Source organism: Corvus moneduloides, chromosome 18 (assembly GCF_009650955.1).
Source record: "Corvus moneduloides isolate bCorMon1 chromosome 18, bCorMon1.pri, whole genome shotgun sequence".
Classification (NCBI taxonomy): Eukaryota; Metazoa; Chordata; class Aves; order Passeriformes; family Corvidae; genus Corvus; species Corvus moneduloides.
Window position 1 is genome coordinate 5702266 of NC_045493.1, and position 125305 is coordinate 5827570.

General features: G+C 54.9%; 8 protein-coding genes and 6 gene segments (V, D, J or C); 11 read left to right on the plus strand and 3 right to left on the minus strand.

Moving 5' to 3' along the window:
- The first annotated feature begins 3343 nt into the window (after window positions 1-3343).
- Window positions 3344-8222, plus strand: LOC116452904 (derlin-2-like). Of its 2 annotated transcripts, none has more exons than XM_032127778.1 (7): window positions 3344-3476; window positions 3589-3651; window positions 4295-4368; window positions 4854-4947; window positions 6324-6519; window positions 6981-7071; window positions 7599-8222. In XM_032127778.1, the coding sequence occupies exons 1-7, from the start codon at window positions 3384-3386 to the stop codon at window positions 7711-7713; spliced, it is 726 nt and encodes a 241-aa protein (XP_031983669.1). In that variant the 5' UTR covers window positions 3344-3383; the 3' UTR covers window positions 7714-8222. The 2 variants fall into 2 exon arrangements, with proteins under 2 accessions (XP_031983669.1, XP_031983668.1); XM_032127777.1 differs by having other exon boundaries at window positions 3345-3476; window positions 3586-3651.
- Window positions 8223-10743: 2521 nt separating this feature from the next.
- On the minus strand, window positions 10744-22035 carry SMARCB1 (SWI/SNF related, matrix associated, actin dependent regulator of chromatin, subfamily b, member 1). The gene is made up of 10 exons (XM_032127776.1): window positions 21855-22035; window positions 20137-20248; window positions 19457-19486; window positions 18841-18970; window positions 18109-18246; window positions 17344-17471; window positions 16675-16841; window positions 16044-16234; window positions 12043-12174; window positions 10744-11111 (listed from the first exon to the last, which is right to left on the minus strand). Exons 1-10 carry the CDS (start codon window positions 21945-21947, stop codon window positions 11072-11074), a joined length of 1161 nt encoding a protein of 386 aa, XP_031983667.1. The 5' UTR covers window positions 21948-22035; the 3' UTR covers window positions 10744-11071.
- An 83-nt stretch (window positions 22036-22118) lies between these two features.
- On the minus strand, window positions 22119-40976 carry MMP11 (matrix metallopeptidase 11). Its single transcript, XM_032127775.1, has 8 exons — window positions 40685-40976; window positions 31741-31991; window positions 30376-30519; window positions 29222-29355; window positions 26234-26481; window positions 25731-25944; window positions 24151-24408; window positions 22119-23227 (listed from the first exon to the last, which is right to left on the minus strand). The coding sequence occupies exons 1-8, from the start codon at window positions 40802-40804 to the stop codon at window positions 23094-23096; spliced, it is 1503 nt and encodes a 500-aa protein (XP_031983666.1). The 5' UTR covers window positions 40805-40976; the 3' UTR covers window positions 22119-23093.
- Window positions 40977-49015: 8039 nt separating this feature from the next.
- Window positions 49016-53854, plus strand: CHCHD10 (coiled-coil-helix-coiled-coil-helix domain containing 10). 3 transcript variants are annotated; one of them, XM_032128191.1, is made up of 4 exons: window positions 49016-49179; window positions 52658-52841; window positions 53045-53189; window positions 53603-53854. In XM_032128191.1, exons 1-4 carry the CDS (start codon window positions 49031-49033, stop codon window positions 53620-53622), a joined length of 498 nt encoding a protein of 165 aa, XP_031984082.1. In that variant the 5' UTR covers window positions 49016-49030; the 3' UTR covers window positions 53623-53854. The 3 variants fall into 3 exon arrangements, with proteins under 3 accessions (XP_031984082.1, XP_031984084.1, XP_031984083.1); XM_032128193.1 differs by lacking the exon at window positions 49016-49179 and adding an exon at window positions 52501-52588; XM_032128192.1 differs by lacking the exon at window positions 49016-49179 and having other exon boundaries at window positions 52501-52841.
- LOC116453099 (vacuolar protein sorting-associated protein 29-like) lies at window positions 53196-65003 on the plus strand. Its single transcript, XM_032128190.1, has 5 exons — window positions 53196-53523; window positions 54806-54829; window positions 63149-63320; window positions 63814-64049; window positions 64611-65003. Exons 1-5 carry the CDS (start codon window positions 53438-53440, stop codon window positions 64726-64728), a joined length of 636 nt encoding a protein of 211 aa, XP_031984081.1. The 5' UTR covers window positions 53196-53437; the 3' UTR covers window positions 64729-65003.
- On the minus strand, window positions 55832-57994 carry C18H22orf15 (chromosome 18 C22orf15 homolog). Its single transcript, XM_032128195.1, is given in 4 exon segments — window positions 55832-56038; window positions 56322-56448; window positions 56703-56789; window positions 57854-57994. Coding segments are annotated over 4 exon segments (345 nt in total). The 5' UTR covers window positions 57879-57994; the 3' UTR covers window positions 55832-55932.
- LOC116453101 (pre-B lymphocyte protein 3-like) lies at window positions 60431-61484 on the plus strand. Its single transcript, XM_032128194.1, has 2 exons — window positions 60431-60554; window positions 60797-61484. Exons 1-2 carry the CDS (start codon window positions 60506-60508, stop codon window positions 61123-61125), a joined length of 378 nt encoding a protein of 125 aa, XP_031984085.1. The 5' UTR covers window positions 60431-60505; the 3' UTR covers window positions 61126-61484.
- Window positions 65004-65776: 773 nt separating the features above from the next.
- On the plus strand, window positions 65777-68503 carry LOC116453207. The segment is given in 3 exon segments: window positions 65777-65837; window positions 67148-67266; window positions 68334-68503. Coding segments are annotated over 3 exon segments (315 nt in total).
- A 7422-nt stretch (window positions 68504-75925) lies between these two features.
- LOC116453181 lies at window positions 75926-93856 on the plus strand. The segment is given in 3 exon segments: window positions 75926-75991; window positions 76881-76996; window positions 93464-93856. Coding segments are annotated over 3 exon segments (555 nt in total).
- Window positions 80215-91832, plus strand: LOC116453204. The segment is given in 3 exon segments: window positions 80215-80281; window positions 80869-81113; window positions 91734-91832. Coding segments are annotated over 3 exon segments (375 nt in total).
- Window positions 87783-88343, plus strand: LOC116453206. The segment is given in 2 exon segments: window positions 87783-87892; window positions 88027-88343. Coding segments are annotated over 2 exon segments (348 nt in total).
- Window positions 93857-95820: 1964 nt separating the features above from the next.
- On the plus strand, window positions 95821-98689 carry LOC116453182 (immunoglobulin kappa light chain-like). Its single transcript, XM_032128340.1, has 3 exons — window positions 95821-95857; window positions 95968-96293; window positions 98408-98689. Exons 1-3 carry the CDS (start codon window positions 95821-95823, stop codon window positions 98687-98689), a joined length of 645 nt encoding a protein of 214 aa, XP_031984231.1.
- Window positions 98690-98823: 134 nt separating this feature from the next.
- LOC116453183 lies at window positions 98824-100179 on the plus strand. The segment is given in 3 exon segments: window positions 98824-98909; window positions 99798-100114; window positions 100165-100179. Coding segments are annotated over 3 exon segments (378 nt in total).
- A 4266-nt stretch (window positions 100180-104445) lies between these two features.
- Window positions 104446-105006, plus strand: LOC116453205. The segment is given in 2 exon segments: window positions 104446-104555; window positions 104690-105006. Coding segments are annotated over 2 exon segments (348 nt in total).
- Window positions 105007-125305: the final 20299 nt, after the last annotated feature.

Here is a 125305-nt window from a genome sequence, read left to right on the forward strand (position 1 = left end):
CCTTTCATCCTGCAACCCCGGGGACTGCTGTGCTGGGCAAAATGGGAACTGCTGCCTTTAAACAAAGCATCTGTTTATTCTTGAAACAATTAGTGACAGCAGTTAGATCTTGAACTCGTTACTGAACCCAAAACAATTATGATAAAAACAAGTTCCAGATGGGCTCAAAAGGAGTTGTTTTTGTCTTCACTGAATTAGAATGGATTCCATGTCTTCAAGTTCCTCTGGTATTTATGGACAGGAAACATGAATTACACACAATAATTTACTACAAACAAAAGAGATGAATGCTGCAACAGCCCATTTATCTTTGCTCATGTGCCTTCTTGAGGTTTATGTGCTGTTTAACTCATGGGGAGAGTTAATAGCATTTTTTTCTATTTTCTAACTCTGCAGTTTTGGTTTGCAGAAACTGAGACAGGAAGCTGTTGAATTTCTGCTGCAGGTTACTATTACTGAGCCTGCAGATGCAGAATGGGTAAATACTCTCTGGCAAAGAGCTGCCTCTAAAACCATCATGTTTCAGTTCTTCCTTTGAAGGACTTGTGCAAAGGTTACAGTTGGGACTTCTTCTAATTAGTTCCTCTGGCAGCTCCAAGAGCCTGCAGACAGAGACCTTTTTCAAAGCCTGTCCAAAATGGACTGAAGTCTGGGCATCAGACATATTTGTATGGAAACTCTGAGTTTCTGACATCTTGGGTTTTGAAGCTGATGCTGCACATTGACAGCAATTGAACTGCTCCAAAAAAGGAAGGGGAACCCAGCAGATGGCAGGAAGCAATGGTACATCACTATGCTACATCTGCTTCAAGTCCCCAGGCAGGGGCAGGAGGACAGGATAAGGCAGGAGGAAATCAGTGAAAAAAACTCCTGGGCAGCATTTTTCTGGCAGTCCTTCTTACCTTCTTGCAGCTGAGACAAAAAGTTTGGCTTTGTTTTTTTTCAGGCTTTTAGTTAGATTTCATGATTTTATAAAAGGCTGCATGACAGCATCACTACGAAGGTGTGTATGTGAACCCAAATATGTGGCTGGGCTGATGGGAACTTGTGGAAGGACATAATTCCAAAAACCCATAAAATGTGACACAGATTGTAATAAAGACTAAAGCTGCCCTGGGTGTACTGTAGTGCATGAAGTCAGCTTGGCTGAGTTCCGAAGGGAGTGAGATCACGGGCAGAAAGCAGCCTGGGAACTCAAGGTGACACTGAGATTTGTTTGGCCTCTCCCAGTGGGAGCTGGTGAGCTTCCCGATGCACTTCATCACTTCTCCCCCTTCCCCCATAAACCTTAGAAAAGAAGCCTTAAGTAGAAGCCTGAACAAATAGAGTTCTCCAGTTTTGGCTAGAAAAGAAGGGAAGAGAAGAAAATTGAGAAACTGATTATTACTTTTTTTTAGATTTTATGCAATGTCTAATTTGCACAGTCTTTCACAGAGAGTAAGTGGGATTGATTATTTGGATTCTCATCTCTGTGGAGCTAGCAAGAGCCTCTTTTCAGCAGAGAGGCTCCCAATATTCATCTCCCAGCCTTGGTTCAAACAAGGACAGGGCAGGAATCATGGTGCATGAACTCAGCTTCTCTCTGGTGCCCATAGGCAGCAAGAGCAGATAGGAAACCTCTAATTCACCACACAAAGGAACAGGATATTTATTCATTTATTTCATTCATTATTCATGTATTGACTCTCAGTTCTTCGAGTCAGTTGCCCATTCTGCTGGGTTGGGAGCTCTGTGGCATGCTGGAGGGCTGAGCTGCAGCAGCACAGCATTTGGGCTGAAACAGCCACATGAATAAGGGCAGCCCTTTGCAGAGCTCCTGGCCTGATGAATTTCCCTGCAAGATCAACTCTTCTCAACTGTCAGAGCTCTCACATCCATCCCAGCTCCCACCAAAAGCCTGTAACCAACCCTATTGACACTGCTGCATTTTGGGGTCCAAGTTCCTCGCTCAAGTCCATTCCCAGGATCCCTAATGCAGCTCTGACCTGAAGCAGTTTCTCCTTCTCCCCCAGCAACATCAGAGGTGGTCTCAGCACCACAGTGCCCAGGGCACTCAGGAGCCCATTCTCTTGTCTAACAGATGCCCACTGGTCTCTTGCCTTCTCCCCTCTCCCTCAGTATGTTGCTTTATCCTCATGTCCTGTCATCTTCCATCTGGGTTTTGTATTTCATCAAAGGGCAGTCGGGGTGGAGATGGTGGAAGACACAAAGACTCCCTCCCCCGTCGGTAATTTTATTTCCCATTAACTGAGGGTTTAAAGGGAAATCTCAGGGCTCATTAAGGCTCTGATGACAGCTTAACCCTCTCCAGCACAAACCCAACACCAGGCCCATTCCTCATCTGAATCCAGGGTGGCTGTAACATTAGACCAGACTCCTGAGCAGGGCAGACAGGTCTGGAAAGCACAGTCGGCAGGAGAGTGAAGGATATCGGGTTTTTGGAGATCTTTATCAACTCCCGTTTTCAGGAGCACTGTCTGTGTTGGACACGCGAGCAGCAGAGAGACTCTGCTCTCTCCTGAGGGCTGAATTCAAGTGCTGCCGCCGTTCCCCAAGTCGCCCTCGGCACCTGGTGGGACCACACATCTCTCGGTTTCTTCCAGCGACCTTGTGCGACCTCGACAGCCCGGTGCGATCTCGCACAGCTTGGGGAAACGCCTCACTGCTCCAACCAGGAGGCAGGAGAGGTTCTAGCAGGAATGACTGAAAACCCGAAGTCCTTTGTGCCTTAGTGAATACAAGGCCCTTCTGATCAGCGAAGCAACCGGCACACCGGCTGAGGCACCGGCACTGCCGCCCTCTTCCCAGCCCAGCTCCCCGCAGCGGGTTCCTCTCCCTCCGAGCCAGCGGGTGCGCGGGGAACAACGCGCTGACAGCCGCCGGCTCTCGACACTGCGGGACCGCATCTTAGCGCACCGCGGCTAACTCGGCCGGTGCAGGAACCGGGTGCAGGCTTCCCCCGCCGGGCAGGTCACTGTCCCAGAACCCGGGCCTCAGCCCGGGCACTGCCCCGGCCCGCACAGTCCCGCGTGCGGCGTGCCATCCCAGCCCAGGTGCTTCGCCATCCTCTGCCGGTGACTGCCGCCCCCGGAACTCTCGTAACCCGCGCTTCCCGTCCCCGCCCTCCCCCGTCCGCCCGTCCCCGGCGCTGCCGCTGCCATTGGCCCGGGGGCGGGCCCGGGGCCGGTCCCATCCCCGGCCGCGGCGGGTCCGCTCCGGGTTGGCGGCGGCCGCGGGCCGGGGCCATGAGGCGCGTTCCTATTGGCCGGCGCGCGCCGCCTGTCGCGCGGGGATTGGCCGGGCGCGCCCCGCGGGGGCGGAGCGTGCCGGAGGAGCGGGGCGGCGTTAAAGGCGCCGCGTCGGGAGGGCGGCGCGGCGCGGCCATGGCGTACCAGGGCTTCGCGCAGGAGTACCTGGGCATGCCGGCCGTGACCCGCGCCTACACCACCGCCTGCGTGCTCACCACCGCCGCCGTGGTGAGCGGGGACCGGGCCGGGGGCACGGGGTCCCGGGGGGCTGCGGGGCGGGAGTCGGGGCTGGCCGAGGGCAGCGGGTGATAGCAGCTGCTCTGCCTGTCTCCCACAGCAGCTGGAGTTCATCACCCCCTTCCAGCTGTACTTCAACCCCGACCTCATCTTCAGGAAATTCCAGGTGAGGCCTTGCATGGGGTTTGGGGCCCCTTGTGCCTCTTCCCAGCGAGGGGTGAGTGTGACAGGATGGGCCTTGGGTGTCCTGCTCCCTAGGGTGGCCAGGGAGTGCTGTGTCATTCCAAGGGGCTCCTTTCCCACTACTCCAACCTTCCCTGATTGGTGCAAGCTGGGTCATCAACACAGCGTCCCCTCTTGTCACAGGCACCTGCATGGAGATAACTCCTTCCAGCCTTTCCCTGCCACACACCATCTTGGCATTTCCTTTTTTCCTTGACTCAAAACCCATCTCTTCCTTCTCTATTACACTGTGTGTGGCAGCTGCTGTTGGGCTGGTTGGAGAAGGCTTTATTGTAGAGAAGCATGAAAAGTAATTAATTTGGCTCTGGGTGCTGAATTGTGGCTGCTTGTCCTCTCCAGAAAAGTAGAGAAATCTTCTTTCCCACACCTGAAAAGGTGAGATACCCTGATGTATCAGAGTATTATGTAAGGATGTCCTACTAGAGTCTGGTGTCCTGGGGTAGTTCTGAAGGGACAGGTGCATGACTGAGCATTCCCTGTGGACGATGTGATGGGCTGCTCTATATGTGATGAGAAGAGACCTCTGTCCACCTCCTTTTCCCTCTCCTCTCTCTCTTCTCTTTCAGATATGGAGGCTGATCACCAACTTCCTCTTTTTTGGGCCCCTGGGATTCAGTTTCTTTTTCAACATGATATTTCTGTATCCTTTGGTCTCAGTGAAATTCTCTGCTCCCATTTTGGCTTAGATGCAATTCCCTCCATCCGTCTTCTTCCCCAGCATGACTTGCCTTGGCAGCAGTCTAGGGCTGTGGGTTCTTCCCTTGGCTCTTTTGAATGGAAGCCATGACCCTCCTGCCCCTCCATCTCTGCTTGCTGCGGGGCAGACCCTGCCAAAAGGCTGAGGAAGCTGGCAGTGCTGCTGCTGTGGCTCATGCTGGAGAGCAGAGCCCATTCCTGTGGTGAGCTCTGGCTGAAGCACAGCAGGTGCCTCTTTCTTTCCTTGGGGTCAGTGGTGTGAGGTGAAGTTTGCACTGTTCTGCTCTGGGGCTTGGACACCTGGCTGACAGCTTTCTGGGATGAAATAACTTGCAGCAGCTTATTTCCCATAAAGTCTTGCTGTGGGGCACAGGGTAGCCAGCTGTTAATTTCCTATACTGCAACCCCTCCCTTCTCTCCTGCTCTCAGGTACAGGTACTGCCGCATGCTAGAAGAAGGCTCCTTCCGTGGAAGGACGGCTGACTTTGTCTTCATGTTCCTCTTTGGAGGGTTTCTCATGACAGTATCCTTTTGAGTTGGTTTAGGCTCTTTGGTGTCTCTTGAGGTGCTGTGGATAATGTAGGGCTCTGCATGCTGGTTTTGTTGTGGTGTGGAGCAGGTACCTGCCTGCTGAGCAGCACAGCTGGTTTAGGAACCTTCTTGGTGCCTCAGGGCAGAGGGTCTTGTGCCCCAGGCCTGCCAGGGTCATGTCCTGTGACCTGGGAGAGCTCTGCTGAGCAAGTGGTGCAGGGGCAGTTTCTGGCTCTATGGCACAGTTTGTGCTCTTTGTCTTTCTCACCCTTGTCTTGGCCTGTGCCTCATCCAGTGTTCTTAGAGGACAGAAAAGCTGCCTGTGATTGTGCTGGTGTCTGCAGAAGTGCTGATGCCCCTGGCAAGGAGCTGGGCTACCTCATCCCTGAAGAGGACATGTGGCAGTGTGCTCGGGAAGCTCAGCCTGAAAGGAAGCCACGTGTTCTACTCCAAGAACCTGTCCAGCTGTGACAGGGCCACTGCCTGAGCTCTGGTGAGTGCAGCATGATTGCATGAGGCTGGCTCAGGGCAAAGGCAAGAGCATGGAGCCATGAGGATAAGGAGTGGGCTGCCCACATACTCCATTGTCAGCACGTCGGGCAGTGTGAGCTGAGAGCTTGCAACCTGTCAGTAGCTGGAGGTGCCATCACACAGCTTAAGTCCTTTTCATGACACAGTAATCTGATGGTGAAATATCTTTCCCTCCCAAGCATAAGCCTTTTCTGAATGTCTTCTGCTGTCTTATGCAGATGGCTCAGAGCACTGCTGTCTTCACAGAGCTCTGCATGAAGCTGTGTGAGCCATTAGAATCCAGGTGGCTGCAGCAGCCATGTGCTTAACCATGGGTGGATTTGGAGTCCAACTACAACAAGGATAGAGGAAATCTTTGCCTCTGTTTGTCTCCTTGTGCTCTAAAGAAGAGGACTGTGAATTCCAAGAGCCATCTCACTGCTAAACTTCTTCTGTAGAAGACAGATACTGGATGTGAGGTAGTCGTTAAGATATGCCACTGTCCCAAGTGCTGTAAGACTGTGAGAGCCCTTCTTCAAAGGTCATGTTGATGTTCATTTTGTAAAGGTGACTATATGAGCTCTCTGGTCTCCGGTGGTTGTAGACATCAGCTTAAGGAGTGAACAACCTGCATGTGCCACTCCAGTGTCTTGTTCTGGGGTGGCATGGAGGGAGATGTGTGTGGGGACAGTGATGGTCAGTATATCTCAGTCAGGAAAGGCTTGGTGACGTAGGCAATGGCTCAGAACGCTCTGATCAGCTGCCTCTAGTTTGGGTTTCCTAGTCACAAAGCACCCTGTGCTGCCTGGAGGTGGTGCACAGGGTGGGTAGGTTTTTCCTTGACTCGGTAGTTCCCAGCTATTTGGGCTCTTTGCCAGCCTGTTTTTCCTGGGCCAGGCTTTCACCATCATGCTGGTGTATGTATGGAGTCGCAGGAACCCTTATATCCGCATGAACTTTTTTGGGCTTCTTAACTTCCAAGCCCCCTTCCTGCCCTGGGTACTGATGGGATTCTCTCTGCTCCTTGGCAACTCCATCATCATTGATTTGCTGGGTAAGTCAAAGCTGGTGGGTGATGGGAACAAGGACACCTTGCAGCCACAGAGCTCAGTTCTCATAGGTGCTACTGGGGCACTGGCACCCTCTCTTGGTTCCACCATACCTAAGATGTTGGGTTTCCTAAAGTGAGTTGGCTGGGTTTCTGGATGGCTGGGCCTGGGCTTTTGCTTGTGACCTGCTTTTTGGTGTGTCTTTCCTGGGGGCAGAAGCTGGATATGGTGAGCTCTGCCTGACACTCAGGCTGTGTCTGGTCTCCTGGATGTGCGGTGCTGCCCCCAGGCTGATGGGCTCCCTGCCTGCTTGTGCTGATCACAGCAAACTACAGCATCCATGGCTCTGGAGGGAGCTGGATGTGGGCACACAGCTGAGGGATTCTTAAGAGTTTTGGCCAGCAGCTCTGGTTCAGCTGGCAAAGGAGTCACAGCTGTGCCTGACCTTGGTGGCATCTCTCCCCAGGGATTGCAGTGGGTCATATCTATTATTTCTTGGAAGATGTTTTTCCCAACCAGCCTGGAGGAAAGAAGTTGCTCTTAACCCCTAGCTTTCTGTAAGTAAAGTTGATTCTTTCTGGGCTTTGCTGTGGGCTTTTTCAACCTAATCACTTCCATAGAAAAGTGTGACCATAAGAGGCAACTGCCTGCTGACGGCACCTCAGCTCCACAGTTCATGCCCTTGCTGCATTATTTGCACATTATATACATGTGTACAGGGCCCATACAGCAGATGCTGCTACCTTCAGCTTTGCTAGTAGAACTAGAGTCTTCTTACTGCTTGTGGAAATGCTAGATGGAAGTAGGATTTTTTCTGATGTATTTTTGTGGTTTAAGAAAGCAGAGTATGTTCTGCTTTGTGCACTGACATTCAAATCTGACCTAGTGATCAAGGAAGGAGGTACTGTCATCACTGTGTATTGAGCTGAGCAGAATGGTGGGTGATGGTGCAATAGGCCAGTGGCTGTGGTATGACAACCTGGTCATGGAGGGCCATGGTGTTCCTAGGAGGGCTGGGGGTTTGTCATCCTCAGCTCAGTTTCCTAACCTGCCTGCTTGGTGGGATGGGCATGTCCCTTGCCAGGAAGATGGTTTTTGACACACCTGAAGAGGATCCCAATTACAACCCTCTCCCTGAGGATCGTCCAGAACACCAGCCTAGAGACCAAGACCAGAACGAGCAGCAGCATCCACAGTAACATGGGGGACTTCTTCATGTGGCCTGATTCCTCTCTTCTGGCTGGACTTATGTTGTGGCCCAGAGATCCTACTGGAATAACACCAGTTGCCATTCTGTTGTGTAGTGTGTCGCTGTTTGTGTGGGTAACCCATCTTCCCCTTGTACAAAGTGGATCCACAGAGCTTTGCACATAAGAACTCCTGAATGCTTACAGAGGTGTTCTAGGGACAGGGACTGAAGTTGTGATGTCTCCTCAGTTAACTGGTGTGGAATAAGTATCAAATGGGGTGTTAAACCAGTTACTCCTTCTGCTCTTAATGACTTGCTGTGTGCCAGGTCACTCTTGCCCTCTGTACAAAGACTGATGCACCTGGCCCTCACTGTTGTGAGACCTCTTTGTGGGCTTTCAGTGAAGTAGTTCTGTACCATGGTAGAATGCAGCTCAGCCTCTTTCTTTCCTTTATGTCCCCCACTCCTTTTCTGGTGGTTGTTTCCAAAGAGTCTTTACATTAAAGTCTTTATTTTTCAGTTGTGTGTCCATTTCTGCCAGGGGCAGAGGAAGCAATTCATCAGGAATTTGCTCAAAACTGCCAGGTTTGGGATTTTCTTTTCTGGTGGGCAAGGCAAAGTTCAGGCTAGCTGAAGATGTCCTTCCCTCTTCTTTCAGCAGGGCTACAGAGCATGAGGAGTGTGGGGGATGTCTAATTGGATAAAGGGGTGCCTGGGAAAGGACAAAGGGACTGAGCTGGACACTTGATCCAGGCAGTGACTGGAAGCAGCACTTGACACTGGTAATAAAGACTGCACCTGCAGTGTAATTCCACTCTTGTTGAATTTTTTAGTTCTGAAACTTAAACATCTGAGTTTCAGGGGAAAGCTAAACAAGCTAGTCCCTACCTTGACACTTGTATGAAATGGATCTGGTTGTTCTTGCTAATGTAGTACACACTGTGATTGTACCCGACCTCAAAAGCCTTCAAATCTGCACACACTGTATGTTACGACAGCTCACTTAGTAACAGCGCTGTCCGCTCAAACTTGTGCACCACCACCAACTATGAAGAGAAATGCAAGTAACCAGCATCTGATTAAGCACACACACCCATCCACCCACACACACCAACTCCCGCTCCCCTGTGGTCTTCCAATGAAAACACTTTATCAAAAATCAGACCTCACTTGAACAAGCTCTTTTGCTGCACTTATGCTTCCCTCTAGGAAGAGGATGTGAGGCCTGTAGAGGTGGTAATTTGTTCTAGAAGACACAGTGGTACTAAGGGCAAAGCAGTGTCAGACTCAACAAGTACTTGCCCGGTGCTTTGCTCGCGACCTAACGATAACAGAACTGCTGTTTCAGTCCTTAGAAAGAGTTTGTCTTTGAAGTCTGCAAGTGTTCTGCTTTAAATTGCTTGAGATGGGGCTTTGAAACGTAAAAGTTGGACTATGCTTTTAGGTAGGGTACCAGATTAACCCGAGGAATTGTGATTGTAGAGCAAGAAAGCGGCTTCTGGCTGTTTCCCAATAGTTCTAATGCTACATAAAGCAAGCTGGCTGAAGTTCCCATCTTTCTGGACTTGATCCCTTGACTGTCCTGCCTTGTCCCTGGCTGCTTCAAGGGACAATTCCTACAGCCTCTCTGGGCTTGAGAAACAGAGAGGTGCTGCAGTCCTTGTGTGCCTATACCTCATTTTGAATTTGAGGATTAGTAATCACAGACTTCACAGCAATTAAAAAAACTGCACCACAGATGCTAATTTAAGGCCACAGCAGTTTCACACTTATTTTAGTCGAATGCCCTGAAGAGGCTGCTGGCAGAAGTCCCTGGTCAAATAACAAAGGGAAGCTGAAGTGTTCTCAGGAAGGCTTGGAGTTTTTATGTCCATGAGCCAAAACATGTTTTACATGGGAGGCTAAGATGCAGCAGCAATTCCAGGTTTTGTCTTACTTGCTCAAATAACCTTTCAACCTCTCTAATATGAAGTAATGGATGGAGTATGACTCTGGCACAGGAGCCTAGGATAACACTGAATAATATTATTACTAAATTGCAGGTTTTCAGTTTCTGCTGACTAACATCTGGAAAAAGTTCCCTCCCAGCCAGGAATCAGAACTGTCTCTGTTATTACTCAAATCTAAACATGATAAATTAAGGCCAGAAAGCGTTTCTTGACTGTGCTAGCAGGGTGGGTGGATCAGCAAGGATCATATAACCTATGGCTTTATCATAAAGGCCTATGCATAACTGTCAGGCTGCCAGTAAATTCTGCCTTGCTTGCAACACTCATCAGTTCTGGCAGTGAATGGTAGGAACTCTTATCAAAGACATGGGGTACCTCAACAGCAAGACAGATTTTAATTAGTTTGTAAGCAAGCTTGGATTTTTCTTTAAATCTCACTTCAATGGATTTTGTTTTTAAACTCCCTAGAGAAAGACAGGTTGTTTCTAGGGTTGCAAAATCCTGACACTGCAGTGCTAAGGGCAGTCATTACACCCACTTTGCTTTGAGTGCTCTGTGCACTGTAACTGGCAGTGTTGTGTGCTGACAGTGACCACAGCAAAGGCACTGGCTGCAGAGAAGCTGCAGTCTCAGTGACTGGAGGCTTTACCTGCTGTACCAGTTCAGAGACCATGCTGTTTTCCAGATGCAGTCTTCAGAGAAAACAGGGTTCACCACACACCAGGCTGACATCTGACAGAAATGACTCTTAAGTCTGTGATTTCAGTTAAATTGTTCTACCTTGTTGAGTAAACCAGTTGAACACCTCCCCGAGTTCATTACAGACTGTGCCAAGTGTGGTAACAGACCAATCCTTAGAGATTTGTTTGCTGCTTCTAGTTTTAAGTCTCTTTCTCACCTTCCCCTGCACCAAAAGGTTTTGGGCTGTTTTACCTGTTGAAGTAAAGCACCCAGGGAAACTGAATGCATGTTGGGTGTTCAGCACTATACCCAAAAGCATTAATATTAGGCCCTGGGACTCCTCAGTTACCAGAACAGCACAAAACATGGTGAGATTCACTGTTCATTCAACTTACTGAACTCAGCCCAAGGTGTATGCATTCCTTTTATTTAAAAAGTTGTCCTAATAGTGCACGTTGCACCTATACAAAAGAATCTTTACACTTGTCCACACACAGGTATATAAGGGCTCCAACACCTGCCACAGGTCTGAGCTAGATCACGCTGCTCATGCAGCGTTCTTGGTACGTGGCATTTGGGTGGAGGGGGTGGGGGCAGAAGTCAGCAGTACTGGGAACTTGTGGCAAGTGGAATGTGCCCCCTTCAGAGACAGAAAGACCCCTGCCAATCCTAGATCCATTTGGGGAGAGGAATAGGGATAAAGTCTGTAGGAAGAGCACCAGTGTCACAACAGGAAGGTTACCAAGCTGGAGCAGTATTGGCCAAACGTCTCATGCGCCTAACGGAGAGAGAGAGAGAGAGGTACAGTAAGTGCATGTTACAGTCATGTGAGGTCTTACCAAAACCAATGCTTTTGGGGAAGCTGCCACAGTTTTTAGACAGGTTTATTCATAGACAGAACTCCTCAGTCACCTGAGAATGCCCCTGGTGATAAGGCTAAGACACTATTTTCACTAACAGCTTTTAGGGCACTTTTACTCATTAACTTGGATTGAACCAGCTGCTGTTGTAAACTCTTCAGTCAGCCATAGCTGATATACAAAATGACTGTGCTACTGTTAATGGGCAGTAAAAAAAAAATCCTGGGGAAGAGCTGAGCCAGTATATTTACTGTTTCCACAATGTATCTTTTGGAGAGATACTAGCTGTTCATTTGTATCTTCCAGGAAGAATTTCATGGAGTAGGTGCAAGCTCTCAACTGCTTGCCAAACATCACTTAGCGGGTCTCTGGTGGGCAGAGCTTCTCCTGGAACCACAGAGTGCTCCCATGCTGGCAAACAGGTTGGCATCAGTCAGGCTAGAACTGGGAGCTTGCCCATTGCTACATCAAATTGAACTTCACACTACATAAAAGGAAGCTTTGTGGCAGGATTCTAGGTAGCATGACAGTGTGTGAAACTCCAGTATGTTCGATTGATTCCTTCCTATACAAACAACCCCCCTGGACAAGCAAAGAGCCCAGGGAAAAAAAAACAGTTTAAAAAAACAAAAAGGAAACTTCGCTTCAAGCAGGAGATGGTTAAAGTAGACATTTTGATGTTTGTGGAGGAAGGTGGTAACAGTTTAATACCCTGCAGCTAAACTTTCTGCTGTGGTGTGCAAGTCTGACATCCTGCCAGCTGGCTCTCAGGAGGGAAAGACAAACATCAAAGCTTGTAACTTCTGTCAAGGGACAGGCCAAGAGAACTGTCTAAAGTAGTGGCAGTACCTTGTGTTTCTGTCCTGGTCTCTGATCTTCTTCTCCATCTCGGCATCTGTGAGGGTTTCCAGGAGAGGGCACCACTGGTCAGCGTCCCCCGTGTTGCGAATTGCAATCTCCACAGTCGGCAAAGGGTTCTCACTGCAGGGCATAGGGCAACAAAGCAACATCCATCAGTGGCCCCAGAGCACTCCCGTGGGTTACCAGCCCAGACACAAGCACAAGGACAACAGAGCATCACTTGCAGTGTTTCAGGCTTCAGCATTCCTTCTTCACTCTGCTTAGTACAGTCTGGTTCCCTGAAGTTCACCACAGGCTCCTGGTTACAATCTTGTGGAACCTGAAGTTTCTGGAAAAGCAGCTACATCCATCTCCAGCCACCACTGGAGAAGGATTTGTGCTGGACCTGCAATTCTCTCCCACACAGGCCGTTACATACCTGGCTGGCAGGGTTCAACCCCAAAAGGCACAGCTCATCCCATTTCATTAGTCCTGGGTGTACTCCCAGTGCAGCACTGGAGCTGGGAATGTTAACAGGGCTCCTTGTCTAGCCTTGCTGTTCTGCAGCTCTGACTTACTAACTATAGTCAGCACACCTCTTGACAGCTCCTCCCTGGCAGAAGTCTGGCTTTCTTGGGAGCCTGATACTGGAAAGAGCAGTCTTTTCAGACCTGCTGTTGCAACCAGAGGCTGTGGCTAACGAGCAATGAAACACCAGGCTGTGTCCCAGATCACAAGATGTGTTCCTCAGAGATTTCTCTGCCCTGACCAGCTGTATTATCACATGCACAAAAATATTTACTGCTTCACTAGCTGCTTTTCAGTAAAAGTCAACAGGAATTGACCAAGAGTAGCTTCCCAAATATTGACAGTGGAGCCGGAAGCCCAGCATAAATATAGAGGAGCCTCGGAATGTAAATGTTTGCTTTGAATTTTCAAAAGTGGCTCAGCCTTAGCTGCAGAAGTGTGTGTGTGTGTGTGAGAGAGAGGAGCCCTGGGACAGGTGTGCACACACATCCGGCCCCCTCCCCAGGGACATGCACCCCTACACAGGATTTCAGCACTCACAGGCAGCCCTCTCATTCCCCCAGGAAGGAACGCAAATGCTAATCATCATGGGAACACACAACATCTGCATCAAAGCTAATAATGTAAAATAACAAGTCTTCAAAGTAATGCTACCATGAAAAATTAATCCAGAGCCTTTGGTATCTGATCTGGGGAGGAAGCTTTAATCAAATCTACTTCCAGTACTGCTGACATCCACTAAACAACACTCAAACCCAGGAATTTCATCTTAGTCCTAGAATGCCACACATTCCAGGCCAAATACTAGATATTAACTGGGTTTTTGTTACTGATAGCATGATCTCTACCTCACTTACTATGCTTAACACTGAGCATTCACTGAATTAAATGGGGGATGGAAAGCTGGATTCATGCATAACCTAATTGCAAGGCAATTCAGATACTACATTTCTTTAGCAAAGAATCAGAGAGAAACTGAAAAATCCTCCTTAATCTCCCAAGCTCTACAGTAAGACAGCTCCTCCTCCCCTGTTTTTTTCCTGATGAGGAGGAAAGTGCTGCTGCCAGAATGGCTGAAAGGCACTGTCAGCTGCAGGCATCCCAGGAGAGCAAGGCACTGCCTCTGCTCAGGGTCCTGGCCTCTGGCAGTAGTGTCAGGGGCATGCCAACAAAGCAGGGAAACACACCATCTTTTGGAAAGGTGACTCCTCAGGCATGTGGGTTTGGTGTGTGAGAGAACCTGGGCCATCACTCAGGTCCCAAAGGCAAAACTGGCTATGAAGCACTGTGTGCTGCCACCAGAAACACTCAGTACCAGGAGGGAACATCGTAGCACATGCTCCCCCTGAAAATCCCACAGGCAGCAGTTACCTGTCTGCCTCCAGTCCTGCCCTTCCACTGGACTTCAGGCTTTCCTTGTTTTGCACAGAGCAGGCCAGCTGAAAAAAGTGCCCTGGCTTTCATCAACTAAAAGACAGTTTCACCTCTCCCTCAGATGATTAAGAGGCACATGACTTCTCAAAACCCCAGTCCCTTGAGATATTAAGGTCCTTTTGATACATCGAAAGCAGACCCTTTCCTTACATCAATGGAATGATGCTGGAGCAACCACCACCCCTGTGGTTTGAAAATTCAGGAACTAACCAACCACAGAACCCAAATATCATTAATCACTGTAAAGTTTCAAAAGTACTCCTTTGCTGGAAGAAAAAAAGGGAAGAGGAGGACATGTTTGTACTATGACAGAAAAAATGAGGTTTCAATTAGATGTTTTCTTCTCTCTGAACAGCTCATGTCTACGTACTTTGTTCTGTTGGGGTTCCTTTTTTAGTTTTTTATTCTCCCTCTTAAAATACTGCCACAGTCTAAAGGAGGCCTGAAATCTGCCTGTTTGAACTACCCCTAAAAGGAAGCACCCTTCAGTACCATGGTCCAATATATGTTTTTAGAGAGAATAGTGTGAAGTTGGCATTAACATAAAGCTGGGCAGTACTGACTGAAACTTTACGTGCTGCAAGTTCCAGCGACTGAGCGGAAGCAAATGGAAAAATGAACCCCACTCCCAAGAGTCAACACATACACAGATTACTTTCTTGGGTATCTGAAATACATGGAGAAGCACAGGAAGAATGGACAGACACTTCACTCTCTGCTACTGCAGGCCACAATGCAGACAGTGCTGCAGTACAACAGGTATCAGGTTCTCATCTACCACCCTGCAAGTTCCCATCGCTTCTCAGGAATGCCCACCCACTGCTTTGTTGTTGTTGTTGTTGGATGTGGTCCCAAGCCAGAACCGAAAATACCAGTCAGGTGTTGTGGAGGGAAAGGTAGGAGCCACCTCCCACCTTCCAAGGAACATCAGCAGGATGGACACACAATCTAACAATTTAATTCAGAGTTTAATTCACATCTGCTAAAGGGACCCTTTCCATTTTCTAATATGAATCACTCTGGGGATCACTTTAGAACCAGGTAGTTGCTGTGGAAGACTGGCAGGATAAAAACTACATCCAGAGGAAGCAGAGTGAGACTAGTGCAAGAGCAACTGGGTCAGAGCAGATCAGTGTCTATTTCTCACAGAAGGCTGGCCAGACAGGAAACCTTCAGATGGAGCAGGAAGAAGGACCAGAGCTCATGGCAGCAGCCAGCTTCCCCACAGTCTCCAGCTCCTCTTTACTTGCTCCCACTCCAACTACTCCCTGCCCTCTGCCTGAGCTAGGACAGGGCCAGGCATGTTTCCCTTTGCTGCTCAGGCAGGTCATCCTGCTTCCTTGAATTGACCCCTAAAAAACTGGTGTCAACAGTACCATTCCCTCCTCTGCAAATACAGCATTTGCTGAACTTTTAAACTTCCTTGACTGTCACCATGACCCAAGGTCACAAAACCTCAGAGTGTACATTAAAGGATTGTTACAGCTGCAGACTCAGCACTGTGCTGTGGATAACATCAGTGCAGGAACTCACCACAGAACACTGCACGGCACAACTGGAAGCCATTTAGGAGACAAATTACGAAGCTGACAATGCTGCATTCCAGCTGTGAGAAGGGCCTGTGATCAAGCCACCTCTAACATCAGCCTGGGTAGAGAGGTACAGTTTCCATCAGTCCAAGTTCAAAAAACCAAAGCTTGAAATGGTGGATGGCCCAAGTTAGGCAAAGCCAACAAAACAAAAAATGCTTCTGGGGCTCATCATGACCTTACATTGGAAGAGGGACTGTCCCTGTTAATTAGTTCTGTCAGCAGACACTGACAGTCATCAGTATTTGGTCCTGACATGTTATTAGACCCAACAGGAAAAAAGATACTTAGGCACAAGCACAGAATACTGTTAAGATGGACAGAATGGGTGCAAGCCATAAGGACTAATTTCAAACAAAACCTTCTGCATCAGGTCAGCTGTTCTAAGCTCCATTGATGCAGATACCCATGCAGTACAAACACACCCCAGAGCCATACAAGGAGGTGGCAGCTCAGTACCTGAAGGCGTATGTCTTCTGATGCCAGCTCAGCTGTCCCCGGATACTGTACGCAATAGTAGTGACAAACTCCCCGCCCAGGCCAAGCTCTGAGCACAGCTTCAAGGCAAACTTCTCTGGTGAATTCTCCTTCTCTGACATGTCCCACTCAAACTGGTCTACAAGGGAGATGTTTCCTACATGGATGTTCAGCTGGAGATAAGCGAAGAAACAGGTTATTTGTTTCCACTTTCACAAAGGTTTGTCCAAGGTAATTGAACTGAGGAGGCAGAGGCTGAAGAGAACAGAGCAGTAACTCCTGTTTCATCTGCGGAGTTCCTTAACTAAATTCTTAATTCCAGTAGCATGAAGACAACTCAGCATTGCTCACTATGGTTCAGCTCTTCCAAAGGCATATGCCAATGCTTTAACTGAACTATTTCATCATCTCAGAGGCTGGGCAGGTGGATGTTTAATAATCTATCACCTTGGTTCTGTTGTCAATACAAAGGACAAAACAGAATCTGGTTGCAGGACTGGAATTAAGAGCTCCTTTGCTCTGAGGGAAGCCTTTGTACTCCTAGTCCCCCATAACATAAGCAGAGAAACCCAAATGGGAGTTCTGCTCTCATTCTACTGCCTTCCTGTATTACCTTAATAATAACTCGTTGGTCTGACTGATCTTCTAGGATGCTGTCAGTTGGGTACGACTCGATCTGCTGTCGGATGGCAGATGCAATAGCAGGGACAAAGGTCAGAGGATTCAAATCCAGGTCATCACAAAGAATCTCAGAGAACATTTCTGGGGTCATTAGCTTTTCTGTACAGAACAAGAATGAACATTGTAAACTTTCTTAGAAATTAATGTCTGCCACTTACAGAATATACAAAATTACTCCCACAGGGTGAGGTGACAAAGGGAACTCCAAATGCATTACCTTTTGTTTTTAAAACGGTGTTTTGTACCAGGTCTATAAGGACATACACACTGATACAGGGACTTACAGCCTTTTTTACCCACTCCATGGTATCCAGACAGTGTGGCCACAGAAGCCACAGCCATTAACCTCAGCTAACAGAGTACTCTCAGACCAGTGAGCTGATGAACTGGCTCAGGAAAATATGCCAGTTAAACTCTTCAGACCACATGTCCAGGAATGACTACAACACATGGAAGTGGCAGAGCACTTGCTAAGAGATGCAAGCACTGAATACAGTCCAAAGTGGGAGAGCTTTAAATCTTTGTCTCTATGGGGCAAGGACATTTGGTGAAGGACACAACTTTATCTCTCCAGCCTCAGGAAACTCTCCTTGCTACATACCATTCATGTTCCACGTAAATGCATCTCTGAGTTTCTGCCCATCAATTTCCATATCAAGCCTGATTGGAACCAGAACCTCTGGCTGGGATGCATTCTCATGGATCACTGCTGGGTCATGGTCATCAAAGCTAAAGTGAAGACCAACAACACAGTATATGCAACGAGCACATGACACATCTGGCATCCATAGAGGGAAGGCAACATTTGCTGGAAGCAATCCCCACACTCCAGCTCCCCGATCAGTCTACAGACAGACTCTTCGATGCAAGCTTACAGGGCTATGGCAACTAATACCAGTTTATCAGCTTTTATTACATCTATCATAACACATTCCTGCAACTAAAACAAGGAAGCTTTCTAGGATTACATTTATCTTGGTTGCTTCAACTTTTATAATGGAAAAAATGTTAGTCGTGAGCTTCAGCAGATCAAAGTTACTGGTATATGTCAGTGAGAACCAGAGGGTCTGCAGGCTCCTCAAATGACAACTGCTCAGCAAATCAGCAGGAAATAGAAGGAACTCATCGGGAAAAAAATGAACCATCTTCCTGACAAAAGGAAAGCCTCAGCTCTGAGCCATGGATGGCTACTGTAACAAAGAGCCTCAAGACATACAATTTAACTAAGAACTTCCATATTAATGACCTGTAGGTCTTTTGTCAGTTAGGGATGAATCACAACATTACATGAACTCATCAGTACTACCCTGGCAGCATGTCATTCTGGTAACTGTTTCCACTTTCCAGAAGCAGGAAGCTGTCTTACCACAGAGGGAATGTTCTCTTCTTATCCCTGCCCATGCGATTCCTGTTGATCGTTGTTGAGCATGGCACCGCATCCAGGTGATGAGAGCTGTTGGGCAGGGTTGGCACCCACTGGTTGTTCCTCTTTGCCTTCTGCTCTCTGAAGGAGACGGGATGTTAACCTGCAGGCCCTCAGCACCACTGCTGCTACTTAAGGAATGGTGTAATTTTAAGCTTTAAGTCCTATTACAAGTTCCTGCTATTTTATTCTGGAACCATCAACATTACTGTTTCACAAGGAACTCATGTTCCACACCAGCCTCTCGGAAGGCCATTCTCCAGCTCACAAATATCCATCAGATATGAATCCAGGTGCACCTTTATAAATACTAGATTCATATTTGGATTTTCTGTCTATACTTTACAAAAGGACTGCTGAGAAATGCGAGGTCTCCAGAAGGCAGTATGTGCAGAGAGTGTTCTGTAAAACATCTGTTACAGATGGAATGCAGTAATTGCAAAAGAAGTTGTATCATCAAACACTTAGATTTTTCTTCCTGTTTTATGTGGGCAGTAACCCAATCCTTACACTCTGGAGATCCCCATTTGCCCAACAGTGCAAATGACTTAATGCAGACTGGCAAACAACCCCTGCACAACGGCCTGGGCTTAAGCAACTCCTTGTGCTTCCTGCCCAAGCTGACATCTTCCAAGCAGCTCCGTTCTGAGCTTGGCCCTTACCGACACTGGTTACCTGAGGTAGGTAGGAGGTTCTGTGCTGATAGACACTGCCTTGTACTTCTCATCGTTTCCATCCAAGATCTCCTCCACTTCAGAGGCCTTTAACAGCGTCACGCTAGTGGCTAATGTTGTATAGCCATGATCTATTACCAGGAAAGATGCCAATAGTTAACTTGGAAAAGGGCTACATAGCACTGTAGCATTAACAGGCTACATAGTGACAAGCCCTCTCAGTCACTGCAGGAGGGACTAAAACAGAGATACAAGTGTCCTTTGGGCTTCATCTTCTCATGGATATTTACAAGGCCCAGAAAATAATCAACCCTCAGTGGACTTAAAGGTCGGAAATAGAGATGCAATGACCAATAGAAAAGCTGTTAAGACTCAGGAAAGGGGGAAAAACCTCAGGACAGCTCCTGTTGAATGACAGAGACCATCTGCATTGGGGAGACCTGCTAAGGTTCTGAGAAAGAAGAGTTAGGCATGGGATTGGGAGGCACAACTGGGGCGACCACAGGGAGAGATCAGAGGAAGAGGATTAGGCATTAATATTATTGTAATAGCACCAAAGGTCACAGTGGACATTCTTCCTCTAGCACAGCTAAGAAAAACACGCAGATGAGACTTACATCTTCGGGGACTGTGAGACCGCTGATTTTCTGTTGGGGGAAAAAAGAAAGCAAGAGGTCAGCAGGGTGCTTGGAGGAAAGAGACATAAGCCCAGAGTAAACAATTATTTTTATTATGCTTTAGTCTACAGAACATACAAGAAGTCACATTGCTAAGAAATTTAACTGCTTGCTATTAGTCCCTCAACAAAAACAATACCAATGTTCTCCCTGTGGAAGTCATATCAGTAGCAACACACCACAAATTCTGGCTGGCACAAACATCCAGTCCCTGCAAGAAGCAAAGTTAAGCAAAGATGCACATCTTCAATGGGGCATTCTTGCAACACTCCTCCCTATTTGACGAAAGAGACAAGGATGCCCCTCTTAAGTCTACAAAAATCTCTTCTGAAATATTGTATTGATTTGGAGATGTGGCTTTTGCTTTGTGATGAATGTAGCCAACCCCAGGAATTCCATGATGGATGTTTCCATTTCAGAACGTTTTGGATCAGGTGATACTTGTTGCCAGGCTGAGCCAGGAGCCACCAGTGCCACCGTTGCAGGGTGCTCCATCACTGGGCCAATCTGAAGTGATTCACACAGCCCTCAAGGTGCACAAGCTTCTGAATCGCCAGGAACAGTTTTTCAAGGCAAAATTTTCGATAAACATTACTGGGAATGTTTACTCATCTTCTCACCATGTGAAGAGGCCACTATCTTCTTCCGTTCTTCCACTGTGGCCAGTCGCCTCCAGAGCGAGGGGTATCTCTTGTACAGGGAACCCCGAAACATGCGCAAGTAGTTTCCCACCTACAAGAAGAGAAGTGGAGATGTGGCCTGGTATTCCATTTAAGAGATTTTTAACAGAAGCTGGAAGAAATTCAGCTCTCTTTAATGATAAGAAAGACCTCTTAAGAGGGTGTTTTTGTTGGGTTTTTGTGCTGTGTTTGGCATCAAACAGCACCGAGATTTTTCTGGCAACACAGAAGACAAAATTTTTATCAGCACTTATTTCACTAGTGCTATCTTATTCACTAGATACAAAAAACCTCCCAGCCCTTGATAATAGAAAATTTAATAGGAAAACACTCCATTCATTTGCATGTATTCTTGAACAACCTACCCCTTCTTTACTTCAGTTTCTGCATCAGTGTGCAATGCTCAGTTGGAATTAAACTAAACCAGATACCCAGCTCTCTGACACATTATTTTTACTTTGAACCTCTGAGTCATCTAGACATTATTTGACAACAGCAAATGCCCAGAGACTTGTATTTTGTTTTAAACCCTTTGAACATCAAAACTGTGATTGCTGCCAATAGTCATCTTTCAGATTTACTTACCATCTGTAAAGCAGTTCTGTTCTTCCTGGCATAAGATCCTCACCTGTGCTAAAGGCTACAGCAGGCCTTGCTGAACAACACAACTATTTCTAGACTCTGAAATCAAATTTTTAGACTGACAGGACACTGGCACACTGTCACACAACAAGGTTTTTATTCCTTGTTTGAGAAAACTCTTTTTTGATCTCAGTTTTTAGCTGTATCTTTCACTCTACAGTGCTCATCAACAAACAGAAATTAATGGTAGATAAAAAAGAACCCTCTTCCTTCTCCATATACCTGGTATGGCAATCTTACAGTTCAACTGACTGCAGTTACAGTTTTCTTTCAAACTCGATATTTCACATGAGAGAGGAAGGGGTGTTTAGTCCCTGCTCAACCTATACAGCTGGCAGTTAAACTTATCCAGTATTCCCTTTTTTGCATCAAGATGGGGACTAACACTTCTTCCTGGTTTCAGCTGTTTCTCTGGTGCTAAAGTGTTTCTTGCTTGGATAAGGCTCTTCTTCAGGGAGGCTCAACATTCTCTCAGCACGGGACAACACAGTGTCAGCACAGACAATGGGGTGCTAAAACTCTGCCCGCCAGTGTTTGTTGACCAGACTCGTCTGCACAAGGCAAAAGGAGCTGCACTGGTTGATTTTGGTGCTGTTTCTGAGCCCAAAGGCTCAGGTGTGGGATTCGCTGCTTCGCAGCACATGAAATAGTCCAAACTCCTCAACAACTGTGTACAGAAATTCTCGGTGATCAGAAGCGGGGCCTCAGGCTGCGATCAGGCGAGGATCTGGTCACCACGTACCCGTGCGCGTCCCAGGGGCTGCCCTCACTGGGAGCACTGGTCCCCCCAGTTCCCCCAGCACGGCCGAGGCCCTCGGGCAGCGCCCACCGGGGGACACAGGGGACCCGCGGGGCCAGAAGGCCGCTCCCCCACGCCAGGGCTCTCCTCCGCCCCTTCCCCGCCCTGAGCGCAGCCTCCCGCCTCCCCCGCCGCCCGGCCCGGCTCCTCGCATGCCCCGGCCCGGCCCCCTGTATCTCCCAGCCCGGCCCGGGCCCGGCTCCCGCCCGGGCCGCACCTCGGAGCCGATCATGTAGAACTCGCCGTCCTCCTCCAGCTGGAACTTGACGGGCTTCTGCCCGAAGGTCTTGCTCAGCGCCATCATCATCATCGCGGCGGCGGGCGGGGGGCGGCGGCAGCGGCCGGAGAGCGGAGCGCGGCCCTGCGGCGGCGGGAGCGACAACGGGCGGCACCGCGGCCTAGTGCGGGCCCCGCTCCGCGCATGCGGCGGGAGGGGCGGCCCGGGGCGGGGCGGGAAGGAGGGGTAGCTGGGACGGCAGCGTGTAGAAAAGAGGCGGATTTTATTGTCGCGGGGCGGTACATAAATACATACAGAGCTCCGCGCGGTGTGTGCTGAGCCGGCGGCTGCGGCTCCGCTCGTGGCGAGCGGCATCATCCCCGCTCGCCGCCGCCGTTTCTTCAGCCGCGCACCCGGGTTGGGCTGGAAGGTGAAAAGGGAAGAGACTGTTCCCAGCCCGGTGGTGTTTGGCGTAAGGCTGAGCAGACACAAGGGGCGTGCGGTGCCAGCCCGGGCCGGGAACGGCGATACGAGAGCGATCAGTGCATCTGTGCATCCCGGGATGGGAACCTCGCCGGGATGAGCGCGGGGCAGTGTCCAGCACTGGCACCCAGCACCGTGGAGGGAGGAATGGAGGGGGCCCCTTGTCTATATACAAATCGGTACAAAATCCTAACGCACACTAGTGATACAACATTAAGCCGGGAGTAGGGCTGCGGCAGGGCCCTGGCAGTCACCACGGCTGCCCCAGCGAAGTGACTCTGGCAGCAGCCCCCCGTCCAGTCCTCCTCCTCCTCTGCAGGTAGGGTCGGTGTCCTTCAAAACCCCGGGCTGGGGGGATCCTTCCTCCTTGGCCAGCGCCTGGAGCAGCAAAGGGCTGCCGTAGTGAGTTATGTAAACATAGGAAATGCCATTGGATCAGTTCTACAGGATGGGGTTCAGATTAATTATGAGAGCATGATCCCATTCCAGGCTGGCCTGATGGCTTCTGAGATGCTATTGCTAGAAGAGTGTGGCCGCCCTTGCCTGCAAAGAACATGGCAGCTGCTTTTACATTGATAGCAACTGAAGCTGGGGCTGCTGGAACTGGAGAGGAGCAAACTTTGTCACTTGTGACAGACACCTGTTGTGTCAGATGCTGAGCCTGGAAGGAAGCCAGGAATGGCAGAGAGAACCCTCTGTGTGGCTGCTGGAGGTAAGGGTGATGAAAGGGGAGCGTGGAGGACACAAGCATCCCCCTCATCTGAAGGAGTTGGAGGAGGGTGTACAGCTGAAGAAGTCCTGGCTGATATGGCGTGGATAGCCCTCCAGCACTTTCACCTGGACCGGATCAAACTTCCAGTAATCTCGGCCTCTCAGGAAATAGGCAAAACCTGTGGGTGAGAGAGGAAGGGTTAGAAGAGACAGTGTTTGTGTGGCTCAGAGCTCTTTCCCAGCATTTTGTTCAGCTGTCACTCTGCAACACATGCAGTACTGGAATAGAGCTGGAAGAGGCAGGAGATTTTACTTGAACCCAGGCTTGTGGCATTCACTTTTCTTTCATACCATTTTAGTTTTGATAAAAAGTCTAGTTTTACTTTTTGGACAGTAAACAGGATGTGTTTTATTTTATTTTCCTGGTGGGTTTAAATATGCTGTATGCTTGTAGTGACCCAGCCCTGTGAGGGCAGAGGATGTCTAGGACAGGAACAGGGAACTTGTGAAGACCTGCTGCAGAGCATCTGTTACTGTGGGCAAGCTGCCCTGGAATTTAGGTTCTGGAAGCAGTGGGGAGTTGATTCACTTCATCCTTAGAGAGGAAAGAGACACTCACCACACCTGTCATCCCAAGCACCCTGGCTGTCCCCAGTGTTTCTGTGGCACTGTCGTACTGTCTTCAGCGTGGGGCACACTGGGGAGGACTGGTCAATACCAAAGCAGCCTGTTCATTGTTCAGCTGCCTAGGCTGAAGTGTGGGCAGTGTTTCTGTTGCCGTCTCATCGCTTCCTTTGGCAGGAGCAGTAAGAGGTGAGTAGGACTCTGTGACCATTCCTTGGTCAGATATTTTACTTCTGTCTATCATACACTTACATATCAGTTGCTGCAGTTAATGAGAATGAAACTTCTTACTTTCGTGGGCAAAGCCTCAATTCCCTACCCACTGGAGGGAACTGCCCCTCTACACTGTATGGGATGTGTTACAGCTGGGAAGTGTCCACTACTACCACATGTCTAAGTCTTCCCAGCTCTTCCAGCTGGGCAGTGGTGTCAGCCAGAGCACCCACTCCAGAGCAGGTCATGATCCTGCTGCACTGACCAAACTCATCCTGAAAAGCGGCGTCAATCTCCTGTGGGACACCGCGCCAGTCAGCCATAGCCCGGGGGTAGATGTTGTCCACCTGGCGCCTGTGAGGGTTGAAGCGCCAGTAGTTGCCTCCACTGAAGATGTAGATCTTGTTCTTCTCAGCCCCCCACACCAGAGCTGCCTGCACAGGGGATGCAGGGAGGCCCAGCTCCACAATCGGGGTGGGACCAGATACCCGTCTCTCGCCATCATAAATCCAGTATTGAGAATCTATTGAGGAAATAGAAAAAAAGGAAGACAAGGGGTCAGAAACTCCTTGGTGTTTGATAATTTGGCAGTGAGCTGTGCAACTGGAGCTGGTGCCTTGGCAGAGCTCCCACGGGAAGCTGTGCCTGAGAGGCAAAAACACCACCAGTGTAATGGACACTGCCACTTATGTGTCCAAAATTCTGCGTTGGCATCCCTCCTCAGTCCAGCCTGGTGAGTGTTGGTGGGGGACAGAAAGGTCCATTTCAGCATCATTTTTCTCTATTTGTGGAAGTTATAAAAGACTTGCCTGGAGGGACCAGCCTCTACCCTGCAACCTCAGCACTTGGAAAACATGTGGGCATGCACAGGCACAAAGAGGGCATGTGGCTGGAAAGGATTGAGCTGCAGAAACCAGGAAGAATTTGCCAAGTTGATATAGAGACTGGAAGCATAGTTCCAGATTAGATTAAAAGGGAAATCTCTGTAATTAGCCTATGGCATGTAATACTTTCCCCTTATCTCATTTTAACTCACCGTAGGAGCCTGCCAATTTTAGCACTGTAAGTCCTTGTGTGCAGGTCAGGTGCTAAGTAATGTGTTTATGCAGGAACTCTGCCTGCAGAGCCATGTGGTGGGATTTTGGTACTTGGTCTCATGGAGTGCAGATGGGGTGTGCACAGCCACAATGAGTTCCCGTGTCATTCTGCATCCCTCCTTTTAGAGTTACACTTGGAAAGAGCATTAAAGAAAACAGTGGAGCTGAAATGTGGTTTGTTGCTGGCCTTGAACTCCAGAGATGGTCAGGAGGCAGTTTCATTTTTAATCTCTGTGGTTGCTGGAGGTTGCTTGGCTCTGCACCCAGGCTCCGTGTAGGCTCATAAAGTCACGGGGTACTAGGGAAGTTCCACATCCAGGTCTCTGAGGAGCAGAGAAAATGCTGTACATTCCCTGAACAGGGGACACAGGCACAGGTGTTTCACAACCAGGGAAGATGCTGGGGCTCACTTCTAGCACAGTGCTTCCCATGACAGCTGGGGAGATGGAGCAAATGGTTCTTTCTTTCACCTCTGCCAGCAGCATTGCCAGGGCAGAGGCTCATTACAAATGTTTGTGTTCCAGGGAAGGAGAATGGTCTGTGTTTAAAACACAAATGACCCCTTGTTCTCTCTTTCCTCCTCAAAACCTGGTAAAAAGTTTAAATAGGTAAGGAAACAAATAACAAGGATTACTGGATTGTTGAGGATTTCCAGGAGATTTATTCTTCCAGGGACCTGCTGGGTCCCAACTACTGCTAAGTAATCGAGATGCACTTTTGAGTCATCTGATTGTGGTCTAGCTCTTACCTTGGAAAAACCAGATATTGCCCAGAGGGTCCTCAAAGGTGGCATCGACAGAGCTGGGGATCCCCTGCCAGTGGCGAGAGGCCAGAGCTGGGTAGCCATCCTGCAGCTTTCCGGCTCGGAGCCGCCACACATAGCGGGACTTGAAGAAGAACAGCTCCCCTCGGATGGTGGATGCCGCATCGAAAGTTGCGTCGCAGGCATCAGGCTGCACAGCCTGCCAAAGCACAGCGGGTCAGGGGCTTGGATCCCAGCAGCAGGCCTCACCCAGGCTGGGTTCGGCCAAGGGGAAGGCCCTGTGTCCAGGCAACTGCCCAGTTTGGGTTGGGCGTGTGCTGCCCAGAGATCCCCTCCCTGCACATCCCAGTGCCAGCCACGGGGTCCAGGCCTGGGCTCAGCAGTGTTAGTGGAAGAGGCAGACACCAACCCAGCCTGCTGGCAGCCTCCTGGTGAGGGCAGCCCCAACCAGGGTGTCACGGGAGGGCACAGACAAGCCATTCACTCACCTCCACATTGGTGATCTCATTTGTTTCGAGGTCTGGCTGGGGCAGCTCTGCTGGCTGCGTTGGGGTTGGGTCAGGATCTGGTGAGGGTTTCCCATAGAGGTACTGGATACCTTGCTTGTCATCCTCACTCAGGCTTAGGGGGTAGCGGAAGATGTAGAAAGGAGACATCAGTGACTTGGAGACAGCCGTGTGCTGCAGGCCCAGGACGTGGCCAAACTCATGAGCAGCCACTTGCAGAAGGTCAGTGCCTACAATGGGTGAAGATGGAAGATACTTTTTGTCTGCTCACATGCTTTTGCCTCCTGGGCCTGTTCCTACCAGTTACCAGACGCTGACATATATTGTAGGGGTCCAAAAAGAGGAAAGAAATCTATCTCCACTAGGTTGTTCCCAGTTTTTTCCCGTGTAGCTCCAAAATATGTTTGTGGGGATATTTAAGGGGTCAAAGGGCATAATAAAGGGATTCACTGGTTCAGAAGCACCATGAGTCAATTCATATACCTAGGTATTAACCTGGGCATGTTGATAATTTGCAATTCTGTTGTCAGAGGCTCCTGCCACCCCATCGGCTACCAGGAAGAAAAGGGTTTTCCATGCACTTTTGGAAAGGAGAAATTTGCACAGAGAAGGAAGTCTAGACCAAAGGTGTAGGTGGTGGGGTGGTAAGGTTGGTGTTTGTCCATCCAGCCTTGCAGCAGTTGTTGGCTAGAGCTGAAGTTTAGCATGTCCCAGTTAGATCACATCCACTGTGGAAGATACTGGTGTGGGTGAGGGAACTCTGGGATTAACACTTGCCAAAGGCCGTTGTCACACAGACAGCAGAGGGAGCTCATTTATTGCTTGTCTGGGGACTGTGTCAAGAAGGTGTCATTTAGAAACAAATCCATAAAAAATGATCCAATGTCGAGGCCTGAGACTTCTTCACCAGACTTAAACAGATTTATGGGAGATCATGTTTTAGGAATACATGACCTTGGAACATCTACAAAAGGAGAAGGGGAAAAGGGGATTTCAGTACACAAACTTGTATTATTTGGCAGATTTTGTTTAGCTTCCAATGGGCCCTTTTTTTAAAGGTGATGAATTTCACTATGAGTTGAGGCTGTTTGTTGACAAGTCCCAGCATATTCATTCACTTGCCTTCAGCCAGAAATCCTCCAAGCTGCAGCCCAAGTGATGAGAACAGCAGGGATGTGAGTCAGCCAGCCTTGATGCTTCAAGCAGGATTTCCGTGCTGGCTCCAGGGGAGCAGGTTACTTCTCAGCACCAGGACTGGATGGGACAGGGGGAATACAGTGGGGAAGAACGCCTGGAAAGGGTGGAGGGGAAGGTGAGCCGTGGCTTTCCTCCACTGGCCAGCTTTACATGGAAGTGATGAATTTGCACAGCACTGACCTGATTAAATCAACACATCTAGGTCAGCTGGGAGAGTGGGATTTCTATGCCAGTGATTTATTACAAACTTTCAGACACTTCTGTTTGGCTTGGCAGGCTCCTCACTTGATGCTTTCCAGTGTTGGCAGATCAGCTGTGCTGTCAGATTCTCCAGAGGAGGTGCACAACAGCACGGCTGAAGGAGCTGTGCTGGGCAGCATCCCTGTGTCCCTCATGGATGGTCCTCCACGTGGGGTCTTGCTTCCTGCACGGCTCTGGATTGACCCCAGGACACGCCTTAGCCCTCCTCACACTTGTGCTCTCCCATCTGTAAAATGAGGCTAAGGATTTCCCTGTCTCACTGAGAGCTGAGTCAAGGATTTATCCATGTTTATATCGTAAAGCTCTTTTCAGCATATTAAATGGCAATTAGCTCCAAAGAGCTTTTACAACAGTTATTTATAGATGATATGTGGGGGGGAGAACACCATGGAACAGAGCTGGATTCTGATGGGAACTGGTGTCCATTTTCAGTTCCTGGTTTGCCCCCAACACTGTTTTATGGGAGAATATAGGAAATTCTTCAACAACACAGGCAACCCCAACAGAGGCTGAAAACCGACAGAGCCCACCCCTCCCCCAGGAGCAGAAACACTTGTGTAAAAGTGTCCTGTGCTCTGTGATTCTTGTTTTGGGTCAGCATGAGCAGGGTTGGAGACACAGCAGTGCTGTGCCCCACACAGTCAAACTGGCCTACAGCTGACACTGACATGGGCTTTGGGGGAGCCCACTGACATGGCCAACATTTTTGGGAAACCCCAGAGAGGCCCAAGGTTAACTTGGGCTTTGTGATTATTTCTTTGTCCCTGTAGATAAACTGGGAAGAAGGAGGAGGAGCTGACCTGGGTTAATTTTGGTGAGTCTTCCAGAAACTGATGGTCTGGGCACTGATCCAGATGGTCCCAGGCGGTACTGCAATATCTCATGAGATACTGTGACACCAGACCCTGAGTGCCCAAGCAAAGAGCTACCAGCTTAGATCTATTATTAGCAAAAATTTAAAAAAGAATCTTGACTGGATGTGGCATTGTTTATGGTCTGAGCATTCCCAGGCCACGGGAACAGAGCTGGAGCTTGGGTGGTTTCCCTTTATGGACTTGTTTGAGGGCAGATGGTGAACAATGCGTGCAGGGACTGGGACTGAGACTATTCTTTGGAAGACAACTGTGTCACACGGAACTTGAGCCTTGGTTTTCCTTCATCCTTTCCTTGCTTCATTTCTAATGACTCCTGCCAATGTGGGGTGCAACTCCCAAGTGGCAGGGCACATGGCTGGGCAGAGGAGCCGTCTCTCTTGCTCCCCCCACACAGGAGGAGTCCATGGGGAAGCCGGGGTCCTGCTGCTGGGTACAGGCTCCGCTGTGGCTGAAAGATGAAAAGACCTGAATACTAACAGTAGGTTTCTAAGTGGTAGGAGATAACAATGCTCACCACAAAAACAGTTGTTGCCTCTCAGTTTTACAGGGTCCCTGTTCACACCATAGGGGAATCATTTCCAATCTCATTCACAAGCACCCTGGAGCATCCGCAGCTCCCCTTGAAAGAGTACCGTACCCAGGTTGTTGCCAATTGTCCAGGTCTCGTCGTAGTCAAAATGAACATCTCCTTCCCGGTGTGTTTTGGGGAAGAATGCATGTGCCAGGATCCCTCCGGGCCCATCAAAAGGCAAGTTGTCTCCATGCCAGTACCTGGAGAGAAGACACGTTGCACCTCAGACAAAGGGCCATGGAACTCCAGCATCATATGGCCAATGGTAGGAGCCACTGAGAGGGGACAGCAGCTCTCATTCCCATCCTAAGTTCATCCTACCAGTCAAGATCAACTGCTCAGAGCTATTCCAATTGCCACAAAGTAAGCTCTGCATCAGAGCCCTGAGAAAGCAGCTTGATCACACCAAGCACTGAGGAAGCAGAGCTCAGTCACACCAAGACCTAGAGAGTTTGTATGTTTTCTCAGGGATGTTTCTCCCCTCCTCCTCTTCAGCTTCCAGCCCAGAGCTGACTATGGAGCCTAAAGAATTAAGGAGGTTACTGCTTAAGCCAAGATTAGATTGATATTACTGAGTGGTGATGGGCTGCAGAGAGGCAGTTGGCAGCAAATCCAGCCAAACTCTCAGGTCCTTGCTCAAGCCAAGCTGCTGATGAGTAATGAAGGAAACCCATGAGAGATGTGGCCACTTGAGAGCCCAGGGAGACGCAGGCACATACACAGCATGCAAATCGCATCACTGCTTGGACAGTCTCCACTGCCTTCATTAGCTCTGTGCAAACATGCAGCTCAAGGAAGTCTTTGCCCCAGTGCGTATTTTGCCAAAAGGGAATTTCAGGCCAGGAGCCAAGATTCACTTAACCAAGAAACTATATTTGTCTTTGGGCAGACAGTTACATCGTTCAGTCAAGGGACAGGATGGAGGACCTGAAGATGGAAAGTCAAAACAAACGCTTAAGAAAACAGCCTGTGGACAGAGAAACGTAAATGTACCAGGAAAATTAATGAATGATCAGTAACAGTGCTGTGCACAGCCAGTGTGGAACAGCTGCACTTACACCAAGCAGCCCACAACTGATGAAACTGAAAAGATCCCAGTGTCTGAAAGCAGAAATATGAGCCTCCATTTAAGTGCCTAATTGTGTGCTGGCAGGTCTCTGCTCTGGTTACAGCACTGCTCCTCTGGCTGGGAGGAGGGTGCTGCTGCCCACCAGGCTCACCTTGTGAAATCAATGACGATGTCAGCCCGTCCCTCCTGCACCTCGGTGAAGGTCAGCGGGGTCACATCACTCCAGACTTTCAAAGCTTCTTCAATGGTCCTTCTCACTTTAGCTTTTACAAGTTGCCATGGGAACCTGATAATTCTGGAAGGCAACAGACACTGGATGAGGAGAGCATCAGCTGCTGTCCCATGGACTGCTGTCACAGAGACACCAGTTCTACAATCAACATCACTAGGGCCACCACTCTCACCACCAGAACATCTCCAATCCATACATGCACTGCTCCAGCATCCTCTACCAAGCAACATGTACAGCAGATAAATCCCATCAGTGTTGAAACCCTCTGGCTGGTGTGCCAGTGGTGAGTTCCCTGGAGAGTTTGCAGATTCTGTGTTGTTCTGAAATGCCACTGCACTCCCCAGGTCTGTCCCCTGTAAGGTCACCACCAGAAAGATTCCTGGGAGTGGTGTGATGTGATTTCTCCTCCTCAATCTCTGCCTTTTTTGCCCCTGGAAACTTGGATTCACTTAGTAGTTGCTCCCACTTCCTCCAATAACAAGAGCAGACTTGTCATAGAGGGAAGTTTCTTTTCCTTCCATTAACAGTATTGCTGTGTGTAAATCTCTGCTGTGTTTCTTTCTTTAACACTATTGACCAAAAAGAAAAAAAAGAAGAAGCCTTTCTGTTATCTACAGCCTCCTAATGGTGTGAGGAACTGTCTCCTGTATTGGATTAAGCAAAAGATGATTTACATGCTGTCAAGGTCCATATGACTGTGCTCACTTCTCCACTCATACCACTGAGGGCAGCTGGGGAGGCAGCACAACCCTCCTGCCAGCCCATTGAGTAGATTCACAATTGAGAATGTGTGGGGTGATTTGGGCAAACCTTTACACCAAAGTCGTGTTTATGGGACCATCAATAACAGCTGAATAAAAAGATCTTTTTAAAATAAACTGTGAAGTGAGCCTCCTACGGGGTGGCTGTGGGGGCAAAGGCACAGCAGGAGAGCGCTGGTGTTGGAGGCTCAGCTCAGCACACGTGAGGGAAGTGACCGCGTGTGCCCAGGGGTGTTGGTGCGGGACTGACTGAGGGCTGATGCAGTTGCTGTGCTCAATGTGCTTGGGCAGGGGTGGGTGGGCAGCTGTGTTTATGGAGCGTGTGTTTGAAGGGATGTGCGTGAGGGGATGTGGAGGTGTTGGGGCAAGCCTGCTGTGGTTCAGCATGTGGCTCCCCTGGCCCCTGCCTGCCCTCCAGCTCTCATGGTCACATCACAGCGTGCCGCACTCCAGGGAACATCAGACTGAGCAGCTGGGGAGGGAGAAGCCGACCAGCCTGACTGCCATTTCAGGCCTCCCTTACTTGTAGGTGAGATCGGTCTTGTCCCAGCGCCCGCCGGAGAGGACGAACCGCTTCTGCCGGTTCCGCCCGTTCTGGCCGTCCGTCAACACCGGCAGGTCCGGCACGCCGCAGCGGGGGGGGTTCCAGCCAGCTGCCTGCCCAGCTGCACCCACGGGGAAGCCCTTGGCAGGCACACCCGTGCCCACAGCGTTCACCAAGGCAGACAGCCAAGGAGCCTGCTCCTTCCAGGTGTGATGCTTTTGAGACATGTCCTAAAAGGCAAAAGCAAAACCATGACTTCAGTGTCCGTGCAGACTCTTCCTGTTGCAGAGTGGTGGACAACTGCCCACAGCAGTCCTGCAGTGGTGAGTTCCACCTCTGCCCAGGGCTATTTCCCCACTGCTAGGGCACAAACTGCACCCCACAAACATGCCGTGTTCCCTGGGCTCTGCTGCTCTTGAGGCTGGGTTGCACCTGGGAGGCACTGTGTCGTGCCATGGCACCCACTAAGCACTGGGCTATTTTGGTCCACATTTCCTTGGCAGCTGGCCGGCAGGAAATACTTTTGAAAGCTGTGGATGAGAACCAGACCCTTCAAGTATAAACCAAATCACTTGGGAATAAATTCTCCCCCTTTGCCCTACATCCTTTATTCCCTCCTGGCCCCGGACACAGGTGATATTAATGGGAGGAAGTCTTTAGTCCCCAGCACACAGTTGTGCTCCCTGTTGCCACTTCTGTGGTGTCCTCTTGCTGTTCTGGCATTGTGGGCAGGCTCTCAGCATGGCCAGTGGACCCGGCAGAGCAGGACACAGGGATCTGGGAGTGACAGCCCAGCCCATGGGGCAGAGAGCAGCAATGACTGTCCCTGCAGCCCCTATCACTGCCTGAGGACTGGACCATATGCCCTTGCCTCACTGTACCTGTGATTCTGCTTGGGATAAGATCTCCTGGGCTCTTCCACACTTAGTTGGAAAAGCAAGGTTTCTCTTGACAACATTAATTAATGCTAATTAGCTGACTTCCACTGGTTTCCCATGTCACAGCAGGACTATATTGCCACCATGAAACAATGACCCAGGTGTCATCTCCAACCTGCTGTGAGGCATGTGGGGTGAGAGGTGCTTGATCCATGTCACTGGGCTGCAGAGGGCCAAACACAGAATTATTTTGCCTGATTTTGTGCAGTAAATTTAAAGTTGTTTGAGCAGCAGGAAGAGCTCAGATGCAGCAGAGGTGCATCTCTACTTGGGCAGGCAGGCTCTGTCCCACAGGGCTCCAGAGGGAAGACTTGGGCTTTAGGCATGCTCTTTCTTCCCCCACAGAGAGCTGCCTTCTTCCAGGCCAGATTTCCTGGCTGCCCTGCCAGGGACACAAAGGTCAGGATGGCATGATGCCAGAGCTGCCATGATGCCGTGTAATCCGCGTGCTGCCACCACTCTGTTCCCTACAATGAGCCCATTCATGCGGGCTGGAATGAAGTGTGAAGACTTTGGCATTAATTCCGCTACTGAGCTCCCGGCTCTGCAGTGGTCCTGTGCCTCTGAGCGATGCACAGATGGACGGGGGAGCCAGGGAGGTCACACAAGGTGCAATTTAGGTGTCCACACATCACTTTAAGCTTTTCATGTGTCTGTCACCACTAGCCTGCTGGCTTGTCCTCCCCAGACAGACAGACACCCTTGGTGGCTTGGCACCTGCCAGCCTTCGCCTTAGAACCATCAATACAATCCTGGTGTCCCAGTGCACTTTCACACACCACAGGAACTGCAGCAACAACACATGCAAAGAGAGAAAGCCTTTTCACGTCCTGAACAGCAAAGCCTATCCAAGCCACCAGCCATGGCACTGAGCATCCATTCAAGTGCTTTGGTGGGAGGAGGGAGTACGGGCTGGCCTGCCCAGATGAGTCTGCACTGGGCTGCTCCTGCTGAACACTGGAGCCCTGCCAGGTTGGAGGTACCTGTCTCTCTGAGAGAAACTCTCTGAGAGCCACCTGGCACCCTGCCTGGACTGGCAGCTACTGCCTGCAAAGGACAGCTGGCAGGAGAAGCTGACAAAATTCATGTTCTGGCCAACGTCTTGCTCTCAGCCCCAATGACACCGAAGCGCATAATGGCAGCTGGGTCACCAAAGCACAGCCTGGAGGGCCACTCGGCCCCTTGCTCCTGGGTGCACTCAGGAGCACCCACTGCCACCAGAGGCAGGTCCTGACAGCTGAGGACTTGGGGTGATGAATGCGTCTGGGTTTCCAAGGCCAGGAAGTGCAGGAACTAGGAGCACTGGGAAACCCTTGAGAATGGCTCAGGTAGGTGAGTGGGCTGAGGCAGACTCAGATGCCTTACTCCTGTTTTCTTGTCTCGACGATGCCATGCACACCCCTCTCTTGGGAAGGTCAGTTGCCTTACAGGCTGGGACCACTGGCTTAAACTGGAGATTATCACTCTCCTCTGACCAGGAGCAGAAAGAAGAGAAGCTGCCTGTTTCCTTCTTGCCCTGAGGAATCCCATGTTCAGAGGCAGACCAGAGGCAGCTTTTCTCTCCCCTCTTTGGTTAGCTCAAGGCCACTGTTATGAATCCCAGATTTCCGAACTCCACTTTGCCTTACCAGGACCCTCCCTGCTCCTCCTGCCCTTTGCAGAAACTCGGTCCCGGAAAGGGGCACAGCATGGTCCTGTGAATGGCTCTGGGTGGAGGCAGGAGGCAAGACCTGCCCTGTTGTCCTGTGTGTGCCCCTGGACAAACAGTAACTCTCTCCCTGTCGTCACTGCACCGACATTAGGACCATGGCAGGAAAGGGCTGGAAAATGCCACTGCAGGCGCAGCCAGCAAGGGGAAATGTGACAGGCAGAAACCACTTGCCAAACAATGCTCAGGAGACACTCAGGCTGGAGATCTTGGTCTCCTTAGCTGGACACGCCTTGTTGCAGGGACTTCCCAAGGATTAGATATCGTGTCTGCTCACTTAAGGTTGCATCCTTCCAACCCGGTGCTGAGCCCACCCTCTCCTGGGGAGATCCTGCTTTGTTTTCTGAGCAGTGGTACCATGCCCCGACTGTATTGCTTGGGGTTCATTTAGGACTGTGCTGCTGCTGAAGCTACTACAGACTTGGGAGGAGAGCGGAGGAGGGCACCAGCTGCTGGGTCCCTCTCAGGGCATCCCTACTTGTCCCATCCCACCAACAGAGGTGAAGGGATTACTGAACACAAAAGCAAAGGAAAACCCCTGCAGCCCAGGACAGGGTTTGTCCCGGCAGAGTGCAAAACAGAGCTGAGCCTCTGGCTGAGCATGTGCAGCCACTTGCACTGCCCTTCCCTGTATAACCCACAGCTGGGGTGGCTGCTGGGCATGGGAACAGCTGGTGTGTAGTCAAGGAAGAGGCCAGGGCTTTGCAATAGAGACTGATTGGTAAAATGTGAACATAGCACAAGAACAGAGAGGATTCCAGGCCTGAAACCAAGGGTTAAGGGCAGTGAGGATAGCAGAAGAGCAAAGCTGTATGCAAAGAGGGCTGTGCTGCAGGCTGTGCTGCAGGCTGGTCACAGCTTCTCACAAAGAAAGTGCCTCTTCCTGCAGCCTTGTGACTGAAAGGCTGAGGGGGAACAGGAGGGAATGGACAGATCCCATGGGACAGCAGAAACCACAGCGGAGGTACAGGCTGCCCACTCAGTTCCTCACAGCTTTATCAGACTTCAAGTGCTGTGATACAACAGCCATCACTTCTGGGTCTGCTGGGGCCAGATGAACACGAGCCAAGCTTCCCAGGAAGTGTTCCAGCCATCCCAAGGAGCCAGGAGCATCTTTAACCTCATTGTGTTGGGCAGCACTCACCCTCCAGAGCTCCCAGGCGGAGCAGCAGCCGGAGCAGCACAGCTACAGTGGAGTATCAGCCACACCGTGCCTAAATAAGCACAAGAGTGAGGCTGGTGCCTGGTACTGACAAACCCACGGCTCTCCTCTGCCTGGGTCAATCCTCCTCTGCCTGCCCTGAACTTAAACTTGTGTCCTCGCTTGTGTACCTAATTACCTGGGCTCCTGGCTGCGTCTGTGGCATGGACATGAAAGGAGACCCCTCTCCCTGTCAGACAGGAGTGACTGGACAAGTTACAACGTGAATCCCATCAGTCTTGTATGCTTCCCCTGTCACTGGGGCTGTTTCCTCTTATGCTGGGGAATGAGCTCATGGACTTTGTCTCCACTTCCCTGTCCCTTCTGCTGCTGCTTTTCCATTGCTTCTGTTTCTGCTTTCTCCTTTTACTCAGAGTGTTTGTCAAGGCCCTGGTGTTTGCTGCCTCTCTGGCTAGTAGCATTATCCTCCTCCTACCTACGAGCCTGCACCTCAGAGCACTCTTGCCCTTATTTCAGTGGGGAAGGACAGCAGAAATGCTTTTTCTTGCAGTTCTCATGTAAGACAGTTCTCTCACCACATTTTTGTCCACTGGGGGGTGGCTATGTCCCCCATGGGCTGTGCACCCCCTTAACAGCAATATTCCTGCCTGAGATCAGCATTGTTCTCCTGATGCACAGATGGCTTTTTGTCCAGATGTACAGCAGTGTGGATTTGCAGGGGTTGGATTTGAAAATGCAGCTACAGCTGACGGCTAATGGTAAAACTGGAACCAACTTCATTCTAGTCAGGTTGTGTTCCAGGAGCAGACTGGGCTCAGAAGGTGCTAATGCTGCAGCTGAAATTTCATGGCAGAAACATGACTGTGGTCTGGTCTAACCCTGAGCTTAATGTGCTCCTAGGCAAGGCACTGTCAGTGGAAACAATGCCTAGGCAAAGCCACTAGATTTATTGATCTTGCCTTCCACAGAACAAGGCAGAGTCTCCCAACCCTTCTATGAATTCTTTGCTTACACACAGTACTTCTGCTACAGGACTGACTTGTTCATGCTGGGCTACAGCCTGGTGCCACTGCAGACAGAGCCAGGGAGAACACAAGGGCTGAGGCCAAATGGGAGCTGCTGCAGTGCCTGGCCATGCATACACTATAGGATGTTCCCCTCCACTCACTTCCCATACTCCATGGCACCATCCAGCACTACCTCCTGGGGCCTGACAGTTTGTTTCCGGATTACTTGGTGGTAGTTGTTGTTGGCAATGAAAAAAGGAAAATGTTTATTTTTCCTAAGCAACATGGAACATGAAACATTATGGACTGCAAATGTTTATGGCCGCAGACAGAATGAGAAGAACCAGGCTTTGGTGTAACAAGAGAAAGCAAATGAACAAACACCGCGGGACTATTTTTATTACCAGACATTTTAATTACGTGACAGCTTGTGAGACTATTCCATCAACAACACCACAACCAAACTGCTGGTGTCACCCAAGCAACAGTTCGCCAGAAACAGGACTACTTACAGAGCAAACAAACCCCAGAATGCTGACATAGCAAAAGGTTTCAAGAGCCCTTAATCTGATAACCTAGAAATCCCCTCGAAATGAAGAAACTGCTCTAGGATGTGGCAAACTCCTGGCAGGGGAGGAAGGGGGTTGAGACATTTTGTTCATTGTGCAGTTACATCCAAGCTAAGGGGAGCCATAAGCTATCAGTACCTCTCTCCTGCCCAAATCCACTAAGAGGAGGAAGTCTGGTCACTTGCCTGCCCTTGCTGGGGCTCATCTATCTACACCAGGATCTCTGTGAACCTCTAAAAACATGTCTGTGGCCCTTAGTGAACCCCTGAAGCTCTGCTTTTCATTTTGCTGGGCAGCTATGTGCAGACTCAGCAGTGCTTCCATTCACTTTACCGGCTGAGCCATCCCTGGTGCAAGAGTACCCACAAACCCTTCATTTACCTGTCTGTATATTTGGGATTAGTAGGGAAAAGTTACTTAGTAGTAAAAAGGACCAGCATCTCTGCAGGACAACTTTCCACAGAAGATTCTTTTTGAACGACTCCTACACAGTGCATCTGTTCCTCTGCAGAGCCCCACAGGTTATGGTGCCAGGGCTGGATAAGCGTGGGGGAAGCAAGTGCAACATAAACTGGAGAGGGGGATCCTCCCCAAAGTGCTTCTCTCCTCCCTGCTCTCCTCTCCCTCCGCGATCTGCTTTGCCAGCAGCACCCCCAGGTCTGCAGGGTGTGCGTGTGTGCTGCATGTGGAAGCACAAACACAACAAACCCACTGGAGAATTACTTACATGTGTCTTGAGTCTCTCCCAGAGCAGAAGATAAACATGCCTAAAATTACCCCAACACTAACTGCAGGATTTAAATAGCCAAACCAGAGTGTAAATCAAACCCTTCCTGCGGGAGCTGCCACAGCCCAGAGTGAGGCAGGCAGGGGCTGCGGGGAAGGCAGTGCCCTGCTTCCAGAGGGGAACCTGCTGTGTTTAGGGTGAGAGCTGCAGGACCCCTGATGGATTACGTTGGTAGCTAGGAGGGTGCCCACCACTTGTCCACGGAGAGAGACCTTCCGAGCAAATGGACTGACTTTGATTTCCCAGGGGAGCCGAAAGCAGTGCAGGAATTCAGTGTCTGCGCGTGCACAGCCCTGAGGACTGCAGATCTTTTGTTCTCAAGTTTTACAGTGGACACCAGACACAGCCTTTATTCTGCTCTCAGTTTTCTCTTTCTTTCTTTAGGCATTAATATAAAAGTGAAGGAGATCCACAGGGTTTGCCTCAAAGAACACAAGTCCTTCTGCAACTTGCCCTATAGCCTGGCTTTAAAATGAATCTTAGCCCTTGATTCCCTCGTGTGCCTCTCAGTTGCTGCTGTTGTGACTCGCTATTGGAGCATAAATAGCCACGGTGCAGCATACTCCTCTACCTGGGGCTGTCCTTCCCCACCCCACGTACTAGCACAGCTTGAGGATGTCCTGTGGTCTGTCTCATAGGAGTGTGAATCTCTTTTCCCGGCTCAGCCCCTTGGCTCCTTTCTCATTCATCACCTGACAGCAAAAGGTGCCCAGACAGGAAATTAGCTGCTGTCAGACATTAGGGAAACATCCCTTTGTGCAGCAGACTCGGAGTAGTCAGAGAAGGGAACACGTGATGGCGTGGCACAGCTCTCTGTAAGAGAGGGCAGAGGATGGCTGAGGCCATGCGCCTCTGTGAGCCCAGCAGTCCCACCTCAGCTGTCCTGCACTCACGTATTCGCCAGCCGGGAGAGGAATGCGGTGCACTGCTGGCAACTTACATCGTACGTGAGAGCAACCCCCAAGTAAAACTGGCTTCACTTTAGAGGCAGCAGAATGACCTTCAGAAGCCGTGACACCAGAAAGGAACCCAACAGCTATTTGGGATGATAGAACTGCTGTTTGAAAGGATGGGAAATTGTCTGTCCATTTCCAACCCAAACCAATGCAGCCACCATCTCTGCAAAGACTGACTCAAACACATTGATCTGAAACCCTGAGCCCCGCATGGCTGGTCAAACACACAAGCACGAGGTATTCCTGAACAAAACCTACCTGTAGGAGTATCACCTGGAGTTACTCCAGCCAAGAGGAAAGTATTAGCACTCACAGTGCAGAGCATTAGCCTAGGATGAGGAAGAAATCATCTCCCAGCTGGCAGACTGCTGACTGGGGTGATCTCCTTCTGGAGTGTGGTAGTGGATTACATGGACCAGGAGTCTGAGCAGACCTGGCCCCTTGCATTAACTCTGTGCTCTTCAGCAATTTGGTGTACTCCTCACTTCAAAGGGTACTGGCCAAGTCAGCTGAGGCCCAGCAACCTCTGCAGTCAGCAGCTGTGAGTGCTGGCAAAAGGAGATGAACAGTGACATGGCAGCTGGACTGGGCTCAAACTCAGATGGTGTGAAACCCAAGCTGTCTCTCCCTTCCCCCAGGATCCCACACAGGTCCTTGCTGGCAGCAAGACCAGGACCAGAGGCTGTGCAGGTTCCTCCAGGAGCAGCAGCTTCACAGCTTGCACACGGCAGAGCATGAGGCACCTGCCAGCCCAGCCCATGTTCCACAGGAACCAGCAGCCCCCAGCCTGATGCGGGTGGAGCTCTGCCCTGCCAGCCCACCACTTGCTGCACTCAGATGGGCCTGAAGTCCGCAGAGCAGTGTCATTACTGGAGTGCAGAGTGCCACCACCGAGTGCTTGGCCTCACCTTCCCCAGAGGCAGAGTGGAGCCAAGCACAGTGACATTTCATTCGGAATAACGCAAGCACTTTGGGGGCCAAGGCTGCTCTGTGCCAAGTCCCAGCCCACAGCATATTTAGCAGCCAAGTTAGAAAGTTCTCAGATGACAGAGCTGATAATAAAACCATCGACAGAACCTGAACTAATCCCCTTGGGCTGCTACTGGGCATTTGCTCTGTTATTATTTTATGGCACACCAGCGAAGCGCATGTCTATAATAACCCAATTACGCACGCACACATTCCCAGCACAAGGAGCTCTCTGTCTTCTCCCGTCCCCCAAATCCCTCGCACGCCGCTGCTCTTCTCTGGCAGCCGCAGTCCCTGCTGCTCGCAGCTCCGTCCCAGGTGCTGGGATCGGGCAGGCATGTGCAGGAAGAAAGAGCCCTGCTGCTTCTCTCCTGCCTGCGCCTTTGATTCATCCCTCTAGTCTCGTCTCCCCGTAGCACTTCTCGGAACTGCCAGCACAGCGTGCAGGGGGTGTTTGAGGTGTTTGAGCAGCAGCGAGTGCTCGGCTGCCTGTAAAGCACGGGGGATGCCGTGTCCTCTCCTAAACTCTCCTTGTCCCGCTCCCCGTTTTTCCCTCGGGAACACGGCTGTGGAAACTCCCCAACAAGCCAAGAGGAGCCCGCGGAGCGGGAGGCACCGCCGGGCAGGGGCAGCCGTCCCGCGGCCGGAGACTCCCGGCAGCGCTGCCCGTGCCGGCATCCCGAGTGCGGCTCCGGGATGGATGGAGCGGTGGGGGGAAGACGGCTCATCCCGTTCAGCGGAGGATCTGCCGGGGAGATACTGCCCTCGGGACAGCACCGGAGAGCGGCGGGGGACACGGAGGGAGGCACCGGGTGGTCCCGACTCACCGGCTTGTGTCGGTGGGCGGGCGCGGCGGGGGCGCAGTGCAGCAGAGCGGCGGCCAGCAAGGCGGCAGCGGCGGGTAGCGGCGGGCGGGCCATGCCGGGCGGCGGAGCGGGCTCGGACATGGGGCAGAGGAGGAGGGGGGGGTCCTCGCTGAGCCTTTTATCCCCCCACCGTGGCCGCCTGCCCTCCTCCTCGCGCCTCCTCCCGCTCCTGCCTTTTGTTCTCCCCGAGCCGCGGCTGTACGGGCCGGGGGGACACGGCCCGGCGGCATCGCGGGAGGGGGGTCCCGCCCGTCCCATCCGCTCCGCCCCGCCACCCCCCGGGGGCGGTGCGGGGCGGGACCCCCCTCCCACGCCTGCCCGGCACCGGCCTTCGGCCTCCGCGCAACCGGGTCCTGTCGGGTTTGGGATAGCTTTAAACGGGTCCCTTTAAAGGTATCTTTCACCTCTCCTGCCTAAGGGTACCAAGAACTAAAACCAGCCCTCTCAGTGCCCGTGGAGACCACTTCAGTCCCCATGGGGAGTAGCTCAGATCCGTGTTTAAATGTGTCTGCACTCCTGCTTTGCCTGTGCAGGGCTCCGCTTCACACTCACTTTTTCACTCAAACCCTTCACTCACCCTTTGCAAGAAGGCTTTCCCTGAGAGGGATGCTGAGGGAGGGGAAAGAAGCGAGCAACTCCCTGTTTTGGAGATGCCAAAGCTTTCTCCATCTGTTCAGCCACTTGGAGATGGAGGCAGCAATGCACAGATCTGGCTTCTTGGTTCCTGTTTCTATGGGAGAAGCCCTGGATTGTGTCAGCATCCCCTCTGCAGACTGAGTTTAGCTGAAAATTGTTTCAAGAAATGTATTGCAAATAAGAAAACTTTGATCTCCAGCTGCCTGGGCTGGTGTGCAGGGAGTGGGTAAGGCTTCCTGACATCCCGGACACTATTACTGCTTTATTTGACTGTGATCAGTTGTTCCTGTTTAGTTTTATGGGAACCATACTGACGATGTAAATACTGGGTACGGTAAGCAGATGTGAGAAGAAAGAGCCTGGTCTTGGCTGGCTTTGGAAGGTGCTGCAGTGTTTAACTTGCAGGCTGTTAGCAAGATGTCCCTGCACCGGAGCACCATGTTCAGCATATCTCCGAGGCCTTATTTGTAAGAGGGGGTAGGGGAGTAGGGAAAAACACTTTGCAGTGGGGAATTTACCCTTCTGCTCTTATTCTGGCTGTGCCCCTGGAATGCAGAGCAGACCCTACTTTCTTGCCTTTCTCTGAGGCAGACAGCTGGGTCCCAGTGAAAAAAAGCTTTCCTGCCTTTGTCTCTCTTTTCTTTAGTGTCTTTTCTTTTAATGCTGGTGTCTCTGGGAGCTCAGTGCTTTCCAGCCCATGGCAGTGGAGCCCTGGGGAAAGGCATGGGAGCAGCCTGTAAGGCAGCAACAGGCAGTTTGGCTCTTCTTAATAAAGGAAGACTTTTAAAGGGGTGCTCTGGGAAACTCAGTCCTTGCAGAGATGGAACTGTGTGTGAGAACTGCTGGCTTCTGCCAAGGCACTTAACACAAAAGAAAGTGCATGGTGTGTTTGGGATTACAGATATTTCCCAGCCAAGCAAATAGATGTTTAGCAGCAGGAAAACGGCCCGTTGGGTGTTTGAGGGGCTCATGTACTCACCTTCTGCAGAGGGCCCTGTGTGCAGCCTGCAGAATTCCTTTTTGCTTGTGTTCCTGCGCTGGGAGCTCTCTCAGCCCCTGCCTGTCCTGTCCGTGCAGCCCCCATCCCTGCCTGTTTGCAGCCTGCTGGATGCAGAGAGGCTGCTGGCAGATGAGCACAGGGCTCCCACCCCAGCCTCAGAGCGCCAACAGTCTGACATCTCTCAGTGTGGGCACTGTCTGCTTGCTTTCCTGCAGCTCCTGCCAGGCTGGAACCAAACTTGGGCTTCTTGTGATGGCTGCAGAGCTCAGTGGAAGCTTTCATGGCCGAGAGGTCCTGCTGGTCACTGATGTTGCTGATAGAGCATTCCCACATGTAGCCCTTCTCACTCAGCATATGTTCAGAGCCTTCCAGTCCTATCAAGTGGCAGAGCTGTCATGAGTTTTCCAATTCCTTCTGACCAGAAGCTCTAGCTCTTCTCCCACTCCCCTAAGACTTCCCAACAAGGAGGGCCTTGTGAACACCTGGGCAGGCAAAGCAGCATCATAATGTGAGTGGAACCACCAGCTGGAGATAACCTCTCTCTACAGCACAGCAGATATTAGGTGGAAAGAGGCTGTGGGAGAGGAAGAGAACAGCAGGTTTGATTCTTTGTGAGCGGCAGAGAGATGGAATAACTCTCTGAGCCCATGGGTCACTTGGGTGTGATACTGCTGGAAGGCACTTCGGACTGAGAGGAGGTGGGGGAAGAGCTGTCTGATGAGAGTGAAGGGGAAAGGGGAGGGAAGTGAGAGAGAAACTGAATTTAAATGGATTAAGCCTGTCTGTCCAAAGTCCTTTGTTTCCTGCCACCTCCCTGGTGTGACTTTCACAGCTGTATTCTGTGTGGCTGGGGACCTGGCTTTAGGTTCCCTGCAAAGTCAGCATGGAGCTTTACACCTCCTGGGCATTTCCCTGAGCAGCTGGAAGATGGTCCAGGAGCCAAATCCCTAGGACAGAGAAACCCCTTTGATTTCTCTTCTCTTCTCTAAAGTCTTTCCTCCTCTCTCTGTAGGAGACAATCTCATGAATTGATGTCTCCAGCATCACTGCTCAGTGGGTGACAAATGGGGACACATCCCCACCAGGCAAATCTCTGTTCTCACCTCTTGTTTTTGGTATTCCCCTTTTCTTTGGCCCTGGCACCTTGTTTTTCTCCTGGGCAGCCAAAGTGGGTGTTTGTACAGGTGGTGGTAGGTGCAAACAAGGCTGAGGGTCATGTGCAGTGAACTGCCCATGTAAACACAACTGATCAGGAGCACTTTTTGAATTACCCAGTTCTCCTCCTCTGCTGGCAGCCCAAGACATGGGCATGAGGAGTGGGCAAGAAGAGGTTGTGGAGTGGAAACTTGGCCTTTGGGCCTGGACTCACAAGTGAAAAGGTAAAGTAGTATGTAAAATAAAGCAATACATAAAAATACATGTTGGTCAGCAAAGTGGTCTGCTTCAAATCTCTTTTGGGGTTTTAAAAATCTTTTAAATGGAAATGCTGGAATTGTGCAGGCTGTCCCAGATCCAAACAGTGAACTTTGAAAACACCAAAGTTTTCCAGACTTCAGCTTAACTAGGTCAGTCTCACTATGAATTTCCAGAAAGTCTTGCTTGATTTGCTACTACTTATTTGACATCTAATTTTTTTGCCCTTAAAACTCCCCTTTCTTTGACCTTAATTCTGGGTTGAACCCAGCAGTGCAGAGTCAGACGAGTTTGGGATCTGCTCAATGTAGTGCCCTTGTGAAACCAAGGGGCACATGTGGAGCAGAGCCCCTGGGCAGGGGGCACGACTGTCTGCAGGGCTGCTGGGCAGGCACTGCTGCCTCCTCTAACCTAGGAATGAGGGAGATGGTGGCAAGACCGTCCTGCCCCTCACCTTGCAGAGGTGCACTGCACTCCCTGGGGGAGCACTGAGACAGCCACACCCCGTGCAGCTCACACTGCAGCTCCTGCAGTGCCCGAGCAGCTGTGGGGTCCTGCGGCTCTTCCTCCCCCTTCTCCCGCTGCAGCCCCAGTGCAGCTGCAGCCAGCGCTGGGACTCAGCGCTGGGGTTTGGCCCCCGAGGAGCGGCTCCCTGCCGGGCCGTGGTCTCGGCACGGCAGGGGCAGGCTGCAGCTCGGGAGAGCTCCGCCACAGTGTTTGTTGTCTAATCATCTCCTGCCCCCGTGCCAGGAGCCGAGAGCACACAAACGGTGCCGGGCTCCGGTGAGAAGCGCTGCCTGCGAGATAAGCCAGGCGAGGAAAACACATCCATCTTCGTGTCTCTTGGCCTGAGATGCAGTTTCATCTGCTGGCATTTTCCTGGCGTAGGCTCAGGGCACACCACAATTCACCTGGGGAGCCAGACGCCGGGGAGCCGGCTCCCATTCCGGGCGAGAGGTGATGGTCCTGACTGGTGCAGGGTGCGATGGTCGAGGAGCCGGCAGCTGAGGCCGTGTCGGTGCTCGGGGAAGGGTACTGACCCCGGGCTGAGCCCTTGTGGAGCCGACCCGGGCACGTCACCAACAGTGTGCTCACCCGAGCAACAGGCACAGACTCCCTGCCCAGGCTCCCTGCGCCCGGCCGTGCACCCAGCACCCAGCAGAGCTCAGGGGAAGAGCTTCCAGCCAGCAGCCTGGACAAAGCAGAAGTGGCTGGGACACAGAGTGCCGAGCAGAGGCTCGACTCCAGCCTGCGGCTGCTCAGTGTCTGATAAGGAGGCTGCTAGTGCCGTCTTGCAGTGCTCCCAACCTGCCAGCTCTCCGCAAATGAAACGTCCTGGTGAAACGCCCCCCATCCCTGGCTCCCTCTCATCCCCTCCGAAGCTGATCTGAGACTGGAATGTCTCCTGGGATATGATTCCCTCTAGCCTGAGGGGAACTGCGTTAATAAAACCCAGCGTGAGCGGTGGAGGCGATGGGGGAGGAGGCAGGCAGGGGTGGTGAGATGAGGCTTTTATGAACAAGTCGCAGGTCTGCTGGAAATGTCCTGTCCTGTCCTCTCTCCCTCCTCCTGTCCCTGGAGTCGAGCTGTGGAATTCAGGGTGTGGGTCGAGGCTTTTCTTCACGCACGCTTCTGCTCAGAGCAGCCAAGCCCCTCAGCTCCCTCTCTCCCCGCTCCTCAGCAAATGCTGCTGAGCTCACTTGCCTGGAACAGGTACCACTCCCCCAGCTCCTCGCTGCTGCTGGGACCCTCCTGCCCCTCCACATTGCTCTGGCTTCGTGCCACGGGGTGCGTTTGCCTTTGGCAAGTGAGAGGTGTCTGTCCCCAGGTTGTGCAGGCCAGTTTGGCAAGCCAGGGCCAGCAGCAGGAAAGAGAGAGTGCTCCCCACATCTCGGTAGGATGGGGTGCCTGCACTCATGGGCTGGTTGGTGCTGGGTGAGCAGAACCAGTCGGACACAGGGCTCTGACTGAATAAAGTCATGTGAACACAGTAAAGATGTAAGCCAGGGGAAAAAAGACAGGAGAGCATGCTAATTCAGCCCAGAGGAAATGTCCAGGAAGAGATATCACAGAGGTGTGGGTTTTATTGGTGTGAGAGCACTCTTGGTTCCCTCCAGGATGCAAAGTGCCTCTCCCAGCAGTTGCTTTGTGCAGCAGTGGTGCCATGTCCTGCCATTCAGAGGACATGCTACCCTAGATGCTGTGTGTGATACACTGCATTGCCACTAACAAATGTCACTGGAATAAATTGGTTGGACAGTGACAGAGATCAGTTCCCAAAGTGTTTTCCCACTTTCTCTTCGTCTGCAATTGCTTAACTCTGAAACTGCATTATCACAAACTCACCGTGGAAGCCTCAGATGCAGGGAAGCACCCAGAGACCACACCGAAGACTCTGAAAAGCCATCTCAAAAGAGCACCACAAGAGTTTGCACAAGGCTGGGAATGAATCCAGCATGGCACACACAGTGTCCAGCCTTTCCAGAGAGCTGAGGAGTTTGCTCAGACCATGAATTTTTCAAAAGGTCAGGCTGTTCCTACAGAAGAGGATGTTTGCAGTCTTCCTATGGAGGAGCCCCTGGATGGACTCTGCACTGAACTCAGCACTCTGGTGGAGATGCCAACTGAAAGAAAAGCATTTCAGCAGAAATCATGACAAACCAGAGTGCACAACCAGGCTGCCCTGTGCATTTGCAAGGGTTACTGACTTTCCATGTGAAAATGAGATACCACTGGCTTCTTCTACAGGAAGGAAAAGATGGGATACAATATTTAGTTTCTGTCTAAGAAATTTCTGTTGGAAGCTGACAGCTGGGGAGCCTCAATAGAATAGGGAGAGCAATGTGGTGACTAAAACTCATGAAACATTTTGGAGAGCTGGGACAAAAGACTGCAAATCACAGGTGTCTGTGAACTGTTGTGTAGAGGCTGCAGCACCCCACAAGATCTCTCTGGCTGCCATACAAGCTGTGTCTCCACTTGGGAAGGGGGAGATGTGGGGAGGCAGTTACTGTAAAGTTCTAGTTCAAAGCAGTAGCTGTTCATGGGTTGGTGCTAAGAGCCTCCTAAAGCTCATGGGCACCTCTGCCTTACACACAAACCTCATCCTTGATTCTGTCGTTGGTCTCGTGTTGTTTCACTACAGACACCTGAGAGCTGTCAGTGCCTCCCGGAGCTGTGTGTGGGGAAGCACCGGGACAGCTCTCTGGAGATGTTTGCTGTCAGTCTGCAGAGAGAGGGGGAACCAGACCATCCAGGGAGCAGCTGTGCAGGAGCAGAAGGGAATGGCCTCTGGGCAGACATTTGGGTGAGGAGGAAATGCTAAGTCCCGAGCCCATCGGCCTGGACACTGAAGGTAAAGCATTCACAGGTGAAGCAGGGAGCCTGTAAAAGTGTGAGATCCCTCAGCACTGTTATCTCCTGCAAGGGGTGTGAGCTCACTGCTTCAGAGTCCCTGAAACCGCTTGACAGATCCCAGCCAGAGGTGAGGCAGCAAAGGTCACAGTCTCACTGCTCAGATTCCCCAGACACACACCAAAAAAACCCCATGCTGGCTTTTTATCTCTGGACTCAAGTTTGCTGTCTTGTCTTGTGTACAGCAGGTGAATTCACAGTGATTTGAGGATACACTGGATGTGTTTTGAAAGAGGTAATTTCTTGACTTCTCTGGCTGAAGCATTTGGGAACACAAAAGCCCTTCTTTCAGTTACAATTAATGGCATCAGCCTTAATCTGGGATGAGAACATGACTCCAAGAGCACAAGCCCCACTTCTGGATGTGTGAGTACAAAGGAAATGGAACTTCCAAGATGCAGTTGCCGCAAGGAGATTTGGAAAAGTTGTCTTTCCACTGCCTCTCCTTTCCCCACCAGGAGCTGAGGGCATCCATATTTGGTACCTTCCTCCACCAGCGTGGGTTCAAGTGGCACAGGTAAATGCACGGATGTACCTGCACCTCCCAGGACACATGGGCATGGCTGAGAGAAGCCTCTTCCGATGGGGAAAACCTCTCTGCAAACCTGAAATACAGCAGTGTAGTTCAGGTGTGCCTGGGGCTCAAACAGGAAACACTCATGACATGAATGGATTCGGGTCTGGAAGAGCCTTCAGACCAAAAGTGGGCTAGCATGAAGGAGTTAAAATCCTTTCCTTTGCTTGGTGAAATTTATTGAAAATTACGTTGTTCGTCTGTTGAAACTTCACAGCTGTTGAGGTTGCCCTCGGGGCAAACCACATCCAAGAAATGGCATGTAGATCCTGGGAGCACGAGACTTGAAAGCTGAAACGGCACTCCGAGCGCTGCCTCCCCTTCCCTTGCAGTCACGTCCCGCCATCTGCAGCGCCTCCAGTGAGACACTGGTTATTTCTTCCTCCCATTGCTCATCTCCGACTCCTGAAGCGCAGTCACTTTGTTTCACGCATTGTGTTTTGGCTAAAAAGTAACTAAGGAAGGATGCAGACAGAAAGACGTCTGTGTGGGGAGTGCACTCGAAGCCTGTGGCATCCAGAGTGAGACAGGGCTGTGTGCCGTGCTGCTGTGGTGCCATGGAATATCACCTGCCTGTAACACTGCTATTTTGTTATCCCTTGGGGAATGGTGATGAGGCAGGACTGTGGAAGTGTTCCATTTGCTCATGAAAAATCTGTGAATGCTGTTTAGTTGTAGCAGCTTGCCTGGTTTTGTGTGGGTTTTTTAAACATTACTATTTGTTGACTGCAACTCTGCTTGCTAAAAACTGTGTATCATAGAAAGGTAGTTCTTGCATATTTCCTTCTGACCTGAGTGCTGTGAATGAACTTGGGGACTGAGATCAGCCACTTGGCACAAGCAAAATTAGGACTAGCTGGAGCTCATAGACGAAAATAAAAGGAGGACATGAGAAACCCACTGACTGCATACAGTCAGTCACAAATGATTCATGGAGTAATTTTGAGTAGCAAACACATTGGTAAGAACTGGAGGTTTTGTTTCTGTCTTTTTGGGGGATTGTCCACAAACAAAAATATTGGCTAATTCATCAGACGCTCTCTTCTGCTTTGAATAGCTTGCCCAGATCCCCGAGCAATCATCCTGTGCAATTTGCTGTTAACCTAAATAACTTAAATTCAGGTACACCCAGAGCACTGCCCAGATCTGCCCCTGCATGCACTAATTAGGGTTCTCCAAGCGCAAACCTGCAGCTCGGGAGGCAGGAGGCTCCAGCAGCACCCCCGGATGGCTCCCCGCTGGTGGCGGCCCGTGGCAGGGACCGGGCAGGATGTGCCCGCAGCGAGGCGGGGCTGAGTGGAGAGGGCTTCTGCAGGAACGGGACACCTGTGGCTGTCACTGTTCCCTAAGCAACGCCCTGAGAAAATGCAGCCTGGTAAAGCCAGCCCCGCGCCGTGCCCGCTGGAGGGGCAGAGACAGGTAGGAGACACAGGGAGGCCGGTGTTGCATTCCTTACCTGTGAAACAACCCCTTGAGAGCCAAACGCTTGGGGAATTCCTAGATCTCTTTGTAGCCACATTTCAGCTGTGACAGCGTGAGGATTTAAGTGAGGCAAACTCTGGAGGGGGAGGTTATAAGCTCCTTTTAGAGCAATGGGGAGAAAGCAGTTGAAAAAACACAGACCTGCCTTTTACAAACTTTGTCTTACCTGCTCCTGCCGCTAACAGGAGGATGAACTGGCCAGCCAGGGCACCAAGTTATTCAGAAATTACTGGTTTCGAGTAAATCCTTCCAGAATGATTCAAGAATTAGTTACTGTCTTTCAGATTTATATGTCCCTAAATCCAGAGTCAACCTTCAAGTGTAGGCAAGCCCTAACACTTGAACTATGTAATGAGAGATCTACTGGAGCAAGGGGAAAGAGAGAGGCTGAAAAATAGCGGAATTAGGAGGTTTGGCCAGGCAAACTGAAAATCGTTTCAAGGATACTTAGATGTAAATGAGGCCCTCCTGCAGAAGCCCCCAGTGGGAGGATGGCTCCTCGGCAGGGCTATCACAGTGAGACCTGACACCGTACTTCCACCTCCGGTGCCGAAGATTCTCCAGCTGCGAGCAGAGGGCTTGGGGTGGGTGGTGTGTGCGCGGGTGGAGTTGTGTACACTCAGCCTCCCAGACAGCCACAATAAATTATCTCATTAGTAAACCCAGTGTAGCTGTGCTCCTCAGCACATACCCGGCCTCCCACTGCACAGAAAAACTTTGCTTCTAATTAACCAAATCAAAGGGTTTCCCAGACGCAGCTTAGAGGGACGCGCTCAGCTTGAAACCCAGGCTCCTTCAGCAAGTTGTTCTGTGCGTGGTGGAACTAATGAATCTTGATTTCTTACGGCTGGAGCTCTGGCATTCCCTGTGCCCCCTGCAAGTCTGTCCTCTCCTCCCTCTGGCACATGCCGAGCTTCTACCTATGGCCAGGAACAACCAAGAAGGGAAAGGAGCCCGTGGTGTGCTAGCCCCAGCCCCACACCCTGATGGCTCGACCGTCCTCAAATGCTGACAGCAGAGAGCTGAGCTGAGTTGGCAGAGAGCTGAGTTTCCTCACAGCGAGAGGCTCCCTGAGGTCACCCTTGTCTCCACTCCTGCCCTTTTTCTCTCCTAAGACCTTTGTTTCCCCTCAGGCACTCATGGCTCATCGGGACGGGGCTGCACAAGGAAGGGAACCCCACTTCTCCAGGATGCATACCTGGGAAAAGGAAAAAGTGCAGGTGCAGGTGCTACTGAGGCAGGGGCTTTCCAGTGGCATTCCTCTGCTTTTACAGTGGCTTGGCCCCCTCTCTGTTAGTGGGAAAAGACAGGCAGGCAAACACTGGCTGTAAAATGCTGCTGTTCAGCTGAAAGCAGCGCACAGCTCCCGGGGCAGGAGAGCTCCCTGGCGCTGTGGGAGGAAGGGTTTGGGGGTGTTACCCCTCAGAAGAGGAGACCAAAGCGGTGCTTGTTTGAGGAACAATCCTTTTCTTTCCTCAGGAGTGTAGGAGCTGCAGCTCCCCTCTGCCTGCCCAGCTCCTGCGCCGAGGGGGCGGCTTGCTTTACAATCGCTTTTCTCTTCCCCTCGTGCTGGAAATTTGATTCTACAAAAACACTTAACACAGCAGCTAATTGCCAGCCCTGCAGTGACTTAGCTCTCTAATTCCTGCCAGTCAATGAACCAGCCCAAAGAGCTGGTTTTCATAACTTGCTGAATGTATGAACACAGCCTTGGAGACATAACATAGCTGGGATGGTTTTTTTTCCTGGAAAACGTCTGAATCCTTCTCAGTTTTGGAAATGTCTTTCTCTCCACTGGGCATAAGGAACATCCAAAGACGGAGCTGGCAACAAGGCCCAATCCAGGGAGACATTGAGGAGACATGGACCCACAGGGGCCCTGGAGACTAGCGGGAGTGCCAGGGAAGAGATGATTGTCAGGAAATTGGTTTGAAGGTAAAACTGGCGTCGTCCAGCCTGTCTCTTCATGATTTGAGGGCTCATCATCATCATCTTTTCATGGATTCCTACTGCCCAACAATGTCCACGCCTTGCAAAGTGTTCCTTGATCTCCTGGTTTGTATCCAGAAGGCTGCTGCAAAAATTGTTGTGCTGGCCAATGGCTTAGACCACATCATTCCTCCTTTCCCTCCTCCCTGGCACCCTCCTTTCTCTGCCCCAATTGCGGAGCGCTCATCTTCCGTCTCCCAGCCCCTCATTATCCACCTCTCCTCCACCCCGTCGTCTCCGGTGCAAGAGAAGCCGTGCTCATTGCCCATTCCAACAAGCCCCTTCATGCTCCCCTGGTCTGTTCTGCACCTGGGAGAAGCACCCTCCGAGCATTTGCAAAGTCACTGCATCCCTGGAGCTCTCGTTTGTCCCGGCACCCGCAGCACCTGTCCCCGGGGAGCTGCCGTGCTCCACAGCTGCCTGAACGGAGGATGAAGCCAGGCGGGATCGCTCTGTTCTCGCAGGTACCAAGGGACAGGACAAGAGCAAATGGCCTCAAGTTGTGCCAGGGAATGTTTAGATTGGATATTAGGGGAAAATTCTTCACTGAAGGTGTCGTCCAGCCCTGGCACGGGCTACGCAGGGCAGCGCTGGAGTCACCATCTAGGGGTGTTCACAAATCGTGTGGATACGGAGCTGGGGACACAGTTTACTGGTGGCCTTGGCAGTGCTGGGCTAACGCCTGGACTCGCTGCCGGTGTTTCGGTGTTCCGGTGTTGTTCCGGTGTTCCGGTGTTGTTCCGGCGTTGTTCCGGTGTTCCGGTGTTTTTTCGGTGTTGTTCCGGTGTTGTTCCGATGTTGTTCCGGTGTTCCGGTGGTGTTCCGGTGTTGTTCCGGTGGTGTTTCAGTGTTCCGGTGTTGTTCCAGTGTTGTTTCGGTGTTGTTCCGGTGGTGTTCCGGTGTTCCGGTGGTGTTCCGGTGTTGTTTCGGTGTTCCGGTGTTGTTCCGGTGGTGTTTCAGTGTTCCGGTGTTGTTCCTGTGTTGTTCCGGTGTTGTTTCGGTGGTGTTCCGGTGGTGTTCCGGTGTTGTTTCGGTGTTTGTTTCATCCCGCCATCGATTCCCCGGTCCCGCCCCGCGCCCCCGCCCCGTTCTCGGACGGGCCTCGCGCGCCCTCTGCCGGGAGCGGCGGGCAGTGCGCAGACCCGGCCCCGCGCCTTCTGCGCATGCGCCCCGCGGGAGCCCAGCCTTCCCTCAGTGGGGCGGGGCCCTGGCTTCGGCCGGCTGTTTGCGCGCGCGCGCGCGTCACGTGGCGGTGCCGGCATTCTTAAGGGCGGGGGCGGGGCGGGGCGCTCAGAGCAGCGATGGCGCGGGGCGGGAGGAGCGCGTCCCGGCCCGCCGCGGCACCGGTGCCCGCCAGGTACGGGGGGCTCGGCACAGCGGGGCACGCTGCCCTGTGCCGCCCCCCACAACTGCCTTCTCTCCGCAGCCCGGCCCCAGCGGCCCCGGCACCCGCGGCGCAGCCGGCGCAGCCCGGGCTGATGGCGCAGATGGCGAGCACGGCGGCCGGCGTGGCCGTGGGCTCCGCCGTGGGACACGTCGTGGGCAGCGCCATCACCGGCGTCTTCAGCGGCAGCTCCTCCGAGCCGGCCAAGGCGGCGGCGCCCGCCCAGGTGCGAGCGGAGCCGGGCCGTGCCCTTGGGCTGCCCTTGGGCGGCGGGGCTGTGGCCGTGGGGCGGCGGGAGCGGGGAGCGGGGCCGTGCAGGGAGGGAAGGACGGACGGACGGACAGACAGATAGCCGCCTAGGGTGACGGGAGCACGCTGGAAGAGGCGCCGCTGTCCCCGGGCCGCCTCTGACCGGGCCCGTGCCCGCAGGAGCCCCGGCCCGTGATGCAGCAGTCGCCCTACGGACCCTGCCACTATGAGATGAAGCAGTTCCTGGAGTGTGCTACCAACCAGAGAGACCTGACCTTGTGCGAGGGCTTCAACGAGGCTCTGAAGCAGTGCAAGTACAGCAATGGTGAGTGCGCCCTGTCCCTGCAGGAGGGAACTCCTGCCAGCAGAGCATCTCAGGGGGTTTGAAGGCTGTAGAAGCGATCTTTTGGGGATATAGTGCCCTTTAGATGTTTAAGTAGGAAGCAGTTGTGTCTTTCCCATGTCCTGAAGAGCAGAAGGCGACTGGAAAGGGAAGGAGAAATGATTGTGACCATGTCTGTGTGAAGGTGGGGAGGCTGTAGGTACCTTCTTAGACAGTCTACTCTTGCTGCCATGGGAAGCCTGCTGTTCTCTTGGCTGATTCTCTGTTTCTTGCTGCATTTGTTACAAGCTGTTACCAGTAGTTGGGTCTTGATCTGGTCATCTCAAGTGAGAGAGCTTTTAACTCCAGCTGCTGGAGCATGTACCTAATGCTGAACTTGTGCTTCTTCCCTGTAGGTGTTTCTTCTCTCCTGTGAAGAATTTGCCCCCTCGTAGGGAAGAGGATCATGGTGTAGAGCCCTGCTATCCACGGGGAGCAGAAGGACGGACAGGGAACGAGCTGGAGGGAGCAGACTGACCAGGCAGGAGTATTCTAGTGGTAATTCACCTCTGAACTAGTAGGAAAGGAATTATTGGACCCAAGGGTCTTCAGAATTCAGATAGTGCTGTATTTATTACAGAGAAATAAAAGGATTTATTTGGACCTATCACTTGTGCATGTTCTTTATTTAATTCTCAAGCTAAAATTAAGCTACCAAAATGTTAACATTACCAGCTACTTAAAGGACAAGGCACAACTTGGAAACAGGCTGTGCAGCCTAGCAAGGATTGTGCCTGCATGACTTGACAGAAAGAGATTCAGACGTTGGCTGCCCTCTAGGCAGAGGAGAGGCTGGAGAGAGGTAAACCAACATGTGTTCTACAGTATTTTCAGTAACAAATTACTTCTCTATAGATACCCTCTTCCTGAATACCTGTCCTGACCTCAGAGCTAAGAGAGTGTGACCTGTCTGGCTGTGGGACTTGGATACAGTTGGCTGATCTGACTTTAAAGCTTTAGCAGGTTATGCAATGTTCTCAAGGTCACTGGCATCAGGTGAAGTGTGGAGCTGCTTTCCTCTTACAGTCACCTTGGCAGGACAGCCTTGTGATTGCTGCCCAAAGACTGGCCTCCAGCAGGACACCCTCTTTTTAACTTTGGTGTAAAAGGGAATTTTGAGGCTTCAGCTGGAGTTTCAGTGGCACAGCAGTGAAACCAGGACACTTTCAGAGGCTTAATTGATGCATTTTCTTGGCAGAATGAGTATTTTAACCTTTTAATCTCTGACTCTTGAACAATGGACAAGTTCTCAGCCCCTTGCTGGGATCTGTGAGGAAATCCAGGTCTTGATGGTAAATGCTGGCAGCAGTTGCTTTTAGCAGATACTGGAGGCTGGTGTTTGAAAGTCCTGCCCCTTCTAAATGCTACAATCTCAAGTTCTTGGTAGGTGATGTCCTGAGCTGTGCCTGGCTGTATCAGGGGAGTCTTGTGTTCTCCTGAGAGACAGCCAAGGGAAAAGATGCCAGAGATGAAACGCCCAAGTGCTCCATGTGCTGAGCTGTCCTGTGTGTGCAGGGAGGAACCACTCCAAAGTTGTTTAACTCCCTTTAAGAAGTAAGTATTAGACTGATGTTGATGTGGGGGTGGTGTGCTGGTCTGGCTGGAGAAGCTGTTAAGGAGAGCCAGCAGAGCAGCCGCATCAGGTGTGTTCTGCCTTTGACCCATCTTGGCAAAAGCACTGCTGCTGCATTTGTGGGGACTGGCTGTCTCTGTAGCAGCTTTTCCTGGTGATTGTAGTGACGGCCCCTGCAGGGCCATTTCAGACTGGTGATGGAGTGGGAAGCAGACCCATCCAATGATACAGGTGGGTGCATGTTCCTCTGCCTGCTGCTGTGCAGGTGGGTTGAAAGGAGATGCAGGTTCTCGTCACTGGGGAGTGCAGGCCATGCCATGGGAACATGAGACCACCTTGAAGCAGGAGGATGCTGCTTGTGCCTGGCTATGGTGCTGGGTTTGCCTGGTTTGTCAGGGTGCAGCTTGGGATGTGGTAGTGTGAACCTCTGGGAGGAGCAGGGGATCCCAGGAAGAGGGGCTCAGTAGCAGGGGACTCTTGCTGTGCTGGGAGTAAGTGCCTGGGCAGGTGGTTGGACCCTGGTGGTGGCTGTGCTTGCCTGTGTGACCAGTAATGGGTCTGTTCCTCATTTAGGGGTGTTCTTGAGTTCTAAGCTCCTCCTGCTCTGTAAGGTGATTCTGTTCCTGGCTCGGGAGCTGGTGTGGGGCTGAGCCCTCCTCTGTAAGGAGCCCTTCCTCCTCTGGGTCTTTCCTAAGGGCTGTTGCAGATGATCTATGGAGTAACCAAGCCCTTCCAGAGTTGTGTTTTCCTGCTGTGTTGGTCAGTTGCCCATTACATGTTGAGCAAGGCACTGCCAACCTGTGGGACTACAGCCTGGGAGAGACACTTGAGAGTTTCCCAATCTCTCCTGATGTCCTTCCCTCCCTGTTTGTTCCACGGAAATGGCCCTCTTTGCCAGGGGACAAGCTGGGTAGGCCTCTGCCTGGTGTGGGGTGGGAGGGCAGCAGGTCCCTGCTGTCACTCTTAACTAGGAGGGATCCTGCTGCCTGAATGCACTCGCTGCCCACAGCCATAAGCAGCCCTGAAGGAGCACAGTGGGATCAGAGGACAGTCCCACAGGTGCTGTACGAGGGCTGAAGTGGGAACAGGAGTCATGCTGCACGCCTGACTCCTTTATGGAGGTGAGGTGGGTGTCTTGCTCTTACCTGGTAGGTCAGGGTAGTGTTTCCCCAGGTCCTCTAGTGAGGATTCGTAGCAGGTGGCTTCAGAGTTTTCTTCTGCCAGCAGAATGGGAGAAATGGATTGGTCTCTCTCCTGGCTGCAAACTGAAGGCTTGTAACTGGGGCAGGTGGTTCTGCCCAGGAAAGGTTCCTTCTTCCCTGGAGCAGCCCTTGGATAAACAAAGGCTCAGCTCCAGTGCTTCATCTGAGCTAGCTTCTGCCTCCTTGGAGCTTCTTGCTGTGTCCAAGTGACTGCTGAACAGAGCCCCTCTCCAAGCCTCCCCCCAGAGCAGACCCTTCTTGGCCCAGAAGCTGAGCTGTGCTGTCTCGACAAGGAACTTTTGGACAGCTCTTATGAGGATGTAGTGCTGCCTTTCCTGTAGGTATTTACTGGTGAATTCAGATGCAGGATCTTCCACTTTGGTCAGATTCACCAGGGTGCCCTTTTTGTCCACAAGATCGATGCAGTCTGGAGGGAGAGACACATGGTGAAGGAAGCTCAGTGTGCCCCTGTGTGGCCAAAAAGCCTGTTTAGAGGTATTTTCCTTGGCAGGTTACACTTTGAACAGAATCTGTGGAGATCTGGGGAGCGGGAGGTTTGCTGTCCCTTTCCCTGTGTTTTGGGATGTTCTGTGACTCCCATGTGACCTGTTTGTTACCATCTCCTGTTTCTGTACAGATGAGTGGCAGTCCCTCGGTGACCACTGCCCAGAGCACTCGTACCTTCAGGCCTGCACTGACACTTCTACTTCAGGTGATCTGTGAGGGTCTGGACGCAGCAGCACAGGTTTGCCATCTCTCTGCACTTGGCTGCAGACAGAGAATGAGACCTGAGACAGGAGTGTGGTCGCCCCAAACCCAGGGGCCACATGGGCATGACAGGAGGCACAGCAGGTGGCTGAGAGGTGCCCACTGTGGCCAGCAAAGGTAGGATCCCCATGTGGCATCAGCAGGGCTTTGAGCAGCTGCATTACAGCCATGGCTGCTGGTAGCTGGTGCTGAGTGCCGCAGGTGAGGGGAGAAGATGAGCGCTTTGATTTGGGGAAAATGGTTCTGACTGATGAAGTGTCTCTGTCCTTCAACTTCATTTCATCAAGCATGAGTAGGAAAAAGCAGTGAGTCCTGCGCCTTGCCAGTCCCTTTCTACAAGGTGGTCCCAGTTGCAAGGGGAAAGAGCTGGAGATTGTGACTGAGTCACCAGAGGATATTTTGGCCATGAACTCTGACCAAGTTTGTCTCAATTGAGAAATCCCCAGGGCTGACACACGTCAGTAGTCAGAGCTGGGGATCCAAGTCAAATAGCAGAGGGAGCAAAGGCTTAGGACTGTGTGTGTCTGATGGATTCAGCCACGAGTGTCTGGGGTCAGGCCAAAGCATCCAGCCAACTGGGTGAGGTCAGGGTAGGGGCTGCTCATTTCTTCCCACAGATACCTGCTGTCTGAAACTGAGAGCCAGGATTTGAGTCAGGGAGCCCTTTCCACACAGCCTGGAACAGAGGAGCTCTGCTGGCAGCTGGCCCTTCTGCCCCATGGCTCTTCTGGTTGTGTCTAGATAAGCAGGGCCCCCTCCAGTGATTTCCCAGAGCTGCCAGGCTGGGAACTCATCTTCACATCCAGCCTCCCTCCCTGTGATTAACTCAGCTCTGCTGGAGTGGTTTTCCTCCATGATTCAATGTAGGGGTAATAGAGCTGCCTTTTTTTTTAAGGCAGGGGCAGTGCAGGATGCTGCTGTGCCCTAGCAGAGCTCTCCTGCCTGTTCCCTAAGCACTGGCAATTGCTGTGCACCTGCCTTGCCCCTTGTGGGGGGTGATGAGGGTGGTCCAGGGGCTGGGCTGGCCCCAGGGCTGAGGCAGAGCTGGGGCTTTGCCCACATACCTCCAAATCTCACGGTGGGAAACATGGTGCTCCTGTGCCTCTGGCAGGGCTGTGGTGCTGGGTCCCTTCCTGCAAGTGGTGGGAGCTGCTGGAGAGCCCAGGGCACAGGCTGTGTTTCCCACTGACACTGTTGTGGTTTCAGCAGCCAGATCTCCCAGCAACAGTGAATGGCCCCTGCAGATTCTTGAGCCCCCTGCAGCTGCAGGGTATGAGACAGGGGTAGAGCAGGGGCTGAGCTAAACAACAGCCTGTTGGTAAGGCTGACTGCTCCATGTGGTCCCAGCTGCTCTGAATTTCAGACTTTTTTGTAGTCTTGTGGTGTTTCCTGCCCCCCGTTTGTCCTGCAGTTCATTTGGGCTGTGGTGGTGCCACATCTGCCCACCCTGCTCCTAAGCCCAGCACTGCTGCAAGGGCAGTCTGGCCTCCTCTGCGAAATGACTGGATCCCACTGGAATAATCATCCTGAGAATTCTGCCTGTGCTGGTCCTACTCTGGAGAAGGAGGCAGTGGGGTTTTGCAGCCCCATGATGTACATTGTCATGTGCCAGCTGCATCTTCTGTTTGGTGCCCAAATGTTGCTGTGCAAGTGTTCCTGCAGCAATGTGTCAGGGCCCTGTAGCATCATCTCCTTTTCCTATGGAAAACATATGGGTGAAACCATGTCCCTTGGGCTGCTCAGCAGATGGGAAAGGCCTGAATGGTGGGAACCAGTAACAACACTGATGTGCTGTGTTATCCAATGCTCACTGCTCTGTGGACAAATTCCCTTTCTCTGAAATGCACCTCCTTGCATGAGGAGATGATTTCCCTCTGTCTTGCTGGGTTTCATTTTACAGTCAGTCTAAACCATGGACTTGTCCTGCTCAGGGCTTGGGACAAGGTGTGTGTGTGTGTGACATTGCTCACCTAGGACACGGAGGGAGACTCATGTTCATCTTGTCACCACCTTGCAGAATTTGGGGAGTGCTGCTGGGTAACAGGTGGAGCTGTATCTGCAGTGTGCTCGTACCTGCAAGAGCTCAGGGGCACGAAACACAAGCTGCTGATACCTGCAGGGGCAGGATTCCACAAGGCCAGAAGAGACTACAGCAAAGCTCCAGCCTTGGATGGGCTTTGGAGCTGGTCTCATGCAGCTGTGGCTGCATGACCTTGCTGCAGGCTGGCTCTAATAAATCTGATAGAGCAGGTTTGCCCAGATGGGCTCAGGTGGGACACAGCCAGGCTCTGCTGCATGTGCCAGGACTGTGTGACACCACATCCCCCTGGCAGGGGCACAACAGCCCTTGCTGCCCTGCAGTCCAGCTGTGCCAGGAACTGTGGGGCCCTATCAGGTCTAACCAGCCCCTTGCTGCTGCAGGTGGGGCCCTGCTCAGTTATAGCTGCTCTGAATGACCCAGAACGCAGAAGACAGATGAGCCATTGGGTGCACCAGAGCTCTGCAGGGTGGCACAGCAGAGCAAGAGTCCAGCTTCCTGCATCACGTCCTTGGGTGACGGTAGTGCTTCCTCCTCAGGACCTGCCCATGCCAGAGGCGCAGTGCTGGGGTGTTCCAAAAAGGCACGACTCTGCCTCAGAGCTCCATTTTCCCTCAAAACCAGAGCACACACAGGGCAGTCACGTTGGGACCCACCTGCAACGTCTTTGGCTTAGGGTGCTGCAGCAGGGAGAAAGTGGGCTGTCCCTGGATGGTGATGAGGTGGCATTGGTGGCAGCTGAGCCTGCCTGTGGAGGGCAAGAGGCACCCACCAGCTCTGGCACATGAGAAGTGCCTGCTGGCCACACTGCTGCGAAGGATAGCCTGGGCTGGCGGCCGTGTGACACGGTGTCTCTGGGCCCTGTGACAGGTGCCACAGACAGGAGGGGCTTCACGCCCACTGAGCTGGTGGCCTTTGGCTGTAACGGTCTGCTGTCCTTCCGCACGAGGCAGCAGCTGTGCTGCAGCCATCTCTGCACTGGTCCCTTGGGAAATGTCTTCTGCCGGTGACCTCGGCAGCCACCCACCATGGCTGCCCATGGCTGCTGCTCCTGAGGCGGCCCTGGCGAAGAGGCAGCACCCTCGGCAGCTCCCAGCCCCTGCTGCAGGTTATGCTGTGAGCCAGACAAGCAGTTACTGTCCGTGATGGAGCTGCATGGAGGGAGCAGCAACTTTCCTTATGCTGCTTCTGTGATGAGACAGCTGCTGGGGGATTCTGGCACCTCCCATCTTCCATTCTCCCTGATGACTCCCGGCCTCTTGCCTCCCCAGAGCATCCTTGGCATGGTGTGGCTCAGGCTCCTGGCCTCTGGTGCACCTGGCAGCAGAGGGCCTGAGTGGGAGACACCAGAGAAACCTCTCTGCTCTTCCCATCAGTGAAGAGAGATGGTCAGTGATGCTGCCCCAGTTCCCAGGGCAGAAGGTGCTGGGGTGGGCTGTGGGTGCGTTGGTGCAGCTGAAGGAAAGGGGCTGGGGTGAAGGTGGGTGCTGAGCAATGCTCAGCTCTCACCCCCTCCCTGAAGCCCAGCTGCAGCAGAGCGAGCAGCCCTGGGGAGCTGAGTCCCTGAGCCCCCTGTGTCATTTACATACGTCCCACCAGTGCCTGCGGTACAGCAGTCTGGGTTTGTGTAGCACCCCAGACCCTCTCTGAAACAGCCTCCCTTCCTCTGCCTCCTGCCATGGCCCTGGGCTTCATGGTCCTGCTCCTGGTGGGGACGATGGGCACAGGTAAGGGTGGTGTGGCTGAGTTAGCTCTGCCTGGCGGGCACTGCAGGGTGGTGGGCAGGACTGGGCTGTCCAAGGGGAGGTGAGTCTGAGTAGGACATTTTGCTCTGGGGCTGTGTGGTGTGATGAGCAGGATGGGAGTTGGGTAATGGCATCGCCTCAAGAGAGCTGAGGGACATTTTGGGGCTGAGTGTGATGGGGGACACAGCTCAGCCCATCAGTAACTGCATCCTTGGTGCATGCAGCTTCCAGGGCTCAGCCCGTGCTGACCCAGCCAAACTCTGTGTTCGTGCTGCCTGGGCAGACGGCTCGGCTGTTCTGCACCCTGAGCCCCCAGTACAACATCAGCCAGTTCGGCATCTCCTGGTACCAGCAGCGCCCAGGGCACTCCCTGAGGTATCTGCTCTATTACAACTCCGAGCGAGACAAGCACAGGCCTGCCAAAATTCCTGACCGCTTCTCTGCCACCAAAGACCTCGCCAGCAACGCCTGCATCCTCACCATCGCATCCGCCTGCCAGGATGACAACGGCACCTATTACTGTTCCCTGTCACCTGCCTTCAAATGGTTCTAGAAATGGAGAACAAAAGCTTTCTGCGCTTTTCTTGGCGACTCTGACGTGCTCTCAGCAGGGAGAGCAGCAGCCCTGGGAGAGAAGGGAAAAGTCCCTCTTGCGTGCTTGAGCAGGCCCAGCAGCGCTGCCTCGTGCTGGGAAGTGCGGCAACCTCCTCTTTGTCCCCAGGCGTCCCCCATAAGGCATTAGACAGCCCGACACGGCAGGAGACCGGCCAGGCCTCCTGCTGCAGCGGGAGGATGGAGGGCTTGGCTGTGGCTTTCCCGGGCTCTTCCAGCACCTGGCACAAGGCAGCCTTGATCCGGCTGGGGCTTCTGCAGAGTTTGGCTCACCTGGTAATAAAGGTTAATCTTCACCCACGCGGCTCGTGTCATGTGTACCTGGGTCAGGAGGGCGAGCAGGAGGGGCTGTGGCCCTTGGCGGGGTCTCCCGGGCAGGGTGGAGCCCTCACCCACCCCCGGAGCAGAGCCCGCCGCCCACACCGCCCTGTCCCCCTGCCCGCTCCGCCCGCCACACTTCCTGAGGGGACAGGGACACGCGTAACCCCGCGCGCACCTCTGGGGACTTTTTAAGGACTTTTTCACACACAGAAAGAGGAAGGATTTTCTCACAAAATTCCCCCAGGCCTCAGAACACCGGGATGGCCGCACTGCGCATGCTCAGCGCGGCGCGCGTACCGAGGCGGCCGTTAGGACCCAGCGGCGGGCGCTGATGTCACGTGAGGGCGGCCGGCGCTACCATTGGCTCAGGGGAAGACAAAATCCGGCGCGTCACTTCCTGGTTACCTCAGTGCCCGTCAGGGCCCGGCGGCCACCGGTTCTCGCCGGGCCGGTGAGCGGCGAATGGGCCGCCTGAGCCCCTGCCCTGCTCCTGTGTTCAGCGTGTGCGGAAAAGCCAGTGTCCACAAAGGAGATAGAGGAATCCTGCAGCTTTATTCCAATAAAGGGAGAGAGTCAATTGTGCCGTACCTCCGTGGGGTCTCCCGAGGTCTCGGAGGGCGCAGCCTCCTTTCATCCGAAATTCACGGCCGCATATTGCCCTCTTCCCTTCCCCATTGGCTTCCCGAAGCGCCTACCACATATTCCCTCCTTGAACACGTAATTTCGCCCCAAAGTACAGAAGTTCCGGCTGTCTGGGTTCCGCCATAGACTTTGCGCAGACCCATTTGTCCTATTGCCCTAAAGTTCAGGGTTTTGTGACAAACTCGAGGCTTGATGTTTGTAGAGACATTAAGGCCCATTTCAAAGATACTAACAGCCATTTCTCCTAAAGAACCCCACCCTTCGAGTTGTTTGCAAAGACATTAGCACCCATCTTTCCTATCAGTTCGCAATGGTTCGCCAGACTGTGAGTGCCCTGGAGCCCTGCAGAGGTGTGGTGTTGAGTGTTAAAAACGAGGCTTGGAGTTTTTGGGTGGAATAAAAGTCTGCTCGTTTATTAAAAAGAAAACCAGGAGCGGAGACTCGGGGTAAGCCCAAGTCCCACTCAACAACCCACAAAAACAAACACTGCACCGCCAGACCCAGGTTCCTCAGGACACGAGGGGCTGAGCCCCGGAGCAGTTCTTACAGTCTCTTTTGATGCTGTGATTGGTGCAGCTCAGATCCTCCCTCTGATGGCTCGTTGCTAGGATCCTCATTAGTGTTCAATTCTGTCAGTCTCTGGGGCATCGAGTGATTGGTTAGCCCCTTGACCAATAATGCTTCAAAGTGTTTACATCATGATTATTGGGCTGTCTTGAGAACATTCTAGAGCATTCCCCTCCTTCCTGTAGAGCCACTACTTTCCCCCATTGGTGTCCCCATCTAGTGGGTACACGGCGGCATTACACCCGCACAATCGCAATAACAACTCATTAACTGCATACCCCCACTCCTCTAACAAGCAACTCTTAACAACTTCTCAACCAAAAAAAAGGAACTTTTTAAAAACCATTTATTACATTGAGGTTTTGTGCTGTTCTATTAAGTAACTTGGGCTAAAGGTCTCCCTTTCCTCCCGGTGTGTGCGGAGTTGGTGTTAGGGACCTTCACATCCTGCACCGGTGCAGTGCTCTGCCAGCGAAGTTCAAGGAGCTGCTGGTTCCAAGAAAGATTCAGCACATCTTGTGCACGGGAAACCTCTTCACCAAGGAGAGCTATGACTGCCTCAGGACGCTGGCTGGGGACATCCACGTTGTTAGGGGGGACTCTGAGGTAACGCCAGTTCCTCAGCCTGCCTTCCCCCATGCTGTGCTCATCTTGATGAATCCTGGGGAGTCTCTCAGTATTAGCAATTCCTAAACTGTAATTCACCAGGAGGCAAGTAGGAATTAATAAAAGTGGACAAACAGAATTATTTTCTAGACCCTTCTCATTGCACCTGGGTGTGAGGGATTAATAACTGCTCCTGATTCATAGGAACTCTGGCACAAGCCTGTGATTGCTGTGAGGCCACAGGAGTGCCCCAGCTGGCTGTGTAGCTGCAAGAATTCTGTGTACGTTTTTACTGTTAGGTAGCCAAAAGGTGCAAATTCCTTACCCTTTGCTCTGAAGCTGCTCTTGCTGGGGTGTGGTACAAGCATCCACTGGCTCTGCACATTGAGAGGGGCCTCCTGCCCTACGAAGGGCAGGTTTGTGGCTTTGAAGCTGCATTGTGTAGGCGTGGGGTCCTTCACTGACTTACAGTCCATGACTTTCCCCTTCTCAGAGCCTGAATTATCCTGAAGAGAATGTTGTAACTGTCAGGCAGTTCAGAATTAGGCTGATTCATGGCTATCAGGTAATTCCCTGGGGTGATGTGGCCAGCCTGGAATTGCTGCAGAGGCAGCTGGATGTGGACATCAACCTCTTGGGACACACACACAGATTTGAAGCATTTGAATATGGAAAAAAATTTTTCATCAACCTGGGGTCAGCTACAGGAGCCTGCAGTGCTTTGGAAAGGTGAGTGAGGGGAGCCCTGAGGTGCCCAGTGCAACAGAGCCCTGGGTGTCACCTGAAACACGTGCGAGTGTCCGGCCACTGTGCCACAGAGCGCTGGCAGGGTGCCATGAGGGGCACAAGGCCAGCTCACTCCCTTGCTGGGGAGTGCAGGGAGGACCCCTGTTACCAGAGTTTTCTTAGCCCACATGTTGGGCATGACAGCCCAGCACTGGTGTGTCTGGGGCTGCTTCCTGTGCCCGGAGAGGGGTGAGTTCCAACAGCTTCTTGTTTTGCTTTCTGGTGTCTTCCCAGAATCTGCATATTTTGTAGGAAATTTGACTTCTGGAAGCCCTGTCACCTTAAATGTCTGGATCTGCCATGGCTTGAGCTGTTCTAGGCTAAGTGCAGCTCTGCCTGAGACATTGCTGTCAGTGCCTGCAGACACTGCAGTGCTTCTCACACCCCTGCAGCCCTGGGCAACCAAGTGTATCAGAACACATAAGCATAAGGTATGTTAACAGCAAGAAGTGCAGTGTAAGTGTAATCTAATTGAGAAGTATGAGAAGTATGTCCTCTTTCCAGGAACATCAACCCTTCATTTGTGCTGATGGATATCCAGGCCTCCACGGTTGTGACTTACGTATTCCAACTAATTGAGGATGATGGGAAAGTAGAAAGAAAGGAGTTCAGGAAATACTGAATCATGTTCAAAGCTGCTTGATGAATTCTCACTGCCTTTCACCCCTTCCCATCCCAGTTCAGTCACAGTACTGCTGCTGTGGTGAGCTGGGCTGTAAAGCAGTTGTGATCCTTTACTGCTAGTGACCTGTTTGTCTTGGTTCTCAACCAGAACTTGAAGTAGAAGACACAGCTGATTAAAGAGGCCTGTGGAAAAATTCTGTGTCTAAGGAGCAGCTGATATGTTCCTGGCCTAGGGAGTTGCAGACACTGGCAGTAGCTGGGCACTGGGTTGTGTGTGTAAAGCAAATACACGATAATAAATTCTTTTCTTTGTGTAACTGAGTCCTGTTCATTATGTTTGTAAAAGGTGAAGATCAGCTTGAAATTGATGTAAGGGGACTCCAAGGACTAAAAGGAAGCTGCTGTTTGCTTCCTGAGATGCAGACGTAAAATATTTCAGGATTTGTCAAAGATGCTAAGGACTTAACCCATGCTGGCAGATCTATCCTGCCTTCTTAACTGGAGCAGCATGGAAAGGCAGAGGCCGGTCTGGGAAGAGTGGTGTGGAGAGGTGTGTGCAGGTGTGTGGGGCTGGGCAGGCTGGGCACTGGCCCTCATGCTGCAGAGGCTGCAGGATGCAGAGCCCTTGTGTTCCCTGGGGTGCTGCTGACAAGGGGGAGCGTCACTGGTGCTGGGGCAGTGCCTGCAGTGGGGGTGCTGTGGAAGCTCAGCACTGGTGGGGGGCCATGGGCTTGTCTGGGGCAGCTGCAGGCACGGAGCCCTGCGCAGAAGCCCTTGTGTGGGAAGGGAGTGGATGGAGGAGCTGAGCTGCCACAGGGGATGCACGGTGGGTGGGTGATGCCAGGGTCACAGGCCTGGTGAAGGTGGTGCAGAGGATGCATTGATCTGGAGTCATCTTGCTGAATTGGTGGGCAAGAAAGAGAGGCAGCAGTGCAACAGGAAACACTGGGGGCCACATTTCTAAGGAGGGTCTGTGCCGGGATGGCAGCCTCATAACAGGGTGTTGGCTGCCACAGCACAGCCCCATCGGTGTGAGGACATGGAGCTGGTGGGATTGTGCCATGGCCTGGGCCCCTCCTATCCTCGTGGTGCTCGCCCACAGCTCAGGTGCCATGGCCAGACTTGCTGGGCCTGGATGGAGCTTCTGGGCACAGAGGCCCTGTCCTGCTGCCCAGGCAGGTCTGTGCCCCTGGGACACTGACTGACCCCTGTCTTCTCCCCTCTCTCCTCTCCCTCTCCAGGTTCCCTGGTCCAGGCAGCAGCAGTGAGTCAGCCGTCCTCGCTGTCAGCCAAGGTGTGAGAGACCATAAGGATCACCTGCTCCAGTAGCAGCAGCAGCTATCCTTATTCTGGCTGGCATCAGCAGAAGGTCCCTGGCAGTGGCCCTGTCACTGTGATCTACAGCAATGACAAGAGACCCTCAGGCATCCCTTTGTGATTCTCTGGATCCTGGTCCAGCAACGTGGGCACGTTAACCATCAGTGGGCTCCAAGCTGAGGACGCGGCTGTCTGTTTCTGTGGTGGTGCTGACAGCAGCAGTGGCAGCTATGGGGTGTGGTGACAATGAGTACCTGTAAGTGAGTCAGACTCCAAAACCAGGGGAAAGATTTTGGCCCTTCTCCCTCCTGGCTGGATGTGCAGCTGAGGCAGAATCGTGTCCCTTCTGCATGGCCACAGAAGGGAATGTCCTGTCTTTGGTGTCGCACAGATCAGGAGCTGACTTTGCAGCTGGGGCCCATTGTCCTGGTCCCGACAAAGCTCTTGGTGCAGCTGTGTTCCTCACAGCCTCTTGCTACTGATGATCATGTCCCCACATGCTGCCAGAGCTGCCTGTGTGCAGCCATTCTGCAATGGGCTGGGCTCTGCTCCTGCAATGGGCCTGGGATCATGTCCCTGTCTGTTCTGGCCATGACAGCTGCATTCCCTGTAACCTTGCCCAGGGAGACCTGTGCTCCTGGGAGATTGTCAGGATCACCTGGTCTGGGAGTAGCTACAGCAACTATGCCTGGTTCCAGCAGAAGGTCCCAGGCATTGCCCCTGTCACTGTGATCTACTGGAATGACAGGAGACCCGAGGGCATCCCTTAGCGATTCTCCAGATCCCAGTCCGGCTCCACGGGCACGTTAACCATCACTGGGGTCCAGGCTGAGGACGAGGCTGTCTATTTCTGTGTTGGCAATGACGGCAGTGCTGGTCAACACGGTGGAGGCACTGACTCCAGCATTTTGCCTCCTCCTGCTGCTGATGTTTCTCCCTGCAGCACCCTCATGCTTTAGGTTCTGTCTGTGGCTCTGGGCCCCTTCTTTGCGTCTTGGGCACCTTGGGAACAGGAGCCTTCTCCTCCTGCCCAGGCAGGTCTGTGTACCTGGGACACTGACTGAGCCCCATCTTTTTCCCTCCCTCCTCTCCCTCTCCAGATTCCCTGGTCCAGGCAGCATCACTGAATCAGCCATCCTCAGTGTCAGCCAACGTGGGAGACACGGTCAGGATCACCTGCTCTGATAGCAGTGGCAGCTATGGCTGGCATCAGCAGAAGGTCCCTGGCACTGCCCCTGTCGCTCTGACCTACGATAGCAACAAGAGACCCTCGAGCATCCCTTCTCCGGATCCTGGTCCAACAACGTGGGCACGTTAACCATCACTGGGCAAGGACGAGGCTGTCTGTCACAGTGATGTCCAGGAGGGCAGTGCTGGTCAGCAGCCCAGTGCCCTGCAGGGGGGCCATGGCTGGTTGCTCTGTGTTGCCTGTTACTGTCTGCTGTGCTCGATGATGCTGCAGGTGGAGCTGAAGGATACGAAAGTGACACAATTCCTGGATGGTGTCGACCTGTGGCTTGGAAGTTCTACCCAAAAATACCAGTGACTGTGGTTTTGTTCATTCCCTCCTGACTCTTTTATTTCCCATCTCCCTGCGTGCAGAAGGCCGTGCTCCAGGGGCACTGCCTGGCTCCTCTCTTGTTCAACAATCAGTATGGCTGGTTCCAGCAGAAGGTCACTGCCAGCGCCCTTGTCTTTGTGATCTACGGAAATGACAAGAGACCCTCGGGCATCCCTTTCGCGATTCTCCGGATCCACATCCGGCTCCACGGGCACGTTAACCATCACTGGGGTCCAGGCCGAGGATGAGGCTGTCTGTTTCTGTGGTGGTGATGACAGCAGCAGTGGTGCTGCACGGTGCCACAGAGCAATGGGGAAGTGATACAAAAGCCTCCCAGCTCAGGTGTCTCTTACAGTCCCAGGAGCATGCCCATCCCCTGTCATTTGGGGAAGGGATGACCTCCCAGCAGCCCTGCCCCTGCACACTGCTCCAGGGCCAAGGTCCCTCTGTGCTCCTCAGCTGGTGCCCGGGGCCGGGCCAGCTGCCTCCCAGCACAGCTGCCAGCCCTGCTTTGCCACAAGCCCCTGGACATCACAGGCAGGTCTGTGTACCTGGGACACTGACTGAGCCCCGTCTTCTCCCCTCTCTCCTCTCCGTCTCCAGGTTCCCTGGTCCAGGCAGCACTGACTCAGCCATCCTCGGTGTCAGCCAGTGTGGGAGAGGCGGTCAGGATCACCTGCTCTGGGGGTAGCAGCTACAGCGACTATGGCTGGTATCAGCAGAAGGTCCCTGGCAGTGGCCCTGTCACTGTGATCTACTACAGTGACAAGAGACCCGGCTCCACGGCCACGTTAACCATCACTGGGGTCCAGGCCGAGGACGAGGCTGTCTATTTCTGTGGTAGCTATGACAGCAGCAGTACTGCTGCACAGTGACACAGAGCAATGGGGAAGTGGTACAAAAACCTCCTGCCTCAGCCATCCCTTGGAGCCCCAGGACTGTGCCCATCCCCCGTCATTTGAGGAAGTTATGACCTCGCAGCAGCGCTGCCATGTCCCATGTATGTCCCATCTGCCTGCAGGCAGATTTGTCCTTTCACTGTTCCCTTGACCACAGAGGGCCATGCTCCACGTCACTGGCTGACCCCCATCTTCTTCTCTCCATCCTCTCCCTCTCCAGGTTCCCTGGTCCAGGCAGTGCTCTGTCAGCTCTACTTGGGGATGGGACAAGCCATCAAAGTCATCTGCTCCACGGATGGCAGCAGCTGTGACTGGTACCAGCCTAAATTTCCTGGCTGTGCCCCTGTCACTGTGATCTACTACAATGACTTGGGACTACTGGACATCCCTTCACAATTCTCCAGATCCCAGTCCAGCTCCATGAGTACAGTACCCATCTCTGGGCTCCAAGCCCAGGACAAGGCTGTCTGTTCATGTGGTAACTACAAGAGTGGCAGTGATAATGTTACCATGGTGAAATGGAGCAATGGAGAAGGGGTACAACGTTCTCCTGCCGTGGCAGGGGCCAATTAGGAGTCTCTGCTGTCCCTGTTTGATGGTGGGGCAGGTCCCTGGCACGACCCTGCCCTTTTCTGCCCTGTGGTGAATGTGGCTGTTCCCAGTGACACAGCTCCATCGTTACAGCCGTTTCCTTGTCATTTGTGGATGAGAGCAGATAGGATAGAACTGAATAGAATATTTCCGATGGAAGAGGCCTTCAATGATCACATAGTCTAACTGCGTGGCCACTTCAGGGATGACCAAAATGTAGGGCATTGTCCAAGTGCCTGTGTAACACTTGCAGGCCTGGGATATCATCTAGCTCTCTGGGAAGCCTGTCCAGCGTTTGCCCACACCCTCAATGAAGAAGTGCCGGGATGACCTCCCAGCAGCCCTGTCCCTGCCCTGTGCTCCAGAGCTACTCCTGATCTCCCTGGCTGGTGCCCAGGGCCCTGCCAGCTGCCTGCCTGCCCAGCTCCCAGCCCAGCTGTGCCAGGAGCTCCTGGACCATCGCTGCAGGGGGCTCAGCTCTCTGGAAATGGAGGAGTTAAAGATGGACCCTCTGTGCCCTCTCTCTCAGGGCTGAGCAGAGCTGTGGGCTTGAGGCAGCTTTGTGTCCCCACTCCATGGCCATTGGCTGTGAATGGCCTCCTGCTTGCCCCATGCTGTGCAGGAGGTGACCCTGCTGCTGTGCAGTGCCTGGCATTGCTTTGTCATCAGCCCCATCACCTCATGCTCCTGCCAGCCACAGCCTCTTGCTCGGCCAGGTCTCCTCATGGGGTCCTGGCCTTGGGCTCAGGCCTTGGGCTCAGTCTGGGGCAGAGATCCCTCTGTTCCATCAGGACCTTCTGGCTCAGGAGCCCTGTCCTGCAGCTCAGAGAGGGCTGTTCTGGGACACTGACTGACTCCCTTTTTTCCCCTCTCCCTCTCCACATTCCCTGGTGCAGGAAGCATCTCTGAGTCAGCCGTCCTCAGTGTCAGCCAATGCTGGAGAAACCATCAAAATCTCCTGCTCCGAGGGTATCACTGGCTATGCCTGGTCCCTGGCAGTGCTGCTGTCACTGTGATCTAGGATAGCACCAAGGGGCCCTCAGTGCTGCTGCCGGACACTGAAGTGACATGGCTCCTGGAAGTGAAGAGCTGTGGTGTGGCTACTTGTTCTTGCCCTGAAAATGTCTTGTTCTGTGGTTGCTCAGAGGAGCTGGGACAATCCCTGTCATGATCTCTGGACATTCTGGTCCCTGCCAGTCCCTGCCAGTTCAGGGCTGATGCCAACTCATCTCTGGTGACAGCACCTGTGCCAAAGGACCCTGTGTCTGTGTGAGAGGCTCTCCCCTGTGAGCACGGGCTGCCGTGGGCAGGGTGCCTCACAGAAACCCTGAAGGTTGTGGCCAGGGCTGGAGGAATGTCTGGACCTGGTGGAAGCCGTGGCAGGGGTGAGAGGCAGCGAGGGCAGAGTCCTGTGCCGGGCTGGGCTCTGGGTTCCTGCAGTGCTGTCCCTGAGGCCCTTCTGGTCCCCACACGGTGTCAGTGTGGCCCCACTGCACAGTGCTGAGGCTCACGGGGCGCGCAGGAGGCAAAGGGGCTGTGGCCAGCCGGGTGCCAGCGGGTGCCAGCGAGGTGCAGAGCAGCCCCGCAGGCTCCTTGGCGGCTGCCGTGGGCCGTGCTGTGGGCAGGAGGCAGAGGGGCTGCCCCTGGCCGGACAAGAGTGGACGTGCTACGTGCTCGGGACTGGTACAAACCCCGGCCCAGCTCCACCCACGGTTGCTGCAAAGCTGCTGGAGACCCTCAGCTCACCTTGAATTTGGAGGAACTGGGGGCTTGAATTTCCTTAGTGTTGTGGAGCCTTGAAGCTCCTGGTCTTGGTGTGGTTCCCATTCCCTTTCAAAGGCCCATTTCTCTGCTCCACAGCTCTCTTGTGGCAATTCAGAGAGGCCCAGGGTGGCAGCCTCGACTGAAGCAGGATGTGGTTTTCCCAGCTGCTCTGTCCCTGCTGCTGATCAGCGCCCAGGGAGCACAGTGCCCCGGGACCAGGATCTCCAACCAGCCTTGGGTGCTCGAGGGCAGCTGGATGCGTCCCCATGGGCAGGTGGGGCTGTCCCCTGCTCTGTGCACAGGAGCTGCTGGTGCAGCGAGGCCATGGTCCTACTGGGCAGGAACAGGCTCGGGGTGGTCCCTGGCTCAGCTGAGAGCTCATCAGCCATGCTGGGGAAGGAGCAGGCGGCCCAGAGCGATCTTTGGTGGGCCAGAGGTGCCTGCAGTATGTGGGGGTGGCAGTGGGACAGGAGCTCCAGGGACCATTGGGGGTCACGTATCCATGGAGGGCCTGTGCCTGGGCAGGTGGGGAGCTCAAAGTCCAGCCAGGGTTCAAGGCACAGCCCCATTAGGCTGAGGACATGGAGCTGGTGGGACTGCACCATGGCCTGGGCCCGTCTCCTCCTTGCAGTGCTTGCCCACAGCTCAGGTGCCATGGCCAGACTTGCTGGGCCAGGACAGGGCCTTTGGGCACAGGGGCCTCATCCTCTTCCTTGGGGAGGTCTGTGCCCCTTGGACACTGACTGACCCTCATCTTCTCCTCTCCCTCTCCAGGTTTGCTGGTCTAGGCAGCAGCAGCGAGTCAGCCGTCCTCACTATCAGCAAGTATGGCAGATATGTTCAGGATCACCTGCTCGGGGAGTAGCAGCAGCTTTGGCTATGCCTGGTTCCAGCAGAAGGTCCCTGGCAGTGGCCCTGTCACTGTGATCTACACCAATGACAAGAGACCCTCAGGCATCCCTTTGCGATTCTCTGGATCCTGGTCCAGCAACGTGGGCACGTTAACCATCACTGGGCTCCAAGCTGAGGACGAGGCTGTCTGTTTCTGTGGTGGTGCTGACAGCAGCAGTGGCAGCTATGGGGTGTGGTGACAATGAGTACCTGTAAGTGAGTCAGACTCCAAAACCAGAGGAAAGATTTTGGCCCTTCTCCCTCCTGGCTGGATGTGCAGCTGAGGCAGAATCGTGTCCCTTCTGCATGGCCACAGAAGGGAATGTCCTGTCTTTGGTGTTGCACAGATCAGGAGGTGACTTTGCAGCTGGGGCCCATTGTCCTGGTCCCGACAAAGCTCTTGGTGCAGCTGTGTTCCTCACAGCCTCTTGCTACTGATGATCATGTCCCCACATGCTGCCAGAGCTGCCTGTGTGCAGCCATTCTGCAATGGGCTGGGCTCTGCTCCTGCAATGGGCCTGGGACCATGTCCCTGTCTGTTCTGGCCATGACAGCTGCATTCCCTGTAAACTTGCCCAGGGAGACCTGTGCTCCTGGGAGACTGTCAGGATCACCTGGTCTGGGAGTAGCTACAGCAACTATGCCTGGTTCCAGCAGAAGGTCCCAGGCATTGCCCCTGTCACTGTGATCTACTGGAATGACAGGAGACCCGAGGGCATCCCTTAGCGATTCTCCAGATCCCAGTCCGGCTCCACAGGCACGTTAACCATCACTGGGGTCCAGGCTGAGGACGAGGCTGTCTATTTCTGTGTTGGCAATGACGGCAGTGCTGGTCAACACGGTGGAGGCACTGACTCCAGCATTTTGCCTCCTCCTGCTGCTGATGTTTCTCCCTGCAGCACCCTCATGCTTTAGGTTCTGTCTGTGGCTCTGGGCCCCTTCATTTCATCTTGGGCACCTTGGGAACAGGAGCCTTCTCCTCCTGCCCAGGCAGGTCTGTGTACCTGGGACACTGACTGAGCCCCATCTTTTTCCCTCTCTCCTCTCCCTCTCCAGATTCCCTGGTCCAGGCAGCATCGCTGAATCAGCCGTCCTCGGTGTCAGCCAACGTTGGAGACACGGTCAGGGATCACCTGCTCTGGTAGCAGTGGCAGCTATGGCTGGCATCAGCAGAAGCTCCCTGGCACTGCCCCTGTCGCTCTGATCTACGATAGCAACAAGGGACCCTCGGGCATCCCTTCGCGATTCTCCGGATCCACATCCGGCTCCACGGGCATGTTAACCATCACTGGGGTCCAGGCCAAGGACGAGGCTGTCTATTTCTGTGGTGGTGATGACAGCAGCAGTGGTGCTGCACGGTGCCACAGAGCAATGGGGAAGTGATACAAAAGCCTCCCGGCTCAGGTGTCTCTTACAGTCCCAGGAGCATGCCCATCCCCTGTCATTTGGGGAAGGGATGACCTCCCAGCAGCCCTGCCCCTGCACACTGCTCCAGGGCCAAGGTCCCTCTGTGCTCCTCAGCTGGTGCCCGGGGCCGGGCCAGCTGCCTCCCAGCACAGCTGCCAGCCTTGCTTTGCCACAAGCCCCTGGACATCACCGCAGGGGGCTCAGCCTTGTGGCCCCAGCAGTGAGAGCTAGGGACATGCCATGGGCCAGGGAGCTGGGACAAAGCTTTGCCTTCAAAGCTGGGAAGGGACATTTCCCATGGGCACAGGAGCTCCGGGCACACTCTTGAGGCTGCTGGGGCAGATCAGAGCTGGTAAGGGAATGCTCTGTTGTGCTGCAAGAGGAGCTGCTGGGCTAAGGCTGCATTGGCTGTGTTTGCTCAGTGCCAGCCCACTGGGTTCATGTTCAGCCTGTTCAGGAGCCCAAGCACCTCTGGCCCTCGGGGAAGCCCCTGACCAGGGACAATGTGCCACTATGACCCCACAACAACAAGGAGCCTGAACCCATCCCCATCCTGTGTTGCCTGAGCAGCTGGCACCTGGCTGGCCTTGCCCCCTCCTCGCCATGTTATTCATCCCTGGTGCAGGTGTCCTGGCCAGACTCACTGTGCCCAGCTGGGGACTGAGCACAGGGATGCTATCCCTGTTGCACTGCCTGGGGAGATCTGTGTTCCCAGGTCACTTACTCACCCCCTGTCCTCCCCTCTGTCCTCTCCCTCTCCAGGTTGCCTGGTCCAGCAGCATCACTGAATCAGCCGTCCTCGCTGCCAGCCGACGTGGGAGAGACGGTCAGGATCACCTGCTCTGGGGCTAGCAGCAGCTTTGGCTATGCCTGGTTCCAGCAGAAGGTCCCTGGCAGTGGCCCTGTCACTGTGATCTATGCTAATAACAACAGACCCTCGGGCATCCCTTCGTGATTCTCTGGATCCACATCCAGCTCCACGGGCATGTTAACCATCACTGGGGTCCAGGCCGAGGATGAGGCTGTCTATTTCTGTGGCAACTGGGACAGCAGCAGTGCTGGTGACAAAGATTTTCAAGTGAGGTACAAAGGAATTAAAAATGGACAGTTTCTGTCCTTCTCATGGCCAAGCAGAGTTGTGGATGTGAGACTGGAGCAAGATTTTGTCTCCTCCACATGACCCTGGCTCTTAATTTTGCCCATTTTGTGTCCTCGAGAGTGGGAGGTGACTTTGTGGCTGGTGCTCACTGTCCTGCTTGCTACAAAACCCATAGCGTGGCTTTGTCTCCCACTGTCCTCTGACCTACTATGAATGACCATGTCTTCCTGCTGCTGCCTCTGTGCTGGGATACCTGGGGCTGGGCTCTGCTCCCCACTTGTGCCTGTGGCCATTTTCCATGTCTGTTCTCCTCTGACTGTGGCATTCCCTGTAACCTTATCCAGGCAGGTCTGTGCTCCTGGGACTCAGTCAGAGTCCTGGCTTCTCCCCTGTCTCCTCTCCCTCTCCAGGTTCCCTGGTCCAGCAGCATCACTGAATCAGCTGTCCTCGGTGTCAGCCAACGTGGGAGAGACGGTCAGGATCACCTGCTCTGGGGCTAGCAGCAGCAGCGATTATGGCTGGTTCCAGCAGAAGGTCCCTGGCAGTGGCCCTGTCACTGTGATCTACAACGATAACAACAGACCCTCGGGCATCCCTTCGCGATTCTCCGGATCCGGGTCCGGCTCCTCGAACACGTTAACCATCACTGGGGTCCAGGCTGAGGACGAGGCTGTCTATTTCTGTGGTAGCAATGACGGCAGCAGTGATGCTGCCACAGTGGCTCAGAGGATTGCTGAAGTGATAGAAAAACCTTCTATTGTGGCAGAGTTCAGCGATGAGTCCATACATTCCAGTGTCATGCATCAGGGCAGAGCTGCCTTCCTTACTGAACCCTGTCTTCTCCTGTCTCCTTCTCCAGCTCTCCTGGCCCAGGCAGTATTGCAAGTCAGCCATCCTTGGTGTCAGCCAGCCTCAGAGAAACTGTAAAGATCGGCTGCTCGGGGTTTAGCAGTAGCTAGACTTGTGCTGGCTGGTCCAAGCAGAGGGTCCCTGGCAGTGCCCCTGTCACTACAGCAACAAGATACCCTTGAGCATCACTTTGTGATTTCCCTTGTCTGCCTCTACGGCCAAAGGAGCAGCATGGAAAGGCAGAGGCCGGTCTGGGAAGAGTGGTGTGGAGAGGTGTGTGCAGGTGTGTGGGGCTGGGCAGGCTGGGCACGGGCCCTCGTGCTGCAGAGGCTGCAGGATGCAGAGCCCTTGTGTTCCCTGGGGTGCTGCTGACAAGGGGGAGCGTCACTGGTGCTGGGGTGGTGCCTGCAGTGGGGGTGCTGTGGAAGCTCAGCACTGGTGGGGGGCCATGGGCTTGTCTGGGGCAGCTGCAGGCATGGAGCCCTGCGCAGAAGCCCTTGTGTGGGAAGGGAGTGGATGGAGGAGCTGATCTTGGCTAAGGTTGAGGGGCCTCTGCCCAGACAACTCGATGAAGCCTAGCATAGTCCTGTGGCATCTGAGAGACACTGGCTTGTGGTGTCTGAGCATGGAGCAGGACATGCTGAGTGGCCAAGGAAGCAGGTGGCCTGGAGCGATCTTGCTGCATTGGTGGGCTAGAGAGAAGGGGAGCAGTGGGACAGGAGCTGTCAGGAAATGTTAGGGGCCACATTTCCATGAAGGATCTGTGCCAGGAGAGCAGGCACGTAAGAGGGTGTTGGGTGCCACAGTGTGAGGACATGGAGCTGGTGGGATTGTGCCATGGCCTGGGCCCCTCCTATCCTCGTGGTGCTCGCCCACAGCTCAGGTGTCATGGCCAGACTTGCGGTGCCTGGATGGGGCCTTTGGACACAGGGGCCCTGTCCTGCTGCCCAGGCAGGTCTGTGTCCCTGGGACACTGACTGACCCCTGTCTTCTCCCCTCTCTCCTCTCCCTCTCCAGGTTCCCTGGTCCAGGCAGCAGTAGTGAGTCAGCCGTCCTCAGTGTCAGCCAAGGTGGGAGAGACCATAAGGATCACCTGCTCCAGTAGCAGCAGCAGCTATCCTTATTCTGGCTGGCATCAGCAGAAGGTCCCTGGCAGTGGCCCTGTCACTGTGATCTACAGCAATGACAAGAGACCCTCAGGCATCCCTTTGCGATTCTCTGGATCCTGGTCCAGCAACGTGGGCACGTTAACCATCACTGGGCTCCAAGCTGAGGACGAGGCTGTCTGTTTCTGTGGTGGTGCTGACAGCAGCAGTGGCAGCTATGGGGTGTGGTGACAATGAGTACCTGTAAGTGAGTCAGACTCCAAAACCAGAGGAAAGATTTTGGCCCTTCTCCCTCCTGGCTGGATGTGCAGCTGAGGCAGAATCGTGTCCCTTCTGCATGGCCACAGAAGGGAATGTCCTGTCTTTGGTGTCGCACAGATCAGGAGGTGACTTTGCAGCTGGGGCCCATTGTCCTGGTCCCGACAAAGCTCTTGGTGCAGCTGTGCTCCTCACAGCCTCTTGCTACTGATGATCATGTCCCCACATGCTGCCAGAGCTGCCTGTGTGCAGCCATTCTGCAATGGGCTGGGCTCTGCTCCTGCAATGGGCCTGGGACCATGTCCCTGTCTGTTCTGGCCATGACAGCTGCATTCCCTGTAACCTTGCCCAGGGAGACCTGTGCTCCTGGGAGACTGGCTGATCCCCCTCTCCCCTCTCCCTCTCCAGGTTCCCTGGTCCAGGCAGCGGTTACTCAGCAGCCATCCTCGCTGTCAGCCAACGTGAGAGAAACCGTAAGGATCACCTGCTCTGGTGGCAGCAGCTATGCCTGGTTCCAGCAGAAGGTCCCTGGCATTGCCCCTGTCCCTGTGATCTACTGGAATGACGAGAGACCCTCGGGCATCCCTTCGCAATTCTCTGGGTCCTTGTTCGGCTCCACGGGCACGTTAACCATCACTGGGGTCCAGGCCGAGGATGAGGCTGTCTATTTCTGTGGTAACAATGAAGGCAGCAGTGCTGGTCAGCACGGTGGAGGAACCCTCATGGCCTGTGTTCTGTGTGTGTTTCTGGGCCACTCTGGTATCTTGGGATGTTGGGTCCCAGGGCCCCATCCTGCTGCCCAGGCAGGTCTGTTCCCCTGGGACACTGACTGACCCCCGTCTTCTCCCCTCTCTTCTCTCCCTCTCCAGGTTCCCTGGTCCAGGCAGCGCTGACTCAGCAGCCGTCCTCGCTGTCAGCCAACGTGGGAGAGACTGTCAGGATCACCTGCTCTGGGCTTAGCAGCAGCTATGCTTATGCTGGCTGGTATCAGCAGAAGGTCCCTGGCAGTGCCCCTGTCACTGTGATCTATCGTGATAACAGACCCTCGGGCATCCCTTCGCGATTCTCTGGATCCACATCCGGCTCCACGGCCACGTTAACCATCACTGGGGTCCAGGCCGAGGACGAGGCTGTCTATTTCTGTGGTGGTCTTGACAGCAGCTATGTTGGTGTAGTGACAAAGGGAGGTTTTCAAGTGAGGTCGAGAGAAATCTTTTCTACTCACAAACAAGCAGAGTTTTGGATGTTGTATTGGGGCAGGTTTTGTCACCTCTGCATGACCATGGCTACACAGGTGCCCCCTTTTGTGTCCCGGAGCACTGGAGGTGACTGTGCCTGAGGACCATTGTCCTGGTCCCTACAAAACTCATGGTGTGGCCTTGTCTCCCACCCCACTGCCTCTTGCTACTGATGACCATGTCCTCCTGCTGCTGCCACCAGAGGTTCCTCTGTGCTGGGATGCCTTGGGGTGCAATGGGCTTGGCTTTGCTCCCCAAATTCACTGGTGGCTGTGGTTGCACCCATTCTCCTCTGACTGTGGCTTTCCCGATCCCCCTGCCCAGGAGACTGCCATGTTCCTGGAATACTGAGGGTCCCCCTTTTCTCGCCTCTCTCTTGTCCCTCTCCACATTCCCTGGTGCAGGAAGCATCTCTGAGTCAGCCGTCTTCAGTGTCAGCCAATGCTGGAGAAACCATCAAAATCTCCTGCTCCGAGGGTATCACTGGCTATGCCTGGTCCCTGGCAGTGCTGCTGTCACTGTGATCTAGGATAGCACCAAGGGGCCCTCAGTGCTGCTGCAGGACACTGAAGTGACATGGCTCCTGGAAGTGAAGAGCTGTGGTGTGGCTACTTGTTCTTGCCCTGAAAATGTCTTGTTCTGTGGTTGCTCAGAGGAGCTGGGACAATCCCTATCATGATCTCTGGACATTCTGGTCCCTGCCAGTCCCTGCCAGTTCAGGGCTGATGCCAACTCATCTCTGGTGACAGCACCTGTGCCAAAGGACCCTGTGTCTGTGTGAGAGGCTCTCCCCTGTGAGCACGGGCTGCCGTGGGCAGGGTGCCTCACAGAAACCCTGAAGGTTGTGGCCAGGGCTGGAGGAATGTCTGGACCTGGTGGAAGCCGTGGCAGGGGTGAGAGGCAGCGAGGGCAGAGTCCTGTGCCGGGCTGGGCTCTGGGTTCCTGCAGTGCTGTCCCTGAGGCCCTTCTGGTCCCCACACGGTGTCAGTGTGGCCCCACTGCACAGTGCTGAGGCTCACGGGGCGCGCAGGAGGCAAAGGGGCTGTGGCCAGCCGGGTGCCAGCGGGTGCCAGCGAGGTGCAGAGCAGCCCCGCAGGCTCCTTGGCGGCTGCCGTGGGCCGTGCTGTGGGCAGGAGGCAGAGGGGCTGCCCCTGGCCGGACAAGAGTGGACGTGCTACGTGCTCGGGACTGGTACAAACCCCGGCCCAGCTCCACCCACGGTTGCTGCAAAGCTGCTGGAGACCCTCAGCTCATCTTGAATTTGGAGGAACTGGGGGCTTGAATTTCCTTAGTGTTGTGGAGCCTTGAAGCTCCTGGTCTTGGTGTGGTTCCCATTCCCTTTCAAAGGCCCATTTCTCTGCTCCACAGCTCTCTTGTGGCAATTCAGAGAGGCCCAGGGTGGCAGCCTCGACTGAAGCAGGATGTGGTCTTCCCAGCTGCTCTGTCCCTGCTGCTGATCAGCGCCCAGGGAGCACAGTGCCCCGGGACCAGGATCTCCAACCAGCCTTGGGTGCTCGAGGGCAGCTGGATGTGTCCCCATGGCCAGGCGGGGCTGTCCCCTGCTCTGTGCACAGGAGCTGCTGGTGCAGCGAGGCCATGGTCCTACTGGGCAGGAACAGGCTCGGGGTGGTCCCTGGCTCAGCTGAGAGCTCATCAGCCATGCTGGGGAAGGAGCAGGCAGCCCAGAGCGATCTTTGGTGGGCCAGAGGTGCCTGCAGTATGTGGGGGTGGCAGTGGGACAGGAGCTCCAGGGACCATTGGGGGCCACGTATCCATGGAGGGCCTGTGCCTGGGCAGGTGGGGAGCTCAAAGTCCAGCCAGGGTTCAAGGCACAGCCCCATTAGGCTGAGGACATGGAGCTGGTGGGACTGCACCATGGCCTGGGCCCGTCTCCTCCTTGCAGTGCTTGCCCACAGCTCAGGTGCCATGGCCAGACTTGCTGGGTCAGGACAGGGCCTTTGGGCACAGGGGCTTCATCCTCTTCCTTGGGGAGGTCTGTGCCCCTGGGACACTGACTGACTCCCATCTCCTCCCCTCTCTCCTCTCCCTCTCCAGGTTCCCTGGTCCAGGCAGCAGCAGCGAGTCAGCCGTCCTCGCTATCAGCAAATGTGGCAGACATGTTCAGGATCACCTGCTCGGGGAGTAGCAGCAGCTCTGGCTATGGCTGGTTCCAGCAGAAGGTCCCTGGCAGTGGCCCTGTCACTGTGATCTACAGCGATGACAAGAGACCCTCGGGCATCCCTTCGCGATTCTCCGGCTCCTCAAACACGTTAACCATCACTGGGGTCCAGGCCGAGGACGAGGCTGTCTGTTTCTGTGGTGGTGAGGACAGCAGTGCTGCTCAGGAATGAGGCACACTGCAGGATGGTTGCTGCTGACCGCAGATTCTGGAGGGTGCTGTTTCTGAGGAATGAGTCTAAATTTCATGGAGGAGCCATGGCCCAGGCAGGTGGTTGCTTAAAAGCTATACAAGGTCCACAGCACAGCTCACCAGTGTGAGGACGCTGAGCTGGTGGGATTGAACCATGGCCTGGGTCCCTCTTCTCCTCGTGGTGCTCGCCCACAGCTCAGGTGCCATGGCCAGGCTCGCTGTGCCTGGACAGGGCTTCTGGGCACAGGGCTACATCCTGCTGCCCTGAGAAAGCTGTGTTCCTGGGGCTCAGATTTCTCTCCTTCTTCTCCTCTCTCTCCTCTCCCTCTCCAGGTTCCCTGGTCCAGGCAGCGGTGACTCAGCCATCCTCGGTGTCAGCCAGTGTGGGAGACACCGTCAGGATCACCTGCTCGGGGAGTAGCGACAACTATTATGGCTGGCATCAGCAGAAAGGTCCCTGGCGGTGCCCCTGTCACTGTGATCTATACTAATGATAGGAGACCCTCGGGCATCCCTTTGCGATTCTCCGGAATACTCATGGTATAGCTGTGTTCCCAACCTCACTGCCTCTTGCCACTGTTAACCATGTCCTCCAGCGTCTGCCAGAGCTGCTTCTCTGCTGAGATGCCTTGGCTGGGGCTCTACTCCTCAAATATGCTGGTGACCATATCTGGGTCCATTCTCTTCTGACTGTGGCCTTCCCTTTAACCTTGCTCCCCAGGCAGGTCTGTGCTCCTGGGACACTGACTGAGCCCCATCTTTTCCCGTCTCTCCTCTCTCTCTCCAGGTTGCCTGGTCCAGGCAGCAGCAGTGAGTCAGCCATCCTCGCTGTCAGCCAACGTGGGAGAGACTGTCAAGATCACCTGCTCTGGTAGCAGCTACGGCTATTATGGCTGGTATCAGCAGAAGGCCCCTGGCAGTGGCCCTGTCACTGTGATCTATCTTAATGATAGGAGACCCTCGGGCATCCCTTTGCGATTCTCCGGATCCCAGTCCGGCTCCACGACCACGTTAACCATCACTGGGGTCCAGGCTGAGGACGAGGCTGTCTATTTCTATGGTGGCTGGGAGAGCAGTGCTGCTCAGGGTCTTGTTGATGCTGGGGTAATTCTTTCTCTCCTCTTCACTGCTGAACCTTTCCCTGTGTGGGGAAGATCTTCAGAGCATAGGCAGTTCCTACCCTTGGTGCCTGCAGCTATTGTGGCTCTTGCTTTGCAGGGTCTTGCCTGTTACAGCGGGGATTACTGTAACACGCATATATCAAACCAGGAGTCCCGTAGAAATGAAGTATATATGGACAGATTCGTGGTAGATGTTTCAGAGATGTTTATTTCTCCAGCCGCATGGCCGGGGCTCAGCTCAGGAATCCCACAGTCACGGGACCCAAGGGTCCTTGGCCCCACTGGGGAACACAAACCAACCAATGGGAAATGAAGCTGAGCAGGGGCAGGAAAACCCCGTGTCTCCCCCCCAGGGCCCCTCTCCCAGGGCTCCATGGCAGGGGAGGGAGACCCCAACATCTCACCCTTTTTATTGTAATAAAAGGAGAATGAAAACAACTGGATAAACATAACAAGAACAGTTTAAAGACAAAACAAGCCACCCTCCTGAGTCTTTAAATGTCCAAACAGATTCTGTAGAACATCTTAGGGCTGACAGAAGGGAGACAGAACTCTCCAGGCATGCTTTGTGGGGAAACTGAGGCAGGAGAGGGTTTAATTTCTTCCCTCCCTCTTTTCATCCCCCCCTTGGCATCAGAGAGGGATTGTAGGGAAATGGAATCGTATAGGGAAGCCATGGGGTGAAAAATGGATTAGGAATAAACTGGGGATGGGGTAAACTTAGGAAGGGGTTTATATTGGGTATTGGGTAAAAGGGGAAAGTAGGCTGTGGGTAGGGAAGTTGCTGGGATGGATATTGTTTATGATTTTGTGCATAACGGCTGCCTTTGACTGGAATACCTCCAGGCCCAGCAACATTTGCTGCTTGTAAACCCTTCTTTCCTTGCGCTATATCAAATTGTACAACTTCCCCATCTCCTACACTTTGCAGGTAATTTTTAGGGTTATTCCTTTTAATGGCAGTTCTATGGATGAATAAATCTTCCCCTGTATCATCTCGTGTTATAAATCCATAGTTGTTTTTTACATTGTACCATTTCACAGTTCCTGTGACTTTCATGGCTACAACTCCTCCTATCATGTGCTTGCATGTTTGTCATGGCTGCTGGTCCTGCATGGCCGCCGCCTCGCCGACTCCGACGTCTCGACGGGTCCCCGCTTTGCGGCTGCTCCGCACCCTCCGAGCGGCGCTGCTCCGGCGCGTGTCTGGGCTCTGCGCGGCCCCGCATTGCCATCGCCGCCGGCCCCGTGCCCTGTGAGCGGTTCCGCTCCGCAAACTCCACGCTGCTTTGAGTGCAGCCCCGTTTCGGCTCGGCGCTGCGCTGCGCGGCTTCTCGTGTCGCTATGGAAACCGCCGCTTCTCCCTCCGCAGGGCTCTCCGAGCCGTGTGCTCAGAGCGGCCTGCCACGCCGATGCCCGGTTCCTGGCTGCTCGTGGCCCACGGCACCCGCAGCGCCTGCGGCATTGCTCCCTCACTCACGGTCGCGTGGCCAGGGACCCCGAGACAGGGATGGGGTCCGCGATAAGGAATGCGCTCCCGAGGGGGCCGGGCGCATCCTGCACAGGCACCTCCGCCGGCACGGCTGCAGTCACGCGCCCCTGGGATGGCGGCCGCACGGCCTTGGCCATGGGATAAGTATGATCTTCTGCTTTAGGGGTAATGGGACCATACAAATGCTCCTCAAGAGCTTCCCTGATTATGAAGTATGCACGGAAAGCTTCTCTTTGATCCCATACTTCATCCCAGATCTTGTCCCAGAAACACCCCTGACAAGATCCAGGAGGTTCGATGTCAAAAAGTAAGTCTCGAGAAATATAGGAGAAATTTTTGAAAAGCCAGTTAAAAAAATGTTCTAGATCTCCCGGTTCCATAACTTTTTTGTTTTGTTGTTCAAGGATTCCTTTTACTTCTAGGTACATTTCTTTCTGTGGCTCAGAGAGCCCCATTTCCCACGATTCTTCCATAGTCCAGAGAGAATATCCAAACCAAGATGAGAAGAGAGAGGTCTAGAGTGGTTATTTTACTCACGAATCTTCCTCAGGGATCGGTATCTTGCCCGCATTCCTCCACCAGTTGTTACAGCGGGGATTACTGTAACACGCATATATCAAACCAGGAGTCCCGTAGAAATGAAGTATATATGGACAGATTCGTGGTAGATGTTTCAGAGATGTTTATTTCTCCAGCTGCATGGCCGGGGCTCAGCTCAGGAATCCCGCAGTCACGGGACCCAAGGGTCCTTGGCCCCACTGGGGAACACAAACCAACCAATGGGAAATGAAGCTGAGCAGGGGCAGGAAAACCCCGTGTCTCCCCCCCAGGGCCCCTCTCCCAGGGCTCCATGGCAGGGGGGGAGACCCCAACACTTGCCTGCAATTCTGTCCTCATGCCACATCCCATGTGGTGGCCATGGTGTGCTCAAGATGTCCCCATTGCTTTGTCATGCATTCTAACCACACAGAGCTTCTCACTGCCTGGGGCCCCCCTGCCTTGCAGTCCCTGGCTGCTGGCCTGGACGTGGTTCGTGCCGGTCCATGGGCAGGGGTGTCTCCTACTGCCCCAGACTCTGGGTGTCCGCAGCAGGCCATGTCCCCGGGCTGTCCAGCCTCAGTGCCTGGGATGAGGAGTGCCCCAAGGGGCAGTGGGCAGGGAGAGGGTCAGGCTCTTGCTCCAGCAATCCCTCAGGTGTGCCTGGGGTGGTCGCTGCACCCAGGGTGTCCCACATGTGCCTGAAGATAGAGTTCTCCCATTACTCTTCTCCTGCCTGGGGAGGGCAGTGCTGCTGGGGCACTGACTGACACTCCCCCCCCCTCCCCAAATCTTCTCTTTCTGTCCAGGTTCCCGGTCCAGCAGCATCGTTGACTCAGCCGTCCTCGCTGTCAGCCAATGTGGGAGACACCGTCAGGATCACCTGCTCCGGGGGTGGCAGCTACTATGGCTGGTATCAGCAGAAGGCCCCTGGCAGTGGCCCTGTCACTGTGATCTATGAAAACACCAAGAGACCCTCGGGCATCCCTTCGCGATTCTCCGGATCCGGGTCCGGCTCCTCGAACACGTTAACCATCACTGGGGTCCAGGCCGAGGACGAGGCTGTCTATTTCTGTGGTAGTGCTGACAGCAGCAGTGGTGGCTATGTTGTATAGTGACAACAAGAAGTAGGAAGTGAGGATTCCAAAGCTTTCCTTACTCCAAAACTAAAGAAAAGAGTTCAGCCCTCCTCCCTCCTGGCTGGCTATGGGGCAGGTCCCTGTCCCCTCTGTACAGAAATGGCTGCAAATGTCCTTCTTTCCTTATCCCACAGAACTGGAGGCTCTCTTGCTCTCCCTCATGTCTGAAGGTCATTGTCCTTATCCCTACAAAGATCAGTGTGGCTTCATTCCCAAACTCATCACTTCTTGCTACTGATGACCATGTCCTCCTCCTGCTGCCTCTGTGCTGGGACGCCTTGGGCTGTGTCACTGTGATCTATGGCAGCAACAACAGACCCTCAGGCATCCCTTCACAGTCCTCTGCATCCATATCTGGCTCCTTGGCCACGTTAACCATCACTGGGGTCCAGGCCAAGGACAAGGCTGTCTATTTCTGTGGTAGCTGGGACAGCAGCAGTGCTGCTGATGTGGGTGACAATGCCAGTGAGTAATGGGGAAGTGAGGCACAGAACCCAGTGTCAACAGAGGAAGGTTTTGAGCCATTTTTCCTCATGGCCAAACAAAGCTGTGACAGTGGAGTTGAGGCAGGTCCCATGCCCGAGGACATGACTGTGCACAACAAGGCACAGGAGGTGGCTCTTTCCCCTGTCCCTATAATAGGAATGGCACTGCCTCATCCCCAGCCCTGTTACCTTTTGCTTCGCTAGCCCTCTTGCTGCTCTGCTGCTGAAGCTGCCACTGCTGCATTGCTCTGGGCCAGCCTGGGCTCTGAGTGCCCCAAGTTTCTGTAGCCATGACCGGGTCCCTCTCCCTCATTGGACCATTGGGCTCAGGAGCCCTGTGGCACTGCCTGGGCAGGGATGTGCTCCTGGGGCAATGGCTCACCCCCATCTTATTGCCTTTCACCTCTCCCTCTCCAGGCTCCCTTGTCCAGTCAGTCATCCTCGGTGCCAGCCAACCTGGGACAAACTGTCTGGGTTATGTGCTCTGGGAGCAGCAATGAGTATGGCTGGTTCCAGCAGAAGGTCCCTGGCAGTGCCCCTGTCACTGTGATCTACTGGAATGACAGGAGTCCCTTGGACATCCCTTGGCCATTCTCTGGTTTTGTGTCTGCCTCCTGAGGATCACTGGTGTTCAAGCTGAGGACGAGGTTGTCTATTACTGTGGTAGCTTTGACACCAGCAGCAGTGCTGATCTCATGGTGAAACCAAGCCACAGGCAAGCGAGATTTTGAGTGTCAAAAAGGCCAGTTTTGGTGCCTCATTCCACTCCGCCGGGCATGACCACCTCTCCAGGTTTGGACTTCTCCTTTCCTTTCCTCGATGTCTTCCCTTTGTGTTCCATGTCTCAGGGCTGTGACTCTGAGCATGATGTGGCACTGGAGCAGGTTTTCCAGAGAACTTGTGGATGGCCCATGCCTGGAAGTCTTCAAGGCAAAGTTGAATGAGGCTTTGAGCAACCTGGTCCAGGGAAAGGTGTCCCTGCCCATTGCAGGGGTGTTGAACCAGATGGCCTTTAATGTCCCTTCCAACTCAAACCATTCTATGATTCTATGACTGTGTCCCCAGGGATTGGGCCCTGGTGCTGCAGAAGCCCTTGCCTGGGCTCATCCCCACTGCCCAATGTCCATGTGAGGGGCAGAGGAGCCTGGGACAGTGTTAGGAGCTGCAGCCCGTGGAGCTGCCCAAGAACACCTTTGCCACATATCTGCTCCACAGCCTGAGTCCTGCCCAGGGCCCAGCAGCATTGCAGCCACCCTGGCAGCTCAGGGCTGGGCGTGTGGGCATTTGCCAGAACATGGGAGCCTGGGGTACTCGGGCTGGGCATGGAGAGCTTCTGCTGCAGCCCATGGCTCTCATATGGCTCTGGCTTAGCTGTCCCCAGTGTCCATGTCTCTGCAGCAAAACACCTTGACCTGCTCTGGCAGTAGCAACAATGCTTATGGCTGGTTCCAGCAGAAGGTCCCTGGCAGTGGCCCTGTCACTGTGATCTACAGCAGCACCAACAGACCCTCGGGCATCCCTTCGCGATTCTCCGGAGCCACATCCGGCTCCTCGAACACGTTAACCATCACTGGGGTCCAGGCCGAGGACGAGGCTGTCTATTTCTCTGGTGGTCAGGACAGCAGCAGTGATGCTGCCACGGTGACATGCAGCAATGGGGAAGTGATGCAAAAACCTCCTGCTATTGCAGACATCAGTCAGGAGTCTCGGCTGTGCCTGCTTGATGGGGAATTAGGTCCCCACCATGGCCCTGCCCTTGCTGCCCTGCACTGAATGTGGCTGTGCCTGGTGTCCCAGCCTGGCGTCCCCTTAGAGCCCCAGGTCTGTGCCTGTTCCCTGGCATTTTGGGAGGGGATATACAGCACTTGGGAACACACTCATCTTCATGGCCACATTACCCATGGCTGGCAGAGGAGGAGGAGAAGCAGGAGGAGGCTCTCACTCTTCTGGCTGGGACACCAGTGGTGATCAGGGCCATGGTAACTCCCAGCATGGGAAAAGAAAGACACAAGCCCACTGTTGCTCCGGTGGCACACTCTCAGGTGCTGCTTGCTGCTTCCCAGACACAATGGGGAGCAGCATCTGTGCCTTTGTAGCAGTTCCTGCCATGGGACATGTGCTCTGCTCCAGCAGGTCCCCTCTGTGCTGCTCGCAGGGAGACAACCCTGCAGCCCTGCCCTGCCCATGCCGGATGAGCTCCTGGTGCCCTGAGTACCCTGGGGACAGCATAGTCAGAGACAGGGAGGGTCCTGGGGGAGAGGGAATTTCCTGGGGTGCAGCCGCTCTTTGTCTGGGTTGGGACTGCCAAAGATAGCCACAATCCCTGTGCCCCAAGTCAGAGCAGGGCTGACCAGGGGCTGCCCCAGCTCTGGCTGCCTCTGCTGAGCACCAGCACCTTGGGCTCATGATCAGCTCATGGGGAGGCATTGCTGGACCCCGGGGCTCGGTGCTGGCCTGCTCCCATTGTTCTGGGGTGTGAATGTCAGGGAAGAGCAAAAATCTTGGTCTTGAGTGGTGGATCTCAGCTGTCAGAAGAAGAGTCAGGGGCCTGGAACACTCATGGGAGGAAAAAATGCCAAAAATAAGTTGGGCAATTGTGGAGCTTGGCATTATTCCAGCCCCATCACTGGGAGCTGCAGGTGATCCTGCATGCCCTTGCCCCAGTGCCCAGCTCTCCCTTCTCCTTAGGCACTGCAGCCACTCAGCCTGGTCTGGGGACAGGGGCGTCTGTGCTGTTGGGTTTCAGGCTCAGAGCTGGGAGGTGTCCATTCTTTGTGCCTGGGGACAAGCCCTGCTGCATCTGGGGTGGAGGGGCTGGGTGTGGAGCGGGGAGGGATGTGCGGAGAGAGGCGCAGGCAGGATCCGGCCGTGCCCGCAGGGTCGGATTTGCATGGAGGGGAGGTGTCCTGGGCGGGCAGGGGCTTAAAAGGGAGTCAGGGTCCACGGCACAGCCCCATCATTCTGGGGACACTGAGCTGGTGGGATTGAACCATGGCCTGGGTCCCTCTTCTCCTCGTGGTGCTCGCCCACAGCACAGGTGCCATGGCCAGACTCGCTGTGCCTGGACGGGGCCTTTGGGCACAGGGGCCCCGTCCTGCTGCCCAGGCAGGTCTGTGTACCTGGGACACTGACTGAGCCCCGTCTTCTCCCCTCTCTTCTCTCCCTCTCCAGGTTCCCTGGTCCAGGCAGCGCTGAATCAGCCGTCCTCGCTGTCAGCCAACGTGGGAGAGACGGTCAAGATCACCTGCTCTGGTAGCTACAGCAACTATGGCTGGTTCCAGCAGAAGGTCCCTGGCAGTGGCCCTGTCACTGTGATCTACAGCAATGACAAGAGACCCGAGGGCATCCCTTCGCGATTCTCCGGATCCAAGTCCGGCTCCACGGCCACGTTAACCATCACTGGGGTCCAGGCTGAGGACGAGGCTGTCTATTTCTGTGGTAGCTATGACAGCAGCAGTACTGCTGCACAGTGACACAGAGCAATGGGGAAGTGGTACAAAGACCTCCTGCCTCAGCCATCCCTTGGAGCCCCAGGACTGTGCCCATCCCCCGTCATTTGAGGAAGTTATGACCTCGCAGCAGCGCTGCCATGTCCCATGTATGTCCCATCTGCCTGCAGGCAGATTTGTCCTTTCACTGTTCCCTTGACCACAGAGGGCCATGCTCCACGTCACTGGCTGACCCCCATCTTCTTCTCTCCATCCTCTCCCTCTCCAGGTTCCCTGGTCCAGGCAGTGCTCTGTCAGCTCTACTTGGGGATGGGACAAGCCATCAAAGTCATCTGCTCCACGGATGGCAGCAGCTGTGACTGGTACCAGCCTAAATTTCCTGGCTGTGCCCCTGTCACTGTGATCTACTACAATGACTTGGGACTACTGGACATCTCTTCACAATTCTCCAGATCCCAGTCCAGCTCCATGAGTACAGTACCCATCTCTGGGCTCCAAGCCCAGGACAAGGCTGTCTGTTCATGTGGTATCTACAAGAGTGGCAGTGATAATGTTACCATGGTGAAATGGAGCAATGGAGAAGGGGTACAACGTTCTCCTGCCGTGGCAGGGGCCAATTAGGAGTCTCTGCTGTCCCTGTTTGATGGTGGGGCAGGTCCCTGGCACGACCCTGCCCTTTTCTGCCCTGTGGTGAATGTGGCTGTTCCCAGTGACACAGCTCCATCGTTACAGCCGTTTCCTTGTCATTTGTGGATGAGAGCAGATAGGATAGAACTGAATAGAATATTTCCGATGGAAGAGGCCTTCAATGATCACATAGTCTAACTGCGTGGCCACTTCAGGGATGACCAAAATGTAGGGCATTGTCCAAGTGCCTGTGTAACACTTGCAGGCCTGGGATATCATCTAGCTCTCTGGGAAGCCTGTCCAGCGTTTGCCCACACCCTCAATGAAGAAGTGCCGGGATGACCTCCCAGCAGCCCTGTCCCTGCCCTGTGCTCCAGAGCTACTCCTGATCTCCCTGGCTGGTGCCCAGGGCCCTGCCAGCTGCCTGCCTGCCCAGCTCCCAGCCCAGCTGTGCCAGGAGCTCCTGGACCATCGCTGCAGGGGGCTCAGCTCTCTGGAAATGGAGGAGTTAAAGATGGACCCTCTGTGCCCTCTCTCTCAGGGCTGAGCAGAGCTGTGGGCTTGAGGCAGCTTTGTGTCCCCACTCCATGGCCATTGGCTGTGAATGGCCTCCTGCTTGCCCCATGCTGTGCAGGAGGTGACCCTGCTGCTGTGCAGTGCCTGGCATTGCTTTGCCATCAGCCCCATCACCTCATGCTCCTGCCAGCCACAGCCTCTTGCTCGGCCAGGTCTCCTCATGGGGTCCTGGCCTTGGGCTCAGCCCTTGGGCTCAGTCTGGGGCAGAGATCCCTCTGTTCCATCAGGACCTTCTGGCACAGGAGCCCTGTCCTGCAGCTCAGAGAGGGCTGTTCTGGGGCACTGACTGACTCCCTTTTTTCCCCTCTCCCTCTCCACATTCCCTGGTGCAGGAAGCATCTCTGAGTCAGCCGTCCTCAGTGTCAGCCAATGCTGGAGAAACCATCAAAATCTCCTGCTCCGAGGGTATCATTGGCTATGCCTGGTCCCTGGCAGTGCTGCTGTCACTGTGATCTAGGATAGCACCAAGGGGCCCTCAGTGCTGCTGCAGGACACTGAAGTGACATGGCTCCTAGAAGTGAAGAGCTGTGGTGTGGCTACTTGTTCTTGCCCTGAAAATGTCTTGTTCTGTGGTTGCTCAGAGGAGCTGGGACAATCCCTGTCATGATCTCTGGACATTCTGGTCCCTGCCAGTCCCTGCCAGTTCAGGGCTGATACCAACTCATCTCTGGTGACAGCACCTGTGCCAAAGGACCCTGTGTCTGTGTGAGAGGCTCTCCCCTGTGAGCACGGGCTGCCGTGGGCAGGGTGCCTCACAGAAACCCTGAAGGTTGTGGCCAGGGCTGGAGGAATGTCTGGACCTGGTGGAAGCCGTGGCAGGGGTGAGAGGCAGCGAGGGCAGAGTCCTGTGCCGGGCTGGGCTCTGGGTTCCTGCAGTGCTGTCCCTGAGGCCCTTCTGGTCCCCACACGGTGTCAGTGTGGCCCCACTGCACAGTGCTGAGGCTCACGGGGCGCGCAGGAGGCAAAGGGGCTGTGGCCAGCCGGGTGCCAGCGGGTGCCAGCGAGGTGCAGCGCAGCCCCGCAGGCTCCTTGGCGGCTGCCGTGGGCCGTGCTGTGGGCAGGAGGCAGAGGGGCTGCCCCTGGCCGGACAAGAGTGGACGTGCTACGTGCTCGGGACTGGTACAAACTCCGGCCCAGCTCCACCCACGGTTGCTGCAAAGCTGCTGGAGACCCTCAGCTCACCTTGAATTTGGAGGAACTGGGGGCTTGAATTTCCTTAGTGTTGTGGAGCCTTGAAGCTCCTGGTCTTGGTGTGGTTCCCATTCCCTTTCAAAGGCCCATTTCTCTGCTCCACAGCTCTCTTGTGGCAATTCAGAGAGGCCCAGGGTGGCAGCCTCGACTGAAGCAGGATGTGGTTTTCCCAGCTGCTCTGTCCCTGCTGCTGATCAGCGCCCAGGGAGCACAGTGCCCCGGGACCAGGATCTCCAACCAGCCTTGGGTGCTCGAGGGCAGCTGGATGTGTCCCCATGGCCAGGCGGGGCTGTCCCCTGCTCTGTGCACAGGAGCTGCTGGTGCAGCGAGGCCATGGTCCTACTGGGCAGGAACAGGCTCGGGGTGGTCCCTGGCTCAGCTGAGAGCTCATCAGCCATGCTGGGGAAGGAGCAGGCAGCCCAGAGCGATCTTTGGTGGGCCAGAGGTGCCTGCAGTATGTGGGGGTGGCAGTGGGACAGGAGCTCCAGGGACCATTAGGGGTCACGTATCCATGGAGGGCCTGTGCCTGGGCAGGTGGGGAGCTCAAAGTCCAGCCAGGGTTCAAGGCACAGCCCCATTAGGCTGAGGACATGGAGCTGGTGGGACTGCACCATGGCCTGGGCCCTTCTCCTCCTTGCAGTGCTTGCCCACAGCTCAGGTGCCATGGCCAGACTTGCTGGGCCAGGACAGGGCCTTTGGGCACAGGGGCCTCATCCTCTTCCTTGGGGAGGTCTGTGCCCCTGGGACACTGACTGACTCCCATCTCCTCCCCTCTCTCCTCTCCCTCTCCAGGTTCCCTGGTCTAGGCAGCAGCAGCGAGTCAGCCATCCTCAGTGTCAACCAACGTTGGAGACACGGTCAGGGATCACCTGCTCTGGTAGCAGTGGCAGCTATGGCTGGCATCAGCAGAAGCTCCCTGGCACTGCCCCTGTCGCTCTGATCTACGATAGCAACAAGGGACCCTCGGGCATCCCTTCGCGATTCTCCAGATCCACATCCGGCTCCACGGGCACGTTAACCATCACTGGGGTCCAGGCCGAGGACGAGGCTGTCTATTTCTGTGGTGGTGATGACAGCAGCAGTGGTGCTGCACGGTGCCACAGAGCAATGGGGAAGTGATACAAAAGCCTCCCAGCTCAGGTGTCTCTTACAGTCCCAGGAGCATGCCCATCCCCTGTCATTTGGGGAAGGGATGACCTCCCAGCAGCCCTGCCCCTGCACACTGCTCCAGGGCCAAGGTCCCTCTGTGCTCCTCAGCTGGTGCCCGGGGCCGGGCCAGCTGCCTCCCAGCACAGCTGCCAGCCCTGCTTTGCCACAAGCCCCTGGACATCACCGCAGGGGGCTCAGCCTTGTGGCCCCAGCAGTGAGAGCTAGGGACATGCCATGGGCCAGGGAGCTGGGACAAAGCTTTGCCTTCAAAGCTGGGAAGGGACATTTCCCACGGGCACAGGAGCTCCGGGCACACTCTTGAGGCTGCTGGGGCAGATCAGAGCTGGTAAGGGAATGCTCTGTTGTGCTGCAAGAGGAGCTGCTGGGCTAAGGCTGCATTGGCTGTGTTTGCTCAGTGCCAGCCCACTGGGTTCATGTTCAGCCTGTTCAGGAGCCCAAGCACCTCTGGCCCTCGGGGAAGCCCCTGACCAGGGACAATGTGCCACTATGACCCCACAACAACAAGGAGCCTGAACCCATCCCCATCCTGTGTTGCCTGAGCAGCTGGCACCTGGCTGGCCTTGCCCCCTCCTCGCCATGTTATTCATCCCTGGTGCAGGTGTCCTGGCCAGACTCACTGTGCCCAGCTGGGGACTGAGCACAGGGATGCTATCCCTGTTGCACTGCCTGGGGAGATCTGTGTTCCCAGGTCACTTACTCACCCCCTGTCCTCCCCTCTGTCCTCTCCCTCTCCAGGTTCTCGGGTCCAGGCAGCAGCAGTGAGTCAGCCGTCCTTGCTGCCAGCCAACGTGGGAGAGACGGTCAGGATCACCTGCTCTGGGGCTAGCAGCAGCTTTGGCTATGCCTGGTTCCAGCAGAAGGTCCCTGGCAGTGGCCCTGTCACTGTGATCTATGCTAATGACAACAGACCCTCGGGCATCCCTTCGTGATTCTCTGGATCCACATGCACGTTAACCATCACTGGGGTCCAGGCCGAGGATGAGGCTGTCTATTTCTGTGGCAACTGGGACAGCAGCAGTGCTGGTGACACAGATTTTCAAGTGAGGTACAGAGGAATTAAAAATGGACAGTTTCTGTCCTTCTCATGGCCAAGCAGAGTTGTGGATGTGAGACTGGAGCAAGATTTTGTCTCCTCCACACGACCATGGCTCTTAATTTCGCCCATTTTGTGTCCTCGAGAGTGGGAGGTGACTTTGTGGCTGGTGCTCACTGTCCTGCTCGCTACAAAACCCATAGCGTGGCTTTGTCTCCCACTATCCTCTGACCTACTATGAATGACCATGTCTTCCTGCTGCTGCCTCTGTGCTGGGATACCTGGGGCTGGGCTCTGCTCCCCACTTGTGCCTGTGGCCATTTTCCATGTCTGTTCTCCTCTGACTGTGGCATTCCCTGTAACCTTATCCAGGCAGGTCTGTGCTCCTGGGACTCAGTCAGAGTCCTGGCTTCTCCCCTGTCTCCTCTCCCTCTCCAGGTTCCCTGGTCCAGCAGCATCACTGAATCAGCTGTCCTCGGTGTCAGCCAACGTGGGAGAGACGGTCAGGATCACCTGCTCTGGGGCTAGCAGCAGCAGCGATTATGGCTGGTTCCAGCAGAAGGTCCCTGGCAGTGGCCCTGTCACTGTGATCTACAACGATAACAACAGACCCTCGGGCATCCCTTCGCGATTCTCCGGATCCACATCCGGCTCCTCGAACACGTTAACCATCACTGGGGTCCAGGCCGAGGACGAGGCTGTCTATTTCTGTGGTAGCAATGACGGCAGCAGTGATGCTGCCACAGTGGCTCAGAGGATTGCTGAAGTGATAGAAAAACCTTCTGCTGTGGCAGAGTTCAGCGATGAGTCCATACATTCCAGTGTCATGCATCAGGGCAGAGCTGCCTTCCTTACTGAACCCTGTCTTCTCCTGTCTCCTTCTCCAGCTCTCCTGGCCCAGGCAGTATTGCAAGTCAGCCATCCTTGGTGTCAGTCAGCCTCAGAGAAACTGTAAAGATCAGCTGCTCGGGGTTTAGCAGTAGCTAGACTTGTGCTGGCTGGTCCAAGCAGAGGGTCCCTGGCAGTGCCCCTGTCACTACAGCAACATGATACCCTCGAGCATCACTTTGTGATTTCCCTTGTCTGCCTCTACGGCCAAAGGAGCAGCATGGAAAGGCAGAGGCCGGTCTGGGAAGAGTGGTGTGGAGAGGTGTGTGCAGGTGTGTGGGGCTGGGCAGGCTGGGCACTGGCCCTCATGCTGCAGAGGCTGCAGGATGCAGAGCCCTTGTGTTCCCTGGGGTGCTGCTGACAAGGGGGAGCGTCACTGGTGCTGGGGTGGTGCCTGCAGTGGGGGTGCTGTGGAAGCTCAGCACTGGTGGGGGGCCATGGGCTTGTCTGGGGCAGCTGCAGGCATGGAGCCCTGCGCAGAAGCCCTTGTGTGGGAAGGGAGTGGATGGAGGAGCTGAGCTGCCACAGGGGATGCACGGTGGGTGGGTGATGCCAGGGTCACAGGCCTGGTGAAGGTGGTGCAGAGGATGCATTGATCTGGAGTCATCTTGCTGAATTGGTGGGCAAGAAAGAGAGGCAGCAGTGCAACAGGAAACACTGGGGGCCACATTTCTAAGGAGGGTCTGTGCCGGGATGGCAGCCTCATAACAGGGTGTTGGCTGCCACAGCACAGCCCCATCGGTGTGAGGACATGGAGCTGGTGGGATTGTGCCATGGCCTGGGCCCCTCCTATCCTCGTGGTGCTCGCCCACAGCTCAGGTGCCATGGCCAGACTTGCTGGGCCTGGATGGGGCTTCTGGGCACCAGGGCCCTTTCCTGCTCCCCAGGCAGGTCTGTGCCCCTGGGACACTGACTGACCCCTGTCTTCTCCCCTCTCTCCTCTCCCTCTCCAGGTTCCCTGGTCCAGGCAGCAGCAGTGAGTCAGCCATCCTCACTGTCAGCCAACGTGGGAGAGACCATAAGGATCACCTGCTCCAGTAGCATTGGCAGCTATCCTTATTCTGGCTGGCATCAGCAGAAGGTCCCTGGCAGTGGCCCTGTCACTGTGATCTACAGCAATGACAAGAGACCCTCAGGCATCCCTTTGTGATTCTCTGGATCCTGGTCCAGCAACGTGGGCACGTTAACCATCACTGGGCTCCAAGCTGAGGACGAGGCTGTCTGTTTCTGTGGTGCTGCTGACAGCAGCAGTGGCAGCTATGGGGTGTGGTGACAATGGGTACCTGTAAGTGAGTCAGACTCCAAAACCAGGGGAAAGATTTTGGCCCTTCTCCCTCCTGGCTGGATGTGCAGCTGAGGCAGAATCGTGTCCCTTCTGCATGGCCACAGAAGGGAATGTCCTGTCTTTGGTGTCGCACAGATCAGGAGGTGACTTTGCAGCTGGGGCCCATTGTCCTGGTCCCAACAAAGCTCTTGGTGCAGCTGTGCTCCTCACAGCCTCTTGCTACTGATGATCATGTCCCCACATGCTGCCAGAGCTGCCTGTGTGCAGCCATTCTGCAATGGGCTGGGCTCTGCTCCTGCAATGGGCCTGGGACCATGTCCCTGTCTGTTCTGGCCATGACAGCTGCATTCCCTGTAACCTTGCCCAGGCAGACCTGTGCTCCTGGGAGACTGGCTGATCCCCCTCTCCCCTCTCCCTCTCCAGGTTCCCTGGTCCAGGCAGCAGCAGTGAGTCAGCCGTCCTTGCTGCCAGCCAACGTGGGAGAGACGGTCAGGATCACCTGCTCTGGGGCTAGCAGCAGCTTTGGCTATGCCTCGTTCCAGCAGAAGGTCCCTGGCAGTGGCCCTGTCACAGTGATCTATGCTAATGACAACAGACCCTCAGGAATTCCTTTGTGATTCTCTGGATCCACATCCAGCTCCACGGGCACGTTAACCATCACTGGGGTCCAGGCCGAGGATGAGGCTGTCTATTTCTGTGGTAACAATGAAGGCAGCAGTGCTGGTCAGCACGGTGGAGGAACCCTCATGGCCTGTGTTCTGTGTGTGTCTCTGGGCCACTCTGGTATCTTGGGATGTTGGGTCTCAGAGCCCCATCCTGCTGCCCAGGCAGGTCTGTTCCCCTGGGACACTGACTGACCCCCGTCTTCTCCCCTCTCTTCTCTCCCTCTCCAGGTTCCCTGGTCCAGGCAGCGCTGACTCAGCAGCCGTCCTCGCTGTCAGCCAACGTGGGAGAGACTGTCAGGATCACCTGCTCTGGGCTTAGCAGCAGCTATGCTTATGCTGGCTGGTATCAGCAGAAGGTCCCTGGCAGTGGCCCTGTCACTGTGATCTATCGTGATAACAGACCCTCGGGCATCCCTTCGCGATTCTCCGGATCCACATCCGGCTCCACGGCCACGTTAACCATCACTGGGGTCCAGGCCGAGGACGAGGCTGTCTATTTCTGTGGTGGTCTTGACAGCAGCTATGTTGGTGTAGTGACAAAGGGAGGTTTTCAAGTGAGGTCGAGAGAAATCTTTTCTACTCACAAACAAGCAGAGTTTTGGATGTTGTATTGGGGCAGGTTTTGTTGCCTCTGCATGACCATGGCTACACAGGTGCCCCCTTTTGTGTCCCAGAGCACTGGAGGTGACTCTGTGCCTGAGGACCATTGTCCTGGTCCCTACAAAACTCATGGTGTGGCCTTGTCCCCCATCCCACTGCCTCTTGCTACTGATGACCATGTCCTCCTGCTGCTGCCACCAGAGGTTCCTCTGTGCTGGGATGCCTTGGGGTGCAATGGGCTTGGCTTTGCTCCCCAAATTCACTGGTGGCTGTGGTTGCACCCATTCTCCTCTGACTGTGGCTTTCCCGATCCCCCTGCCCAGGAGACTGCCATGTTCCTGGAACACTGAGGGTCCCCCTTTTCTCGCCTCTCTCTTGTCCCTCTCCACATTCCCTGGTGCAGGAAGCATCTCTGAGTCAGCCGTCCTCAGTGTCAGCCAATGCTGGAGAAACCATCAAAATCTCCTGCTCCGAGGGTATCACTGGCTATGCCTGGTCCCTGGCAGTGCTGCTGTCACTGTGATCTAGGATAGCACCAAGGGGCCCTCAGTGCTGCTGCAGGACACTGAAGTGACATGGCTCCTGGAAGTGAAGAGCTGTGGTGTGGCTACTTGTTCTTGCCCTGAAAATGTCTTGTTCTGTGGTTGCTCAGAGGAGCTGGGACAATCCCTGTCATGATCTCTGGACATTCTGGTCCCTGCCAGTCCCTGCCAGTTCAGGGCTGATGCCAACTCATCTCTGGTGACAGCACCTGTGCCAAAGGACCCTGTGTCTGTGTGAGAGGCTCTCCCCTGTGAGCACGGGCTGCCGTGGGCAGGGTGCCTCACAGAAACCCTGAAGGTTGTGGCCAGGGCTGGAGGAATGTCTGGACCTGGTGGAAGCCGTGGCAGGGGTGAGAGGCAGCGAGGGCAGAGTCCTGTGCCGGGCTGGGCTCTGGGTTCCTGCAGTGCTGTCCCTGAGGCCCTTCTGGTCCCCACACGGTGTCAGTGTGGCCCCACTGCACAGTGCTGAGGCTCACGGGGCGCGCAGGAGGCAAAGGGGCTGTGGCCAGCCGGGTGCCAGCGGGTGCCAGCGAGGTGCAGAGCAGCCCCGCAGGCTCCTTGGCGGCTGCCGTGGGCCGTGCTGTGGGCAGGAGGCAGAGGGGCTGCCCCTGGCCGGACAAGAGTGGACGTGCTACGTGCTCGGGACTGGTACAAACCCCGGCCCAGCTCCACCCACGGTTGCTGCAAAGCTGCTGGAGACCCTCAGCTCACCTTGAATTTGGAGGAACTGGGGGCTTGAATTTCCTTAGTGTTGTGGAGCCTTGAAGCTCCTGGTCTTGGTGTGGTTCCCATTCCCTTTCAAAGGCCCATTTCTCTGCTCCACAGCTCTCTTGTGGCAATTCAGAGAGGCCCAGGGTGGCAGCCTCGACTGAAGCAGGATGTGGTCTTCCCAGCTGCTCTGTCCCTGCTGCTGATCAGCGCCCAGGGAGCACAGTGCCCCGGGACCAGGATCTCCAACCAGCCTTGGGTGCTCGAGGGCAGCTGGATGTGTCCCCATGGCCAGGCGGGGCTGTCCCCTGCTCTGTGCACAGGAGCTGCTGGTGCAGCGAGGCCATGGTCCTACTGGGCAGGAACAGGCTCGGGGTGGTCCCTGGCTCAGCTGAGAGCTCATCAGCCATGCTGGGGAAGGAGCAGGCAGCCCAGAGCGATCTTTGGTGGGCCAGAGGTGCCTGCAGTATGTGGGGGTGGCAGTGGGACAGGAGCTCCAGGGACCATTGGGGGCCACGTATCCATGGAGGGCCTGTGCCTGGGCAGGTGGGGAGCTCAAAGTCCAGCCAGGGTTCAAGGCACAGCCCCATTAGGCTGAGGACATGGAGCTGGTGGGACTGCACCATGGCCTGGGCCCTTCTCCTCCTTGCAGTGCTTGCCCACAGCTCAGGTGCCATGGCCAGACTTGCTGGGCCAGGACAGGGCCTTTGGGCACAGGGGCCTCATCCTCTTCCTTGGGGAGGTCTGTGCCCCTGGGACACTGACTGACTCCCATCTCCTCCCCTCTCTCCTCTGCCTCTCCAGGTTCCCTGGTCCAGGCAGCAGCAGCGAGTCAGCCGTCCTCGCTATCAGCAAATGTGGCAGACATGTTCAGGATCACCTGCTCGGGGAGTAGCAGCAGCTCTGGCTATGGCTGGTACCAGCAGAAGGTCCCTGGCAGTGGCCCTGTCACTGTGATCTACAGCGATGACAAGAGACCCTTGGGCATCCCTTCGCGATTCTCCGGCTCCGGGGGCACGTTAACCATCACTGGGGTCCAGGCCGAGGACGAGGCTGTCTATTTCTGTGGTGGTCAGGACAGCAGTGCTGCTCAGGACTGAGGCACACTGCAGGATGGTTGCTGCTGACCGCAGATTCTGGAGGATGCTGTTTCTGAGGAATGAGTCTAAATTTCATGGAGGAACCATGGCCCCAGCAGGTGGTTGCTTAAAAGCTATACAAGGTCCACAGCACAGCTCACCAGTGTGAGGACGCTGAGCTGGTGGGATTGAACCATGGCCTGGGTCCCTCTTCTCCTCGTGGTGCTCGCCCACAGCTCAGGTGCCATGGCCAGACTCGCTGTGCCTGGACAGGGCTTCTGGGCACAGGGCTACATCCTGCTGCCCTGGGAAAGCTGTGTTCCCGGGGCTCAGATTTCTCTCCTTCTTCTCCTCTCTCTCCTCTCCCTCTCCAGGTTCCCTGGTCCAGGCAGCGGTGACTCAGCCATCCTCGGTGTCAGCCAGTGTAGGAGACACCGTCAGGATCACCTGCTCGGGGAGTGGCGACAACTATTATGGCTGGCATCAGCAGAAAGGTCCCTGGCAGTGCCCCTGTCACTGTGATCTATACTAATGATAGGAGACCCTCGGGCATCCCTTCACAGTTCTCTGCATCCACATCCGGCACCACGGCCACGTTAACCATCACTGGGGTCCAGGCCGAGGACGAGGCTGTCTGTTTCTGTGGTGGCAGGGACAGCAGCAGCTATGCTGGTGAAGTGACAGATTTTCAAATGAGGTGCAGAGGAATTAAAAATGGAGATTTTCAGTCCTTCTCATGACCAAGCAGAGTTATGGATGTGGGGCTGGGCAGGTTTTTGTCTCCTCTGCATGACCATGGCTATGAATTCCATTTTTTGTCCCAGAGAACAGGAGGTGACTTTGTGGCTGGGGACCATTGTCCTTGTCCCTTCAAAACTCATGGTATAGCTGTGTTCCCAACCTCACTGCCTCTTGCCACTGTTAACCATGTCCTCCAGCGTCTGCCAGAGCTGCTTCTCTGCTGAGATGCCTTTGCTGGGGCTCTACTCCTCAAATATGCTGGTGACCATATCTGAGTCCATTCTCTTCTGACTGTGGCCTTCCCTTTAACCTTGCTCCCCAGGCAGGTCTGTGCTCCTGGGACACTGACTGAGCCCCATCTTTTCCCCTCTCTCCTCTCCCTCTCCAGGTTGCCTGGTCCAGGCAGCAGCAGTGAGTCAGCCGTCCTCGCTGTCAGCCAACGTGGGAGAGACTGTCAAGATCACCTGCTCTGGTGGTAGCAGCAACTATTATGGCTGGTATCAGCAGAAGGTCCCTGGCAGTGGCCCTGTCACTGTGATCTACAACGATAACAACAGACCCTCGGGCATCCCTTCGCGATTCTCCGGATCCCAGTCTGGCTCCACGACCACGTTAACCATCACTGGGGTCCAGGCTGAGGACAAGGCTGTCTATTTCTGTGGTGGCTGGGAGAGCAGTGCTGCTCAGGGTCTTGTTGATGCCGGGGTAATTCTTTCTCTCCTCTTCACTGCTGAACCTTTCCCTGTGTGGGGAAGATCTTCAGAGCATAGGCAGTTCCTACCCTTGGTGCCTGCAGCTATTGTGGCTCTTGCTTTGCAGGGTCTTGCCTGCAATTCTGTCCTCATGCCACATCCCATCTGGTGGCCATGGTGTGCTGAAGATGTCCCCATTGCTTTGTCATGCATTCTAACCACACAGAGCTTCTCACTGCCTGGGGCCCCCCTGCCTTGCAGTCCCTGGCTGCTGGCCACGACATGGTTTGTGCCGGTCCATGGGCAGGGGTGTCTCCTACTGCCCCAGACTCTGGGTGTCCGCAGCAGGCCATGTCCCTGGGCTGTCCAGCCTCAGTGCCTGGGATGAGGAGTGCCCCAAGGGGCAGTGGGCAGGGAGAGGGTCAGGCTCTTGCTCCAGCAATCCCTCAGGTGTGCCTGGGGTGGGGGCTGTACCCAGGGTGTCCCACATGTGCCTGAAGATAGAGTTCTCCCATTACTCTTCTCCTGCCTGGGGAGGGCAGTGCTGCTGGGGCACTGACTGACACTCCCCCCCCCCCTCCCCAAATCTTCTCTTTCTGTCCAGGTTCCCTGGTCCAGCAGCATCGTTGACTCAGCCGTCCTTGCTGTCAGCCAACGTGGGAGACACCGTCAGGATCACCTGCTCCGGGGGTGGCAGCTACTATGGCTGGTATCAGCAGAAGGCCCCTGGCAGTGGCCCTGTCACTGTGATCTATGAAAACACCAAGAGACCCTCGGGCATCCCTTCGCGATTCTCCGGATCCGGGTCCGGCTCCTCGAACACGTTAACCATCACTGGGGTCCAGGCCGAGGACGAGGCTGTCTATTTCTGTGGTAGTGCTGACAGCAGCAGTGGTGGCTATGTTGTATAGTGACAACAAGAAGTAGGAAGTGAGGATTCCAAAGCTTTCCTTACTCCAAAACTAAAGAAAAGAGTTCAGCCCTCCTCCCTCCTGGCTGGCTATGGGGCAGGTCCCTGTCCCCTCTGTACAGAAATGGCTGCAAATGTCCTTCTTTCCTTATCCCACAGAACTGGAGGCTCTCTTGCTCTCCCTCATGTCTGAAGGTCATTGTCCTTATCCCTACAAAGATCAGTGTGGCTTCATTCCCAAACTCATCACTTCTTGCTACTGATGACCATGTCCTCCTCCTGCTGCCTCTGTGCTGGGACGCCTTGGGCTGTGTCACTGTGATCTATGGCAGCAACAACAGACCCTCAGGCATCCCTTCACAGTCCTCTGCATCCATATCCGGCTCCTTGGCCACGTTAACCATCACTGGGGTCCAGGCCAAGGACAAGGCTGTCTATTTCTGTGGTAGCTGGGACAGCAGCAGTGCTGCTGATGTGGGTGACGATGTCAGTGAGTAATGGGGAAGTGAGGCACAGAACCCAGTGTCAACAGAGGAAGGTTTTGAGCCATTTTTCCTCGTGGCCAAACAAAGCTGTGACAGTGGAGTTGAGGCAGTTCCCCTGCCCGAGGACATGACTGTGCACAACAAGGCACAGGAGGTGACTCTTTCCCCTGTCCCTATAATAGGAATGGCACTGCCTCATCCCCAGCCCTGTTACCTTTTGCTTCGCTAGCCCTCTTGCTGCTCTGCTGCTGAAGCTGCCGCTGCTGCATTGCTCTGGGCCAGCCTGGGCTCTGAGTGCCCCAAGTTTCTGTAGCCATGACCGGGTCCCTCTCCCTCATTGGACCATTGGGCTCAGGAGCCCTGTGGCACTGCCTGGGCAGGGATGTGCTCCTGGGGCAATGGCTCACCCCCATCTTATTGCCTTTCACCTCTCCCTCTCCAGGCTCCCTTGTCCAGTCAGTCGGTGCCAGCCAACCTGGGACAAACTGTCTGGGTTATGTGCTCTGGGAGCAGCAATGAGTATGGCTGGTTCCAGCAGAAGGTCCCTGGCAGTGCCCCTGTCACTGTGATCTACTGGAATGACAGGAGTCCCTTGGACATCCCTTGGCCATTCTCTGGTTTTGTGTCTGCCTCCTGAGGATCACTGGTGTTCAAGCTGAGGACGAGGTTGTCTATTACTGTGGTAGCTTTGACACCAGCAGCAGTGCTGATCTCATGGTGAAACCAAGCCACAGGCAAGCGAGATTTTGAGTGTCAAAAAGGCCAGTTTTGGTGCCTCATTCCACTCCGCCGGGCATGACCACCTCTCCAGCTTTGGACTTCTCCTTTCCTTTCCTCGATGTCTTCCCTTTGTGTTCCATGTCTCAGGGCTGTGACTCTGAGCATGATGTGGCACTGGAGCAGGTTTTCCAGAGAACTTGTGGATGGCCCATGCCTGGAAGTCTTCAAGGCAAAGTTGAATGAGGCTTTGAGCAACCTGGTCCAGGGAAAGGTGTCCCTGCCCATTGCAGGGGTGTTGAACCAGATGGCCTTTAATGTCCCTTCCAACTCAAACCATTCTATGATTCTATGACTGTGTCCCCAGGGATTGGGCCCTGGTGCTGCAGAAGCCCTTGCCTGGGCTCATCCCCACTGCCCAATGTCCATGTGAGGGGCAGAGGAGCCTGGGACAGTGTTAGGAGCTGCAGCCCGTGGAGCTGCCCAAGAACACCTTTGCCACATATCTGCTCCACAGCCTGAGTCCTGCCCAGGGCCCAGCAGCATTGCAGCCACCCTGGCAGCTCAGGGCTGGGCGTGTGGCCATTTGCCAGAACATGGGAGCCTGGGGTACTCGGGCTGGGCATGGAGAGCTTCTGCTGCAGCCCATGGCTCTCATATGGCTCTGGCTTAGCTGTCCCCAGTGTCCATGTCTCTGCAGCAAAACACCTTGACCTGCTCTGGCAGTAGCAACAATGCTTATGGCTGGTTCCAGCAGAAGGTCCCTGGCAGTGGCCCTGTCACTGTGATCTACAGCAGCACCAACAGACCCTCGGGCATCCCTTCGCGATTCTCCGGATCCACATCCGGCTCCTCGAACACGTTAACCATCACTGGGGTCCAGGCCGAGGACGAGGCTGTCTATTTCTCTGGTGGTCAGGACAGCAGCAGTGATGCTGCCACGGTGACATGCAGCAATGGGGAAGTGATGCAAAAACCTCCTGCTATTGCAGACATCAGTCAGGAGTCTCGGCTGTGCCTGCTTGATGGGGAATTAGGTCCCCACCATGGCCCTGCCCTTGCTGCCCTGCACTGAATGTGGCTGTGCCTGGTGTCCCAGCCTGGCGTCCCCTTAGAGCCCCAGGTCTGTGCCTGTTCCCTGGCATTTTGGGAGGGGATATACAGCACTTGGGAACACACTCATCTCCATGGCCACATTACCCATGGCTGGCAGAGGAGGAGGAGAAGCAGGAGGAGGCTCTCACTCTTCTGGCTGGGACACCAGTGGTGATCAGGGCCATGGTAACTCCCAGCATGGGAAAAGAAAGACACAAGCCCACTGTTGCTCCGGTGGCACACTCTCAGGTGCTGCTTGCTGCTTCCCAGACACAATGGGGAAGCAGCATCTGTGCCTTTGTAGCAGTTCCTGCCATGGGACATGTGCTCTGCTCCAGCAGATCCCCTCTGTGCTGCTCGCAGGGAGGACAACCCTGCAGCCCTGCCCTGCCCATGCCGGATGAGCTCCTGGTGCCCTGAGTACCCTGGGGACAGCATAGTCAGGGACAGGGAGGGTCCTGGGGGAGAGGGAATTTCCTGGGGTGCAGCCGCTCTTTGTCTGGGTTGGGACTGCCAAAGATAGCCACAATCCCTGTGCCCCAAGTCAGAGCAGGGCTGACCAGGGGCTGCCCCAGCTCTGGCTGCCTCTGCTGAGCACCAGCACCTTGGGCTCATGATCAGCTCATGGGGAGGCATTGCTGGACCCCGGGGCTCGGTGCTGGCCTGCTCCCATTGTTCTGGGGTGTGAATGTCTGGTAAGAGCAAAAATCTTGGTCTTGAGTGGTGGATCTCAGCTGTCAGAAGAAGAGTCAGGGGCCTGGAACACTCATGGGAGGAAAAAATGCCAAAAATAAGTTGGGCAATTGTGGAGCTTGGCATTATTCCAGCCCCATCACTGGGAGCTGCAGGTGATCCTGCATGCCCTTGCCCCAGTGCCCAGCTCTCCCTTCTCCTTAGGCACTGCAGCCACTCAGCCTGGTCTGGGGACAGGGGCGTCTGTGCTGTTGGGTTTCAGGCTCAGAGCTGGGAGGTGTCCATTCTTTGTGCCTGGGGACAAGCCCTGCTGCATCTGGGGTGGAGGGGCTGGGTGTGGAGCGGGGAGGGATGTGCGGAGAGAGGCGCAGGCAGGATCCGGCCGTGCCCGCAGGGTCGGATTTGCATGGAGGGGAGGTTGTCCTGGGCGGGCAGGGGCTTAAAAGGGAGTCAGGGTCCACGGCACAGCCCCATCATTCTGGGGACACTGAGCTGGTGGGATTGAACCATGGCCTGGGTCCCTCTTCTCCTCGTGGTGCTCGCCCACAGCACAGGTGCCGTGGCCAGACTCGCTGTGCCTGGACGGGGCCTTTGGGCACAGGGGCCCCGTCCTGCTGCCCAGGCAGGTCTGTGCCCCTGGGACACTGACTGAGCCCCGTCTTCTCCCCTCTCTTCTCTCCCTCTCCAGGTTCCCTGGTCCAGGCAGCGGTTACTCAGCCGTCCTCGCTGTCAGCCAACGTGGGAGAGACGGTCAAGATCACCTGCTCTGGTGGCAGCTACAGCTATGGCTGGTATCAGCAGAAGGTCCCTGGCACTGCCCCTGTCACTGTGATCTACAGCAATGACAAGAGACCCGAGGGCATCCCTTCGCGATTCTCCGGATCCAAGTCCGGCTCCATGGGCACGTTAACCATCACTGGGGTCCAGGCCAAGGACGAGGCTGTCTATTTCTGTGGTAGCTATGACAGCAGCAGTACTGCTGCACAGTGACACAGAGCAATGGGGAAGTGGTACAAAATCCTCCTGCCTCAGCCATCCCTTGGAGCCCCAGGACTGTGCCCATCCCCCGTCATTTGAGGAAGTTATGACCTCGCAGCAGCGCTGCCATGTCCCATGTATGTCCCATCTGCCTGCAGGCAGATTTGTCCTTTCACTGTTCCCTTGACCACAGAGGGCCATGCTCCACGTCACTGGCTGACCCCCATCTTCTTCTCTCCATCCTCTCCCTCTCCAGGTTCCCTGGTCCAGGCAGTGCTCTGTCAGCTCTACTTGGGGATGGGACAAGCCATCAAAGTCATCTGCTCCACGGATGGCAGCAGCTGTGACTGGTACCAGCCTAAATTTCCTGGCTGTGCCCCTGTCACTGTGATCTACTACAATGACTTGGGACTACTGGACATCTCTTCACAATTCTCCAGATCCCAGTCCAGCTCCATGAGTACAGTACCCATCTCTGGGCTCCAAGCCCAGGACAAGGCTGTCTGTTCATGTGGTATCTACAAGAGTGGCAGTGATAATGTTACCATGGTGAAATGGAGCAATGGAGAAGGGGTACAACGTTCTCCTGCCGTGGCAGGGGCCAATTAGGAGTCTCTGCTGTCCCTGTTTGATGGTGGGGCAGGTCCCTGGCACGACCCTGCCCTTTTCTGCCCTGTGGTGAATGTGGCTGTTCCCAGTGACACAGCTCCATCGTTACAGCCGTTTCCTTGTCATTTGTGGATGAGAGCAGATAGGATAGAACCTGAATAGAATATTTCCGATGGAAGAGGCCTTCAATGATCACATAGTCTAACTGCGTGGCCACTTCAGGGATGACCAAAATGTAGGGCATTGTCCAAGTGCCTGTGTAACACTTGCAGGCCTGGGATATCATCTAGCTCTCTGGGAAGCCTGTCCAGCGTTTGCCCACACCCTCAATGAAGAAGTGCCGGGATGACCTCCCAGCAGCCCTGTCCCTGCCCTGTGCTCCAGAGCTACTCCTGATCTCCCTGGCTGGTGCCCAGGGCCCTGCCAGCTGCCTGCCTGCCCAGCTCCCAGCCCAGCTGTGCCAGGAGCTCCTGGACCATCGCTGCAGGGGGCTCAGCTCTCTGGAAATGGAGGAGTTAAAGATGGACCCTCTGTGCCCTCTCTCTCAGGGCTGAGCAGAGCTGTGGGCTTGAGGCAGCTTTGTGTCCCCACTCCATGGCCATTGGCTGTGAATGGCCTCCTGCTTGCCCCATGCTGTGCAGGAGGTGACCCTGCTGCTGTGCAGTGCCTGGCATTGCTTTGCCATCAGCCCCATCACCTCATGCTCCTGCCAGCCACAGCCTCTTGCTCGGCCAGGTCTCCTCATGGGGTCCTGGCCTTGGGCTCAGCCCTTGGGCTCAGTCTGGGGCAGAGATCCCTCTGTTCCATCAGGACCTTCTGGCACAGGAGCCCTGTCCTGCAGCTCAGAGAGGGCTGTTCTGGGGCACTGACTGACTCCCTTTTTTCCCCTCTCCCTCTCCACATTCCCTGGTGCAGGAAGCATCTCTGAGTCAGCCGTCCTCAGTGTCAGCCAATGCTGGAGAAACCATCAAAATCTCCTGCTCCGAGGGTATCATTGGCTATGCCTGGTCCCTGGCAGTGCTGCTGTCACTGTGATCTAGGATAGCACCAAGGGGCCCTCAGTGCTGCTGCAGGACACTGAAGTGACATGGCTCCTAGAAGTGAAGAGCTGTGGTGTGGCTACTTGTTCTTGCCCTGAAAATGTCTTGTTCTGTGGTTGCTCAGAGGAGCTGGGACAATCCCTGTCATGATCTCTGGACATTCTGGTCCCTGCCAGTCCCTGCCAGTTCAGGGCTGATACCAACTCATCTCTGGTGACAGCACCTGTGCCAAAGGACCCTGTGTCTGTGTGAGAGGCTCTCCCCTGTGAGCACGGGCTGCCGTGGGCAGGGTGCCTCACAGAAACCCTGAAGGTTGTGGCCAGGGCTGGAGGAATGTCTGGACCCTGGTGGAAGCCGTGGCAGGGGTGAGAGGCAGCGAGGGCAGAGTCCTGTGCCGGGCTGGGCTCTGGGTTCCTGCAGTGCTGTCCCTGAGGCCCTTCTGGTCCCCACACGGTGTCAGTGTGGCCCCACTGCACAGTGCTGAGGCTCACGGGGCGCGCAGGAGGCAAAGGGGCTGTGGCCAGCCGGGTGCCAGCGGGTGCCAGCGAGGTGCAGAGCAGCCCCGCAGGCTCCTTGGCGGCTGCCGTGGGCCGTGCTGTGGGCAGGAGGCAGAGGGGCTGCCCCTGGCCAGACAAGAGTGGACGTGCTACGTGCTCGGGACTGGTACAAACTCCGGCCCAGCTCCACCCACGGTTGCTGCAAAGCTGCTGGAGACCCTCAGCTCACCTTGAATTTGGAGGAACTGGGGGCTTGAATTTCCTTAGTGTTGTGGAGCCTTGAAGCTCCTGGTCTTGGTGTGGTTCCCATTCCCTTTCAAAGGCCCATTTCTCTGCTCCACAGCTCTCTTGTGGCAATTCAGAGAGGCCCAGGGTGGCAGCCTCGACTGAAGCAGGATGTGGTTTTCCCAGCTGCTCTGTCCCTGCTGCTGATCAGCGCCCAGGGAGCACAGTGCCCCGGGACCAGGATCTCCAACCAGCCTTGGGTGCTCGAGGGCAGCTGGATGTGTCCCCATGGCCAGGCGGGGCTGTCCCCTGCTCTGTGCACAGGAGCTGCTGGTGCAGCGAGGCCATGGTCCTACTGGGCAGGAACAGGCTCGGGGTGGTCCCTGGCTCAAGCTGAGAGCTCATCAGCCATGCTGGGGAAGGAGCAGGCGGCCCAGAGCGATCTTTGGTGGGCCAGAGGTGCCTGCAGTATGTGGGGGTGGCAGTGGGACAGGAGCTCCAGGGACCATTAGGGGTCACGTATCCATGGAGGGCCTGTGCCTGGGCAGGTGGGAGCTCAAAGTCCAGCCAGGGTTCAAGGCACAGCCCCATTAGGCTGAGGACATGGAGCTGGTGGGACTGCACCATGGCCTGGGCCCGTCTCCTCCTTGCAGTGCTTGCCCACAGCTCAGGTGCCATGGCCAGACTTGCTGGGCCAGGACAGGGCCTTTGGGCACAGGGGCCTCATCCTCTTCCTTGGGGAGGTCTGTGCCCCTGGGACACTGACTGACTCCCATCTCCTCCCTCTCTCCTCTCCCTCTCCAGGTTCCCTGGTCTAGGCAGCAGCAGCGAGTCAGCCATCCTCAGTGTCAACCAACGTTGGAGACACGGTCAGGGATCACCTGCTCTGGTAGCAGTGGCAGCTATGGCTGGCATCAGCAGAAGCTCCCTGGCACTGCCCCTGTCGCTCTGATCTACGATAGCAACAAGGGACCCTCGGGCATCCCTTCGCGATTCTCCAGATCCACATCCGGCTCCACGGGCACGTTAACCATCACTGGGGTCCAGGCCGAGGACGAGGCTGTCTATTTCTGTGGTGGTGATGACAGCAGCAGTGGTGCTGCACGGTGCCACAGAGCAATGGGGAAGTGATACAAAAGCCTCCCAGCTCAGGTGTCTCTTACAGTCCCAGGAGCATGCCCATCCCCTGTCATTTGGGGAAGGGATGACCTCCCAGCAGCCCTGCCCCTGCACACTGCTCCAGGGCCAAGGTCCCTCTGTGCTCCTCAGCTGGTGCCCGGGGCCGGGCCAGCTGCCTCCCAGCACAGCTGCCAGCCCTGCTTTGCCACAAGCCCCTGGACATCACCGCAGGGGGCTCAGCCTTGTGGCCCCAGCAGTGAGAGCTAGGGACATGCCATGGGCCAGGGAGCTGGGACAAAGCTTTGCCTTCAAAGCTGGGAAGGGACATTTCCCACGGGCACAGGAGCTCCGGGCACACTCTTGAGGCTGCTGGGGCAGATCAGAGCTGGTAAGGGAATGCTCTGTTGTGCTGCAAGAGGAGCTGCTGGGCTAAGGCTGCATTGGCTGTGTTTGCTCAGTGCCAGCCCACTGGGTTCATGTTCAGCCTGTTCAGGAGCCCAAGCACCTCTGGCCCTCGGGGAAGCCCCTGACCAGGGACAATGTGCCACTATGACCCCACAACAACAAGGAGCCTGAACCCATCCCCATCCTGTGTTGCCTGAGCAGCTGGCACCTGGCTGGCCTTGCCCCCTCCTCGCCATGTTATTCATCCCTGGTGCAGGTGTCCTGGCCAGACTCACTGTGCCCAGCTGGGGACTGAGCACAGGGATGCTATCCCTGTTGCACTGCCTGGGGAGATCTGTGTTCCCAGGTCACTTACTCACCCCTGTCCTCCCCTCTGTCCTCTCCCTCTCCAGGTTCTCGGGTCCAGGCAGCAGCAGTGAGTCAGCCGTCCTTGCTGCCAGCCAACGTGGGAGAGACGGTCAGGATCACCTGCTCTGGGGCTAGCAGCAGCTTTGGCTATGCCTGGTTCCAGCAGAAGGTCCCTGGCAGTGGCCCTGTCACTGTGATCTATGCTAATGACAACAGACCCTCGGGCATCCCTTCGTGATTCTCTGGATCCACATGCACGTTAACCATCACTGGGGTCCAGGCCGAGGATGAGGCTGTCTATTTCTGTGGCAACTGGGACAGCAGCAGTGCTGGTGACACAGATTTTCAAGTGAGGTACAGAGGAATTAAAAATGGACAGTTTTCTGTCCTTCTCATGGCCAAGCAGAGTTGTGGATGTGAGACTGGAGCAAGATTTTGTCTCCTCCACACGACCATGGCTCTTAATTTCGCCCATTTTTGTGTCCTCGAGAGTGGGAGGTGACTTTGTGGCTGGTGCTCACTGTCCTGCTCGCTACAAAACCCATAGCGTGGCTTTGTCTCCCACTATCCTCTGACCTACTATGAATGACCATGTCTTCCTGCTGCTGCCTCTGTGCTGGGATACCTGGGGCTGGGCTCTGCTCCCCACTTGTGCCTGTGGCCATTTTCCATGTCTGTTCTCCTCTGACTGTGGCATTCCCTGTAACCTTATCCTGGCAGGTCTGTGCTCCTGGGACTCAGTCAGAGTCCTGGCTTCTCCCCTGTCTCCTCTCCCTCTCCAGGTTCCCTGGTCCAGCAGCATCACTGAATCAGCTGTCCTCGGTGTCAGCCAACGTGGGAGAGACGGTCAGGATCACCTGCTCTGGGGCTAGCAGCAGCAGCGATTATGGCTGGTTCCAGCAGAAGGTCCCTGGCAGTGGCCCTGTCACTGTGATCTACAACGATAACAACAGACCCTCGGGCATCCCTTCGCGATTCTCCGGATCCACATCCGGCTCCTCGAACACGTTAACCATCACTGGGGTCCAGGCCGAGGACGAGGCTGTCTATTTCTGTGGTAGCAATGACGGCAGCAGTGATGCTGCCACAGTGGCTCAGAGGATTGCTGAAGTGATAGAAAAACCTTCTGCTGTGGCAGAGTTCAGCGATGAGTCCATACATTCCAGTGTCATGCATCAGGGCAGAGCTGCCTTCCTTACTGAACCCTGTCTTCTCCTGTCTCCTTCTCCAGCTCTCCTGGCCCAGGCAGTATTGCAAGTCAGCCATCCTTGGTGTCAGTCAGCCTCAGAGAAACTGTAAAGATCAGCTGCTCGGGGTTTAGCAGTAGCTAGACTTGTGCTGGCTGGTCCAAGCAGAGGGTCCCTGGCAGTGCCCCTGTCACTACAGCAACATGATACCCTCGAGCATCACTTGTGATTTCCCTTGTCTGCCTCTACGGCCAAAGGAGCAGCATGGAAAGGCAGAGGCCGGTCTGGGAAGAGTGGTGTGGAGAGGTGTGTGCAGGTGTGTGGGGCTGGGCAGGCTGGGCACTGGCCCTCATGCTGCAGAGGCTGCAGGATGCAGAGCCCTTGTGTTCCCTGGGGTGCTGCTGACAAGGGGGAGCGTCACTGGTGCTGGGGTGGTGCCTGCAGTGGGGGTGCTGTGGAAGCTCAGCACTGGTGGGGGGGCCATGGGCTTGTCTGGGGCAGCTGCAGGCACGGAGCCCTGCGCAGAAGCCCTTGTGTGGGAAGGGAGTGGATGGAGGAGCTGAGCTGCCACAGGGGATGCACGGTGGGTGGGTGATGCCAGGGTCACAGGCCTGGTGAAGGTGGTGCAGAGGATGCATTGATCTGGAGTCATCTTGCTGAATTGGTGGGCAAGAAAGAGAGGCAGCAGTGCAACAGGAAACACTGGGGGCCACATTTCTAAGGAGGGTCTGTGCCGGGATGGCAGCCTCATAACAGGGTGTTGGCTGCCACAGCACAGCCCCATCGGTGTGAGGACATGGAGCTGGTGGGATTGTGCCATGGCCTGGGCCCCTCCTATCCTCGTGGTGCTCGCCCCACAGCTCAGGTGCCATGGCCAGACTTGCTGGGCCTGGATGGGGCTTCTGGGCACCAGGGCCCTTTCCTGCTCCCCAGGCAGGTCTGTGCCCCTGGGACACTGACTGACCCCTGTCTTCTCCCCTCTCTCCTCTCCCTCTCCAGGTTCCCTGGTCCAGGCAGCAGCAGTGAGTCAGCCATCCTCACTGTCAGCCAACGTGGGAGAGACCATAAGGATCACCTGCTCCAGTAGCATTGGCAGCTATCCTTATTCTGGCTGGCATCAGCAGAAGGTCCCTGGCAGTGGCCCTGTCACTGTGATCTACAGCAATGACAAGAGACCCTCAGGCATCCCTTTGTGATTCTCTGGATCCTGGTCCAGCAACGTGGGCACGTTAACCATCAGTGGGCTCCAAGCTGAGGACGAGGCTGTCTGTTTCTGTGGTGGTGCTGACAGCAGCAGTGGCAGCTATGGTGTGTGGTGACAATGGGTACCTGTAAGTGAGTCAGACTCCAAAACCAGGGGAAAGATTTTGGCCCTTCTCCCTCCTGGCTGGATGTGCAGCTGAGGCAGAATCGTGTCCCTTCTGCATGGCCACAGAAGGGAATGTCCTGTCTTTGGTGTCGCACAGATCAGGAGGTGACTTTGCAGCTGGGGCCCATTGTCCTGGTCCCAACAAAGCTCTTGGTGCAGCTGTGTTCCTCACAGCCTCTTGCTACTGATGATCATGTCCCCACATGCTGCCAGAGCTGCCTGTGTGCAGCCATTCTGCAATGGGCTGGGCTCTGCTCCTGCAATGGGCCTGGGACCATGTCCCTGTCTGTTCTGGCCATGACAGCTGCATTCCCTGTAAACTTGCCCAGGGAGACCTGTGCTCCTGGGAGACTGGCTGATCCCCCTCTTCCCCTCTCCCCTCTCCAGGTTCCCTGGTCCAGGCAGCAGCAGTGAGTCAGCCGTCCTTGCTGCCAGCCAACGTGGGAGAGGACGGTCAGGATCACCTGCTCTGGGGCTAGCAGCAGCTTTGCTATGCCTCGTTCCAGCAGAAGGTCCCTGGCAGTGGCCCTGTCACAGTGATCTATGCTAATGACAACCAGACCCTCAGGAATTCCTTTGTGATTCTCTGGATCCACATCCAGCTCCACGGGCACGTTAACCATCACTGGGGTCCAGGCGAGGATGAGGCTGTCTATTTCTGTGGTAACAATGAAGGCAGCAGTGCTGGTCAGCACGGTGGAGGAACCCTCATGGCCTGTGTTCTGTGTGTGTCTCTGGGCCACTCTGGTATCTTGGGATGTTGGGTCTCAGAGCCCCATCCTGCTGCCCAGGCAGGTCTGTTCCCCTGGGACACTGACTGACCCCCGTCTTCTCCCCTCTCTTCTCTCCCTCTCCAGGTTCCCTGGTCCAGGCAGCGCTGACTCAGCAGCCGTCCTCGCTGTCAGCCAACGTGGGAGAGACTGTCAGGATCACCTGCTCTGGGCTTAACAGCAGCTATGCTTTATGCTGGCTGGTATCAGCAGAAGGTCCCTGGCAGTGGCCCTGTCACTGTGATCTATCGTGATAACAGACCCGAGGGCATCCCTTCGCGATTCTCTGGATCCACATCCGGCTCCACGGCCACGTTAACCATCACTGGGGTCCAGGCCGAGGACGAGGCTGTCTATTTCTGTGGTGGTCTTGACAGCAGCTATGTTGGTGTAGTGACAAAGGGAGGTTTTCAAGTGAGGTCGAGAGAAATCTTTTCTACTCACAAACAAGCAGAGTTTTGGATGTTGTATTGGGGCAGGTTTTGTTGCCTCTGCATGACCATGGCTACACAGGTGCCCCCCTTTTGTGTCCCAGAGCACTGGAGGTGGACTCTGTGCCTGAGGACCATTGTCCTGGTCCCTACAAAACTCATGGTGTGGCCTTGTCCCCCATCCCACTGCCTCTTGCTACTGATGACCATGTCCTCCTGCTGCTGCCACCAGAGGTTCCTCTGTGCTGGGATGCCTTGGGGTGCAATGGGCTTGGCTTTGCTCCCCAAATTCACTGGTGGCTGTGGTTGCACCCATTCTCCTCTGACTGTGGCTTTCCCGATCCCCCTGCCCAGGAGATTGCCATGTTCCTGGAACACTGAGGGTCCCCCTTTTCTCGCCTCTCTCTTGTCCCTCTCCACATTCCCTGGTGCAGGAAGCATCTCTGAGTCAGCCGTCCTCAGTGTCAGCCAATGCTGGAGAAACCATCAAAATCTCCTGCTCCGAGGGTATCACTGGCTATGCCTGGTCCCCTGGCAGTGCTGCTGTCACTGTGATCTAGGATAGCACCAAGGGGCCCTCAGTGCTGCTGCAGGACACTGAAGTGACATGGCTCCTGGAAGTGAAGAGCTGTGGTGTGGCTACTTGTTCTTGCCCTGAAAATGTCTTGTTCTGTGGTTGCTCAGAGGAGCTGGGACAATCCCTGTCATGATCTCCTGGACATTCTGGTCCCTGCCAGTCCCTGCCAGTTCAGGGCTGATGCCAACTCATCTCTGGTGACAGCACCTGTGCCAAAGGACCCTGTGTCTGTGTGAGAGGCTCTCCCCTGTGAGCACGGGCTGCCGTGGGCAGGGTGCCTCACAGAAACCCTGAAGGTTGTGGCCAGGGCTGGAGGAATGTCTGGACCTGGTGGAAGCCGTGGCAGGGGTGAGAGGCAAGTGAGGGCAGAGTCCTGTGCCGGGCTGGGCTCTGGGTTCCTGCAGTGCTGTCCCTGAGGCCCTTCTGGTCCCCACACGGTGTCAGTGTGGCCCCACTGCACAGTGCTGAGGCTCACGGGGCGCGCAGGAGGCAAAGGGGCTGTGGCCAGCCGGGTGCCAGCGGGTGCCAGCGAGGTGCAGAGCAGCCCCGCAGGCTCCCTTGGCGGCTGCCGTGGGCCGTGCTGTGGGCAGGAGGCAGAGGGGCTGCCCCTGGCCGGACAAGAGTGGACGTGCTACGTGCTCGGGACTGGTACAAACCCCGGCCCAGCTCCACCCACGGTTGCTGCAAAGCTGCTGGAGACCCTCAGCTCACCTTGAATTTGGAGGAACTGGGGGCTTGAATTTCCTTAGTGTTGTGGAGCCTTGAAGCTCCTGGTCTTGGTGTGGTTCCCATTCCCTTTCAAAGGCCCATTTCTCTGCTCCACAGCTCTCTTGTGGCAATTCAGAGAGGCCCAGGGTGGCAGCCTCGACTGAAGCAGGATGTGGGTTTTCCCAGCCTGCTCTGTCCCTGCTGCTGATCAGCGCCAGGGAGCACAGTGCCCCGGGACCAGGATCTCCAACCAGCCTTGGGTGCTCGAGGGCAGCTGGATGTGTCCCCATGGCCAGGCGGGGCTGTCCCCTGCTCTGTGCACAGGAGCTGCTGGTGCAGCGAGGCCAATGGTCCTACTGGGCAGGAACAGGCTCGGGGTGGTCCCTGGCTCAGCTGAGAGCTCATCAGCCATGCTGGGAAGGAGCAGGCAGCCCAGAGCGATCTTTGGTGGGCCAGAGGTGCCTGCAGTATGTGGGGGGTGGCAGTGGGACAGGAGCTCCAGGGACCATTGGGGGCCACGTATCCATGGAGGGCCTGTGCCTGGGCAGGTGGGGAGCTCAAAGTCCAGCCAGGGTTCAAGGCACAGCCCCATTAGGCTGAGGACATGGAGCTGGTGGGACTGCACCATGGCCTGGGCCCTTCTCCTCCTTGCAGTGCTTGCCCACAGCTCAGGTGCCATGGCCAGACTTGCTGGGCCAGGACAGGGCCTTTGGGCACCAGGGGCCTCATCCTCTTCCTTGGGGAGGTCTGTGCCCCTGGGACACTGACTGACTCCAATCTCCTCCCCTCTCTCCTCTGCCTCTCCAGGTTCCCTGGTCCAGGCAGCAGCAGCGAGTCAGCCGTCCTCGCTATCAGCAAATGTGGCAGACATGTTCAGGATCACCTGCTCGGGGAGTAGCAGCAGCTCTGGCTATGGCTGGTATCAGCAGAAGGTCCCTGGCAGTGCCCTGTCACTGTGATCTACAGCGATGACAAGAGACCCTTGGGCATCCCTTCGCGATTCTCCGGCTCCGGGGGCCACGTTAACCATCACTGGGGTCCAGGCCGAGGACGAGGCTGTCTATTTCTGTGGTGGTGAGGACAGCAGTGCTGCTCAGGACCTGAGGCACACTGCAGGATGGTTGCTGCTGACCGCAGATCTGGAGGATGCTGTTTCGGAGGAATGAGTCTAAATTTCATGGAGGAACCATGGCCCCAGCAGGTGGTTGCTTAAAAGCTATACAAGGTCCACAGCACAGCTCACCAGTGTGAGGACGCTGAGCTGGTGGGATTGAACCATGGCCTGGGTCCCTCTCTCCTCGTGGTGCTCGCCCACAGCTCAGGTGCCCATGGCCAGACTCGCTGTGCCTGGACAGGGCTTCTGGGCACAGGGCTACATCCTGCTGCCCTGGGAAAGCTGTGTTCCCGGGGCTCAGATTTCTCCTTCTTCTCCTCTCTCTCCTCTCCCTCTCCAGGTTCCCTGGTCCAGGCAGCGGTTGACTCAGCCATCCTCGGTGTCAGCCAGTGTGGGAGGACACCGTCAGGATCACCTGCTCGGGGAGTGGCGACAACTATTATGGCTGGCATCAGCAGAAAGGTCCCTGGCAGTGCCCCTGTCACTGTGATCTATACTAATGATAGGAGACCCGGGCATCCCTTCACAGTTCTCTGCATCCACATCCGGCACCACGGCCACGTTAACCATCACTGGGGTCCAGGCCGAGGACGAGGCTGTCTGTTTCTGTGGTGGCAGGGACAGCAGCAGCTATGCTGGTGAAGTGACAGATTTTCAAATGAGGTGCAGAGGAATTAAAAATGGAGATTTTCAGTCCTTCTCATGACCAAGCAGAGTTATGGATGTGGGGCTGGGGCAGGTTTTTGTCTCCTCTGCATGACCATGGCTATGAATTCCATTTTTTGTCCCAGAGAACAGGAGGTGACTTTGTGGCTGGGGACCATTGTCCTTGTCCCTTCAAAACTCATGGTATAGCTGTGTTCCCAACCTCACTGCCTCTTGCCACTGTTAACCATGTCCTCCAGCGTCTGCCAGAGCTGCTTCTCTGCTGAGATGCCTTTGCTGGGGCTCTACTCCTCAAATATGCTGGTGACCATATCTGGGTCCATTCTCTTCTGACTGTGGCCTTCCCTTTAACCTTGCTCCCCAGGCAGTTCTGTGCTCCTGGGACACTGACTGAGCCCCATCTTTTCCCCTCTCTCCTCTCTCTCTCCAGGTTGCCTGGTCCAGGCAGCAGCAGTGAGTCAGCCGTCCTCGCTGTCAGCCAACGTGGGGAGAGACTGTCAAGATCACCTGCTCTGGTGGTAGCAGCAACTAGTATGGCTGGTATCAGCAGAAGGTCCCTGGCAGTGGCCCTGTCACTGTGATCTACGATAATACCAACAGACCCTCGGGCATCCCTTCGCGATTCTCCGGATCCCAGTCTGGCTCCACGACCACGTTAACCATCACTGGGGTCCAGGCTGAGGACGAGGCTGTCTATTTCTGTGGTGGCTGGGAGAGCAGTGCTGCTCAGGGTCTTGTTGATGCCGGTGGTAATTCTTTCTCCTCCTCTTCACTGCTGAACCTTTCCCTGTGTGGGGAAGATCTTCAGAGCATAGGCAGTTCCTACCCTTGGTGCCTGCAGCTATTGTGGCTCTTGCTTTGCAGGGTCTTGCCTGCAATTCTGTCCTCATGCCACATCCCATCTGGTGGCCATGGTGTGCTGAAGATGTCCCCATTGCTTTGTCATGCATTCTAACCACACAGAGCTTCTCACTGCCTGGGGCCCCCCTGCCTTGCAGTCCCTGGCTGCTGGCCACGACATGGTTTGTGCCGGTCCATGGCAGGGGTGTCTTCCTACTGCCCCAGACTCTGGGTGTCCGCAGCAGGCCATGTCCCTGGGCTGTCCAGCCTCAGTGCCTGGGATGAGGAGTGCCCCAAGGGGCAGTGGGCAGGGAGAGGGTCAGGCTCTTGCTCCAGCAATCCCTCAGGTGTGCCTGGGGTGGGGGCTGTACCCAGGGTGTCCCACATGTGCTGAAGATAGAGTTTCTCCCATTACTCTTCTCCTGCCTGGGAGGGCAGTGCTGCTGGGGCACTGACTGACACTCCCCCCCCCCCCTCCCCAAATCTTCTCTTTCTGTCCAGGTTCCCTGGTCCAGCAGCCATCGTTGACTCAGCGTCCTTGCTGTCAGCCAACGTGGGAGACACCGTCAGGATCACCTGCTCCCCGGGGGGTGGCAGCTACTATGGCTGGTATCAGCAGAAGGTCCCTGGCAGTGGCCCTGTCACTGTGATCTATGAAAACACCAAGAGACCCTCGGGCATCCCTTCGCGAATTCTCCGGATCCACATCCGGCTCCTCGAACACGTTAACCATCACTGGGGTCCAGGCCGAGGACGAGGCTGTCTATTTCTGTGGTAGTGCTGACAGCAGCAGTGGTGGCTATGTTGTATAGTGACAACAAGAAGTAGGAAGTGAGGATTCCAAAGCTTTCCTTACTCCAAAACTAAAGAAAGAGTTCAGCCCTCCTCCCTCCTGGCTGGCTATGGGGCAGTCCCTGTCCCCTCTGTACAGAAATGGCTGCAAATGTCCTTCTTTCCTTATCCCACAGAACTGGAGGCTCTCTTGCTCTCCCTCATGTCTGAAGGTCATTGTCCTTATCCCTACAAAGATCAGTGTGGCTTCATTCCCAAACTCATCACTTCTTGCTACTGATGACCATGTCCTCCTCCTGCTGCCTCTGTGCTGGGACGCCTTGGGCTGTGTCACTGTGATCTATGGCAGCAACAACAGACCCTCAGGCATCCCTTCACAGTCCTCTGCATCCATATCCGGCTCCTTGGCCACGTTAACCATCACTGGGGTCCAGGCCAAGGACAAGGCTGTCTATTTCTGTGGTAGCTGGGACAGCAGCAGTGCTGCTGATGTGGGTGACGATGTCAGTGAGTAATGGGGAAGTGAGGCACAGAACCCAGTGTCAACAGAGGAAGGTTTTGAGCCATTTTTCCTCGTGGCCAAACAAAGCTGTGACAGTGGAGTTGAGGCAGTTCCCCTGCCCGAGGACATGACTGTGCACAACAAGGCACAGGAGGTGACTCTTTCCCTGTCCCTATGATAGGAATGGCACTGCCTCATCCCCAGCCCTGTTACCTTTTTGCTTCGCTAGCCCTCCTTGCTGCTTCTGCTGCTGAAGCTGCCGCTGCTGCATTGCTCTGGGCCAGCCTGGGCTCTGAGTGCCCCAAGTTTCTGTAGCCATGACCGGGTCCCTCTCCCTCATTGGACCATTGGCTCAGGAGCCCTGTGGCACTGCCTGGGCAGGGATGTGCCTCCTGGGGCAATGGCTCACCCCCATCTTATTGCCTTTCACCTCTCCCTCTCCAGGCTCCCTTGTCCAGTCAGTCGGTGCCAGCCAACCTGGGACAAACTGTCTGGGTTATGTGCTCTGGGAGCAGCAAGGAGTATGGCTGGTTCCAGCAGAAGGTCCCTGGCAGTGCCCCTGTCACTGTGATCTACTGGAATGACAGGAGTCCCTTGGACATCCCTTGGCCATTCTCTGGTTTTGTGTCTGCCTCCTGAGGATCCCTGGTGTCAAGCTGAGGACGAGGTTGTCTATTTACTGTGTAGCTTTGCCACCAGCAGCAGTGCTCGATCTCATGGTGAAACCAAGCCACAGGCAAGCGAGATTTTGAGTGTCAAAAAGGCCGGTTTTTGGTGCCTCATTCCACTCCGCCGGGCATGACCACCTCTCCAGCTTTGGACTTCTCCTTTCCTTTCCTGGATGTCTTCCCTTGTGTTCCCATGTCTCAGGGCTGTGACTCCTGAGCATGATGTGGCACTGGAGCAGGTTTTCCAGAGAACTTGTGGATGGCCCATGCCTGGAAGTCTTCAAGGCAAAGTTGAATGAGGCTTTTGAGCAACCTGGTCCAGGAAAGGTTGTCCCTGCCCATTGCAGGGGTGTTGAACCAGATGGTCTTTAATGTCCCTTCCAACTCAAACCATTCTATGATTCTATGACTGTGTCCCCATGGATTGGGCCCTGGTGCTGCAGAAGCCCTTGCCTGGGCTCATCCCCCACTGCCCAATGTCCATGTGAGGGGCAGAGGAGCCTGGGACAGTGTTAGGAGCTGCAGCACGTGGAGCTGCCCAAGAACACCTTTGCCACATATCTGCTCCACAGCCTGAGTTCCTGCCCAGGGCCCAGCAGCTTTGCAGCCACCCTGGCAGCTCAGGGCTGGGCGTGTGGCCATTTGCCAGAACATGGGAGCCTGGGGTACTCGGGCTGGGCATGGAGAGCTTCTGCTGCAGCCCATGGCTCCTCACTATGGCTCTGGCTTAGCTGTCCCCAGTGTCCATGTCTCTGCAGCAAAACACCTGGACCTGCTCTGGCAGTAGCAACAATGCTTATGGCTGGTTCCAGCAGAAGGTCCCTGGCAGTGGCCCTGTCACTGTGATCTACAGCAGCACCAACAGACCCTCGGGCATCCCTTCGCGATTCTCCGGATCCACATCCGGCTCCTCGAACACGTTAACCATCACTGGGGTCCAGGCCGAGGACGAGGCTGTCTATTTCTCTGGTGGTCAGGACAGCAGCAGTGATGCTGCCACGGTGACATGCAGCAATGGGGAAGTGATGCAAAAACCTCCTGCTATTGCAGACATCAGTCAGGAGTCTCGGCTGTGCCCTGCCTTGATGGGGAATTAGGTCCCCACCATGGCCCTGCCCTTGCTGCCCTGCACTGAATGTGGCTGTGCCTGGTGTCCCAGCCTGGCGTCCCCTTAGAGCCCCAGGTTCTGTGCTTGTTCCCTGGCATTTTTGGGAGGGGATATACAGCACTTGGGAACACACTCATCTCCATGGCCACATTACCCCATGGCTGGCAGAGGAGGAGGAGAAGCAGGAGGAGGCTCTCACTCTTCTGGCTGGGACACCAGTGGTGATCAGGGCCATGGTAACTCCCAGCATGGGAAAAGAAAGACACAAGCCCACTGTTGCTCCAGTGGCACACTCTCAGGTGCTGCTTGCTGCTTCCCAGACACAATGTGGAGCAGCATCTGTGCCTTTGTAGCAGTTCCTGCCATGGGACATGTGCTCTGCTCCAGCAGATCCCCTCTGTGCTGCTCGCAGGGAGACAACCCTGCAAGCCCTGCCCTGCCCATCGCCGGAATGAGCTCCTGGTGCCCTGAGTACCCTGGGGACCAGCATAGTCAGGGAAGGGAGGGTCCTGGGGGGAGAGAGGAATTCCTGGGGTGCAGCCGCTCTTTGTCTGGGTTGGGAATGCCAAAGATAGCCACAATCCCTGGCCCGAGTCAGAGCAGGGCTGACCAGGGGCTGCCCAGCTCTGGCTGCCTCTGCTGAGCACCAGCACCTTGGCTCATGATCAGCTCATGGGGAGGCATTGCTGGACCCCGAGGCTCGGTGCTGGCCTGCTCCCATTGTTCTGGGGTGTGAATGTCAGGGAAAGAGCAAAAATCTTGGTCTTGAGTGGTGGATCTCAGCTGTCAGAAGAAGAGTCAGGGCACAAAAGCAGGAGAGCTAGGGGGTATTTTAGGGGCCTGGAACACTCATGGGAGGAAAAAATGCCAAAAATAAGTTGGGCAATTGTGGAGCTTGGCATTATTTCCAGCCCCATCACTGGGAGCTGCAGGTGATCCTGTATGCCCTTCCCCCGTGCCCAGCTCTCCCTTCTCCTTAGGCACTGCAGCCACTCAGCCTGGTCTGGGGACAGGGGCGTCTGTGCTGTTGGGTTTCAGGCTCAAGAGCTGGGAGGTGTCCATTCTTTGTGCCTGGGGACAAGCCCTGCTGCATCTGGGGGTGGAGGGGCTGGGTGTGGAGCGGGGGGGGGGATGTGCGGAGAGAGGCGCAGGCAGGATCCGGCCGTGCCCGCAGGGTCGGATTTGCATGGGAGGGGAGGTGTCCTGGGCGGCAGGGGCTTAAAAGGGAGTCAGGGTCCACGGCACAGCCCCATCATTCTGGGGACATTGAGCTGGTGGGATTGAACCCTGGCCTGGGTCCCTCTTCTCCTGTGGTGCTCGCCCACAAAGCTCAGTTGCATGGCCAGACTCGCTGTGCCCTGGACGGGGCCTTTGGGCACCAGGGCCCGTCCTGCTGCCCAGGCAGGTCTGTGCCCCTGGGACACTGACTGAGCCCCGTCTTCTCCCCTCTCTTCTCTCCCTCTCCAGGTTCCCTGGTCCAGGCAGCGCTGAATCAGCCGTCCTCGCTGTCGGCCAACGTGGGAGAGACGGTCAAGATCACCTGCTCTGGGGGTAGCAGCAGCAAGCTATTATGGCTAGGTATATCAACAGAAGGTCCCTGGCACTGCCCCTGTCACTGTGATCTACAGCAATGACAAGAGGACCCTCAGGCATCCCTTCGCGATTCTCCGGAGTCCATTCCGGCTCCACGGGCACGTTAACCATCACTGGGGTCCAGGCCGAGGATGAGGCCTGTCTATTACTGTGGTGGCTATGACAGCAGCAGTGGCAGCTGGAATGGTGATAGAGACGTGGAAATGAGGTACGGAGGATTAAAGATGGACCCTCCTTGCCTTCTCTCTCAGGGCTGAGCAGAGCTGTGGGCTTGAGGCAGCTTTGTGTCCCCACTCCATGGCCATTGGGCTGTGAAATGGCCTCCTGCTTGCCCCATGCTGTGCAGGAGGTGACCCTGCTGCTGTGCAGTGCCTGGCATTGCTTTGTCATCAGCCCCATCACCTCATGCTCCTGCCAGCCACAGCCTCTTGCTCGGCCAGGTCTCCTCATGGGGTCCTGGCCTTGGGCTCAGGCCTTGGGGCTCAGTCTGGGGCAGAGATCCCTCTGTTTCCATCAGGACCTTCTGGCACAGGAGCCCTGTCCTGCAGCTCAGAGAGGGCTGTTCTGGGGCACTGACTGACTCCCTTTTTTCCCCTCTCCCTCTCCACATTCCCTGGTGCAGGAAGCATCTCTGAGTCAGCCGTCCTCAGTGTCAGCCAATGCTGGAGAAACCATCAAAATCTCCTGCTCCGAGGGGTATCACTGGCTATGCCTGGTCCCTGGCAGTGCTGCTGTCACTGTGATCTAGGATAGCACCAAGGGGCCCTCAGTGCTGCTGCAGGACACTGAAGTGACATGGCTCCTGGAAGTGAAGAGCTGTGGTGTGGCTACTTGTTCTTGCCCTGAAAATGTCCTTGTTCTGTGGTTGCTCAGAGGAGCTGGGACAATCCCTATCATGATCTCTGGACATTCTGGTCCCTGCCAGTCCCTGCCAGTTCAGGGCTGATGCCAACTCATCTCTGGTGACAGCACCTGTGCCAAAGGACCCTGTGTCTGTGTGAGAGGCTCTCCCCTGTGAGCACGGGCTGCCGGTGGGCAGGGTGCCTCACAGAAACCCTGAAGGTTGTGGCCAGGGCTGGAGGAATGTCTGGACCTGGTGGAAGCCGTGGCAGGGGTGAGAGGCAGCGAGGGCAGAGAGTCCTGTGCCGGGGCTGGGCTCTGGGTTCCTGCAGTGCTGTCCCTGAGGCCCTTCTGGTCCCCCACACGGTGTCAGTTTGGCCCCACTGCACAGTGCTGAGGCTCACGGGGCGCGCAGGAGGCAAAGGGGCTGTGGCCAGCCGGGTGCCAGCGGGTGCCAGCGAGGTGCAGAGCAGCCCCGCAGGCTCCTTGGCGGCTGCCGTGGGCCGTGCTGTGGGCAGGAGGCAGAGGGGGCTGCCCCTGGCCGGACAAGAGTGGGACGTGCTACGTGCTCGGGACTGGTACAAACCCCGGCCCAGCTCCACCCACGGTTGCTGCAAAGCTGCTGGAGACCCTCAGCTCACCTTGAATTTGGAGGAACTGGGGGCTTGAATTTCATTAGTGTTGTGGAGCCTTGAAGCTCCTGGTCTTGGTGTGGTTCCCATTCCCTTTCAAAGGCCCATTTCTCTGCTCCACAGCTCTCTTGTGGCAATTCAGAGAGGCCCAGGGTGGCAGCCTCGACTGAAGCAGGATGTGGTTTTCCCAGCTGCTCTGTCCCTGCTGCTGATCAGCGCCCAGGGAGCACAGTGCCCCGGGACCAGGATCTCCAACCAGCCTTGGGTGCTCGAGGGCAGCTGGATGCGTCCCCCATGGGCAGGCGGGGCTGTCCCCTGCTCTGTGCACAGGAGCTGCTGGTGCAGCGAGGCCATGGTCCTACTGGGCAGGAACAGGCTCGGGGTGGTCCCTGGCTCAGCTGAGAGCTCATCAGCCATGCTGGGGAAGGAGCAGGAGGCCCAGAGCGATCTTTGGTGGGCCAGAGATGCCTGCAGTATGTGGGGGTGGCAGTGGGACAGGAGCTCCAGGGACCATTGGGGGTCACGTATCCATGGAGGGCCTGTGCCTGGGCAGGTGGGGAGCTCAAAGTCCAGTCAGGGTTCAAGGCACATCCCCATTAGGCTGAGGACATGGAGCTGGTGGGACTGCACCATGGCCTGGGCCCGTCTCCTCCTTGCAGTGCTTGCCCACAGCTCAGGTGCCATGGCCAGACTTGCTGGGCCAGGACAGGGCCTTTGGGCACAGGGGCCTCATCCTCTTCCTTGGGTAGGTCTGTGCCCCTGGGACACTGACTGACTCCATCTCCTCCCCTCTCTCCTCTCCCTCTCCAGGTTCCCTGGTCTAGGCAGCAGCAGCGAGTCAGCCGTCCTCGCTATCAGCAAATGTGGCAGACATGTTCAGGATCACCTGCTCGGGGAGTAGCAGCAGCTCTGGCTATGGCTGGTACCAGCAGAAGGTCCCTGGCAGTGGCCCTGTCACTGTGATCTACAGCGATGACAAGAGACCCTTGGGCATCCCTTCGCGATTCTCTGGCTCCGGGGGCACGTTAACCATCACTGGGGTCCAGGCCGAGGACGAGGCTGTCCTATTTCTGTGGTGGTGAGGACAGCAGTGCTGCTCAGGAATGAGGCACACCTGCAGGATGGTTGCTGCTGACCGCAGATTCTGGAGGATGCTGTTTCTGAGGAATGAGTCTAAATTTCATGGAGGAGCCATGGCCCAGGCAGGTGGTTGCTTAAAAGCTATACAAGGTCCACAGCACAGCTCACCAGTGTGAGGACGCTGAGCTGGTGGGATTGAACCATGGCCTGGGTCCCTCTTCTCTCGTGGTGCTCGCCCACAGCTCAGGTGCCATGGCCAGACTCGCTGTGCCTGGACAGGGCTTCTGGGCACAGGGCTACATCCTGCTGCCCTGGGAAAGCTGTGTTCCGGGGCTCAGATTTCTCTCCTTCTTCTCCTCTCTCTCCTCTCCCTCTCCAGGTTCCCTGGTCCAGGCAGCGGTGACTCAGCCATCCTCGGTGTCAGCCAGTGTGGGAGACACCGTCAGGATCACCTGCTCTGGGAGTGGCGACAACTATTATGGCTGGCATCAGCAGAAAGGTCCTGGCAGTGCCCCTGTCACTGTGATCTATACTAATGATAGGAGACCCTCGGGCATCCCTTCACAGTTCTCTGCATCCACATCCGGCACCACGGCCACGTTAACCGTCACTGGGGTCCAGGCCGAGGACGAGGTTGTCTATTTCTGTGGTGGCAGGGACAGCAGCAGCTATGCTGGTGAAGTGACAGATTTTCAAATGAGGTGCAGAGGAATTAAAAATGGAGATTTTCAGTCCTTCTCATGACCAAGAAGAGTTATGGATGTGGGGCTGGGGCAGGATTTTGTCTCCTCTGCATGACCGTGGCTATGAATTCCATTTTTTGTCCCAGAGAACAGGAGGTGACTTTGTGGCTGGGGACCATTGTCCTTGTCCCTTCAAAACTCATGGTATAGCTGTGTTCCCAACCTCACTGCCTCTTGCCACTGTTAACCATGTCCTCCAGCGTCTGCCAGAGCTGCTTCTCTGCTGAGATGCCTTGGCTGGGGCTCTACTCTTCAAATATGCTGGTGACCATATCTGGGTCCATTCTCTTCTGACTGTGGCCTTCCCTTTAACCTTGCTCCCCAGGCAGGTCTGTGCTCCTGGGACACTGACTGAGCCCCTTTTCCCCTCTCTCCTCCCTCTCCAGGTTGCCTGGTCCAGGCAGCAGCAGTGAGTCAGCCATCCTCGCTGTCAGCCAACGTGGGAGAGACTGTCAAGATCACC

What these genes read in the sequence shown, in the direction of transcription:
- LOC116452904 (XM_032127777.1), top strand. Translation starts at nt 3,384, where the DNA reads ATGGCGTACCAGGGCTTCGCGCAGGAGTACCTGGGCATGCCGGCCGTG. An exon ending in TCATCTTCAGGAAATTCCAG is followed by an intron (nt 3,652 to 4,294) that starts GTGAGGCCTTGC and finishes CTTCTCTTTCAG; the next exon opens with ATATGGAGGCTGATCACCAA. An exon ending in TTTTTCAACATGATATTTCT is followed by an intron (nt 4,369 to 4,853) that starts GTATCCTTTGGT and finishes TCCTGCTCTCAG; the next exon opens with GTACAGGTACTGCCGCATGC.
- SMARCB1 (XM_032127776.1), bottom strand. Translation starts at nt 21,947, where the DNA reads ATGATGATGATGGCGCTGAGCAAGACCTTCGGGCAGAAGCCCGTCAAG. An exon ending in AAGAGAACATTCCCTCTGTG is followed by an intron (nt 17,472 to 18,108) that starts GTAAGACAGCTT and finishes TCTTCACTTTAG; the next exon opens with CTTTGATGACCATGACCCAG. An exon ending in ATTTACGTGGAACATGAATG is followed by an intron (nt 16,842 to 17,343) that starts GTATGTAGCAAG and finishes TGTTCTGTACAG; the next exon opens with AAAAGCTAATGACCCCAGAA.
- MMP11 (XM_032127775.1), bottom strand. Translation starts at nt 40,804, where the DNA reads ATGTCCGAGCCCGCTCCGCCGCCCGGCATGGCCCGCCCGCCGCTACCC. An exon ending in CAATATCTGGTTTTTCCAAG is followed by an intron (nt 24,409 to 25,730) that starts GTAAGAGCTAGA and finishes TTTCCTCAATAG; the next exon opens with ATTCTCAATACTGGATTTAT. An exon ending in CGCTTTTCAGGATGAGTTTG is followed by an intron (nt 23,228 to 24,150) that starts GTCAGTGCAGCA and finishes TCTCACCCACAG; the next exon opens with GTTTTGCCTATTTCCTGAGA.
- CHCHD10 (XM_032128191.1), top strand. Translation starts at nt 49,031, where the DNA reads ATGTGCCCGCAGCGAGGCGGGGCTGAGTGGAGAGGGCTTCTGCAGGAA. An exon ending in AGGCGGCGGCGCCCGCCCAG is followed by an intron (nt 52,842 to 53,044) that starts GTGCGAGCGGAG and finishes CCGTGCCCGCAG; the next exon opens with GAGCCCCGGCCCGTGATGCA. An exon ending in GCAGTGCAAGTACAGCAATG is followed by an intron (nt 53,190 to 53,602) that starts GTGAGTGCGCCC and finishes TCTTCCCTGTAG; the next exon opens with GTGTTTCTTCTCTCCTGTGA.
- LOC116453099 (XM_032128190.1), top strand. Translation starts at nt 53,438, where the DNA reads ATGGGAAGCCTGCTGTTCTCTTGGCTGATTCTCTGTTTCTTGCTGCAT. An exon ending in AGTAGTTGGGTCTTGATCTG is followed by an intron (nt 53,524 to 54,805) that starts GTCATCTCAAGT and finishes TTAAGAAGTAAG; the next exon opens with TATTAGACTGATGTTGATGT. An exon ending in TTGTTAGGGGGGACTCTGAG is followed by an intron (nt 63,321 to 63,813) that starts GTAACGCCAGTT and finishes TCCCCTTCTCAG; the next exon opens with AGCCTGAATTATCCTGAAGA.
- LOC116453101 (XM_032128194.1), top strand. Translation starts at nt 60,506, where the DNA reads ATGGCCCTGGGCTTCATGGTCCTGCTCCTGGTGGGGACGATGGGCACA. An exon ending in GGTGGGGACGATGGGCACAG is followed by an intron (nt 60,555 to 60,796) that starts GTAAGGGTGGTG and finishes TGGTGCATGCAG; the next exon opens with CTTCCAGGGCTCAGCCCGTG.
- LOC116453182 (XM_032128340.1), top strand. Translation starts at nt 95,821, where the DNA reads ATGGCCTGTGTTCTGTGTGTGTCTCTGGGCCACTCTG. An exon ending in TGTGTCTCTGGGCCACTCTG is followed by an intron (nt 95,858 to 95,967) that starts GTATCTTGGGAT and finishes CTCCCTCTCCAG; the next exon opens with GTTCCCTGGTCCAGGCAGCG. An exon ending in TGACAAAGGGAGGTTTTCAA is followed by an intron (nt 96,294 to 98,407) that starts GTGAGGTCGAGA and finishes TCCCTGGTCCAG; the next exon opens with GCAGCAGCAGCGAGTCAGCC.